The sequence below is a fragment of the Megascapheus bottae genome, chromosome 7, assembly GCF_031878675.1.
Source record: "Megascapheus bottae isolate mThoBot1 chromosome 7, mThoBot2.hap1, whole genome shotgun sequence".
Classification (NCBI taxonomy): Eukaryota; Metazoa; Chordata; class Mammalia; order Rodentia; family Geomyidae; genus Megascapheus; species Megascapheus bottae.
In genome coordinates, this window is record NC_143515.1 from 3,362,393 (window position 1) to 3,482,825 (window position 120,433).

Genomic DNA, 120,433 nt, shown 5'->3' on the forward strand with positions numbered 1-120,433 from the left:
CACAGGCTACTCACAGAACAGTAGGCAGAACTGCTAGAAGACAAGGGATGCTCCCCTTTTCAAGGGGAGAAGCAACAGCAAGGAAGAAGCACTACCTTTCCTTTTGCTTTTTAGAGGAAGAGTAATATAAGCAATTGAAGAAAGCAATTTTATTTGTACATTTGCAATTGTTTTCCAGCAGTATTTACCAAGATGCTTTCTTTGGTGAACCTTTGAGGATGCATATGGTAATAGTTACAAAAATGCTGTAATGAACTATTATATGCTTCTGTTTAGGAAAGAAAATTAACAGAAATGGTAGTAAACTATTAAAATATTTGCACTGTTAAAAAAAAAAAAACAAAAAAAAACTTTTGGGGCCAGGAGTGTGGCCTAGTCATAGAGTGCTTGCCTAGTATGCCCAAAGCCCTGGGCTTAATTCCTTGGTACCACATACACAGAAAAAGCCGGGAGTGGTGCTGTGGCTCAAGTGGTAGTGTGCTAGCCTTGAGAAAGCTCAAGCAGTGTCCAGGCCCTGAGTTCAAGCCCCACAACTAGCAAAAAAAAAAAAAAAAAAATCTCAATTTCCTCAAAGACTCTGTAGGAGACTAGTAAAAGTAATTCTTAGTTGGTTAAATGTTTTATGCCAGATCTGCAATTAGTAATTTGAGCATTTGCGCAGGACCAATTTAAATGATGTACATGAAACCATTATTTAAAAAAGAAATTCCTAATCAAGATGTGAGAGGCAAGAAACTGTTTTAAGGGAGGAAGACCTTATCTTTTTAATCTATTTTAAACCTCAAGAAAATTCTGCAATAACCAGAATCTCTGTCAATACTGTCAAATGTATGTGCGCTTGTTTGAAAAACTTGTTACAGTTATATTTACATTTTTGGAAACATCCCTTCATGGCCATGTAACATGCTGTATCTTCCTCTTTGCTTCTGGGGGCTTCAGGATTGTCTAATAAAATATAAGCAGAAAACAGTTTTTCTCAGGACAAGCACAGCTGATAAACATTGAAACCACCAAGTTTTACTATTACTATACTAAGGAAGATCACACTGCTGCCCTCTAGTGGGATCATATGTAGGGAATTTAGCGAAACAATAAGCCTCCTCTGATTTCCTTGTTTCTTTTCAAATGTGTAGGCACCACTGTGTACTTAAAAAGATACCCAGGCCTTGTCCTACAACTGGTAAAACCAGAATCCAAAAGAGGCAGAGGGATGAAGCTGCGACTTCTCTGACTTGATTTTCTGGAGGCTCCTTAGGTGATCCACATGGGGGCTAAGAACTATTGATTGTTCTAGACCCATTCATTTCCTCTCTGCCTAACTCACCACCTCCCTCACTTTTACAATCCAAACCCAGTGAGGTATCTTGACAATATGAGATAATTCACACTGTATATAAAATATGTGTGTGTGCATATATCTGGGAAAGTCTTTGAGGCTCTCTTATTACAATATCTGAATGGCTTATTGTTCCAACTCAGTCCATCTGCTGTTCCTGTCTCCTACAAAACTGCCTGAAATATTGGAGGCAATGTATACATGGGATCACAGAGCTCTGCATGCAAACTGCATTTTGTTCACTTATTAAACCCTGAACAATTTTGTATACTTACTGAGATCCTAAACTAAACATATGAGACTTCAGAATCCAAATACTTCACTGCAGTGGAAAACAAATAAAACATTTCCTTAACTATCTTTCTTTCTCCAAAGCAAGGAACATGTGCATGGTAGAACAGGTAAGCAGTAAATCTTAAAGAGATCCTAGCATGAATTTTTTCACTGGTCTGGTGCTTAAACTCTGGGCCTGGATGCTGTCCCTGAGCTCCTTCTGCTCAAGGACAGCAGAATGCTAGCATTCTACCACTTGAGCCATAGAGCCACTTTTGGTTTTCCTATGATTAACTGGAGATAAGAATCTCAAGAACTTTCTGCCTGGGCTGACAGTACTCAGCTCCTGAGTAGCTAGGATTATAGCAGTGAGCCACTGGTGCCTGGCTTTGGTGTGGGCTTTTGTGTGGCAGTACTGGAGAATGAACTCAGGGGCCTGGGGCTTGCTAGGCAAATACTCTTATTAAATGATCCATGCCTCAACCATCTGGTGTGGTTTTAAGGTAAGTGCAATTAGACTTAAGGTCAAGGCCTAAATGCTACTTCATGTGTGACCCTGGACAAATTACTTACATTGAAGCCTCACTAATAATTATTTCTTCTTCAATTGTCAGTATTTCTCTTTTTTCAGCCCCAAGGTAGTGGGAAGAGCTCATTGAGAAAAACCAAAGAAAACCATCTCACTCTTAAGTACTTTAAGCAGAAATTGACATGTGAATTTGATATATGACAGGTGGGGGGGAATGTATGTGTGTGTGTATGTGTGTGTGTGTGTGTGTGTGTGTGAGAGTGTGCATGCACCAGGTTTGGGACTTGAACTCAGGTCCTCCTGCTGTTCACTTGGCTTTTTTGTTCAAGGTAGCAGAAATAAATTGAATACAGTTTCAAAGCCAGTAATCATCATGGATTTTTTACAGTCCAAGGCTTAGTGGTAAGAGTGCCTAGCATGTATGAAGCACTGGGTTCGATTGCTCAGTATCACATAAATAGAAAAAGCCAGAAGTGGTGCTATGATTCAGGTGGTAGAGCGCTAGCAACATAAAAATAGGACAGATTAAAACTAGGTGCTTGGGCCGGGAGTTTGGCCTAGTGGTTAAGTGCTTGCCTAGCATGCATGAAGACCCGGGTTCGATTCCTCGGTACCCCACATACATAGCAAAAAGCCAGAAGTGGTGCTGAGGCTCAAGTGGTAGAGCTCTAGCCTTGAGAAAGTCCAAGGACAGTGCTCAAGCCCTGAGCTCAAGCCCAGGACTGGCCAAAAAAAAAAAAAAAAAAAAAAGATAAAACTAGGTGCTAGTGGCTCAGGCCTTTAATCCTAATTACTCAAGAGACTGAGATCTGAGGATTGTGGTTCAAAGCCCAATCTGGGTAGGAAAAGTCCCTGAGACTCTTATCTCTGATTAACCACCAAAAAGCCAAGTGTACCTGTGGCACAAATAGTGGAGGGATAGCCCTGAGCACAAGACTCAGGGGCAGTACCCAGGGCCTAAGATAAGCACCAAAGTAAAAAACAGGCAAGAATATTAAAGGGTCTAGGAGGTATTACATTCAAACTGCAAAGTTAAGTGGGCCCCATATATGCTTCCTCTTGGCCAGCCTCTTGGATGGGCACTGGTGAGCCTGAGGCCTGACCCTTCAGATCTCCAGTACAGTTAGGAGAGGGGTGAGCACTACACAGGCTCTGGGTTGGACAGTAACTGCTAACGCACTCAAGAGGCTGTGAAGGAGTCATGGTGCACAGCAAAGCTGGGGGGGCCAGAGAGCACTGCAGTACCTCCAGGCTCCAGTGAGGGAGGGTCACTATGTCTACTCTTAGTACCCTCCTTGCTGTGGAGATAGGGCTTATCAGATAACCAATCCTTCAACAATGTTATGATCAGCATGGCTTGGGTCCCCATTTTGTGGGATGCAACCTCAACTTTTGGCCTCAGATGTCTCATTTATAGGTATGGTAGCTGCAGGAAACACATCTATCATCTAATTGTTTATTTTATACATTCATATTTACTCTGGATCCTCTGGAATGTGCTATATTTTGTGGTCCTGATTATTCTGCACAGGAGTCTTATATTTCACCTGCTTTAAAATAGCTTGCATGACCAATGGTCAGCCTTAATTGGGGAAAAATATAATTGAGTAGTTCTGGAAACTGTACATGTTAAATATCCTAATATGGCCTTTAGAAAAATCAATGCAGTTTTGAAAAAAGAGCCTGAACTAACTGCACTGCCTTCTTGACAGAAGGAACCTCCTGCCCTCCCAAACCCTGTATCATTGCAGTGACCCCTCTTTTTCCACTCTTGCCTTTATATCTTAATATTGTTTAAACATCACAGTAAAGAGAAAGGGTTGAAGTTAATTATCAACATTCTATTACAGCTTGATGAGAAGACAGATTTTAATGTGTATACAAAATGTTTTCAGGCCATGGCCCACCAAAGAAAGTAAACCTGTTTTCAGCTTACCAAACCACAATCAAACAAATAACATAGCGGCCCATCCTAGGCTACAACGTGAACTGCTTTCATTTTACACTTTGCATGGCAGCTATCTCCTACTTACCACAGCTTCTGCTTCTTCTTTAGGAGCAGCTCGCTTCAACTTCACAGGTGTAGTTGTAACAGGGGACAAAGGTGGTGACTTCATGGGTCCTGAAAGACTTTTCCTATGCATTAAGTCATGGTTTGGTTTAGTGTCATTATCACTGTATTCCGTCTTACGGTTCGTAGACAAATTGGAAGATAAAATTAGGGGTGGAACACCTGAAGAGGAATTTGATAATTTTCGAAAGGCATTACTAGGAAAGCTTGCCTGAGGGGGGGGCTTGAGTCGGTCATTGTCTCCATTCTCTGTCCTTTTCACTTTGATGCTTGTACTTGTTGAGTTTCCATCAAACACAATAAGGGGTCTTTTCCTTAGCCCATCTACAGTGTTACTCCTGAAATCAAAGAAATGCACTTTTGAAAAATACCATCTGGAATGGAAAAAACTGGAATTCAAAGTTAAAACGAACAATAACTATCAAGATTTACTGATGAGACTCTTAAGTGGGATTACTAGAAATGAACTTTATGTTCACTGTAATAGAAATAATTTTCAAGCCAAGTTTGGTCTAGTGGCACAGTGCTTGCCTTGCATGCACAAAGACCTGGGTTCAATTCCTCAGTACCACAAAATAATTTTTATTTTTTGCCAGTCCTGGGCTTGGGCTCAGGGCATGAGCAGTATCCTTGGGTTTTTTTCTCAAGGCTAGAGCTCTACCACTTGAGCCACAGCACCACTTCTGGCTTTTTTCTATGTATGTGGTACTGAGGAATTGAACCTTGGTCTTCGTGCATGCTAAGCAAACACTCTACCAGGAGGCCAAACTGCCAGTCCTGTAGTACTTTATTTTAAATGATAAAATGTTTATAAAAATTAGCTTTATTGTATACATATGAGATAGCTATTTTTGAAACATCAATTAACCACTTAAATGCTAAAGCATAAAACAGAATTTCCAAGTAGCAACAAATAATAGCTTATGAGCCTAATGATATGGTCATATTGACCATGTAATTCTAACCATTATTTTAACATAGCCAAGCAGGAGTGGCTCTTGCCTATAATAATAGCTACTCAGTAGGATGAGATATGAGGACTGCAAGTCAAAGCCAGCTTTGGCATTTTAAGTCCATGAGATTCTTTAACCACCAAGGAGTGGAAGTGTGGCTCAAGTGGCATAGAACCATCTATGACAGGAAAAAGCTAAAAGAGAACCTGGATGCTGGTGGCTCATACCTGTAATCTTAGCTACTCAGGAGGTTGATCTGAAGATTGAGGTTCAAAGCCAGCCCAGGAAGGAAATTCCATGAGACTTTTTGTCTTGTCAGTCGTGGGGCTTGTATTCTGGGCCTGGGCGCTGTCCCTGAGCATTTCAGCTAAATGCTAGTGCTCTACCACTTGAGCCGCAAGCACCACTTCCAGTTTTCTGGTGGCTAATTGGAGAAAAGAATCTCATGGACTTTGGTGCCTAGGCTGGCTTTGAACCTCGATCCTCAGATCTCAGCCTCCTCAGTAACTAGGATTACAGGTCTGAGAATTAGGCTATGTTACTTATTATAGATTTTTAAGGGCTTTTTTTTTTTAAGGCTCTGGTCTTGGAACTTGAACTCAAGAGCCTGGGAGCTGTCCCTGAACTTTTGTGCTCCAGGCTAGTACTCTACCACTTGAGCCCCAGCTGTGCTTTCAGCTTTTGGTAGCTAATTAAGAGATAAAAGTCTCACATCTCTGCCTGGGCTGGCTTCAAATCACAATCCTCAGATTCTCAACCTCCTAAGTAGCCAGGATTACAGGTGTGAGTCCCTATCGCCCAAATAGATACAGTTCTATCTACAATGGATCTATTAAAAAACACTTTAATATGCTGAAAGAACTTTTATAGTCATTCAAAAAGAACAAATCAACCTTGCCCCTCAAAGTGTTCCTTAGAACAGCAACATCAGCACCCTTTGGGAATTGTAAGAAAGGAAAAACCTAGGGAAAGACAATTGAACTATTAATCAGAATCTTTTTTTTTGGGGGGGGGAGAGGGGTCAGTCGTAGGGCTTGAACACTGGCCCTGGCTACTGTCCCTGAGGTCTTCAGCTCAAGGCCACAGCCCTACCCCTTGAGCTACAGTGCCATTTCCAATTTTCTGGTGGTTAATTGAAGATAAGAGTCTCATAGACTTTAGTGCCCAGGCTGGCTATGAACCTCAATCCTCAGATCTCAGCCTCCTGAGTAGCTAGGATTATAGTCATAAGCCACTGTGCCCAGCTTTAACAAGATTCTTATGTGATCGGCCAAGCTCAACATCATTTGGTAGCAGATGGAAAAATTGGCTCATCCAAGTTTAATCCAAGTTTTCAGAGGGCACACTGAAGTTGGAGGGAGATAGTCCTCGCTGCCGTGACCATGAGCATACTGAGGGCACTTCCCTGAACCTCAATCTCTTTGCAAATAATAACCAGTTCAGCAATACAGGACATTGCAGATCCTCCCAACTTGAATGTCTTATTACAATTTGTGTTTTGTTTTTGTTTTGTGGTGCTGAGGGACTGAAACCAGAGCCTTACCTATCCCAGGAAACCACTCTGTCATTTGAGCAGTCATCCAAACTACGAATGTTTAATGTACAGCCAAAGATTCATTACAAATGTTTAATGTAGAGCCAAAGATTCTCACAAAAATAATACTAAGGGACTCTCTGTCATATGAAGTTCTGCTTTGAAGGAACCTATACCTAGCATTGACAGTGTTTCTTCCTGGGCGCCAGTGGCTTTTTATGCCTATAATCCAAGCTACTAAGCAGGCTGACATCTAAGGATCTCTTGAGGCCAGCAAGGGCATGAAAATCTTTGAGACTCATCTTGAATTAATCACCCAGAAGCTGGAAATACAGCTGTGCCTCAAGTGGTAGTGCTGATCACAAAAGCTCAGGGTCAACACCCAGGCCCTGAGTTCAAGCCCTAAGATCAGCACATACACAATGTGCTGATGAAAACAATAGTGCCTAAGTAAAAGAAAGAAAATATATGCACACCACTCATGAGGTTCTGACACTAACACTGATTTTTACCAACCAGAATATAGCAAGGATTTTCTTCTGTTTAATTGCTAAAAGTACAGTGCCTGGTTCACTATGAACAATGAATAATTTATTTTATTTATTTATTTATTTATTTTTTGCCAATCCTGGGCTTGAGCTCAGGACCTGAGCACTGCCCTTGGGCTTTCTCAAGGCTAGAGCTCTACCACTTGAGCCTCAACACCACTTCCGGCTTTTTTCTATGTATGTGGTACCCAGGAATTGAACCCAGGTCTTCATGCATGCTAGGCAAGCACTCTACCACTAGGCCAAACTCCCCGCCCTATTTTTTTAATTTAATTTTTGTGGGTAATGGGGCTTGAACTCTGGGCCTGGGCGCTGTCCCTGAGCTCTTCAGCTCAAGGCTACTGCCCTACCCCTGGGCCTAGGCACTGTCCTTCAGCTCTTCAGCTCAAGGTTACCAATCTATCTTTGAGCCAAGCCCCACTTTACATTTTCTAGAGGTTAATTGGAGATAAGAGTTTCAGGTCCTTTTGTGCCCAGGTTGGCTTTGAACCTTGATCCTCAAATCTCAGCCTCCTGAGTAGCTGGGATTACAGGCGTGAGCCACCGCTCCCAGCAACAATGAATAATTTATGAAGTACAATGAGTATTTGTTTTCCTTAAGTTTAACTGGGGCAAAATATAAAAGTGTTTAACAATATAAAAAACTAGAACCACTAAAACTACCTTTTAGTCTCATTTTTTATCTCATGTAGTTCTCTCTTTTTTTCCATCATTTTCCCCCATCGGTTCTTTGGCAAATCCCTCTGAGGCAATGGTATAGCATGCTGGACATAAAGATCAGTTAGGTTGTCTTTGTTTATTTTGACATCATTTTCAACTGCTATGTTTTTCTGTAGAAAAAGAAACAAAAATAATTTCAAAACATTATCTTCATTTAAATGACTACCTAACATGGTAAAAATTAATCAAGTAGCAAATTACAAAGCCATTTCACAATCTTTAATCTTGTTTACATACACTCTCAAATACACTAAGGCACTATTGCATGTGGTATTAGAGATAAAGTGCTACAAATATTGGGTTCTGCTTCATCTTAAAGACAGTGATCACATGTCCTCCCTCTAACAAAGACTGATGTGAGAAAATGGTTAACCTTTTCCTCATACTGCTGAAATGGAGGTGGTCTCATCCAATATATCACATTTCTCTAATGTAGAGGGTTGTTTTAGGGTGTTATGTGGGGGGGGGGGGGGGGAGACATTGGTACCAGAATCTTGTGCGTGTTAAGTAGAAACTCTACTACTAAGCTATAGACCATCTCTGGTTTTGCTTCTTAAATTGAGTTTTAACAACCAAGATTCAAACTATCACAGAAGGAACTGCAGTTCACTTTCTGATGGAAAGTTTTCACTGTTCGTCCAATTACCTTCTACATAGTAATTCCAACCAAAATAACCTCAATCTTCCTCATCTCCTAATTCCTTCTTGATATCAAGGAAAACATACAGCCTACACAGAGGAATAGTTGTGGAAACAATGGAAATATCACAAGTTCTTCAACTTGCAATCCAGAAAATATTTGCTTTGAAGAAAACACATCAATGTTCTCAATCCACAACCCCCCTTTTTTTTAAGATTAAAGATACATTTTTTTTTCTCATACAACATGTACAATATATTCCTGATTCTCACCTAGCATTCGCTCTGAAACCGGTGTTCCTGAGTGGTCTCTTAACTTTTTCACTCAAGGCTGGCATACTATCACTTCACACCTTCACTTCCAAGCTTTTTGGTGGTTACTTGGAGATAGCCTCTCAAACTCTCCAGATTTTCAAACCTCAATCCACTTGTCTATAAATGCAGCTACTACATGTTGAAAAAGTGACAGATAATGTCTCTCCCATGAATGATGAAAGAACAGATAGGGTCTCTTAGTCAATCACCAGGAATAAGATCATAATGGGACACACACAACAATATATTTCAATTAAAGACTTTTACATCAGAGTGGCTAATAAGTTGGAAAAATTTACTCTTCATATCAGACTTCCTTCTTGTGATCTTCAATGATCAAGAAATTATCCTTTCCTCTATCCCTCATTTTTCTTTTCCTTTTTTCTTGAATTCTGGGCCTAGGCATTGTCCCTGAACTCTTCAGGTCATGGATACTGCCCTAACCCTTGAGCCACAGTGCCACTTCTCCTTTCTGGTGGTTATTTGGAGATAAGAGTCTCACAGATTTTAATGTCCCGGCTGGCTTTGAACCATGATCCTCAAATCTCAGGCTCTGAGTTGCTAAGATTACAAGCCACCACGCCCAGCTTTCCCAGCTATTCCTGGTTTTTCTCATCTTAGAAATACTCTGATAATTCCTCATAAGGCTACAGTCCAAGGGACCAGATAATCCCAACAGTGTCTAACTAATGTTCAGCTGTCACTAACAGAATTTCTCAGCTGATTATTTTTCATGTGTGAGCTGGTTATTCAATATATTCTTTCAATTTCCTCTTTGGTAATTGGTATGAATTAGTTGTACAGGCAGTTTCATGGAGAGACATCCACATACATACACAATACCTGGTCAGATTCATACCCTCTCTTTTCCCAAAACAGTTCTCAGATCCCCGCCTCCTGAGTAGCTAGGATTACAGGCATGATCCACCAGCACCAGGCTCTGGAGGTTCTATTGGACAGCAAGCCCTGAGGAGTCACAGGCAGTAGACTTCAGAAAGCACTGCGTTAGTACAATGGTTCTCAAAAGTGTGTTGCTCTTGACCTATCAGCAAGAAACTGGTTTTAAAATGCAACTTTTCAGGCTACATTCCAAATGTACTCAATGAACAAAAACTTAGGACAGAGTCCAGCAAATTATGGACCCCAGCAGGACCTTGACCATTTAAAAATACTTCAAAGCCTGAGAAGCAAATGTAGGTCATTATTAAAATGATCTACTTAGCAAGAATGGAAAACCATGCCACATAAACCTTATGGAAACTTTCCTTAATTCTACCACTCTAGGTTTTGGTTGTTTTTCTTACACCGCCCCCCCCCCTCCAATCCTTTAGTTTGTGTGTGTGTGTTTTTTTCCATTCAAGGCTGGCGCTCAACCACTTGAGCCACAGCTCCACTTCAGGTTTTTGGTGGTTAACTGGAAACAGAAGTCTCATGCTCCAGCTCGCTTCAAGCCACGATCCTGAATAACTAAGGTTATGGACTGAGCCGCTAGCACCCAGCAATATTTTTGTTGGTTTTTTCTTCCTATCACGGGCCACAGTTACTGAAAAAAAGCATGAGTGGAGTGGAGAGAGGGAAACCTGAGTTTTCCTAACTTTGCCATTTGCACATGACTGGACGGGTGACATACATCATCTCTCGAATGTTTTCCAGCCTCGATGGCCCATGGCACCTATCCTCCAACAATACCATCCTTTTCCTTTTTTTTTTTTTTTCCGGTTCTGGGCCAGGGACTCGGCGCCTTGGGAGCCTCTGGGCTCAGGGTTGGCACTCAAGTACTTGAGCCACTCTCCACTCAGGGCTCTTCCCCCACCTTCGGCAGGTGAGTGGATTTTCCTGTCCAGGGCCGGCTTTGAACTGTGGCCGGATCTTAACCTCCTGCCGCGGCGGTGGAGGCGTGAACCGCGAGCGCCGGCCTCTAATCCCCGTAAGCTTCGTCCCCGCCCGTCGTCCCGCCCTAGCTGGCACGCGGACTACGGGGCTGCCCGGATGCTCTCTGCGGAGAGGACCCTGATGGCTGAACGGAGTCCTCGCCAGTCCCGGTAAGCGAAACGCCTCCGCGGCGCAGGGAGAGGTCGGCCCGGACCGTCCCTGCAGGCGGAGGGCGGCACGAACTCGGCGCGGCGCGCCGGGGCGGCTGCCTGTGGTCGCCTCAGACTACCTGGAACAGGCCCGCCCGCCCTCCGCCCGCCCTCCGCCCCAGCGCGTCCAACCTGCTCTAGGGTAAGGAGAAGGAACTCCTGGGACAGCAGCTCCGGGTGCAGCAGCAGTTCCGAGTCCGTGGAGACGCGTCCGCCCACATCCCCCGCCATAGCTGTCGCCAGGAGACCCCGTCGACTACCCACAAAGCTCCGCGGGGGAGGCGTCCCGGAAGTGACGCGCGGGGCGGCGCCGCGCCTGTGACGTCACTCGCGCGCGCCGCGAGCCCCGTGACGCCTGTGGTGCTGGGTGGGGCGTGGCGGGGATTCCGGGCGCTGCCGGGCGGCGAGCTTTCGGGTGTGGAGGGAGACGGCAAAGGGATCGGGGATCGGTGTGCCTGGAAGGGCGGGGAGGACGAGGTTCCCCCACCCCGCCACATCCCGTCCAATCCTGCGGGAGGAGAGGGAAGGGCGAAGTTCACGGCGCCTCCCGCGCCGCCCCGCGGCCCGGCGGCCGGGTCCAGAGGCTCGGCCTGGAGAGCGTCGAGCGAGCGCCCGTCGTCCCGACGTCGTCTGGGTCCCCCGCTGGCCCCCCTCCTTTCCTGATTTCTGTCCTCGGCTGCCGCCTAAGTGACCTACGCGCCAGAGCTGTTGGTCTCCTTCGTCCGCTGTTACTTCCGTGCCCGGGACTCGGGCGCTCAGATGTTGGCTCCCTGTAAAGAGTGGAGATTGAATCTGAGCCAGTCATTGCACACGCCCCTGGACTCCGGGAAACCCTCTGCCACGACGAAGCTGTACCAATAACAAAAAGGAAACTTGCTACTTGAAAGGCGACATTGAATAACCAGCCCACAGGTGAAAAACAACCACCCGAGAAACTGGTAGTGACAGTCAGTTTGAATACTATCTGAATATGTACTGGTGTTGGTGGATTATCTCATCCCTCGCACCATAGCTTTACAAGATGCTTTACAAGGTATTACCAGAGTGTTCCTCAGAAAAATGGGGGATAGAAAGGGTAATTTCCTGATCATGGAGGATCCCAGTGAGGAAGTCATTCGGATCTGAAGATTAAATGTTCCCTACTTATTAATTACACTCATGTGTTATATGTGTCCCTTTATGATTAATTCCTAGTGGTTAAAAGAGCCCATCTGCTCTTTCATCATTCATGGGAAAGACATATCCCCAGCTTTATTTCACATTTAAAACCCCTGAGCGGTGGCCCACACCTGTAATCCTAGCTACTCAGGAGGCTGAGATCTGAGGATCAAGGTTCAAAGCCAGCCCTGGTACAAAAGGACCTGAGACTCCTATCTCCAATTAAACCCTAGAAAACGAAAAGGGGGGCTTGGCTCGAGGGCTTGGCTGAAGAGGTCAGGGACAGTGCCTAAGTTCAAGCCCCATGACACACACACACACACACACACACACACAAAAGCTATACTTGAAAGCACGCATTGAGTGTTTGAATCTTCTATAATGATTAAATTTAAAACTATTGCATTGTCTACAAAAAGTGGATAACTCTAACCCAACAGATAACACTGGGAAAAAAAAACACTTGTTTTGAAAAAATACACTTATTTGAAATAAATATAATGCTGACAATTTTTATATTTCCCTTAATATGTGAAACTTCATATAGAGAAACTGAATTTCAGAGCTGAGAGGAAACTTTAGTCACTGAGAACTTGGTGTTGATGTCTCATGCCTCTAATCACTCAGGAGACTGAGATCTGAGGTTTGAAGTATGAATCCTGCTTAGGCAGGAAAGTCTGAGACTCTAATTTCCATCTAACTAGCAAAAAGCTGGAAGTGGGGTTGTGTCTCAACTGATAAAGCACCAGCATTGAGCAAAAATGCTAAGACATAGTGCCCAGGTCCTGAGCTCAAGTCCTAGTATGGACACACACGTGCATGCACACATGAACACACACAGACTCAAAAAAAAAATCAGGCCTCCAAAAGAAAGGTATTTGCTTGTTTATTTTCTGAAGAGAAACTGATCTGAGAGTTTGACTCTAAATTCACTGAAATATTAAAACTGAGTTGAATATTCTAAGCTGGAATTAAGTGTTATAGCTTCATGGTATAACCTAATATCCCATATTAAAATCTGATTTGCTGTCACTATAACAATACTAAAATTAGCATGAATGATATCATTTCTCCAATTCCTTCAGTGGAGGCCCATGGGAAAAGCAGCTGCTTTAGAAAAAGCCTGAGTTTGTTACCTCCGTTATGTTCAGATTATTTTGCTGCATGGAGACTATCGGTAGGTTAGTCTCTCAGCTCTATTCCTCACAAAGAAATTGCCAAGCTAATACCTTTTATGAAGATTGATTAAAATAGAGATTGAACATATTTGTCTTGGAATATGTGCTTATGCATAAGTGGCTATGTTTTTAAAAGTAATTGATCCATAGGAAGCTAGAGACCAGGTAGCACCCTTTGGAGTGGTCCAAATTTGGATTATAACCCACTCGTACTCTCTCTCAGGATAACTATTTCATCCCTTCTAGCTGTAGCCTCCTTAATCCCAAGACAGAATTAAAATGTCACCTCACAGTTTTATTTTGTTTTTGTTTTTTTGCCAGTCCTCAGCCTTGAACTCAGGGCTTGAGCACTGTCTTTGGGCTTTATCAAGGCTAGACCTCTACCACTTGAGCCACTGCACCATTTCTGGCTTTTCTCTATGTATTTGGTACTGAGGAATCGAACCTTGGTCTTTGTGCATGCTAGGCAAGCACTCTTCCACTAGGCTAAACTGGTCCCACCTCACATTTTTGTAAAAATGGGAACTAAGGTGATTAGATCAAATGCCTCTTCCATTGCTTCCATCTGGAAACCTGTCATCGGTACCTATCAATTGTCATACGGGGAAAGAAGTGGCAGGGTGGTGATGTAAGAGGAAGCCAGTTTAATAGCCTGACAATCCGACTACAAATCCTTGCTGTACTCTTTTCCTGACTTTTTTTTTTTAACATAGCATTTAGCCCCCAAACCTCAGAATGTTCATATGCAGACAAAATTTGTTTTTCTTCAATTTTTTAAGTGTTCTAGTTTTTAAAGTTTTTTTTTATTGTAAAACAAATTCACCTAAAGCAAAACTTGTGGGATAGTTAGATATGCTGATACATGCTTGCAATTCCAGCACTTGAGGCTGAGGCAAGGAAGAGTTCAAGGACAACCAGGGCCAATACAGAAAGCCTGAAAGCCTGACTCACATAACAAAAATCATTTAAAAAATATTAAACTCTGGGATTGAGGAGGACGTTTTATGTGTGTATGCTGGCACTGGGGCTTGAGCATTGTTCCTTAACATTTTAGCTGAAGGCTCTACCACTTGAACCACTTTTACTTCTGGCTTTTGAGTGGTTAATTGGTATTAAGAGTTGCACAGACTTTCCTCCATCTTCAGATCTCAGCTTCTTGAATAATCTGTATTATATGAGTGAGCCACCAGCATCTGCAAAGAGTGTAAACTTTATTTGGAAAAAAAAGTCAAGATCTTAAAAGAGGAAGAACTATTATGTGTTTAATATAATCCCTTCCCCCAAGGGAAAGAGAATATCTGGTAATGCCTGCTCATTCCTTCCAGGAAAGATAGTCTGGATTGTTGTTGTGGTTAATCTGCAGTTTCTTCACTGTGGTTTAGTCAGAATTTCTGACTCAGAAAATTGGCAAGAAAGTTCAAGAGTTTGCATTTTTAAGAATTCTTCGAGGCTGGAAGTGTGGCCTTGTGGTAGAGTGCTTGCCTAGCACTCAGTACCAAATACACAGAAAAAGCCAGAAGTGGTGCTGTGGATCAAGTGGTAGAGTGCTAGCCCTGAGAAAGCTCAAGGACAGTGCCCAGGCTCTGGGTTCAAATCCCAGGGCTGTTAAAAAATAGTTCTGAAATGATAACTTCAAATATCCCTATGAGGAAGGGTTGCTTAATGGAGATTTCAGCCCTATCACATAAACAGGGAAGCCACAGCCACTCCAGTCTGGACCAATTATCAGAGAGGACAAAGAGCATCTCAGAATTTCTCCAGAACCAGTGACAGGAAGTCTCTCTTTTGTTTACTTGGCATTTTAGATCTCTATCTGGGGACAGCCCTAAAGAAAAGGGGAAGGCCTCATGGTCAGATTATTGTCATTGCAACAGAATGAGAGCTTGAAACAGCAATATGATTTTATTTATTAGCATTTTCATTTGATGACAAAAGCAAGCGAAACCAATCAATACTGGGCATCATCTCACTAGGCGGTGTGTTCCTGAGGAGCAGGTTATTGACATTTCCTTTCAGTGTCATCTCACTCACTAGAATGTACTATGTCTTTACTTAGTAAGTATTCAGTAAAGGTTTATGGAGTGAATAACTCATGACAAAATATATACTAAGGGCGGATTCCGCCTGCTCAGAGTATAATATTGAATATAGTATGCTATATGTGTTATCTTGGTCCAGAGAAGATAACAATTGAAGCAACACTTTACATTTTGGTCTTGTGTTTTATAGAAAATAATATATAATTATCTCATTCCTTTTATAATGAGATGATAATAAAAATAGGTTTACTTAACACTGGCTTTAGAAAGCGAATGTCCATCCATTCAGGCTGCTATGGTTTTCAAACATCAGAAAATAGTTCTCATAGCTCTGGAACTGACTGCCCATTCCTCATCCAGCTGTGTCTTCACATGGCCAGAAGGGGCAAACAGGCTCTCTTGGTCTTCTTGGGTAAGTACACTCATCTCCCTCTGCCTAAAGGCCTCACCTCTTAGTACTACCATACTGAGAAGTAGATTTCAACATGTATTTTACAAAAGACATCCAGGTCCTAACACTAATTTGACAATTCACCGCCCCTTGCCATTTTTTCCTAGATTGGTTAGTAAGAGGTGCCATGTTTCTGAGCCTTCTTTCTCTCTGCCTTTTCTCCTCCATTCTATAAGTGGCAGTCCTCTGGTTCTGGAGTTGGGGACAGAGCTGTTCACCACCATAGGCTCCCATAATCAATTTAGCTGTGGCTAGAGCTTTCCCAGGGAGAGATTTTTTTTTTCCAGTCCTGGGGCTTAAACTCTGTCCTTGGACTTTCTCAAGGCTAGAGCTCTACCACTTGAGCCACAGCACCACTTCCAGCTTTTTCTATGTATGTGGTGCTGAGGAATAGAACCCAGGTCTTTTGGCATGCTAGCCAAGCACTCTGCCCCTAGGCCAAACTTGCAGCCCCCAGAGAGAAGTGTTTAAGGGACCAATTTTTCAACCAGTTGCAGCTCCATCCCCACTATGTGTGTGTGCTGGTACTATGGCCTATGGCTTAAACTCAGGTCTGGTCACCATCCCTTAGCTTTTCATTCAAGTCTGGTGCTTTACCACTTGGGCCACAGCTCTACTTCCTGATTTTTGGTGGTTAATTGGAGGTAAGAGTGTCATGGATTATTTTGCATTCTCTGGCTTCAAATCTTAATCCTTAGATCTTAGCCTCCTAAGTAGTTGGAGGTGCCTGGTTTCCATGCAGTTATCTTTGGGGCTCACTGTTAATAGTGTGTTCAAGATATGTGAGTCCCTGGGTTGAAACCCTAGCACACACCCCCTCCCCCCAAAAAAGCCTCTTTTAATAATTTAGTTCATCAGCATTAAGCACAAAATCATCAAGAGTATTTTTAAAAGCCATTTGCTGGTGGCTCATACCTGTACATCCTAGCTACTTAGGAGAATGATAATCTGAGGTTTCTGATTTGAAACCTGCTGGAGCAGACTCATTAACACATACAGGAGTGGAAGCAAGTGGCCTAGGCCAGCTTTGAGTGTAAAAGGTAAGCAAATGCCATAAGGCCATTAGGTCAAGCTTTGGTACTGGCATGCACACAAACCACACACACCTTTTTTCTTTACTGATTTATTATTTTGCTGTTTTTGGTGGTCCTGGGGCTTGAATTCTGGGCCTGGGCGTTGTCCGTGAGCTCTTCAGCTCAAGGCTACTGCCATACCCCTTGAGCCACAGCGCTGCTTCCCACATACCTTTTTTAAAAAAAAATAGTTGAATGGGGCCAAGAGTTTGGCCTAGTGGTAGAGTGTTTGCACGAAAACCCAGGTTCGATTTCTCGGTACCATATACAAAGAAAAAAGCCAGAAATGGTGCTGAGGCTCAAGTGGCAGAGCTCTAGTCTTGAGAAAGTCCAAGAACAGTGCTCAAGCCCTGAGCTCAAGCCCAGGTCTGGCAAAAAAAAAATAGTTGAATGCTTTCTATTTACAAGAAAGACAGGAAATAGCAGAGGAAATAGCTTATGTACTCATATAAAGTGTGAAGGTAATAAGTAGAAATTAGTCTGCAACAGCAAAGACATCCTTGTGTCTTGCATCTCTTCATCTTCTTTGATAGCATATCTTCACATTCTTAAAAATATATCCACTATATCTGGCATGGGCCCAGGGGCTATCTGATAAATATTGACAGATGAAACCATATAATTGAAAACCATATAATTGGTACTTGTTCTTAAATGTACCAGTAGAAAAATGAACAATTTAGTTATCAGTGCCTGTCATTTATGATTCAGACTCTTCAGTGAGTTCTGGTAGGTGTTTGTAGATGGAATCATGTGCTCACATACAGATCACCACCCTAAGAATCCCAGTTACACCACTGATGAGTTGATGATGGCTCACATATTCTCTTTGGGCCTGGGTGGAGCAAAGAGCCTGTGTTGAATTTGCTCTGGTGCTGGCTTTTCTGCCTCATGCTCCACTTGAGTGTTGGCCTCAGACTTAAGTGCCTAAGAACTACTATTTGCCTCTTTCAGAGCTCCATGCTTCTGGGAATCCCTTCCCCCAAGGGAGGCAGAGCCACTGACACTAGTTCCATTGTATGGCCAGGAGTCACACTAACAAAATTTAGACAGTAGGCCACAAAGTTTACTTTTTTTCTTAGGCTTGAACTTAGCCTTTATGTTCTTGCTTGTCTTTTTCAAGTGCTGTACAATTGGAGTCAAACCTCTACTTCTAGCTTTTTGATGGGTAAATGGAGACAAGACTCTCATGGATTTGTCTGGCTGGGCTAGCTTCAAACCAAGATCCTGAGATCTCAGATTCCTAGACAACTAGGATTACAGGCAGGCATAAGCTACCTGTTTAGATTACTTTTTGATGGCTTTTTAATTACTTGGTTCATTCCCCCAGCTCTATTTTTCCTCCTCTGAAAGGAGACCACAGTGTAGAATCCGGTATCTACCTTTAGGTTTGGGGTTAGAAATTGTTTGGAGGCTATGATCTTTGTGTAGGGCTAGAATTGGAAGGTCAGGGGGAATAATTATGATAGGAGAAGTAGAAAAGCAAGCAGTTAGGAAATTGTGGCCCATACAGCTTGGAGATGGCAGGACATGATGATAAATCTAAATTTGCCTGACAAGGAAATGGGGTAGGGGGCTACAGAAAGGGGCACTAAATCTTCGGTGCCAAGGCCTCATAGGAAACAGAAAGCTGTCTTTAAGGACTTTCCTCCTCATTTAACCCAAGTCCAATTTCTGCCACAGTTTAGGAGGCCCAATATAGATAAGATAGCAGGAAATATTGTCTTTGGCAGAATGTCTATACCTCTTACTTCCTTTTTTTTTTTTAAACTTAAACTTTAAGGTAATGTATAGAGGGGTTACAGTTACATAAGTCAGGTAATAAGTACATTTCTTTTCAACAGGGTTAACCCTGCTTCTCCCACTTTTCCCCCTCCTGACCCTCCACCCCCTCAAGTTGTAAATCTCATTCCCAAATAGTGTCTGGTGAGTATCACTGCTGAATTGGTTCACCTTTTGTCCCTCAATTTCTGTGATTCCCCTTTCCTTTTACAAGTCTTGTATATAAATTATATACAGGACAAAGGGTACAATAATAATAATAATAATAAATGACAAACAGAGTGCACAAATAGGGAGGAGGAGAAATAAAGAGTACAATAAAGGGCAGGGAGTTTTGCCTAGAGGTAGAGTGCTTGCGTAGTGTGGCCCTGGGTCCAGGTTCCTGGGTTCCACACCTGGACAGTGCTCCGCCCTGAGTGCCAGCCCCAGGATTTGCCAAGCATCCGTCCGTCCATGCGTCCGTCCCGTGTTCGTCTCTTGGATTCGTTTCCCCCGCGTGGTTTCCGTGGCCGTGGGCAGGGCAGTAGCATCCCTTCTTGGCTGCAGCCCCGCCAGCATCGGCGGTTCCAGCATCGGCGGTTCCAGCAGTGTTCCTGACAATGGCCGTTCTGACGGGTGAGGCGGCATCTCAACGTGTGGCCTTTCTCTTGGCGTTGGATCCTTGCTCTGCCATCTGTCTTGGCTGACAGAACGTGCACGCCTTGACTGGGACCGTGTGGGGCTGCAGCCAGGCACGCAGGACCGCGGAACCGCCTCGGGAAACGCGGAACGCTCGCCGCAGGTGAGCCGCCGCGGAGGGGGCGTCGTCCGGCTGGTCGCGGGACGCGTCCTCACGTCGATCTGTCCTGCGTGCTGGGTGCATGGATGCACGGTGACCCCGGTGGAGGGGGCGGCTGCGGGGGCCCAGGCCTCGGCCCACGCGGGCGCCTCGGGCGGTGCGCACCTGCCGCCCTGGCTCCTGCTCGGGACGCTGAGGTCAGGGGAGGCGCAGGGGCGGCGTCCACGCCCGGGCTTCAGGTCCCGGGACTGCCACCGAGGCAGCCCGCACGCAGACGCCCTTCCCCAGGGAGCGGGGCGCCCAGGGCGGCGGCGGGGGCCGCGTGCGCGCGGAGCTCGGGCTGGCGGCCGAGGAGGAGCGGGGCGGGCCGGGCGGGCGGCCGGGCGGCGCGGGGCCGGCGAGCTCCCGCCCTCCGCCGGCGCCGGCCCACGTGACGGGAAGCGGCGGCGGCGGCGGGGCCGGCAGCCCGGGAGCCGCGGGCCGGAGCGGGCGCGGGGCCCCAGGCCGCGGCGGGCGGCGCGGGACGGCGGGCTCGGGCGCGGTGAGTCGGCGGGGAGGGGGCGGCGGGCCGGGGAGCGGGTGCGGCCGGCGGGGGCAGCCCGGCCCGGGGCCGCGCCTGCAGGACGGAGCGGGGTGCGCGGTGCGGGCGCAGGTACGAGACGCTCCCGCCGGCGTGCGCGAGGGCGTGCGGCAGGGGCGCCGCCGGGGCCCTCGTCCTCGACTCGGATCCCGGCGAGACGGACAGCCCGGTCCCCCGCCTGCCCGGGGCCGCCCCGCCAGTGCTCGGTGTGGAGCTCGGGCCCCTCGGGCCCCTGGATGTCAGCGCTTGAAGTTCCGGGCCACACAGGCCCGGACTGCCCCAGAACCGGACGGACGGCCGGGGCTGTCAAACCAGGAGGCCTGCGCGGGGCCAGCCGCGCCCCGCGGGCGGGTGGGGGAGGCTGGCTCCCTGCCCGTGGGCCACGGGGGTGGCTTGGGGCTGCCCGCTGGTCTGAGTCCGCCCAGGCCTCCGTGCCAGGCTGCGGGTGACTCCAGCCCTAGCGGCCTCGGGGTTCCCACGGGGCCACTGAAGGTACTGCGGATTTACCCGGTGCTCTGGCGGGCGTCTGGTCGTTAGCGGGGAAGGCAGGCTCCAGTGTGCTGCAGGTCCGTCACGGCACGGAGTCGTGCGAGGACATGGAGTCGCCAGAACCCCTGCAGGGGCTGGGTGGTACCCACGACTCCCTGAGGGCGGTGGACAGCCGAGGGCACACAGCGTCACGGCCATGGCCGGCTGCTCCCTTCTCTTCTCCCTTCCGTGTCTGCTAGCCAAGCAGCCTCCACAGCCGTCACAGCCGCCTCCTCCATGGGTGGTAAAAGGCGGCTTAGGAGACAAGGCACAGCCCTGACCAGGGTTTCCTGGAACCTGCCCTGCCCCAGTTCCCAGCTCGTCTGCGAAATGGAATTGGTGCCCCGGCTGTAATGAGCACTGTGAGTTCAGTCCCCCTGCCATTTCACAACTCTGACCTTTGGGACAATTTGCTGAACATTCTACATCAAAACAGGGCTACCATGACACAAGGTATATGGATTTTAGCAAGAAAATGTATATTGGGCTGGGAGGGTGACCTAGTGGTAGAGTGCTTGTCTAGCATGCACGTAGACCTGGGTTTGATTCCTCGGTACCCTGTATATAGGAAAAGCTCTAGACGGTGCTGTGGCTCAATAGGTAGAGCCCTAGGCTTGAAAAAGCCCAAGGACAATGCTTAGGCCCTGAGTTGAAGCTCCAGGTCTGGCAAAGAAGAAAGAGGAAGAAAGGAAGGAAGGAAGGAAATAAATAAATAAATGTATATAGATAGCACTGACCTAGAGCCTGGTACTTAGAAGGGGCATAAAATATTGTTATCAACTATAAGTTAGTGGAGAGCTATGTTTCACTCAGATCAGAAAATGTGTGGCTCTTTGCTGTGATTGGCTGTTAAGCCAATGAATGCTTTGCCCTATAGTTGGACTTCTGAAGTCCAATCGACTGTACACATCTCCACTATCTCTGAGTGACAGTCCTCTGTTCCTAGAAATAGGTACGGAGCTGTTCACCACCATAGGCTCCGAGGATGGATTTGGCCTGAGCTTCCCAGAGACACACAGATTTTTAAGGGGACTTGTTCTTCAACTGAATGTTGCTGTATCCAGGGTTGCTTTTCCTCCTCTGCCTCCTCCTCCTCTTCTTCTATTCAGTATCAATGCATAATCCCTTAACTTTTTCCCTCAAACTTTGTGCTCTACCACTTAGCCACAGCTCTATTTCCAACTTTTTAGTAGTTAATTGGAGATAAGAGTGTCATGGGCTTTTCTGCTCCACTCAGCTTCAAATCTTGATTCTTAGATCTCAGCCTTCTGAGTAGTTAGTATTGCAGGCGTGAGCTACGGGCAACTCGATTCCATCCAGCTGAAGGGGTTGAAAAATCATAGAGCTTACTATTTTAAAACTACTACATTTTCTAGGCTTTACTTGCAACTAGCATTTCTGATTTCTTTTTAAGGGAGAGGGAGTTCTTATGGTCTGCTCTTTTATGATAATATTAAAAAAATGTGATCCTTTAAGAAAACTTAAGGAAATTCTACTAACAGTATATCTTTATTTGAATCCAGACCTCATTAGAAATACATTAAAATAATCATTTGTGGCAAGCAGGTGTTTAGATACTGCCAAATAATTTGACTCAACCTTTACGACTCAGTTCCTCTGTGACAAGCCTGACCCGTTTTTCTTTATTAAAAAATACGCAACTACTCAATGAATGTAGAATTACCAACTCAATTTGAGGTTGCCCAAATGAGATTGAAAGCTTCCTAATGTATTCGAAAGTCATATGGAGGACTGGAGAGCAATATCTTCATATTCTAGTAGCTGCTGCTGAGATTGGAGAAAAATAATGTATGTAAATGAGGACACCTTGGCATCTTATAGGAAGGTGACAATTCTTTGTTATTGTTTGCAGGCTCAGTACAGAGAAAGATGTATGAAGCAAATTTCTTATTAGAGATCTCTGTTCTCACTCTCTAGCTTTCACCTCCTCATGTTCCTTCTTCAGTTATAACTGTTGATAAGACTTTTAGGATGTATATGACTTATACATTCATCTATACATGTACACACAATACATATGCCCACTATATGTGTAGTGCATATATATGGTATGTGTATGTTGTGTACCTGTGTGTTTGTGTATGTGAACATACATATAGTCATCCTTTGGGGAATTGATTCTAAGGACCTTTACAGATAGCAAAATTTGTGGATGCTCAAGTCCCTAATATAAAATAGCATAATACTTTCATAAAATAGATGCATATTCTTCTTTATACTTTAAACCATCTATAGATGATATCTAATACCTAACACAATGTAAGTACTATGTAAAAAGTTTCTATCGAGTATTGCTAAGGGAATAATGACAAGCATATTTTTTTTTTTTTTTTGCCAGTCCTGAGCTTGAGCTCAGGGCCTGAGCACTGTCCTTGGACTTTCTCAAGGCTAGAGCTCTACCACTTGAGCCTCAGCACCACTTCTGGCTTTTTTCTATGCATGTGGTACCGAGGAATCGAACCCGGGTCTTCATGCATGCTAGGCAAGCACTCTACCACTAGGCCAAACTCCCAACCCGACAAGCATATTTAGTATGAGACTTTTTTTTTCTTCAGGTAATTGGTTGAATCCACAAATATGGAACCCCGGGAAGTTGGATTGTGTATATTTCTGTATGTTTTGGGGTGCTGGAGGTATGGCTCAGTGGGAGTGATTGCTTAGCAAGTATATGAGGTCTTGAGTTCAAAACCCCAGCTTCAAAAAAAGAAAAAGAAAATTTTGTCTGTTTGTCTGTGTGTGTGTGGTTGCTCATGCCTTTTTAACCCTAGCTTCTCAGGAGGCTGAGCTTGCAGAAGTTGGGTTTTTTGTTGTTGTTGTTATTTTTGTGGATCATGGGGCCTGAACTCGGCCTGGGCGCTGTCCCTGAGCTCTTCAGCTCAAGGCTACCACCTTATCTTTGCGCTAAGCCCCGCTTCCCGTTTTCTAGAGGTTAATAGGAGACAAGAGTCTCAGGTCCTTTTGTGCCAGGGCTGGCTTTGAACCTTGATCCTCAGATCTCAGCCCCCTGAGTAGCTAGAATTACAGGTGTGAGCCACCACGACCAGCTGGAAGAAGTTTTGAAGCCATCCCAGGCAGAAAATAATCAAGGTTCTTCCCTCCAGTCTACTAGCTAAAAGCTGGAAATGGAGGCATGGGTCAAGTGGTAGAGCGCTATCCTTGAGTAAAAAGGGTAAAGAAGAGTATGATGCTCTGATTCCAAGCCCTAGTATGGGTATAGTAACTAATTAATTTCAGTAATTATGCTCTGGAAAAAAGATGCCAATCATGAATAGTTAAGTACAGTTTTTATTTCATGTCAATCAAGAGGACAGGTTAGGTGTTAAAATGTTAGACCTTAGCAATCCTCCCCTCCTCTCCCTGCTTCTCCTCTCCTGAAATAGGTCTGCTGTGCTTTAACTAATGAAAGAATTATTATCTCTTTCACCCTCACATGCTGGTCAAATGCTACCTTAATTTGTGGATTGGGAAAAGTCTGGTAGAAGCCAATAAATTTGTTGTTGATTTTTAACAAATTCCAAAATTATGTCATTAAACAGATGCTTATCGGACTTGGAAAACACTGGGCCAGCCTGGAGTGCCGTTCAATAAGAAAAATTGATGTTACATAAACATATATCTTACTTTGGTAGAAAATCTATAAGGACATACATAGGTTGTCTCTGTCTCATTTCCAGCAGGGCATGTAGAATAATAAGATTTTTCTTCTAGACCCACACTAGAGAATCAAGGGTTCTGCTGATCTCTGGGGCTTCTAGGAGGGTCAGCTGAGGGGTCTACAGGGATGCCATCAGATGGTGCCCTTGAGCAAGCAGCCTATGCATACGTCTGGTGTGTCTATAGGCTTGAAGCGACCTTTGTCTGTGTATGGTGGATGTCCATATGGTATGTGTTTATATGGTATGGCTACAACTTAGCATCTACCATTGCAGGTTGGAGACGCTTTTGCAAATATATGGTACATGTACAGATAATGTGTACGGCTGGTATGTCTACTGTCCAGGTTTGGAGGCAGTGTGACACCTAGTTAAGGGCATGTACCTTGTAGTTAAGCTGCCTGGATTGGAATCACAGCTGTCTACCTATTATTCATGGCCTTCAAGACTTCTAGACACACTGACCTTCCTCTTGGGCCAGAAGCAGAGGGATAACAGTGTAGTGGAAGCAAATAGTGGAGTCCAAATATCGGTGTACAGAAGAGGAGACATTGACTCATGCAAGATTATAAGGGATGGCTAGACCACAACTAGAACTCAGAGTTCTCAGTTACTATTGAAATGTCATGTACTGTACTCACCACTTACTGTGGCTCACTGCTGGCTCAGGTGAGCTCTGAGGCCTTGGTCTTCACAGAGGGCCTCTACGCTTCCCAGCCCCAGTGCTCACCCTCAGAGTCTGTGTTTATTTTTCCAATACTCATCATACTCTTCTGACTCCAGCAAGTCAGCTCCCATTATCCCCATCTAGCTCAAGCCCCTGTGTGGGAACTATTTCAGAGGAGCAAAACCCCAAACAACAACTCTCTTCTTTTTTTGCTATGTTGCCCAGGCTGGTCTTGAACTTGTCACAGCTCAAGGGATCCTTCACTTTAGCTTGCAGGTGGCTGGTACTGTAGAGCTTCCAAGCTGTCCTCTTTGAAATGCATTCATAAAAGGAAATGCTCTTATTAAGCTAGGACCTTATACTAGAGAGGGGAAAAAAATTTCTTTTCAAATTCAAAAAATTGCTTCAGAAACTCACTGTTATGTTTTGAGAATGATGTGTTCTTCATAGGCTCATGTATTAGGGCCTGGATGCCAACCGATCCAGTGATTGGATCCTATAATCTCTGACCTAATCAATCCATTGATCTCTTGATGGATTCACAATATGGTGGTGTTATTGGGAGGCCTTGAAAAGTAGGAAGAGGATGTGGATGGAGGATTGGGTTATTGTGGTGTGCCCTTGGGGTTTTCTGTGCCTGACTCCTTCCTGTATTTATCTCCCAGCTTCCTGTCTGCCATGCTGTGAGCTGCTGTCACCTTGGGATATTAACTATGAAGAGTTGACACCTTGGAAAGGTACTTAAATCTTTATGTTGGGTGTTTTGGTGTAAACACTCTGTTCTTGTACTTTGAGACATTAACACTCAGAGCTGACTAAGCACCTCCTTTCCTGCTGCACACCACCCCTTTCTTATGCTGGTGATGGTACCCAGGTCACACACATGCTAGTTAAGTACTGTACCTTTGAACTATCCTCTTCCTTCCCGATTCAGTTATTCTGCAGTAAAATAACCAGTAAACTGTGATTATATTTTTCACTTCACCTTTTTGTTTTTAATTCTGGGCCTACTGAAGAGCTGAAACAGTAGCATTCATATCAACTCTTTTTCTCCTAATGTGGTGATCAAACATAATACATTAACAGCAGAATAATATATTTACTAAACTATACATGAATAGCTTTTTTTCCCTGCTCCAGGACCTTTTTATTTTTAATTTTTTATTTTGTGGGTCATGGGGCTTGAACTCTAGGCCTGGGTGCTGTCCCTGAGCTCTTTAGCTCAAGGCTACCACCCTACCCCTTGAGCCACAGCTCCATTTCCTGTTTTTTAATGATTAATTGGAAGTAAGAGTCTCAGAACTCTAGTGCCCCAGGCTGGCTGAGAACCACGATCCTCTGATCTCAGTAGCTAGGATTACAGGTGTGAGCCACGCCACCGGCCTCCAGGACCTTTTTTTCTCCCCTGATTACATCTAGTTATTGAGTCCTTGGTCTCCTCATGATTAGTATTTTCATGATTTGGGCATTCTTAAAGAGTGTGAAGGATTCTGTAGAAAGTCTCTAAATGTTTCTAGTCCATTCTCATGATTAGGTTGCTGCAATGTATACTTTGCCAAAAACACCACATGGGTGACATGCTGCAATTACATTTTAATTGCATTTAAATTCTGGGATACGTTACATGTTGCCTCCCCCACCAAATGGGAGGAGAAGCTCAGATGAAGTAACCTATGATCCTTTTTATCTCCAGGCCAGTATCACTGGCTTACAGGCCCAGTGAGCAGTTTTCTCCTCTGCCCTGGTAAGCCAGACTAGGAATTGGGTTCCTTTGTTACCTTTGATGCTATCTTAGAGTACAGATTCCTTGTCTCCGCCATTAAAGAATTAAAAGGCAGTAAAGGTGTTTAAGGTCAGAATAATGCATTTATTTGGAAGTGAAAAGAAATCACTGAAAGGACTATCCTAAGCACGGATCCCCAAAGATGAGTTCAGTAGAGTCCTCTTTGAGGAAGATTTCCGTGGTATGGGGCTCTTCCCATATCTCCTGCCCTGTCCTGGGCTTTGCACTGATTAGCCCTTCTTATCCCTTCTTATCGGTTGAGCAATTTGAATGGGAACTCATAACATTATAGAGAGAAGCAGTTAATCAGGCGCTCAAGGCCCTATGGGAACAAGAAGCACCATAATAATCCACGTGTTATGTTATGCCTGTACTTTTTAACCCCTAGCTACCTAAAAGTTCCCCTTTCTTTCTTCATTTCACATTTCTTTGCATGTGTATTCCACATTACCCTGTTATATCTTCTTGAGGACTTAAGAAAATAAAACTCCCTTCTAGGAAGCCAACCATTGCTTGAAAAACAACTCCATACCTTCTTACCATCAAAGAAATAACTATGTATGTGGCCCCTGAGCCTTCACTTGACTGTAGACAGTTAACATTTTCCTTGATCTTGAGGTCATGTTCATTGATTAGCCAATTCATATCCTAAGAAGAGAGAATTGTCTCTTAAAGTTACTTCTGTGTGTTTTATAAGTATGACGTGAAGTTTTGGACACTAGTGGGGTTTTTATTACATGTATTATTAGGATTGGGGGTGTGACTCAGTAGTGGAACACTTGCCCAACATGTGCAAGGCCCTGATTCCATCCTCAGCAACATGGATAGATGGAAGAGAGGGAGAAAGAAAAGGCAGGGTGAAATGTCCTGTTTCTTTAGATTGTGTAGGTTAATTCTATGAACCTTTAATTCTTCATTGGAGCTTGGAGGATCTGGAGGTGGTGGTTTTAGTAGGTGTTAACTGTTAACATTTTACTTTGCTAGCTTATCACAATGTACACATCTGAAGCTATCTGGCAATGGGAAACTTGTGTTGTCAAAGTTTACCTATTCCCAGCCCAGCCAATCTTGAGGATGTGATTTAGTTCTTGTCAGGCGTATAATAAAAGGAATTAAAAATGTACTCTGTGAAGGTTAGAGTTTGAGTCCAATACTACATTAATTAACAGGTGAAAGGGATGCAAATGTTCTATGTATGTACAAGAGCCACATAAAATATGAGACTGAGAGGTCAGATGGTGGAAGCTTGTACAGCAACCTGAGCCAAGGAAAGGAAGGGAGATTATGAGAGGGTGAGGGAAAGGAAACATGTGAATAATGGTTTTCTTGATGTACAGATTAATCTCTCAAGTAAGCTCCTCAGAAGACTACAGAGCAGTTTGAGCATCCCTGTCTGAATTCCAAAATGCTCCAAAGTCTAAAGTCTGGCCCATAACAAATGGAAAATTCCATACCTGATCTCTTGTGACTGCACTCCATCAAAGGTCAGGCATGTTATGTGTGTGGTACAAAAATACTTTTAGGCTGTGTGGATGAGTCGCATGTAAAACAAAAGAATTTTATGTTTAGATGTGAGTTGCACCATCAAGATATCTCATTACACACGTGTACATATTCCAAAGCCAAAGACCTGAAACAGACTGCCTTGTGGTCCCATGGATTTCAGATGAGGAACCCTCATCTTGCAGCCAGTCTGTGTTAATCTTTAGTCTCTTTCCTTGGGTCTATCCTGAAGGAAGACAGGACCTTCAGAAGAAAATGCTGCTCTTCGTCCCTGTGTCCTAATCAGCACGCCAAGGCACCATACTTCAGAGTTTGTTTTCTGAGCTCCACCAATAGCATAAGAAAGAGCAGGTTGCCTGCAGCTCACGCCTATAATCCTAGCCACTCAGGAGGCTGATGTCTGAGGATCAAAGTTCAAAGCCAACACTGGCGGGAAAGTCTGTGAGACTCTTATCTCCACTTGACCACCCTTAAAAAGGCCAAAAGTAAGTCTGGGAGTTCGGCCTAGTGGTAGAATGCTTGCCTAGCATGCACGAAGACCCGGGCTTGATTCCTCGGTACCACATACATAGAAAAAAGCCGGAGGTGGTCCTGAGGCTCAAGTGGTAAGCTCTAGCCTTAAAGTGCAAGTGCCAGTATTGAGCACAAAATCTCAGGGACAGTGCCTAAACCCTGGGTTTAAGCTCCAGGATTGGCACTTGCGCACTCGGACACACAACACACACACACACACACACACACACTCGCAGGCAAAGGAAAATAATGCACAGCTATTTCCACCTGGCCTTGAGCCCCTCAGCACACCAAGAGAAGCATCACAAGCTTTTTTTCTATAAAAGGAAATTCCGCTGTTAAAATACAAAGTAGAGGAAGTAGTGCTGGAGATCAAGGGGTAAGACAGTAGCCTTGAGCTGAAGAGCTCAGGGACAGCGCCCAGGCTCAGAGTTCAAGTTCCATGACCGACCAAAAAAAAAAGAAAAAAAAAAGAAAGAAAAGAAAAAAGAATAACAAAGTAGAAGCTTAAAAAAAAAGTCATTGTGCTTTTTTTTTTTTGTGCCAGTGCTGGGGCTTGAGCTCAGGGCCTGAGCACTGTCCTCGGGCTTTCTCAAGGCTAGAGCTCTACCACTTCAGCCACAGCACCACTTCTGGCTTTTTTCTAAGTATGTGGTACCGAGGAATCGAACCCGGGTCTTCGTGCATGCTAGGCAAGCACTCTACCACTAGGCCAAACTCTGCCTCATTGTGCCTTTTAAAGTCGCTGTACAGGGCTGAGATTTGTCTTGGGTACTGGGCCTGTGTTCATGTTTCACACGGTGACTTCTCTTCCAAAGCAGAGTTGTTTTTGTCTTTTTTTCAAAACCCTTTAAAGGGTACTGACATGGCTGGCCTTCCCCTGTTGACTTCACATCCAGCCACATCTACATGTTTATATGACCATTTACCCTCTGTTGGCTTATGATGAATGAAGAACAAAACAAAACAGAAAACTTTCCTGTACAGATGAAGAAATATCACTTTAGTGTTGTGTGTGTGTGTGTGTGTGTGTACTTGAACTCAGGACCCTGTGCTCTTTCTTGGCTCTTTTCTTTTCCTCTTAAGGCTAGCACTCTACCACTTGAGCCATGCCTCCACTTCTTTTTGCTGGCAGATAAGAGTCTCACAGGCTTTCATGCCCAGGTTTGCATTGAACTACAATCCCCAGATTTCAGCCACCAGAGTAGGTAGGATTACAAGCATGAGTCACCAGCACCCAGTTTCTAAGGGATATGTCTATGGGAAGTAATTTATGTGATGCCACAAATTGGGCTTTTATATTCTGAGAAGTGGCCACTGAACGTAGATAAAATAAACTAAACACTGAATGTACATAAACTAAGACATTACAAGTAACTCATGTGTGTGTGTGTATGTGTGTGTGTGTGTGTGTGTGTGTGTGTGTGTAATAAATATGCTCCATGAAATGAATTTTTTTTTGTCAGTCCTGGAGCTTGAATTCAGGGCCTGAGCACTGTCCTCAGGCTTTCTTAAGGCTACAGCTCTAACACTTGAGCCATAGCACCATTTCTGGCTTTTTCTGTATATGTGGTGCCAAGGAATTGAACATGAGTCTTCGCGCATACTAGGTAAGCACTCAACTACTAGGCCAAACTCCCAGCCCCATGAAATGAAATTTTAAACAAGGTCATGCAATCTGTGAATTTTACCAAGCTTATTAAGCTAAGAGTCCATTTCCAGGGCCAAGCTTGGGAAAATAAATGACACACACACACACACACATAAATGCATGAAAAAATATATTTACCTCCAGATCATTTTGTCTTTAATAACTCAGCAGTAATTCAAAACACACACACACACACACACACGTGTGCGTGCGCGCGCGCACACGCAATTAAACTTGTTCTATTTTAAGCAAGTGAACCATGATTGCCTCAAACACCAGAATCAAAGGTAATGATGAGATTATCTCAGAGCTGGGAGTCTGTCTCCAGGCTCACAGTAGATGCTCCAAGGGGTCAGATGGAGTCAGGAAATGAATGGGATCCTCAGAGAAGTGGACGGATCTGCTGGGAGAGGAGCACCTTGAAGCTTTTCTTGATGGTGATTCAGTGGAATGTTTGTGGTCTGAAAGTAAGCCGGATGATCTGAGCAGGTCTATTGCATTGTAGCGTCAAACTTATCCAGTATATAGACCTGATCTCCCTCCTCATTTAAGATAACACTGGAGATATATACTTCAGCTAAAACTTGGTTAAATCTACCTGAAAGATAATTAAAAATTGATGTTTAATAGCTATAAAAGGTCACATAGAACCTGTGTAAGATATAGCAAACAATAATAAAAGCTACACTTGAGAAAACCTAGCACTGGTGCTGTTGGAGAAGTCTAGTGTCAGCCTGTGCCCCCTGAGTTTGTGTTGGTTGTCCCTATGAGGCTTTTGTACGCTTCATTTCCAAGTGAGCTGTTGTTTACTCTCTGGTGAGGAAACTTGGTTCATCGTAGTTCCTACATGGTCTTATCCAAATGGAAGCTCACCCTACCACTGTAGTTTTCATTGAGCCTGTGCTCTGTGATTGCTGGAAGTTTTCAGGCCTCAAATGCAGTCTTTTTTGGTTATAGTTTACACACCAGGTGATTAATCAGGCTGAATGTCTCATATTGGCTGGATAGTCATCTTTTATTTTCAGGGAAAACCCTGTAGTTGCAGTTTGCCTCATCTGTTAGATTTCTTTACCAAGGGAATCTCCACGTAGTTCAGATGTCAGATCTTTACTTAGATTAGTATCTGCTCCTGCAGCTCCCTTCTCCTTTTATCTTCAACTCTTCCTTTTTATGGTGGTGTTGTGTTTTTTTATTTATATGCAAGCTTCATCTTGGTTTCCAGCTGTGTCATCTTCCAGGAGCCTTATTCTAGGCCCTGTATTATCTCGTACTGGGAATGGAACCCAGGATCTTGATTGTACTATACAAGCTCTTTACCACTCAAGTAAATCTCAGCACCTCTCATGCCATGCAAGGTTTAGAAAGATTTTTTTTTTGGGGGGGGGTCATGGGGCTTGAACTCTGGGTCTGGGTGCTGTCCCTGAGCTCTTCAGCTCAAGGCCACAACCCTACCCCTTGAGCCACAGCCCCACTTCTGGTTTTCTAGTAGTTAATTAGAGATAAGAGTCTCACTTTTTTTGTTCCTGGGCTTGCTTTGGCTTTGAACTGTGATCTTCAGATCTCAGCCTCCTGAGTAGCTAACCACTTTTTTTTTGTTTGTTTGTTTGAGATATAGGCACACAGATCTGTACAGGTTAGAATTTGTACTGGAGTGGCATTTTTCTCTGGGTTTCTTATAGCAAACTTTTCATTGTAAAGCAAGTTGGCCGACCATGAAATGCATGCAACTTAAGTATACAAGTGAATGAATTTTGACACATTACACACTTGTATAACCAATAACTCAACAGGTTATAGACTGTTATCTCAGAAAGTCTCCTTTGTTCCTTTCCACACTATTAGTCTTTTCAAAGGAAGTGCTTCTGATTTCTGTCAATATAGCTTGTTTTTGCCTACCTTTGAACCTTGTGCTATGACAGCACACAGTGTAAAAGTGGTTTCTTTCACTCAATGATTTGCAGTTATCCTTTTTTTTTTCCGTTTGCTTTCTCTCTTTCTAGAGCCCCGGGCCATTCCAGGCACCCCTTGTATTGTCCCAGCCCATCTCCTAGTAGTCCTATCTTTTTCAATTAGTTTATTCCTTTGCATGTCACAGCTAAATGGACAAAAACAGGTACAACTTAACTGCTTTGTGGTTTTTAAGCTATTGTGAAGAAGCTTGCTGAGTATATCTTATATGAATCTTTTTATGGCTGTTGATGTACATGTAAGATATTTAGCATCATAGGAAGAAGTTAATGGATCAATGCATGTTTAGCTTCGTGTAAACCTGCCAAGCCAATCTCCAAAGCAGTGGTACCACCCTGTACTCCTGTACTCCCACAACAAAGCAGTGGTACCACCCTGTACTCCTGTACTCCCGCAACAAAGGCAGAGATTGTTCCCTTGCATTTGATCTTGGTAAATGTGAAGTCTTATTGTGTCTTAAACTGAGCATCTTGTTACATTCTTTTTGATCACTCATTGTCATCGTTTGTGAAGTGCTTCTTGGGAGTCTTTTGCTCTTGTAAAAAAATAACCTTGTCAAGCCAGGCGTGGTGGCTCACGTTTGTAATCGTAGCTACTCAGGAGGCTGAGATCTGAGGATTGCAGTTCCAAGCCAACCCAGGCACTAAAGTCTGTGAGACTCTTATCTCACCATCAGAAAACTGGAAATGGGGCTTTAGCTCAAGGGGTAGGGCAGTAGCCTTGAGCTGATGAACTCAAGGACAACACCTAGGCCCAGAATTCAAAGCCCCATGACTGATAAAATTGTCTTATTCATATTGGCTTATAGTTTGTAAATATTGTGTATATGAGTCAATTGCCAAGTGTATGCATTAAAATTTTTTCTTCTAGTCTAGTGCTTGACCTAATTGTCTATCATGTCTTTTTGTGCTGGTTCTAAGGCCTGAACTCAGGGCTTAGGGCTGTCCCTTAGCTTTTTAGCTTAAGGCTGGCACTCTACCATTTTTTAAACAGTAGCTTCACTTTTGACTTTTTGCTGCTTAATTGGAGATTAAGACACCTAGGCTTATCAATATATGTGAATTAATGCACCTTCTATCTGGCGAATATCATGTAACCCTTTTATTAATTACAATAAAAAAATAAATTAAAAAAGACACCTAGGCTTCAAGATGCCCATGAATGAGCTGCAAGCAATCTTGTCCTTTCCTCATTGTGTCCTCATATGGTAGAAGGGACAAAAAGCTCTCTTGAGCCTCTTTGATAAGGACAACTAATCCCTTTCTTGAGAGCTTCACCATCAGGAACTGAACACATAAAAGAGGAACAATAGATGGAACCATGGAAAGGTGGGAGTGGGGGTGTGGCACCCATGGTAGAGAGATGACAGTGATTCAACAATCAGATTACAGGACTCCCAAAGCCTGGGGTGCCCTCTGGGAATTTGTGGTCTCAGGGAAGGGAGCTGAATTCTCATGTGTGGATGCTGTTACTCCAGTGGATGGAAAACAGGAAATAGTGGAGTTCTAAAATATTTGAGGTGACACACAGCAGTGACTTATTTTCTTCCCCATGTCTGAACCTTTCTTGGATATTGCTGAGTTGTTCTAGCCTTTACTGGAATGACCCAAAGGATTAAGGAATTTCATCCATCAAGAGACAACCCTGCTCTATCTTCGGAGTGCTTGGATGATGGAGGGGAGGGAAGCATCCTTGTAACTGGTGATCCTTTCTATAGAATAGAACCTGATACTCTGTCCCGTGATTCCTGCCCTCACAGGTGTGGCATTGGCTCCAGGAACATCTCTTCTCACTTAGATAGGCCAAGGGAGGCCATCTTGACATTCTGCTGACCAGGACTTTGTGATACGTGATAGGAGAGAGTAGGAAGCCCCGTGGCTTCACGGCCAGGGCTGTGCCCACAAACCGTTGAGTAGCCAGTTGTGCCACTTGGAAGATGTTTGGCAGAACAGCTTTGCTGTTGTATAGCGCACGTGTGCTGTGGAAGGCAAATGTGCAGCTGGGTCGGTACCCGGCCCTCCTGAGAGGAACATGGGAATCCCACACCTGTTTCTGCGTCTATCCTATAGCTGTGTCATGCCATTCTATCAAGTGCAGTCATAGAAAGTAAGGGGGAAAGGTGAGCACTAGTTCTGCCCTTTGTCTTGTCTGGAGGAACACAGGCCTCCTGGCTGCGGACGTGTCTCCCAGGAGCAGTGTGGTGGTGGTCGTGGTGGTTCCCCATAGTGGTCAGCTCTGTCAGGAGCTAGTGGGGTACACCATCAGACTGTGCGTACGTATCCTGTGTGCTATCCAGCGTCCCCGTTGTTTGGTGGGGCAGGCCACAGGAAGGTCTCATTGGGATTATTTTTTGTGTAGCTAAACTGCGAACCAGGGAACGGGTGTGACTTAGCAGGCTGAGACTGGATGTGTCCGTGCTTTCCCCAGGATTGAGTGTCTCCCTCTTCCACAGACCACCCCGCCGGCATGATGAGCATCAAGGCCTTCACGCTGGTCTCCGCTGTGGAGCAGGAGCTGCTGACGGGCGACAGGGAGCGCGTTCACATCGAGTGCGTGGAGTGCTGCGGGAAGAACCTCTACCTGGGCACTGCTGACTGCTTCATTTACCACTTCCTGCTGGAGGAGAGGACACTGCCTGCAGGCACAGCCTCATTCACTGCCACCGAGCAGCTGCACAGACACCTGGGCTTCAAGAAGCCTGTGAACGAGCTGCGAGCAGCCTCGGCCCTCAACAGGCTGCTGGTGCTATGTGACAACTCCATAACCTTGGTCAACATGCTGAACCTGGAGCCTGTCCCCTCTGGGGCTCGCATCAAAGGAGCAGTGACCTTCGCTCTGAACGAGAACCCTGTGAGCGGGGACCCGTTCTGCGTGGAAGTGTGCATCATCTCGGTGAAACGCAGGACCATCCAGCTGTTCCTGGTATACGAGGACCGTGTTCAGATCGTCAAGGAAGTATCTACCCCCGAGCAGCCCCTTGCCGTGGCTGTGGATGGCCACTTCCTGTGCCTGGCCCTGACCACACAGTACATCATCCTGAACTATAGCACGGGCCTCTCCCAGGACCTGTTTCCCTACTGCAGTGAGGAGAAGCCACCTATCGTCAAGAGGATAGGCAGACAGGAGTTCCTGCTGGCTGGCCCCGGAGGCCTGGGTGAGGAGGGACTGGAGCACTGCCTCAGGACAGGGCTTGAGCCCTGCCTGCTGCCCTGGGGACCAGGCTTGGGGGGGAGGGAGTCGGGGGTTCATCCATGTAGGAGCAAGGAGTCAACTGTGAAAAGTTACTAGTCGAGTGTTACCTAGCCACCAGCTCTAGGAAACCCATTGTGAGGTATTATAGGCGTTGGGTGTGCTTACGTCAGCTCAGGCAGCTGTGACATCACTAAATGGCCTAGCAAACCTGTGGGAGGAGCTGACCGCAGTCAGATTTGAAATCTGCAGGGGACTGAGGTGTCCTTAGTTGCCTGGAGGTTCAGGCCTTATTGAGGATATGTGGTGAGACTGTGGCAGAACCTATGTAGTGGACCAGTGTCTCATGACTAGTGAGTGCTGCCACTCCACAAGCCTGTGAAGGTGGGTCCCCAAGAACAGGAACAGACTAGTCACAGACAATTTTATTTTGTGTTAAATGAAGAGGAAATTATTTTAGGTAAATAACTAAGAATAAACATCTGTAAGCCTTTTTCCTAAGATTCTTCCCTTTCTGCCAGTGTACTAGGGCTTGAACTCAGGATATCATATTCTTGCCCAACTTTTTCACTTATGACTGGAGTTCTGTGAGTTGAGTCATAACTTTGTTTCCAGTTTTATGCTGGCTAATTGGAGGTAAGAGTCACACAGACTTCTGCCGAGGCTGGCTTTAAACCTCAATCCTCAGAACTCAGCCTCCTGAGTAGCTAGGATTATAATTGGCATGAGCCATGGCTGCCAAGTCTCTTGGTTGCTTTGCTGGGTAGGTGCTCTACCACTGAGTCAAAGCTCCATTTGTTTCATCAGGGTCAAAATACATAGTGGTTATTTTGACCATAAGTCTTGCTTTTTGCCTGACCTGGACCAAAATTCTATGTTATGCTTTCTGCTATAACTGGAATGATAAGTTCATACCACCATGCCAGTTCTTTCTATTAAGATGCTGTCTCATGAACTTTTTGCCCTGGCTGACCCCAAACTATGTAGGATCCTTCCAGCCTCCTCAGTGCCTAGAATGACACCATGGCTAACTTTTACTGTTGTGATGAGGTCTCAAAAACTTCTTAACCTGACTGGTCTGAACCTCGTTCATCTTGAATAGCTAGGATTACAGATATGAGCCACCATGCCCAGCTCAAATTTTTTTTTATTCAAGAAAAAATTATTTGCCCCAACTACCCTTTTCTTGAAAAGTGTGCAGATTTTCATTACAATTTTTTGATTATGGAAAGTATATATAAACTTACACCGTATAGAAAATAGTATAATGAACCTGAGGCACTACCCTTGCTTCAGCCACTGTCAGTTTGTACACATCTGTCTATGTTAGACATCTATCTATTGTACTCCCTCTGCTTGGTTTTGAAGCAGACCCCAGGCATCATAGCATTTCATCTGTGGACACTTGAGTATATGGTTCAAAGAGTCAGACACACATGCACAAAAGGAAAACCACAATACTATTTCTACCTAAAAAATGTCAGTAGTTCCTTATTACTTATATACAAGGCATGCTGCGTTTATTCTATTTTATCATAGATAAATATAGATGTACATAAATATACATGTACACTTATGTTTAAGTACTTGTGTTTTTTTTTTCCATTTATTTGTAGCAGTTCCAACCAAAGCCTTACATAGCCATTTGTTCAAAGATCTGATAATAATTTTCTTTTTCTTTAGGTTTCTCCTCCCTCTCTTTACTTTTCCTTAATTTTTAGCTGAAGAAATTGGATGGTTTCACAGACTCTAGCTTTTGATGGTTTGGCCTCCTAGTATTGTTCAATAAGCTCCTCTAGGCCCTATGATCTCTATGGGGAGGTTTGCAATGGATAATTGGTAGATTTTCTTTGCTTGCTTTGTGGGGAGCCACAACAACTGTACCACTGTCAGGGGTGACACAAGGCCTTTTCAGATCCCTTCGTGCCGAGGAAAGCTATTAACAGTCATTGCCTAGACCCATTGGGTCTGCCACTGGGCAACATTGTGTTTCTATGGGTTCTTGAGAATACTTCAGTGAAGCAAATTTTCTCCTCCTTGATTATTTGTGTATCCCTAAGTCCTTTGTTATAAAAAGGCAGTGTGAGGCGACTCCTTCTGCTTTCTACAGCTGCCTGTGTAATATCCTCATTGGGAACCATTTAGTGGGAAGGTGTGCTGTCTCCATCAGTGCCTGAGGACTTAATCAGGTACACTCCTGAGCCCTTTGGCTGTCTAGAAATCCTACAGTTCCCTGGCTTTCATGCTCTTTTCATGCACTTGATGTCCCAGATCTAATTCCTGCCATGCCTTCCCATCACAGCCTGGGAAGTCAGTGCCAGGAAGTCCATCCTTTGAAGATAACTCTATCCTGACATCATGTGGGGAGTGCCCATCTACATCCTGGTGTCTCCTTTCAGCCACACACATCAGAATTCCACTTCCTCCTACCCTGCGAGTGTCGATCTGATTGACCCCACAGTGAGTGGAGCAGAGCTGCAGTGCCAGCCTGCTGTCCCCACAATGTAATTAGTTACCAGGAGAAGCCTGATTGGTCCTGGGGCCTTTTGTCCTTAGGACATGAGCAATCAGAAATTGCTGTGTTTCAAGTCACTTGGAGTGTTCCCTTCTGTGTGGTTTTACCACCAACTGGATGTGCAGTTGATTCCTTTCACTCTACCTTCAGAGTTCAGGAAATTATCTTAATTGGTTTATTTTATAGTTATATAAAACAGATTTTAAAACAAGGTAGACATAGCAAGGCCCACTCTAAAAAGGACTAGTTTATGTTCTGCCCTGCACCTGCTGTCTTCTCTCACTTATGACCTTTATTAAGTGGGCTTATCTTTCACTTTTAAATGAAGCTTATAAGCAGACACATCAATATTTTTATCTCCTTTTTTTTTAGCTAGATGGTAGCTTCAGTTTGGCCCTGTATGGGTGTGTGTGTGTGTGTGTGTGTGTGTGTGTGTGTGTGTGTGTGTGTTGGGGCCTGAGCTCAGGGGTCTGAGCTCCCTGAACTAGTTCTCTAGCACTGAAGCCTCTAGCACTGAAGCCGCAGCTCTACTTCCAGATTTTTGATGTTTAATTGGAGATAAGAGTCTCATGAACTTTCTGCCTAGTCTGACTACTCAAATCACAGCCTCTTGTGTAGCTAGGATTACCGTGTAAGCCACTGGTGCCCGACCTAAAGATGCTTTAAAGAATTTTATATAGAGCTGGGCGGTGGCTCACGCCTGTAATCCTAGCTACTCAGGAGGCTGAGATCTGAGGATCAAGGTTCAAAGCCAGCCCGGGGACAAAAGGCCCTGAGACTCATCTCCAATTAACTTCTAGAAAATGGGAAGTGGGGCTTGGCTCAAGGGATAGAGCAGTAGCTTTGAGCTGAAAAGTTAAGAGTGCCCAGGCCAAGTTCAAGCATCATGACCCACAAAAAAAAATTTACAGATTTTATACATGTACACATATATACATATATATAGATAATATCTAACATTTCAGGGCTTTTTTGGTTATTCTCTCCCCCCCCCCCCCCCCCCCGTTGTTAGGGTTAATCTCAGGGCATCACTCAGTTGGCATTCTACCACTTGAACCATTCCTCCAGTCAGGCTTTGTGCTGGTTAACTAGAGATAGAGACTTGTAGTCCACGCCAGCTTCAAACCATGAACCTCTTGACCCCAGCCTCCTGAGTTGCTAAGATTACTCGAGTCAGCCACCAGTGCCCTGATCAGTTTATTCTGGACTAGTGCTGTTAGGAATAGTTCTTCATCCTCTGAATTTACTTGTGTTTTCGGCCATTGCTTTACAGTCTCATTTCCTGGATTTTAGATGGCTTTCTAGTCATCCTGCAAGTTGTTGAAGAGGCCATCTTGTCCTCACCGATTTAGGTGGCTGCATTTTTTTGATGCCAGTGGATCTGTCTGGATTTATTATTTTTAATCCATCTGTCCTCCTGTCTACACGTGTGCTGGTCCTTTGTAGCCTCAGCTGTGAGGGTTCCTTGTACATCATTCTCATGGTTTGCTCAGCAAAACACCTGTGTCTACATTTCATGGTTTATGCATCATGGTAGGTTATGCAACTATTCCACAGTAAAGGAATATGACGAGTTACATGCCAAGGAAGATCTTTGCTCAAGAGCATGACCAGTTCTCAGAACACTTGGTGGAGTGATGAGCACGTAGTAGGTTCTCAGTAAGTGTGTGTGAGAATATGGGAGGGATGAGGACCTGGAGGACAGGGCTAGGCGGCCGCTGAAAGAAAGCATAAAGTGTCACACATGGTTGAAAGGTTGAAAAGTGGCCGTTTCCCCCACGAAGATGTGTGCTTTAAACGCATGTTGGCCAAGAGGAAATGTGCTGAACCTCATTATTAATTAGAAGCAGATGTAGTTGATGTTCTTAAGTAAGGTAGTTCTCCTTGCAAAAGCCCAGTAGGTCATTTGTACCTGAATGTCTCCCTTCCCTTTCCTTGCTTCCTTTCTGTCTCTGTCTCTATCCCTGCCCTCCCTCCACCCTGTGCTGGTACTAAGGTTTAAACTCGGCCTTGGCACTGTCCTTTAGCTTTTTCACTCAAGGCTGGAGCTCTACCACTTAAGCCACATCTACTTTTGACTTTTTGGTAGTTAGAGATAAGAGTCTCACAGACTTTCCTGCCTGGGGTGGCTTTGAATCCCATTCCTTGCATTTTAGCCTCTTATGTAAGTAGAATTACAGGCGTGAGCAACAGATATCTGGCTTTATATACTTTCTTGAAATATAAAAGCTGGGAGGGGAGGTATATTGCACTCAGAGACATGTTTAGGGAGAAGATAATATAGTTATTTGAAGACACTGCTAATGCTTTTGTCCTTTTTTAGGTATGTTTGCAACGGTGGCTGGCATCTCTCAGCGGGCCCCAGTGCACTGGTCGGAGAACGTAGTTGGGGCAGCCATCTGTTTCCCGTACGTCATTGCACTTGATGCTGAGTTCATCACAGTCCACAGCATGTTGGATCAGCAGCAAAAGCAGACCCTACCCTTTAAAGAGGGCCATATCCTGCAGGACTTTGAAGGTACCTATTGACAGAAACATTAAGGACCGGTTGGGAATGTCTTCATGCTGAGCATGGAAGACACTCACGTGAATGGCTCTTCACACAGTCTCCGTGCCTCAGCAGCTGCACATTGTGCAGGCCCTGAGTTCAAGCCCCAGGACTGGCAAAAAAAAAAAAGGGGGGGGAAGAAAAAGGAAATAGAGGTTAATATGACCTGCATCCCTGACATACCTTCAGCATAATACACCTGAGGGTATAGAGCCATGTTGGGGTGCTGTGGAGATCGAGTGGTGCCAGTGGGCTCAGGGCTGTGGGAATAGAGTGGGCTAAGGTAACCTTCCCTCCCACCCTGCGTGTAAGCAGAGGGGGGCTTCCAGATTAGTGACCCCAAGTAGGAAGGGGAATGTCTGATAAGCCCATGAGGAACAGAGATTCTATTGACAAAACTGGAGACATTGAGAGTGATCCAGACTGAGGAAGGCTGGATGTGTTCTTGCAAGCAATGCTTTTTCCCTTTCCAATAATATTAAATTTCTTCCCAGGAAGAGTGATTGTTGCCACAAGTAAAGGAGTTTATATCCTGGTCCCATTGCCTCTGGAAAAACAAATACAGGACCTACTAGCAAGCCACCGAGTGGAGGAGGCTTTGGTTCTAGCAAAAGGAGCCCGGAGGAACATCCCAAAAGAAAAATTTCAGGTTTGTAATTAACTAGTCCAAAGAAAGTTGGCTAGTTAGAAAACATCTGGATTTAAGTCACATACATTATCTTTACTGACACCAGACACAGTGTCTGTAGCTGTCTGGCTATCTGTGGCCCTGATTGATTTCTTTCAATGCATCTGTGGTTTATAGGTAAGGAAACAGGTTGCAGAGCATCTAAATAGCTCAACTGAGGCTGCACAGCAGCAGCCAAGAGGTCAGGTTTCAACTTGGGATGTGGTTCTGGTTCTTGTTGGGCTGAATGTCTTTCTTTTGCTTCCTTCCTTCCTTCCTTCCTTCCTTCTTTCCTTTCCTTCCTTTCCTTTCTTCCCTTCCCCCCTTTCTTCCTTCCTCCTCCCACCCCCCTTTTTCTTTCTCTCTTGTCCCAGGGCACTGTCCCTGAGCTGCTTTTGCTCAAGGCTAGCACTCTACCACTTGAGCCACACAGCATCACTGTGTGGTACTGAGGAATCAAACTTGGGGCTTCATGCATGCTAGGCAAGCACTATACGACTAAGCCATATTCCTAGCCCAAGCTGAAAGTATTTCTAATCAACATTCTTCTGAGAAGAATCAATAATGTAGTTCTTATCAATGGAAGAATGAAGGAAGTTGAGTTAAATGGTTTTTGATTGTAGAATTTGTGTCTGTTGGGATGGAGTTGAATTAAAATTTTGAACTCTGTTGTTTGTAGGAAATGCTTTGCCCATCACGTTGACAAAGTCCTTTGACTTCAGGACTCCACCGATTGAGTGCCTCAGGAGTACTCAGTCTTTGGAGTGCTAGGATTATAGGCATGCAACATCATGCTCAGTGAGGAGAAGTTTTGGTTTTTTTTTTGTGGGACTTGGGATTTGAAATCAGTACATTGTACATGGTAAGGCGGTGTTCTACTATATTAGCTATACCTCCAGTCTTCTTGCTTTTTTGTTATTTTTCAGATATTGTCTTACATTTTTCCCCAGGCTGATCTCAGACTCAAACCTTCCTGCTTATGGTCTCCTGTATCTCTGGTGTGATGGATATGCACCCCCAAGGCCAGCTTGCCAGTTGAAATAAGGTCTTAGTTTTGTTTGGGATGGCCTTAAACGTGCCCCTCCTAATATCCCCCTACAGGGTATTGGGATTACAGACGTAAGCCACTATACATAGGAGAAAACTTTGAATGCATTTAAGAAATTTTACCCTTAAAAGTGCAATTGGCAAGCCAGGTGCCGGTGACTCATGCTTATAATCCTAGCTACTCAGGAAGCTGAGATCTGAGGATTGTGGTTTGAAGCTAGCCCAGGCAGGAAAGCCCACAAGACTTTTCTTTCTAGTTAACCACCAGAAAACCAGAAGTGGAGCTGTAGCTCAAAATGATAGAGCAAAGAAGAACACAGGGACAGCACCCAGGCCCTGAATTCAAGCCCCAAGACCAACCCAAAAAAAAAAAAAAAAAGTATAATTGCTAGAAATCAAGCTTTGTGGAACTTTCGTCATTTAGATTACTCTATTATTTGAGACTAACAAAACATAATCTTGATGTGTGTACATGTAACTCATGTGATCTACTCCTTGCTCATTAAAAGTTTTCACAAACTAATAAAGTCAGTCAGAATATTTACATAGTTCTGGGAGTACTCTTAGAATGAGTTGTTTGGGCCTCCGTTGCATCACAAAGGAAAGGACAGGTTTTGAAGTAAGGAAGATGTGTCACTTGCTACTGGAGTTGGAAAGGAGGTATCTTATCTGTTTATCCACACTGATGGAAGCTTTCCTCTGCTCTTCACTGTTGAGGAAGGAGACTGATCTGAGCATCCAGCAGAGGGCAGCAGAAGCAAAAAGAAGAGTGGCTCTCACTGCAGGGCCTGATTCTGTGCAAGGCCCTTACATAGGTTCACTTCCACTTTGGGCAGCATCTGCAGCCTTAACCCTGCATGGGGGCAGACGTAGGATCAGAGTCATATCTCCTGCACTGTTGCATCTGGCTCCTGTTCATTTGTAAAGAGGGGCTGTGTTCAGTTCCCTGTCACCATGTAGGTTGCTCAAGGGCAACCTACACTCTTTGTTACACACATGCACACACACCCCACACACCACATGAACTGCACACCAAGTCTGTAACATTTCCTTACATAGAGGCTTTTAATATTGTAGCTGAGATTTGGTTTTTTCCCCCCTCTACACTTTTTGCAAGAGCAGATACACAGATGTACTTGATGAAGCATCGAGCCCTTGTTTTCCCCCATCTGCTAGCTTTGCATTGTTTCCTTTTACTTCTCGGTGCCAAAGCCCTTCATGTTTTTCTCTACACTTCTTCATGAGCCTGTCCAGGTCAGCCTTTAGTCACAGTTGCGTTGTTACTCAGGAGTTTAGAAGCTTCTCCTATTCTCCCTGGTTGTTGTGACAGCCGCCACTCACCCTGCATACTGCTGAGGGCTTGACCTTTCTCCCGAGGGCGCCCCTCACGACACTGCTTTCGGGTTGATCTGACGCTGTGTGTGTGTCTGCAGTGTGTTCTGCATATACGACTGAGGAAAGACTGTCCTCCTCACACGCCAGATTCTTTGGTTACCATACCACAGGCTTATCGGGGTCCATGGGCTGTCCACATCCTGATCTGACGTATAGCCTGGTTTGACCACTCCTCTGCCCCCATATTCTCTTGCAGATGCATGCCTGACCTGCGCTGTATCACATGCTCTGTGTGCCACGGCAAACTGTTTTTTCTCCTCAGAAGAATTTAGTACTAACTAGTACTATTTGTTCCATTCTTCTTTAAATTTTATTTTCAGGGTGATGTATAGCGGGGTAGTGAGCACATTACTTCTTGAACATTGTTACCTCTTCCCATCTTCCTTACTCCCTTCCCTCCAGAGTTGTAAAGTTCATTTCCATCATATTGTCTTGTGAATATTACTGTTACACTGGTTCATACTTTGTCCTTTGTCTCTTCATCTTGTTCTTCCCCTTCCCTTCCCTAATTCAAATAAACAAATAAATGTGTTTATAGCGGTACCACCGTCAGATGCAGCAGTAACAGAAGATAAACCATAAGGGTAAAAAAGAAAAAGGAAAAAAGAAATAGGTTCACATAGTATATTAAAAACAGTAACCAAAAGGATAAATCTCTTGTTTCCTTGTCCTGGAGTTCATTTGACCATCTGCACATAGCTTTTGAGATATTGTGCTCCTCTGCTAGAAAAATCCTAGATGCATATTAATTATTACAAATGAGGGAAGTCATGGAACCTCCCTTCTTTTTATTTTTCACAGTACCGGAGTTTGAACTCGGGGCTTCACTGTCACTGATCTCATTTGCTCAGTACTTGAGCTGGGCCTCTATCTGGCATTTTTATTGGAGACTGAGTCTCATAGACTTTTCTGTCTAGGCTGGCTTCAAACCTCAATCCTCTGGGATCTCAGCTTCTGTGGTAGTCAGCTCAGCTCTCACATCTCAGTCTCCTGAGTAGCTAGGGTTACAGGCATGAGCCACCTCTCCCGACCAAAGACCCTTTTGACTATATATAAAATTCATGACTCATGTAACTTTGAGAAACTTTCTACAGTGCAACACTAACGCACTGTAGTTAAAAATAATAATAATCTGAATTTCCCACTAGCAACTTGGATGCCCAGAGCAGGGCTTTGTTTTGTTTTCTGTTTTGCATTGTCCAGGGGTGGCCTTCATTGGCGATGTGGAGCCTGGGAGTTCTTCCACTTACCACTCCTGTCCTTCTGTGATGACCAGCTTCCTAGCAGTTCCCAGGAGGGTATGGGGACTCTCTCCACCTCGGCCTTTTGCCTGTCTCTCTCTCTGCTTCCCTATCTACACACAGTTCAGGGCATTCTCAGGCCCTGTCACTGGTGGTGGCTTGTCCATACTGACTCATGTTTTAGATTTGTTGGGCTGCCTTGTTGAGTATTTGGTTATGTATTTGTGGACTTTGGGCCTGCTGTTACCTTTTTGTCACTGGACATGATGTCCTCAGGGTTCATCCATGTTGTCATATATGCCAGAATGTTTTCTCCAAAGAATGAAATTCCATTATATGAATACAATACTATATTTTGCTTACCCAGTTCACCTGTGATGGGTATTTGAGTTGCCTCTTGCTTTTAGCTATGGTCAATAATTCTGTGAACTAATTACTCTCTTTTCTGTAGGAAGGGAATAAAAGTTGGGAAAACTATTCCACCACATCTGATTTATTAGGATACAAAGGGTCATTTCACTGTGACATTTCCACACATGTATGCAATGTGTTCTAATCTATTTTCTTGCCTCTATCACTCCCCCTAGTCCTCCTGCCCTTTCCTAATAGAGTTTATTTAGTTTTCATTGTTTATTTATTTAATCTGTTTTTGTGCTAGTCCCAGGGATTGGGTCTGAGTGCTGTCTCTGAGTTTTTGCTCAAGTCTAGCACTCTACCACTTGAACCATAGTTCCATTTTCTCATTATTTTCATACAGGCAGGCAATCTATTTTAATCATATTCATCTTCTTTCACTCTCATTAATCTAGCTTCTTCCTGATAGAACCTATGCCCAACACAGGCAGTTTTTCATTCCCTTCCCTTCCCTACAATCCCTTATTGATAAACAGCTTTGATTGATGGTCTGTATACTGTTTTCCTATATGCTTTCAATTTATTACAAAAGGTTATTCACTCTTTTTCTTTTTCCCTTTTTATTTCTAAGTAGTTCCTTAGTTGAACTTACGTCTGTATTTATCCATCCATCATTAAGTATACAAACATATATATCTATGTTTGTGTCTATGAATATGTATGTTTAGGTCTCCACATATGAGCAAAAACAGGGTATCTTGTTTTACATTTTTTTTAGCTTTTTCTCAACTCAGTATGATGTTCTCCAGTAGCATCAATTTTTCTAAAAATGGTATCATTTTACTTTTCTTTATTTCTGTGTAATATTCCAGTTTGTGAATATGTATGTATATATCTGTTTTATTCAGCTATATTCGGTACTTTGGCTGATTCTGTCATTTGGCTATTGCGAATAGTGCTGCAAGAAACATAAGTATGCAGGTGTATTTCCTATTATCCATCGTGTACTGCTTTGAGTTTATGTCTAGTAGTTGCGTGCATTGGTCATAAGTAGGTCTAATTTTAGTTTTCTGAAGAACCCTCCATACTGCTTTCCATAACAGTTGCCTTAGTGTTACATTCTCATGAACAGTGAATGAAGGTTCCTTTACTCTACATCCTCTCCCCCTTTTCTTGGCTGCCATTCTGACTGGGATGAAATGGAGTCTTATTGGGCTTTTGATTTGTATGTCCTCTATGTGATGTTGAACATTTCTTCATATGGCTTTTAGCCATTTACATTTCTTCCTGATTCAGTTCGAGTTGCTGTAACAAAATATCAGATTGGGGGCTAGTTAACAGCAAACATTCATTTCAGAGGTTGGAAACCCAAAGGAAAGGCCAGCAGGCTTGGTTTCTGGTGAGGTTCCTAGTTTATAGCTGTGTGGATAGGACTCTTAGAAGGATACTCATCTTGTTCGTGAGGTCATTACCTGTATCCTCAGAGGTAACCTACTGTAAATAAGTCCAAAAGCAAAAGTTTTATAATTTACAGCAGAGAAAGAAGGCAAATTTCTCTAGGCTCTGAAGAGCTTCTTAGAATAGCAAAGCAGAAGATGAGTAGATCAACAGATAGAAATTGTTTAATAGACATGAAAATGTTTTGATTCACTTGTGCACATTAAAAATTCACCCATGTATTTTATATTCATCAGATAATGAGAGAGCAACAGTTGGATGTATGGGATTATGTAGTGTATGGGGAAAATGAGTTCTTATATATCACTTGTAAGAATGTAAATTGATTTCATCTCTCTGGATGGGAAATTTGAGAATATCTGTGTTGTGGTTTGGATATGATTCTAACATGCGTCCACAAGTAACACCCATAAACAACAAAACACACCTTAAACATTTATTACTGTAGTTTCTTCAACAGAACTTTTGTCTTTAAAATGAGAATGTGGGGTTCCCTAGCAGCAAACCAGGCAGGCAGTCCTATAGATCAGTGACCCTAAGTAAAGGGCAGAGGTTAAGCCAGTGCTGTGGGTGCTGAGATGGCATGATGTTTTTGTTCAAGGAATGTATGGCTAGTGTTTCCCAGGGAATTTATGTCTGAAAGAACTGACTGCTGAAACACAGGTATTCAATTGGAAGGTGGCACAAGCTTGAATGGTGGCGACAGAGTCTATGAAACCAGAGCAGAGAGATCTGTGCAGAAGCTGTTTCAGACCAGGCATGGGTAGAAGTCAGAAGTGGCAGCTTGGCATTAAGACTGAAGGGGTTGGATTGGCACCACAAGCCAAGTTTCTGAGGTATGTTTTGCCATTGTTGGGATAGGTCCTGTGGTTGAGGACTGCAGGGTCTTAGGTGGGTCAGATTCAAGTGGATTAGCACATTTACAGGAGGAACTCCAGCCGTATGCCCAGCACAAATGTCATGAGGAGATAGGACATCCAGAAGTATGGCACTGCCCCAGCCTCGGCTGAAAAAGTCTGTATATCTGTATCTATTCAGTGGTTATGTGGCCCAGCCTTGTGTCAGAGGGATCATCTAAGAAGTGATCCAGAATAGGGGGAGAAGCACCTGGACCACCAGAGCCCCCAAAGGTAGACAGACACAACCACCGAGACCCTTGGGTAATGAGGAGGGAAGAGGAGAAGGCTATGCACCAGGAACTAGGGGAAAAAAAAATCAGTGAAGATGTGTGTGTGTGTAAAATACAGTCAGCTTCTCAGCTGTGGCTTCCAGTCAACTGAATCCAGTCAACTGAAGATCAGTGATACTCAAGAAAAAAAAAATTGTCGGGGACTGGAGATGTAGCTCAGAGATTGTTTAGTGTGTATGAAGGCCTTGTTTCAATCTGCAATATTGCAAAATAAATAAAAATAGCATGTGTATTGATATGTTCTTACCATTATTCCCCAAAGATACAGTATAACAACTATTTCCAAAGGATTTGTGTTAGGTGTTGTATGTCATGTGGAGATGATTGGCAGCAGCCGGCGGGCGTGTCGAGGCCAGAGGCAGAGTGGATGTGTGGAGACAGACCTTGTGCTGTTTTGCATAGGTGTCCTTGCATGTTGCTATCTGTGGGGGTTCTGAAGCCAATCCTTTATTTTATTTTTTATTGTTGGGGTAATGTATAGAGGAGTTACAGTTACATTTGCCCGGTAGTAGGTGAATTACTTCTCATACACTGATACCCCTTCTCATGTTTTTGTCTCTATTTCCCTTTCCCCACCCCCGCTGAAGCCAGTCCTTCTTTAGTGCTAGAGAATGGATATAATTGCATGTACTTCTATTTTTAAAAATCATAGCATCATCATAGGTCCTTATAATATCAGGTACCATGACTTGTGGATTAGAAACCCTGTGTGTCTCTTTGGTGATGGTTTTAAGATGTCTCAGAGCTCAAATGTGTCTTTCCTTGCAGGTAATGTACAGAAGAATTCTACAGCAGGCGGGCTTTATACAGTTTGCACAGCTTCAGTTCCTGGAAGCTAAAGAGCTCTTCAGGTAATTTGGGGTGTTGGTAGCAAGTTTGCCACTTCAGTGCCCCCTGTGCCCAGAGTGTCATTTCACTCGTGGTGTCCTGGTGGGAAACATGGACAGTTAGATGGTGAGATGGAGCTTCAGGGAGGACTGGTGGGGTTCACCGTGGGTTATACTGCCCTGGCTGGTTCCTCATATCCACTCTACCCTCCACACATCCAACAATCCTGGGTCCTGATCAAGAGGGCCAAGAAGAGCCCCGGCCCCAGGGAGGCTGCGAGGGGTGCAGGTTGCTGAGCAGGACATGATTCAGAAGGGTGATTTGGTAACACGAGGGGAGGATTCTAAAGAATCCTTTCCAGAGATTTTCAGAAGAAGCTATTAGAAATGTTACATTCCAGCGGGGTACCCGTGACTCATACCTATCATTCATTCTAGCTGTTTGGGAGGCTGAGATCTGAGAACCCTGGTGTAGAAGGCCTTGAGATACTTATTTCCAGTGAATAACCAAAAAGCTGGAAGTGAAGCAGTAGCTCGAGTGGTAGTGTGCCAGACTTGAGTGAAAAATAGGAGAGTGTCCAGGCCCTAAGTTCAAGCCCCAGTATTACACACACACACACACCACACACACACACACTCTTCCCCTTATCTTACATCTTTCCAGGCTAGCATTCTACCACTTGAACCACCACTTCACTTGTAGCTTTTTTTCTGGTGAATTGGAGATAAGAGTCACCCAGACTTTTCTGCCTAGGCCAACTTTGAACTATGGTCCTCACATCTCAGCCCCTGAGTAGCTAGGATAATAAACGTGAACCACTAGCTCCAGAAGACTGGAACCTGCATGTGCTTTATTATTAAATGAGCAGATTTTTATTAGCACATATACATTGTACAAAGATTCCTTTGCAACATTTGCACACGTGCATTTAGAGTATTGATCACACTTCCTCTGTGCTCTTTCCCATCCACTCGCCTTCCCCAAACATTTTCAACAGGTTTCACTGATCTGTTTTCAAACCTGCAAAAAAAAAAAAAAAAAATGTATCCTCACTTACCTGGGAGCACGCACGCACCACCCTCAGTGGAGCCTGCCCGCTCTTCTGTCACCATTCATTTAAAAAAATTAATTTTATTGTAAAGGTGATGTACAGAGGGGTTACAGGTTCATAAGTAAGGAAATGCATACATTTCTGTCATTCATTCTAAATGCAGGGATTTTTATGTTTGCATCTATTGCCGCCCTACGATTCACCTGTGAAAGATGCCTGGTTTAATAACCAAGTCTGATATAACCAAATTGACTAAATAGGCACCTGGATGTACAGGTGAAAAGGAAGCTGATGAGTTCCCCCAGATACAAGGTCAGGATTTAAAACTTTGCCTTCAAGTTAGTTAGCTGCCTCCTCTCCATGGGAATGAGTTCACAATGACTGGCTCGATTACGACCAGCAGCTTCTTCATCTGTGGCCACACTGCCTAACCCTTTTAGGTCTGAGTTTTCTTTTCTTTATAATGAGAGGTGTGGGTGAGCCCTTAGTTCTGTCTAAGCAATAAGATTTTTTTTAAAAACAATTTTTTGTCAGTCATGGGGCTTGAACTCTGGGCCTGGGCACTGTCCCTGAGCTCTTCAGCTCAGGCTACTGCCCTATCCCTTGAGCCACAGCGCCACTTCCAAGATTTTTTTTTAATCTAAAATTTTTGTTAAGAATTTGAAATAATTGCCTGGTACCAGTGGTCAGACCTTCAATCCTAGATGCCCTGGATGGCCGATCTCAGGAGAATCTCAATTTTAGGTCAACCCAGGCAAAAAAGAAACTCCTTCTCAATCCATATCTAAGTGAAGTAGCATACACATGCTACACAAGGAGCTGAGATTGTAGAGGAAATTCAATATATATATATATATATATATATATATATTTTTTTTTTTTTTTTGCCAATCCTAGGCTTGAGCTCAGGGTCTGAGCACTGTCCTTGGACTTTCTCAAGGCTAGAGCTCTACTACTTGAGCCTCAGCACCATTTCCGGCTTTTTTCTATGTATGTGGTACCGAGGAATTGAACCTGGGTTTTCATGCATGCTAGACAAGCACTCTACCACTAGGCCAAACTCCCAGCCCTGTTTGGCTTTTTTGTGTTGGTCAGCTTGAACTCAGAACCTGGGTGCTGTCCCTTAGCTCTTTTGCTCGTCCAGCACTTCCACAGCTTCACTTGTAACTCTGGAAGTTTAGTGGAGATAAGAGTCTCATGGACTTTTCCTGACTGGGCTGGCTTTGAATCTCAGACTTCTGAGTAGCCAGGATCACAGATAGGAGCCATCAGCTCCTGGCCGAGAGCATAGCTTTTAGTAAATATGTAGAATGAACAGCATTCATGTTGTTGTTTGGAACTGGATGCTTCACCCCGCAGTCAGTAGCCATAGGGGCTGAGGGCAGGGGTGTGCGTGGGTTCCATCTATAGTGGAAAAGAGAAGGGGCCGTGCTGACCATCTCATTCTCTTCCAGGTACTTTGCACTTGGACTGCTCTACCATTACAATAACCAAGATGCCGCTGCAGTTCAGGTAAGTCCTAAGTGTGGTAGCATCACTTTGAAACCAATATCTTTAGACTGCTAACAATTCACACACACGCATACACACACACACACACACACAATAAAAAGAAAGAAAAGAAAAAAGAAAACACAGGTTGATAGAGATCACTTTTGCCTGTTCTAGAAACTCTTTTATGTAGAACAACAACAGCAAAAAAAAATAAACGTGTTAGGTAGTGAATTCCTTGAGGAATATTGGCTAAGTGTTTTGTCTTTCCGTGAAAAAAACGTTTATCAAGATAGAACTTTTCAAAATTGGAAAAGTCAGAAAGTATTAATTTCCTTTGCAAAAATAATCCACTGACATGTCATAATGGTACACATGTTTGGGATAAAGTGTACTAACTCAGTACATGCATACCATATGAGGTGATTAGCATTTCCACCTCCATAAGCATTTGTCATTTTCCATGTAGGAAACCTGTAAATCATTCTTCTTTAGTCTTTAAAAAAATACCAACGGTTGCACGCTCTAGTTCACACAGCTAGGCTGTTGAACACTCACTGCATTTGGTCCTCACATGCCACTTCTCTGTCCCCAGCTCTCTTGCACATCCAGCTGCTAATCACCACTGTTCTTTCTACTTGAAAACAGAACTGTTTGTGTGTGTGTGTGTGGTGGTAACTGCCACTTGAACCCAGGGCCTCTCACTCTCAGAGCCTCTTGCTCACAGGGCCCCTTGACTTTTTTGCTCAAAACTGGTGCTCTGTCACTTGAGCTACACCTCTCCTTCTAGCTTTTTGCGGTTAATTGGAGATAAAGAGCCTCATGGACTGTTCCCAGGCTGGCTTCAGATCATCTGATCTCAGCCTCTTGAATAGCTAGGATTACAGGCATAAGCCACCTCAAAATATGATTTCTTTCTGAGCTACACAGCATATGACATACCTGCCTTATCAGAAAATTGAGACAACAATGAACAGTTAAATTTATAATGAATGACAGTAACCATTGCATGCAACTAGGTGGATCACCATATCATGATGACAGAACTGAGGCTGATCAAAGCCATGCTCTCCTCAGTGTCAGAGTTGGGATGTGGACAGGTGCTTGGGGTCATCTGGCAGAATGCTCTGCCTTATCTAATGGCGTGGTTTATTGGGTAGCCTGGCCTCTTGCCTTGCATCTTAACAGCTTTTCACTGATCTGAAGAAAGCATAGTCTCACACCCTCAAAGGACCTCCTCCCTCTGTTCTTCCTTCGCCACTGAATTGCTTGTGCACTAATATCCTTTGGGTTTTAGTTTGTGAAGGAAAATAACAACCACATTAGTCCAAATAACATCAAACCAGTGACTCTGGCCAGGCCAGATACGTATTTCAATTTTTGGTTGCTTTGAGGAACTATCATAGTAATGTAATTGCAGAGCAGAGTAAAAAGAAAATCGATTCCCATCAACACATACCCCAAGGCCAAGAATAGATTGGTGTATCACAGACAAAATTTTCATTTTTGAAAACATGGTGGTGTTTTTAGAATTCCAGCTTGAGATAAGCATTGTAATAAAATTAGCATAGCTATATAGAGATTTGCAAACTTGAAATTATATAGAATAAATCTCCATATGTGGAAACATTATCTATTAGGGGGGAAAGAACAGGGTTTTCAGTGTATGCAAGATTCAGTTACTTTGTGTCGAGAATTTGTGTTGAAGAACTAGTAGAGGTTAAGCACCTCTAGTTTGAAAGTCCAAAATGCTCCCAAATCCAAAACTTTTCAAGAGCTGATAGGATGCTGAAAGTAGAAAAGGTCATACCATAAAACTTTGTTTCATGCCCCAAATTAAGTAAAATACTGTATAAATATTTGTATACATTTTGCATAAATATACCTTCAGGCTACGTGTGTAAAGTATGCATGAAACACAAATGAATTTCATATGTAGACTCAGGGCTTGATCCCAGGAAACCTCACTTGTTGCATGCCTCTATTCCAAAATCTTCAAATGGTCTGAATCCAGAAACATTTGTGGTCCTAAGCATTTCTTTCCATCAAGGGAGACTCAATCCGTATCATAAAAATTTTGGTGTGCTGATACCAGAATGACAGATATGTACTTCCTGCCCTATTTAGTGGGCTTCTTTTGTTTTCTTTTGCTGATGATATGGATCAGAGAGTGCCTTTCTAAGCTTATGTTGGAAACTATAAAATACCCTACGGTTTTTCCTTTCTGTTTTATGATTTGTTCTAGTTGTGGGTGAACATTGTGGACGGAGATGTGCAGGATTCCACACGCTCAGACCTGTATGAATACATTGTGGATTTCCTTACCTTCTGTTTAGACCGAGAGCTGGTATGGACCTATGCAGACTGGGTCTTGCAGAAAAGTGAGGAGGTTTGTGCTTTACAAATGTAGTGTGTGTGTGTGTGTGTGTGTGTGTGTGTACGTACGTATACTGGGGTTTGAACTCAGTACCTGGAGGCCCTCTCTTAACTTTTCTGTTCAAGGTTAGCACTTTATCTCTTGAGCCTTCAGCTCCACCTCTGGCTTCTCTGATGGTTAATTGGAGATAAGAGTCTTATGGAGGCCAGGAGTTTGGCCTAGTGGTAATAGTTTGGCCTACTGCTTGCCTAGCATACAAGCATGGATTCAATTCCTCAGTATCACATACAAAGAAAAAACCGGAAGTGGTACTATGCCTCAAGTGGTAGAGTTCTAGCCTTGAGAAAAGCCCTGAATACTTAAGCCCTGAGTTCAAGCCCTAGGACTGGCAAAAAAGAAAAAAAAAAAAAGTCCTATGGATTTTGCTTCCTGAGCTAGCTTCAACCTGTGATCCTCAGATCTCAGCTTCCTGAGTAGCTAGAATTATAGGCATGAACCACTTGCACCTGGCTGTTACAAACATCTTTCTCACGGTGCTTCCTAGAAACAGACCCAGAGAATACTTCATTGAATTAGTTGGAAGAAGCTTAATTTCGGTAGTCCTCTTTAAATGCCTCCCTTTGAACTGGTGAATCCCAGCTCAGGAAGCTGGGTGTTTTGAACTTCTAAGAGATATCAGCTGGACTTCTTTCTGAAGAGTGTGGTAGAAAGCCAGCAGTCCTTCCAGCTTCTGTGGCCTGTTCTTCCTGAACACACAATTTCTCTGACCCACTTCTCACCATCCCTAGCCAAAGGCTGGCACTGTTGTGTTCTGGCACAGAATCAGCCATTGCCTTGGCAGGTGGTAGCCCAGGGCTCACCATACCCAAAGTCCATTGTCCTCCATTTTCTCACCACCTCCTTGGAAGGTTTGTGCCTGGAGACAGGCATCTTAAAGGCTGAGAAACGGGAGTAGTGAGAACAACTATGGGCTGTGGGCTGCTGGGGAAGGCAGCGGGGTTGGACTGAGTGACAAAATCCTTAGTGATGCCCTATAGACAATTGAAGCAAAAACAGCAGACATTTCTGTTTTCACCATTTTATTTTATTTTATTTTTATTTTTTTATTGTAATTAGTAAAAGGGTTACATGATATTTGCCAGATAGAAGGTGCATTAATTCACATACATTGATACCCTCTCACATGTCTTGGTACCCGTTTCCCTCCCCCCCACACCCCCCACCCTGTTTTCACCATTTTAAAATTACACTTTTCCTTGGTTTTCTGAGAGAGTCGAAGTGAGCTCTCTCAGGAGGGTTGGAGGGGGCCTTTGTCTTAAAAGGAGAGCTTGGCCTCATCCATCTACCAAGGACTTGTGCCCCACCCCTCCTTGTGTCTGTACAGGCCTGCATAATGCACCCTGCTCCCTGTCTAGTGCCTTGAAAGCAGCAGTTCTTTCCAGCAGGCTGAGCTGATCACAGCAAAACATGCACGGATTCTGTGTACCACAGGATGGGCCTGTCACCTGACCTGGGTGAACGACAGCACCCCCCCACCCACACACACACATATACTAGTTGAGCAGAATTTACAGTTGAGGAAACTGAGGCTCTGAGAAGTTAAGAAATAGTCCTTTGGGACCTTGGATGGTAGAGACACAGACCCAGGCTTACAGGACTCCAACTGCGTAGTTGTAACAGCTGTTTCATTTTTTTTTCGTGCTTAGTTTTATGATGTGTATGTGTATATGCACATGTGTTTGTGCATGTAATAGGGTGTGCACACCTAAGTGCCCACAAAGCAAAGAAGGATCTCATTCTGTGTTTTTAATTTCCTTAGAAGGCAGAGTTTGCCTGGGCACTGCGTGGGAATAGCACGGGAAGGCTGCTGGCAAACTTGTTCAGAGGCTTAAATTGAATAAAGAAGCTACCAAATACCCAGTGATTGTTCAGGGAACAGTTCATTGAAATCACTGAGTTTTCAGTGCTTTCTCTCTCTTTTTTTTTTTTTTCCACTCTTCAGAGGGAATAGTTACTATTTGGGATGATCTTCTTTAATTTTCCAATTATCTTTTTTTATTTTAATTAATAAAAGGGTTACGTGATATTTGCCAGATAGAAGGTGCATTAATTCACATACATTGATACCCTTTCACATGTCTTGGTACCCATTACCCTCCCCCCCACCCACCACCCACCCCCCGTCTTGGTTTTCCTCCCTTCCCTCTCAAATTTCAAATAACCAAATACAAATAAATTCAATATATCAGATAACAGAGTGAGATACTGTAACCATATGAGATACCCAAGGGACAGCAAAGGAGATGAGAGATAACATAGTACATTAAGGACAACAATCATTCGATATATGGCTTTTGTTTCAATATCCTGGAGGTCCTTTCAATTAGCTTCATACTATATGGCCTTATGTATCAAGGTTTTGCTCTATTGCAGATCTCTGCTAGGAGAGCCCAAGGTTTCTACTGATTATGACAAATGAGGGAAACCATTGAGCCAAAGTTTCCAATTATCTTTAAAGAACACAGAGGATTTCTTCGTGCAGACTGCTTTTCTGTCTGCTTTATGCAAAGGACCATAGGCAGTCATTGGCAGGGCTTGAGTCTGGGCTGTTTGTTTCGATAGCCACCTTGTTTAACCACCTTGCTGAGGCATGATTGGCCTTCAGGCACTGTTCTGTATTGGTTGTCTTACAGACACCACCTTTTTCGTGATGATTTGATCCAAAGCATGAATGTCCAGTGAGCAAAATAAAGATGAGAAAAGGCAACTTAAAAGCCCAATTGCTAACTGAATTGCTGCTCTTGCTTCAGATTGGAGTGCAAGTTTTCACCAAGAGACCTTCAGATGACCAGCAGAAGAACAGTTTTAATCCAGACGATATTATCAGTTGCCTTAAAAAATACCCTAAAGCTCTGGTTAAGTATCTGGAACACCTTGTTGTTGACAGGAACCTACAGGTGAGTTCTTCAGAACTTTTACTGAAATGTGGGTTTCAGCGGCACGCTGTGGACAGCATAGGAGAGGGAACCTGCCCATCAGCTTTCCAGAACTGATAATATCATGTTTTAGTTCCCCCACTGTTCAGTGCACTTGTTGATAGCCTACGGGAATGTGAGGCTTTGCAAGAGACCGAAGGGGCTAGGCCAGATCTTGTATCTATCATCTCATCTCCTCTCCGCCTGTATTCCTCTTCTCTTTCCCATTTTGTTACTTTCAAAGGAAATATGAGAAGCTACACCTCTGTAGAATACCTCATCCCGTGTTTGGCCCTTCCACACAGTAACTAACCCCTTCGTGTATCCATGTATATGTTAGCCAGCTTTCTGTCTCTAAGACAAAATACCTAAGTCAATTAGTTTATAAGGACCAAGGGTGATTTTAGAGGTTACAATCTATGACCAGTTGTTTCTGTTGGTTCGGGGCCCATGGTGAGGCCAGAGCACAGCGCATAAAAGAGCAGAACTTCTCCACTGATGGCTAGGAATGAAAAGGAAAGAGGAAACTGTAATGTTGGCATAATCTTCTTCAAGGGCATACCCCAGAGATCTCAAGACTTCTGCCTTGAGAAAGTCTTGCGTACTACCCTGGGACCAAGCCTTTAACACAAAGCCCCTCTGGGAGTCACTCAGCATCCAAACTATATACAGCACTGTAGGTTGTAGACGCCTCGTCTCTCTGTGGAGGTGTCTGGGAAGTGTCTAGTCCAGCTGGGGTGTCATGCCTGTTGTGGAGAATCTGCCCAGCACCCCTTGGCAGTGGCCTGACTGGGAACACTGACTGGAGAGTGAGCCCCGAGGCTCCCCTCTGGCAAACATTGTCTTTCGGAACCCTGCTTCCTGTAGAAAGAAGAGTACCACACACACCTGGCTGTCCTCTACCTGGAAGAGGTGCTGCGGCAAAAGGCATCTGGCAGTGACAAGGGTGTCGAGGCCACTGAGACACAGAGGAAGCTACGGCACCTGCTGCAGAAGTCTGACTTGTACCGAGTCCACTTTCTCATAGGTGAGCATGCGCTCCTCCCCTCCGCCCGGTCCAGGCAGATGCTCTTTGCTCTTGGCAGAGCTCATCATCTTGATCCTGTAGGGTGGGAATCCGGAGTTTGCTGACTTGAGTCAGCCTTCCTGGAAGGCATGAGCTTCTTGTACCCTTGCTGTCTGGGACAGTGCTGGGGATGTGGGAGCTGCCCTTGTGTGCAGCTGTTCCACTCTTATCTTACCTTCGGTGCATTTGACACGGAAGCTCCTCATGCACCTTCAGCCCTTCTGAGGGTTCCAGCACATGTGTTCCTGAGTGTCCTGGAAGGTGGTTCCAGGAGCTCTAAGGAGTTGATATTTTGTTTTGTGGCTTTGCAGTGCAGGGAAACTTGGGCCTTGTGCATTTTAGGCATATGTCTTACCACTGAGCTGCACCCTCACCCCTCAGAACCCCCAGGAGAATCAAAATCTGTGGCTCTTCTGGGTCTCTTACGAGAAATGACAGTGCTGTGATTGTATAAACCCACATACGTCCTCCTCATTTGTACTCTTCACTTCATACATCCACTTATAAAAACCACATACGCGCCATAACTTGGCCAGCTTTTGAATCCAGAGAGTATGTCCCTGTGCATTGACGATATAAAGGTGTATGAGACTTGGTCCTGGTCTTCAGAGACCAGGATGTAGGGAAAGTCTGCCATCCCCTCCAGAAGGGGTCCTAGAGTTGGGAGGTTTCAGGGTACCTCCTAGAGGAAGGACTGTTTGAGCAGTCATAGAACATAAGTCTAGACTAGCCTGTGTGACTGATAACTTGGAGATGGGCATGGTGGCATATACCTGTAATTCTAGCTACTTGAACGGTAGATGTAGGAGGATTGACGTTTGAGACTAGCCTGGGGAAAAGTATAATACCCTATCTGAAAAATAGCTTTAGCAAAAAGTGGCTCAAGTACTAGAGTGCTTAGAGGCCCTGAGTTTGAAACCCTGTACTTCCCAAAGCAAAACAGAAGACTGAGGAATGGAAATGTGCCCCAAGGCACTACGAGAAGAACATCAGATACATGGGGACTAACTTTATACCTGCATTAGTCCAGTTTTTCATTGCTGCACAATTGTGGCTTATTTAGCCACAGTTTTGAAGACCATGAAATCAAGATTGGTTGACCCTCATTAATTGGCCTCTGGTGGGAGTCTAATAACAGATGGCAACATGGCAAGAACACATGGCAGGGACAAGGAAGGAGAGAGAAGTGGGGACAATGGAAAGAAGAGAAAGAGAAAAATCACATGGGAAAACATGAAGCCAGAGAGAGGAAGAGGTAAGGGAGGAGCACATGCATTCCTTTTTCAAAATTTTTAAAATTAACCCTGACCTCTCGTCTGAGTGATCCCCGGATGATCTAGTCACAACATATGAAGGTCCTAGCTCTCAGCACCTGAGCTGGGGAAGGACAAAGGATATCCTGGAAGTATGTCCTACCATGGTCATAGTGTCAGGCCTGGCGCAGTGGATGGGATTCCTGTCCTGCCTATGCACACAGGGTGTCCAGCAGTCAGTATAAATGGGTGAATCACTAGTTACCTTATCCATCTTCAAACCTTCTGCTGTGCCTCAGATAAGGCGGGTTAGGGTAGTTATTCGTTGACCTTTAACAGTGAGCGTGGTAATGATACATGTCGTGGCCTCTGTCTTGTGTTCAGTTGACACATTGTAACTAGCCAGCCTTTTGCTGTGGGACAGGTGATATCCTTCTTGGGCATCAGGCCTGAGGACCGCCCTCATATGGCCAGGCTTCCCATGCCTAGTGCCTGGAACTGTGGAATTAATCTTAGACGTGGCAGGAGGCAGGAGTCTTCTGCTAACCTCATAGATGGGGTGGGGCAAGAAGCAGAGCAACTTGGCCAGCCTCAGGACTGACTGCTGAGAGTTACGTCATTTTCCTGTATTCCAGAAGCTTAATTACAGAGGCAATACGAGAAAACCTTTTGGATTCTTTTGTTCTTTTTCAACTTCTTATTGAATAATATAGACACTGAAAATTTTTTATGCCATGGCCATTCCTTCAGTGAAATATGTTTTAAATTGATATGGGAGGGGGGAGGATGAGTATATGTCCGTGTTTAAGGAGGTACCCGTGAGCTCTACAGCTGTAGGTCAGCCAACTAGATAGCAAATACTCCAGAGCCAGGTCCATTGGCTCATACCTGTAATCCTAGCTGCTCAGGGGGCTTCCAGACGCTCATGGTTCAAAACCTAGTCCCTGCAGAAAAGGCCACAAGGGTCCATCTCCAATTACCTAGCAAAAAAGCCAGACTGAAGGCAAGATTCAAGTGGTAGAATGCCAGCCAAGCAAGTTAAGCAAGCTGGAGGCCTTGAGTGCAGACACCACTACTGAAAAAAAAAAAGTGTGTGTGTGTGTGGCTGTACTAAACATGTAGATATTTTGTCAGTATTCCCTAACAATATAGTGTAACTGTTGACCTACTGTGTATATTGTATTAGATGTTATAAGCAAGCCAGAGGTAATTTAAAATATATAGAATAGGCCAGGAGTGTGGCCTAGTGGTGGGGTGCTTGCCTAGCATACACGAAGCCGTGGGTTCAATACCTCTGTACAACATACACAGAAAAAGCCAGAAGTGTTGCTGTGGCTCAAGTGGTAGAGCACTAGCCTTGAGAAAGCCCAAGGACAGTGCCCAGGTCCTGAATTCAAGCTACAGTGCTGGCAATAATAATAATAATAATAATAATAATAATAATAATAATAATAAAATATGTAGACTATAGTGCAGGTTTTTGCAAACTCCCTGCCATTTTCTGTGAAGCAAATGGGCATTAGGGTTTTGATGTCCACGAGGGAAGGTCTGGGATCCAGTCTTGGGTCACAGAGGATAACTGGTGACTACAGAGCCCTCTTGCTTTAGTCAGAGGATAGGTATGGTATGGTGGGCGGAGGAGGTTGTGGTGGGCGAGCTGCATACGAGGGGTTTGGTAGTCAGTGATTCGGTGGAGCCTTCTGAGACCGTAGGTTTGCTTATTCTCCAAACTTCACAGTAGAGTCTGCCTTCTGTTTTACCAAGGCCCAGCCTTTAAGGTGACAGTACAAGGAAACCTGCCGTGGCAGTGTTCAGCAGCGTCTTGCCTGCCCTTTCTGATGCTGGGGGCAATGGGTACACGGATATGTATGTGGTGGGCCCTCACCCAGCCTGCCCCTTCCTGAGAAACACCTTTTTCTCTGACAGAGAAGATCCAGGGCACCGGGCTGCCCATGGAGCGTGCCATCCTCCATGGGAAGCTGCGCGAGCACGACAAGGCCCTGCACATCCTGGTGCACGAGCTGGGGGACTTCTCAGCCGCTGAAGACTACTGCCTGTGGGGCTCAGAGGGCCAGGACGCCCCCAGCCGCCAGCGCCTCTTCCACATGCTGCTCACCATGTACCTCCACGCCGGCTCCTCTGCCCAGGAGCTGACCATGGCTGCCGTGGACCTGCTCAACCGTCATGCCGGGGAATTTGACGCTCCCCAGGTGCTGCAGCTGCTGCCAGGCACGTGGTCAGTGCAGCTGCTCTGCCCATTCCTGACGGGGGCTGTGAGAGACAGCGTCCATACCAGGAGAACCACACAGGTAGCTCTTGGCCTGGCACGCTCAGAAAACTTGATCTACACGTATGACAAGGTGAGTGTCTGGCCTGTGGACTAGTGAGCTTCTCTCGCAGGCTGTATTTCATGGAAGGCAGAGTTTTAGCTACTGAGACAGGGTCTTGGTTGAGTTTTCTGTTTCTTTCTCTGGGAGTTTTTCGACTAGATGCTGAGGTCTGGGAACACAGCAGAGGGTGGGCTGGCAGGTAGTGACATCAGTGTGCCTTTTCTTCCTGCTTGGATATGGGTGGCTAAGGGGTGTGAAGAAAGCTGAGGGAAGGAAGATAGTGCTAGGATAGTGGTACTCACTGAGCAAACACTGCATGAGGTTGTGTCATTGCCCTTTATCAATCTTGATACTGTCAGTCGCATCTACTAGTGTTGGCTCTATTGCACAGAAGAGGAAACTGAGGCACAGGCAGGTCATATGGTCTATAAGTAGAGTTGCTCAGAGTTGATTGGGGGCTGGATCAAAAACCCATGTTCAGTCAGGCCCTGGTGGTTCACTCCTGTAATCTTAGCTACTGAGTGGGCTGAGATCTGAGGATTGCAATTTGAAGCTAACTCAGGCAGGAACGTCCATAAGACCCTTCAGTTAACCAGCTCTATTTATGAAGTAGAGCTATGGACCAAGTGGTACTATCTTTGACTGAATATAAGCCAAGTGAGAGTGGGATACTTGCTCAAGCAAGTCTTAGAACTGGCACAAAGAAAAAAGCCCCTCTCTCTGAGCTGTAGCCTTTCTGGATCCTCCGCATAGCTGGCAAAGGAGAATGAGGTTCTCTGTCACCTGAAATCCTTCATTCACACTCCTGTGGCCTAGGAAATGTAGTCTACTTCCTTGTTGCTAAACCTCCCATCTCCTGGTGCTTCCTAGCACCTAGCATGCTGTCTCCTATCTCCTAGCCCTGGCACATGCTGTCCCACCATCCTTACCATTTCCTTTATGCTCAGTGAACACTCAACTTAAGGTGCAGCTTGCCCTCTTTCTCCAGGTTGGAACCTGTGTGTATGTGTTCATAATTGTCTCTTTACTGCTAGACTCAGGGTTCTTAAAGGCCATTTAGGTATCTCAGTTCTTTTGTGCTAAGCCTGGTGTATTGAAAATATTGCATAAATATTGGTTGAATGATGAGTGAATGCAGAAGTCACTAAGTGCTACTGAGTTAACACAAGTGAATTGTGCAGAAAGATTTAACTTGCAAGCTTCAGTCCTATTTAGCAGATGAGACGGACAGTGTTAGGCTCCGTTGCATTAACGACCCTCCAAAGGAAATTGTATTTCCCAGGATCCATCAGGAAAATGGTATTAATGAACTGATAATTTTGTCCAAGTCCTCAATTTTGTGCCTTATTTTTCTTACTTGCAAATGGAAAGGCCAGGAAGTTAGGTGACATATAGGGATCCAGTTGGTTGATACCTATACCAGAAAGCCTGGGTAGAAACAGCTCTGAGAATGTAGGAGGAAGATGCTTACGTAGATAGACTAAACAAACAAGGTTTTGTGTCATGCCTATGTGCCGATACTGAGGCTTGAACTCAGGTCTAGGCGCAGTCTCTTAGTTTTTTTCACTCAAGGCTGGCACTCTACCTCTTTGGCCATACTCTTCACTTCTAGCTTTTTGCCTGTGAAGTGAAGATTAGAGTCTCAAATTTGTTTGCCCAGGCTGGCTTTGAGCCATCTTCAGATCTCAGCCTCCTGCATTCCTAGGATTACAGAGGTGAGCCTGTGGTGTCCAACAACATGCAAGGTTTATAAACTACAAAAGGCAGGTTTGTAGCTCTTCACCTCAGGTTACGAAGGATGATTTTGTTTATTTCTGCTTCCTGTGTATTGTTTCAGGAAGTTGATATAAAGCTGTCTTGTGGGGTGAATTCCACATCAACATACCCAGTGTCTGTTTCTGTTTACAGATGAAGTTGCAGGGAAACGCAATCAGGCTCTCAGACAAAAAGCTCTGCCAGCTCTGCCAGAACCCCTTTGGTGAACCTGTGTTTGTCAGATACCCAAATGGGGGACTTGTGCACACCCACTGTGCTGCCAGCAGACACATGACCCCCAGCTCACCCAGCCCTGGCACCCGGACTTGAAAAGCCTGGCCTCAGGGTGCAAGGGGGACTCCGAATTCTTTCTCCAGCCTGCTGGATGCAAGTTGTAGAGAGCTGTGTGCTTGACAGCACAAGGACGGAGAGTGGCATCTGTGTGCCAGGAGATGCTAGTCCCTGCCCCTGAGAAGCAAGGACTCCTCACTGCTGTCCACCCTGGGTGGATATCAATGGAAAAAGCCCCGAAAACTTCCAAAACACACAAGCAAGGAGTCCCCTCTCCAGGTAACAGTCCTTGGAAGCACAGGTTTGGTCAGGAAGGGAGTCTGTGCACTGCAGACACACTTTGAGTCAGGCCTGTGCCCTGCACAGGCATTGTTCTGTGTGGTCTGGAGAAGAAGCCCTGTCAGGCCCAGGCAAGCTTCCAGATGCAGAGACCGGAAGTGGGCTCCCTGGCTTCCTGCGGAGCGGCACTCTAAACCCACCTGGGCTCCACGTCTGCCCCCGGAGGGGCTGAACTTAGGGTTATATTTTTGTTCCTTTGTCCCACCCAGCTGTCAACCTCTGAAGCTTTCTGTCTGTTTACCTCAACACTGGCTTTGGGGTAAATTCCTGTGCTTCCTGCTGCCTGGCAAATGGAAATCTATTTAGAAGCCAATCAAGCTCCAAGCTGCCTTGCCCATCCTGAGATGGCAGAAGAAAGGGAAGGCAAGGGCGAGGCCAGGCCCTTTCCAGTCACGTCAACTGCCAGTTGGAAACAGCATGGCGAATATGTCCCGCTAAATGTGTTTAAGTTCATGCCGTCTTTGCAGTTTTTCTCTCCTGTAGGAATTCCTCCGTCATGCTCATTAGGGATTTTTTTTCCCCCTCATTAAAACATACCTCCGACTGAATATTTGGGAAATTAAAAGGGAAACCTGATAAGCTGTACTGAGCAGGCTTTTCTGAAGAGAGGCTGATGTCGGCCTCTCTTGTAGCTGCCTCTGACCTCGACTGAGGTGCCATCGCTCCCAGCACAACCCAGTGAGGAGGCCCCGTCAGGCTCCCTTTCCTCCCAGCACTTTCTACACCTACCTGAGCTGTCCTGAGCCCTCAGAAGAGAAAAGTCTGCCTGCCATAGCCACATGGAACTCTTGTGTTTTTCACATCACTAACAAACTGCTCCTGTCACTCCACTGCCTTCTGAGTTTCCTCATTGGGGTGGAGAGGTCCCCGAGGAACCTAGCATCAAGACAGCACACCCCACACGAGGTGATGCTTGGGAATAAGCTTCAGAAAGTTGACCTGAGACACCTGGGACCCCCCCCCCTGGCCATCCCCATCAGCCACTCACTACTCATCTTTACAAAAGGTTTCCTGTATTAATCATCATCAGTGGATTTTTTTTTCTTTTTGGGATTCTGATTGAGCCAAGAAGCAGGGCTCCTTACATTGTTGGGAGGGGATTAATGTCATCCCCCACCCCCAACTGTCTTAATTGGCTGAAGAACTCTTGTATCTCACTGGTCTGCTCTGTAAACTGGTGTCCATCAAAAGCAGGGTCGTTTGCTCCCTCCGTGGGAACTGTCTGGGTATTTATCACCATTGTGGCCTGTGGGCTAGTGTTAATGGTCCTCAAAGAACAAGCTGCCTGCATTTGCAGTGTTACGCTTTTAAGAATATTGCTTATCCTGCACACAAAATGGCACAGTTAAGGTAAAAAAGCAAGGAAATGCAGGTATGGCTCAGGTGGTAGAACCCAGCCTTGAGTGGAGAAGCCAAGCAAAAGTGTGGGATCCTAAGCTCAAGCCTTATAGCAGCACAAGAAAAAGAAAAAGGCATATGCTTGCTCACTTTTCATCTTAGAGCAGTAGTCCCTTTTCTCTGAACCTTGATCAGTAGTTTGAAATGTCTGTCATCCTTACAAAGAATGAGAATGAAAGTGGAGTTTTTTCATCTCTACCAAATCCCTTAACACAAACAGAACTCGGTGACAATGTGCAGAATCATTTCATGCTAAAATCTGTGTTCTCTGACCTGCCTCGCTTTCACGAGGTCCTTTTCTCAAATCCTATTTTTAAAACAAATACATGGTTCTTTCTCACAGGCTTGCTGTTTTCCTGCGACTGTGCCATTGAATGGAGCAATTAGAACTGACATCAGGGCCTTTTCCCTCTCATTAGCTTAACAGAACCATTCTGGTTTTAACAGTATGAGTGGAGCTAGAATTTACATTAATATTCTGTGGGCAGTACTACTTTATGAACTGTTTATCCACCATTGCCTGTCAGGTATTAATGTACGTGGGCTGTGTGACATTGGACCTGAACACCGAGCCAGCATTTCTCATGCTGACAGGCATAGTAAGCTGCCTCATCACTTCAGGAATGGGGGGAGGTGGCCACAGGGTCACCGCCACAGGGTCACCGCCATGGGGTCACCGCCACGGGGTCCTGCTGGCCGATGGGTGCCCCCTAAGCAGCTAGACCAGCCCTTGCATTTTTGCTTGCTGTCCCATGAAATCCTTTGTGTCTGCAACTCTTATCTTTGCCCCCCTCCTCCAATACACAAGATGTACAAATGTAAACTTGTTGCTTTTATTAAAATTCTTGTAATTCTTTGTTTTTCCCCCTCCTTGGAGTTTTTTCTTTCTTAATATGATCATCTTGATGAATGATTGTTTTCATGCATGTTGTACCTAAGATGTGAGAGGTTCTAGAATGTAGCTGCAGACTGGATGGGATTTGAACTTCACCTTTGCATTGATCTCCTCCATATTCTTAGTTTGGTCCTGGTCATTTGTTGCCTTCAGATGGATTGTACATTGTGTAATCACATGCTGAGGAGATTCCTGTTGACTTCTTTGTGTGTGTTGGGGGGGGTTGGTCTGGGGCTTGAACTTGGGTTGGGTGCTATCCCTTAACTTTTTTCACTCAAGGCTGGTATTCTACCATTTATGCTACAGCTCCACTTTGGGGGTTTTGCTGGTTAATTGGAAATAAGAGTCTCACACTTTCCTGCCCAGGCTAGCTAAGAACCATGATCCTCAGATTTCAGTCTCCAAAGCAGCTAGGATTAGAGATGTGAGCTACCAGTGCTGGGCTTTCTGATGACTTCTTTCACATTCTTCCCCTTTAAGCAAAAGTTTAAATAAACCAGTTACTATAAGTATATCTAAGGAATATAATCAGATCTCAACGTTTCATTCTGCTTCTCTTCCAGCACATTGTTCAAAGTAGGTCTGAGCAATTCCAGTGACTCTCAGAATACCTCCTCTTGGTCTTATTCCAGGATCTGTCCTGCTCCCAAGGAAAGGGGGAAGTTATGGTAACCCGAGTAACATCCTGACTTTTCTTAACCCATTCCAAGGCCGGGTATGTCTCAGGAGATGTGCTGTGAGCCAAGCTGTCATGACTCAACATATTTCAAACAGAAGAAATTGAAGTGCTGTTTGTTCTAGGCATTTCCTTGGGCTTCAGGTACTTTGCCAGTAAGACAGCTCCGGCTTGCAGATTCCTCTTCCTGGCACTTTCCCAACCAAAGGGTAACAACCAGCTGTTACTCAAATCTTAGTATTACTGCTTTTACAAAATCATGAGCCAGCAATTATATATTCTCTTTGCTTTTACCTCATTGCTATCCCAAAACCATATTAGGGAATAAGGAAGTGATTAGACTATAACCTGACCTGGATTCACACTGCATTGTAAAAACTCATATAGGCAGACAAAGCCCTGTGGCTGAGAGGGTAAATGGATGTCCTAGATGAATCTGTGGAAGCCGAGACTGGCGTCTGCCTCCGTTAAATGAGCTGTAACTCGTGTAAGGAGTAATTAGATATTAACTAACACCTCATTTGCTTCTAGCAGATCTGTCAACCTTAGCGCCTGCAATGAAAATGTACAAGAATCGGGACCATATGGACCAGGAGCCTTTTCACCTTCTCAGAAAACTCAGTGGCTGGGGCACCATCGAAAAGCTTGTTAACACGCTGTTTGGAGATAAGCACTTGAATTAATGAAGCCTGCTTTTCTTCAACTTGTAACTGGGGAAGGGAAACAAATAGCTGTAATTCAGTCTGCAGCCTGTAGTCATAAATTAGTTAAATGAGGTCACGTGGTAAGAAGGGATTAAAAACAACATGTAACTCAAGGGGTTGCAGAGTGATTTGAGAGGTATGTTACATGCTAGGGCATCTGGGTACCCGCCACTGGCCTCAGATACTCAACTGGGCCTGGGCATCACGGGGCCCTGGACCTTGATGAATAATCTCATCCATGACCAACAGGTTTTCTGTTCTGAATTCTGAGCAGAGAAAGTAGGCCTAATTCTCTTCTCTTCTCTTCTCTTCTCTTCTCTTCTCTCTCTCCCTCTCTCTCCCTCTCTCCCTCTCTCCCTCTCTCCCTCTCCCTTTCTCTTTCTCTCTCTGCCTCTCTCTTTCTCTTTCTCTCTCTGCCTCTCTGCCTCTCTCAGCATGCCTGCAGGGCCTCATGCTCTTGCCATAGCTTATTCTATTCAAGGTAGGCACTCTACCACTTGAGCCACATCTCTACTTCCCAGCTTTGTTGATAGTTGGAGGATTTTTTTTTCCCTCGGCTGGTTTTGAACTGTGAACCTCAGACCTCAGCCTCCTGAGTAGCTAGGATGATAAGCATGTGCCACCAGCGTCTAGCCCTCATCTCAGATTTTGGTGCTAGGGTCTGGGACCTCAAGGTAAACTTCCCTAGTCCCCAGCTCAGGGGCTCCTGGGAAACCCAGATTTTACTGCACAGTCCACAATGAGGAAAGGCACTCCAGTTCCTCCACATTTCTCCTCCAGCTCTGCTGGCTGGGGCTGCGCTACACACACCCATTTCTATAGCTGTGTTCAGACCACATCCTACTTCAGCAACCCCTTCTAGCCCAAGAGCCCCTTTGCTTTGTCTCTGGCTTCTGTGAGCTCTTCATTACAATCCTCTTTTGGTACAGAAAGCTTTCCACTTGTCTCACTTGAAATGTCAATTTTCTCTTTCAATTCCATTTGTGGCCCACTAAACTGTGGGGGCAGATTGCCAGACTGCTGTCAGTGTGACTGGTAGCTGTGATGCCTGTCTAGCTGACACTGCTGGGGGCCGACTCTGCCTGCCTCTGTTCCCCTGCACACCCTGTGCTTTACCTGATGTGCATGAGGAAGAATTGGGGGAGCCAGGCCCTTTCCTCTCTCACTGTCAGCTTGTCACAGGAAATCCCAGTATTTTTTCCCTAAATTATCTTTCTATAATACCACTGACTTGTGACATGGACTACTGACTGGAGCTCACTAACATGACCAAAATACTAACTTCAGCTTTCGGAGTATTTCCTCAGCTGTTACTTACAGAATAGCATACACTTCCAGAAGTTCTATTTCTTGTATGTCAGTTAACTTACAGGAATATATACTTTTGTATGGATAAAATCAAGAAATGAAGGTTATGTTTAAAAACGTTTTATTGCTAAATGGGTAAATTCTGAAGAATTGTCTATGTATTACAATCCTGTGAATGTTTTTGTTTTATTTTGTTTTTGTTTCTTGGTGCTGATATTTGGGCTTGAACTCAGGACCAACGTGTTGTCCCTCAGCTGTAGCACTTGAGCTCCAGCTCTGCTGGTTTTTTGGTGGTTATTGGAAATAAGATTCTCCTAGTGGGGCTGTCTTGGGACTGTGATTCTCAGATCTCAGAGTGCTGAGTAGCTAGGATTACAGGCGTGAACTTCCGGCACCAGGCCACCGTAGCTATTTTTAAGTGTACATTTAGCAGCATAAATGCTTCCACCTTGTTGTGCAACAGTGAACACTCACCATCACCATAACCTTTCTCATCATCCCAAACTGATATTCTATTCTCAGGTAAGAAAAACTTCCTGTTTCCTTTTCCCCGCCCCCTGGCACCCATGTTCCTCTTTCTGTCTGTATGAGTTTGAGTATGCCAGGTACCTCACCCAAATAGAGTCATTCAGTGTTCTTTTATGACTGTCTGCTTTCACTTGGCATAAAGCCCCCAAGACTCATCCTTCTGTTGTAGCATGGCTCGTGACTTCTCTTTTAGTGATCAGTCTCATTCCATGTCTTAGCTTTTAATTCATATAGTTACCCAAGTATGCACATGTGTAGACTACTTACATGCATTTATCATATATAAAATTAGAACTGCTATTTCATATGATCCTGTGAGCATGTAACCCTCCATCAGCCACGAATTGGACTGATTTCTAGGGTTAAGACAGACCAATAAAGTTCATAATGGTCTGATGCAGGCTCTAGAAAATGGCCTCAGAATCAGCACAGAAGGTCTTTCCCATGGAGGGAAGGCACAACCCATCCTTCATCTAGAATGTGACCCTTGATATTCTGCAGAGGGCTGTGAAGTATTGATTCAGTAACGGGCCACACTAACAGGAGAAAGAGTCAGAACCAGGGCAGGTTCCTACCAGCCAAAACTTGCTACAGCAAACCAGGTATTTCCAATGGCAGGTCTTATAGTGAAAGTCTACATGTTGCTGTTTCACACAATTGAATGTAGGGGGCAGACAGGCGTTGTGCCAGTGTGCTTGATTTACATCTACTGTGTAATTTTTTTTAAATTTTATTGTTGGGGTGATGTACAAAGAGGTTACAGTTATATTCATCAGGTCATGGGTATATATTACTTCTTGAACATTGTTACCTGTGTAATTTTTTTAAATTTTGCATATGCACAAATATTAGAAAATGAGTTGCTTCTAAGCAGTGGACAGAACAGGTCAATTTTCTCCAACCTAGGATGCTCCGAGTATTAGGATTCTGCTGAAAATGAGGACAAATAAAAGATACGTGTGTGTGTGTGTGTGTGTGTGTGTGTGTGTGTGAGAGAGAGAGAGAGAGAGAGAGAGAGAGAGACACAGAGACAAAGAGACAGACAGATTGGCTCACATGCCTTTGGAGGTCTACAAGTCCTGCCATTTATGTACAAGCTGGAAATCCAGGAAAGGGAATGATATGATTCAATCTGAGCCCAAAGGCTGGACCCAGAGGAGCTAAAAGTGTTAAGTTCCTAGTCTGAGAGCAGAAGATGAAGAGACATTTCAGGTCAAGCAAAGAAAGGTCTAGATAAAAGGGATGGATTCTTTCTTCCTCTGCCATAATTCATTCAGTGAATTAAATGGTGCCCACATACACAGAGGAGGGAACTCCCTTCTCCTAAGGCCACTGTTGAAATGCTAAGGCTACCTAGAAACACTGTCAGGGACAGCTGCAGAAATAATGTTTAACCTGGGCACTCTTGTGGCCCACTTACATTGACAAAGAAAATTCACCGTTGTTGCTGGGTATCAGTGGCACATGCCTGTATTTCCAGCTGTGTGGAACACAGATTTAGGAGGAGTATAAAAGGGTGAAATCTTATCAAAAATGAAACAAAAAGGGCTAGGAGTTTGGCCTACTGGTAGAGTGCTTGCCTAGCATGCACTAAGACCAAGGTTCGATTCCTCAGTACCACATACGTAAAAAAAAGCTGGAAGTGGTGTTGAGCCTCAAGTGGTAGAGCCTTAGCCTCAAGAAAGTCCAAGGATAGTGCTCAGGCCCCGAGCCAGGACTGGCAAAAAAAAAAAAGTTGAGGGTATGGCTTAAATGGTAAAGTACTGGGGCCGGGAGTTTGGCCTAGTGGTTAAAGTGCCTGCCTAGCATGCACGAAGACCCGGGTTCGATTCCTTGGTACCACATACATAGAAAAAAGCCGGAAGTGGTGCTGTGGCTCAAATGGTAGAGCTCTAGCCTTGAGAAAGTCCAAGGACAGTGCTCAAGCCCTGAGCTCAAGCCCAGGACTGGCAAAAAAAAAAAAATGGTAAAGTACTTGCCTAGCAAGTGCAAGGCCTTAGTTCAAACCACAGTATGGCTAAAATAAATAGATAATTGCCATTATACAGATCTTGTGAGCAGAAAGATGGATCTCCTCTCTCTGTCTCTGGGACTGTCTTAAGTGTGGAGTGGCTGGGTGACCTCCTGGAGCAGAGTTGAAGCAGTCATGACAATGCATGCTTTCTAGCCCATCTTTGCAACTCAAGGGTTAGAAATAGCTTTGTTGCTGAGGGAGGCAAGGGAGGGATTAGAGGCCTCACTACATCTTTTACTTCGTATGGAAAGGACCACTTTCCCATGTTCTAGCAGTGTATTCATTTATTCATATATTCTGGTGTTTCTATATTCATGCGTTTATTGATTCATTCCATAAAATGTAGGTTAGGAGATTGTTATGTAAGGACATACTCAGTCTTATGATAAGCCACCTGCCCAGGGAAACAATGACAGCAGAGCAGGACAAAGGCAGAGAGTGGGAGGTGAACCCGAGGCACCAAGGAGGAGCCCTGAGGATGGGAGGAAGTGTTCCATCCAGCACAGTCACTGGAGGAGGGTGAGATTACAGCCGCTTGGAAAGGAGTCAAGAAGATCAATATTAACCAGATCTAAGAGAATCAGGCAGAGGTGCCAGCTGGGACTTGAGGGTGGTATGTTATCATGGCAGTGAACAAAAGGGCAAACAAGTGTTGGTGAAGCTGGGTGTGGTGGTGCATACCTGTAATCCCCATCCTTGGAAGACAGAGGCAGGAAAATCACAAGTGCAAGCCCACAGTGGGCTTCATGGTGAGTTCCAGGCAGGCTTGAACTACAAAGCAAAATAAGTGTGTGTTCTGTAGAAAAGATAAAAAAGCCCACCACTCAAGATGTCAACATTTTTGTCGGATATATTCTTACTCATTTTAGCCTTTTTTTCCCAGTCCTGGCTTGAACTCAGGGCCTGAGCACCATCCTTGGGCTTTCTCAAGGTTAATGTCCTAGCACTTGAGCCGCAGCACCACTTCTGGCTTTTTCTATGTCTGTGGTACAGAGGAATTAAACCCGGGTCTTCATGCATGCTAAGCAAGCACTCTACCACTAGGCCAAACTCCCATTTCCCTCATTTTAGTCTTTACAAAGTCAAGACAAATGATTTTTAATGGCTTGGGAGTGGGGCATGAAATATAAAGTGGTTTGGCTGATCTGCTTATTTGGAGAATACCTTGTATTATTATTATTATTATTTATTATTATTATTTTCCAGTCCTGGGCTTGAACTCAGGGCCTGAGCATTGTCCTTGGGCTTTCTCAAGGCTAGAGCTCTACCACTTGAGCCACAGCACCACTTCTGGCCTTTTCTGTATATGTGGTACCAAGGAATCAAACCCAGGGCTTTGTGCATGCTAGGCAAGCACTCTACCACTAGGCAACACTTTGTTTTAAAATAGTGTTCAGTTAAAACAAAATGACTGTGGGGAGGTCAGTGGTTCCTCATCCCTCCCTGTGCCATGAGGGCCCACACAGGACAGTATTAGAGCTCGTCTGGAGTCCAAGGGGGAGGTGGAGAACATGGAAGGCACAGGTAAGGCTGCCCTAGGTTTGAGAGGCTGTCCATGTCCTAGTGGGAAAAGTTGGGGCTGTGGCCTGAGTCTTTCCTTTCTCTGCAAATGGCCTCTTGCTCCAATGGGTCAGCTAGGCTGCCCCTATGTTAATGGCTTCTGTATGCATCTGCTTGCCCTGATTTCCATATGAGTTGGTCCTTCCTCAGAAGTCAGCCACATCCTGGGGACAGGCACTGGAACTTTCCAACCTACAGAAACACGGGCCAAAATGAACATCTTCCCTAATCAATTAACCAGTAGGAGTTATATTGGTATAACAAATGCAAACAAGATACCAAAACAAGGGGTGGGGAATGAAGAGGTAAGTTCACATGAAAGGTACAGCAGAGATTTGGGAGTTCATGTGGCAGCCAGGTACCAGTAGCTCATACCTGATCATAGTTCTCCAGGAGGCTGAAATACAGACACCTGAGGTTTGAGGGCATCCCAGCCAGGAACCTTCTCTAGACTCCAGCTCCAAAATACGAACCAGCAAAAAGTGGAAGTGAAGGTATGGCTGAGGTGGTACCGCACCAGTTAAGAAAGCCATGCAAATGTGAGGTGAGGCCCTGTGTTCAATCCCCAGAACTGCTAGAAAGAACAAGAAAGGAGATAGGAAGAAAGGAGGGAAAGGGGGAAGGAAAGGAGGGAGAGAGAGAGGAAGGAAGGAAGGAAGGAGAGAAGGAAGGAAGGAATGGAGGAAGGAATGAAGGAAGGAAAAAAGAAAGTGAGGGGGAGGAAGGAGGGAAAGGAAAGTAAAAAAAAAAGAAAATTGGGGCTGGGAGTTTGGCCTAGTGGTAGAGTGCTTGCCTCACATGCACGAAAACCGGGGTTCAATTCCTCGGTACCACATACATAGACAAAAGCCAGAAATGGTGCCGAGACTCAAGTGGTAGAACAGTGCTCAGTTCCTGAGCTCAAGCCCAGGACTGGCAAAAAAAAAAGAAAAAGAAAAGAAAATCAATGTGACAAAGACTTGTGAAGCATTATCTCTAACGACTGGAGGAAGCAGCCAGTACTTGTCTGGGCCTGGCTGGTTCCTACAGCCACCTGGGCAGGTGTTAAGGGAATGGCCTCTGGCTGCCTACAAAGTCCCTGCAGGTTGAAGTGCTTTTTATTAGGCTGCCTCCTTCCTGGAAGTCCACCGTATCCTAGAGGCAATCTGGAAGCCTTGGGGAGAAAAAGCTTTGAGTTTTATACAAGGTTTCTCCTGTCTTCTGCACACTCTTGAAAGCAAATGAAGCTTTCCACTTTTCTTTATGCATTTTTTAGTGTTCCGTCTTTCATCTTTCACGGTAACCAGCGACCTCTCTCGTTGCTGTGCCAATAAAGCCTTCAGAGGCTTCCTGATTCACCGCAAAGTTCTGAAATGAGGAACTATGGCGGCTGCACTTCAATGAGGGAGGAGACAGGAAATATAGTCCCCCAAGGACCGTGATAAGAGGCAGCAAGCTCTTCTTTTTAAAAAATATTAAATGAACTTGGTCCTATCCCCCGGCCTAAACTAGTGATTGACAAACGGAAAGGAGATGCCAGAGGTGGCAGCAAAGAGTGTGGAAAGGATACATAAAGACCAGAACAAGTAACTTGTTCTTCTTAATGAAGCGAAGCAGTTAGGGTTCCTTGGGCATTGATCTGAACTTGTCAGGGGAGGCTGAACTTGCGCACCAGAAGCTCTAGGTCATATTCTGGTGGAGCTACGCCATTCCTCCCACACACCTGAGCTCTTCCCATTCCTATGAGACTAATGTGTTTTGCAGCTCCTGTTGGTTCCCTCTTTGACCATAGCCATCTCGGGCTCCTCTCTATTCCCAAGATCCTTGTACTTGGCACCTCTAGCATGGAAGACACCATCAATAGGTGAACCTTTCAAGGGATTCTGTCCCTTGACATAATCACATTTTCAGGTTCTATTGCAATCAATGTTGTTTTAAATAATATTTTTTGTTACATTAGCACAGTTCATCCCTTTGTGGCTACAAATTTTTCAGTGTTTACCTCTTTTTGTCTCCCCTTATTTGTGTGTGAAAGGTTTAATGTGGTGCCTTTTTCTGCTTACCCCCATGCATGCAAGCTTTGCTTTTGTACCTATGAGTGTGTGTGTGTGTGTGTGTGTGCGCGCGCCAGTCCTAAACTCTGGGTCTGGGCACTGTCCTTGAGCTTTTGTGCTCAAGGCTAGTATTCTACCACTTGACACAAGTACCTTACTGTTTTCCATTGGGACCTGGCTTTTTTTGTTTGTTTTTTTGCCAGTCCTGGCCTTGAGCTCAGGGCCTGAGCACTGTCCCTGGATTTTCTTAAGGCTAGGACTCTACCACTTTAGCCACAGCACCACTTCTGGCTTTTTTCTATGTATGTGGTACCGAGGAATCAAACCTGGGTCTTCGTGCATGCTAGGCAAGCACTGTACCACTAGGCCAAACTCCCGGCCCGGGACCTGGCTTTTTATTTGTAAAAATCTAAGGATAAAAAAAGAGGCCAAGTGGCCTGCTTATTTTATCAGGAAGAAAGATTCGTTTGCAAAAATTGTATATAGGACTTCAGAATTCGGTGTTCTAGGATCTCTTTTTTCTTTTCTTTTGCTTTTCTGTGTGTGTATGAGCTTGCACACTGCTACTGGTGTTAGAACTCAGGGTCTTATGCATTTACTTGGCTTTTTAACTCAAGGTTGGTCTCTGCCACTTGAGCCACAGCTCCACTTCTTTGCTTTTTGGAGGTTAACTAAAGAAAAGAATCTTATAGACTTTTCTGCCGGGACTGGCTTCAACCATCATCTTTGTATGTTAGCCTCATGAGTAGCTAGAATTATAATCCTGAGCCCCTGGTACCTAGCTACGTTGGATGAGAAAATAGATTTTTGTCTTTCTTTCAGTTTCTTTTGTGCCAGTCCTGAAGCTTGAATTCAAGAGCTTGTGCTCTTGCTTGTTGGTTTGGTTTTTGTTTGTTTTTTCACTCAAGGCTATGCTTTCCCACTTGACTCACAGCTTCACTTTCAGACCTCTTTGTTTGTGTTTGTTTTTGTAACTCATGCAGTTCATTCACAACTATTGCTGGGAATCTATCTTTTTCATCTTATTCCAGGGAAAGCAAGCTGTAGTTGAACACACTGTTGTTTTAGTTCCCAGCCTCCTTTGCAGCTGGGCATGGTCATGCAACCATGTAGAACCAATTTCATATGAAGTGGCCATTGCCACATGCTCCCCTGTACATGTGCATTGTGTGTTGCGGGAGGTACGTGTGGATTCTTCCTTTTCCCCCCAGTTGATAGAGCACGGAAGTGGTTGCAGCTTGGACTGACCATAAACCTAAAGATAAAGGCTGTGTTATAGAAGATGATGAGAAACTACACAGAAAGAAGCTGGGTCCTGAACAACCACTTAGCAGAGAGCAGCCCTTGAGTGTTTATGTTTATCGCTTTGCTCATAGTCACTGTAGTGTGGGTTATCTTTGCCATTGCAGTTTGATCTTTTACTCCGTCGACAATACCTTTCCTGATTGCCTGATTCTGCTATGGACACAGAATGACCCTCAGAAGGGCAAATGTGCATGTGAGACAGTCTTTCCTAGGCATGTGGAAGAGATTTCATTCCTCCTGCATGCATCCAATTCAGAGAGCCAACTCAAATCCCAGCAGAGTCTTGAGTGAAGTAAAGGTGAGCAGATGAGGCCATTTGATCTTTAAAGCCAAATTCATGCCCCAGACCTCAGTGGGTATAGCCTTAAACTGAACTCTGAAATATTAGTCTAGGCAAGGATGAGGAAAATATCTTGATATTGAGAGACAGATTCTTTATATCTCATTCTTTTGTGTGTAGCTGTCCTGGGGCTCAAATTCAGAGCCTGGGTGCTGCCATTTAGCTTTTACCCCCCAAGGCTGGTGATCTACCACTTCATTTACAGCTCTACTTCCGGCTTGGTGGTGGTTAACATGGAAATCAGAGTCTCACAGACTTTCCTTGCCAGGCTGTCTTCGAACCTTAAGTCTTAGCTCTCAGCCTTCTGAGTAGCTAGGATTACAGGCATGAGCCACCTGTGTCCAGCTCTGTGCCATCTTTGGTTAGACTTTCAGCATTTCCGTTAACTTTTAGGGTCTAGACTTGGAGTAATTTTGACCTAAGAGTCAAAATGTTGTTTTTCCAAAAGTTCCCTTCAGAACTAGCATGATGATGATAAGGGGAGGGGTATTTGGGAAGTAATTAGGTTATGAGGGGTCCATCTTATGGATGGGATAAAGATCCTTATAAAAAATGCTTGAAGCAGACATAGTGGTACACCATCTGTGATCCCAGCACTCAAGAAGCTGGGTCAGGAGTTTAAGGTCAGGCGGCCAATGTAATAAGATCCTATTTAAAAAAAAACGTTCAGTGCATTTGGCAGCTCTTTCCTGTAATCCTAGCTACTAAAAGAGCTGAGATTAGAAGACACAGTTCAAAGCTAGCTCAGGTAGGAAAATCTTTGAGCCTCCATCTCCAACATAACCAGCAAGAATCTGAGCTAGTTGCATGGCTCATGTGATAGAGAATCAGCAGTAGAAAAGTAAACTGTGTGAGAACAAAGCCCTGAGTTCAAGCCCTGGTAACAACACACACACACACACACACACACACACACACTCACAAATGTGATGTGGGGAAACTTCCTTCTTCCTTTCACTGCCAGGACACAATGTCAAGCCCATATAGGAAGCAGAGACTGACCCAACAGGTATCAACCTTAATCTTGGACTTTCCAGCTTCAAAACTATAGAAGATACATTTCTGTTGTTATAAATTACCCAGTCAAAGTGTGCTTCTGTTAGCCTGACTGGAGGCTACAAAGTTTGGGGCTGATTATTCCTGATCTTATTGTGAATGTTGGCAAAAAAAAAACATGCTCTTATACACCACAAGAGTAATTATACTTTATTTAAAATATATACAAAATTATTACTTTGAAACATATATGTTATTATCCAACATATAGCACAGAATGTGAATTGATTTGACTTTTGGTACCTTCATTTATTTAGTTATGTGATTTCTTTTTTTGCTCAAAGCTCCTGAAGAAAACCATGTGAAATGCTGCAGGAGGGGAGACTCCCTTGACAGGCTCCTCTCCATGGCCTGGCTGTCCTTTGTGTCCTGTTAGGCCCTGCTCGATGGCAGGATGGGTTCATCATCCACATCCTCATCACCTGTTCCCAACCCATTCCACTCCATTGTGGTGGGTGAGAATAAGTGTCAATTATTTTCTCCAGTGACCCTTTGTGGGACTGTGAGGAATGTAAACTGTGTTCTCTTCATTTCCCATTTTTACCCTGTACCTTCATTACCTCTGTGTCCCACAGGAAGAAAGGGTGAGAATTGCTGGGGTGGGGGGTGGGGGGTAATGGGATGGGGGGGCTGGCCTCTGAATACAACTTGGAAACCGAGAAGAAATAAAGCAAAAATGGAGTTTCTGTGCACTCAGGCTGGCCGTCACTACCCTGAGATCTCCTGCTTTGGGGCACATCCCAGTCCTCCATCAACGTCCTCACACAGGAAGGACCTTACTTCTCGCAGGCACTTAATAAATGCTCACTGCATGGCTGAGTAAATGAATGCTAGGGATCTGATGGTAACAGATAGTAAACACCTATTTTAGAATCAGGGAGGCTGAGGTCATCTACATTGCTTTTTTACTTGGCAAATGGGAAAACTGAGGCCTGTGGAAGGAAGCAACATGAGCAAGGTCAGTGACTAGACCTCGGGAGAATCAAACCTAGAATCAGATTAACTTAATTTCTCCTTACATTTCCTAGCCTCTTCAGATTTGACTCAGTAAAGACAGCTCACTGGAAGTCTCAGAAAATCAGAAGCCCTTGATGATGACATGTGACTGAGTATAAGAAACAAACAAAAAGATCCCCTTCTAAATAGCTTTTTCTCAGGGTCCAATTCAGGGGAGGAGGCTCTGTTGGTGGCTGTGGTTGTGAATGAGGAAAGAGTGCAGTGAGGAGGACACCAGCTTGGGAGGAGGGGCAGTGAGGGATGATGCCATCTTGGAGAGGGGCCTTTTGCTTCTGCAACAATTGTGGTACTGAAGTGAGCTTAGTGCCTCACAAAGGCTCTGGAGTGCTAAAAGTGTTCATGTGAACAAAGCCCAGTGTCTGGCGTTGTATGGAAAGCAAATTACTCCAGATACTGGCTCAAGGATGAGGTGTTTGTTTGTTTTAGGACACCAGAAAGCATAAGTGAAGAGAAGCTGGAAGGGGCCGGGAGTTTGGCCTAGTGGTTAAAGTGCTTGCCTAGCATGCATGAAGACCCGGGTTCGATTCCTCGGTGCCACATATAGAAAAAAAGCCGGAAGTGGTGCTGAGGCTCAAGTGGTAGAGCTCTAGCCTTGAGAAAGTCCAAGGACAGTGCTCAGGCCCTGAGCTCAAGCCTAGGACTGGCAAAAAAAAAAAAAAAGAGAGAAGCTGGAAGGTTGGTAGAAGTGAGAGGGTAGGGGAAGATGATCCGGCTGGCCAGGTAGCTGCTCAGGTAGACTTCTTACTTCAGCTGCCCTATACATCCTCTATGCTTGGTGTGACTGAACCTTTCACTTGCCACACTGGGGAGTTCAAAAGTGCAGGGATCATTTTATTTCCCAGTGTGATTTTGGTTTTTTTAAAAAATTATTTTAATGTGTAGAGGGGTTACAGTATATTCACCAGATAGAAGGTGCATTATTTCTCACACATTGATACCCCTTCTCATGTTTGATTTTGGTTCTCTTACTTATTCATATATGTATGTGGGTATACAGGTTCTAGAGCTTATACTTAGCCTAGAGCTCTTGCTCTGCTTTCCCTCCCTCTCTCCCTCCCTTCCTTCCTTCCTTCCTTCCTTCCTTCCTATACAGGTATATACTGGGTTTTGAACTTAGGGCCTGGATGCTGTCTCTTAGCATTTTCCCTCCACCATTTGAGCCACACCTCTACTTCTAGCTTTTTAATAGTTGATTGGAAATGAGTTTCATGGACTTTCTTGCCTGGGCTAGCTTGGAATCATGAGCCTCAGATCTCAGCTTCCTTAGTAGCTAGGAGTACAGGTGTGAGTCCCTGATGTCTGGATGATTTGGCTTTCTCACTCAGTGCTAGTGCCCTATTATTTGAGCTATGTCTCCAGCCTGTCATTTGACTGATTATTCTGGAGATGGAGTCTCACAGGCCGGCTTCAAGCCATAATCCTCTAGGGGTCAGCCTCCTGAGTAGCTAGGAATGCAGATGTGGGCGGCCTGCACATGGCCTCTTTAGAAAGGATAAGCAGCGGCTTTGTCAATCCCTATTTGATACCAGACCTCACAAATACGTTGGATCCCAAGAACTGGTGTCAAATAAAGTTGGTGGTGACCATGAGATAACACCTACTTAAGCCTTGAATCTGGCACCGAAGAGCTGCTCTTGAGGAGATGAGGGCCCTCACAGGACAAAAGCTGGGCTGTGTTAACAGACTCTCCACTTTTGCCCTGCCCTTAGCCTGCCTCATCCCTCTTTTCCTCCTCTTCCTTTCTCTTCTGCTCAACTTCTGCACACCCTGCCTCCCTCCTAACTTGTCTAACCACCCACACACACTTCTGCCACGAGGAGCAAAGATTCATCTTGGGAAAATTTGAACTTTGGATATCACAGCTCATCTGGTAACAAATGAATACCTTTGTGCTTCGAGAATCACTACACACACACACACACACACGCATTAAAGACACACAACAAGAGACAACAATTAAAGTGCAGGAACGCCCAGTAACCTGCCAGCTGGCTGGCTTGGCTGGCTCTACCCTGCTTCTCTCTACACAGCAGACTGGTTTTCATTGCACACGTAGACTGTGCTTGGCTGGATTCTCCTTTGGATCCGCTCAGGCACTTTGGGAAGGAGTTGGAAGGTTTGGGGCAGCAACTCTAGGCAGGCCTCCCGGAATTTCTTGATCCTCCAGCAGTAAACGATGGGATTGAAGACGGACTTGAGGTAACTGAGCCACAGGACGCAGGTGCTGGTGGCGTAGAAGGAGGAGCTGTAGTAAAACCTCCGGCTGAACACCGACAGGAGGCTGTAGACGGAGTGTGGCAGCCAGCAGAGCGAGAAGCCCACGAAGAGGATGAGGATGGTGGTGAAGGCCTTGGTTTTGAAGCTCAGGTCCACGCTGACCTGCTGACGGCGGGGTTGCAGGCGCCTCCGGCCGGCCCCGGTGAGCTGCCGCAGGTCCAGGCTGTCGGACTGGTTGTGCACGCGCACGGCGTTCTTGCGCACGGTGTTGAGGATGCACACGTAGGAGCACAGCATGACCCCGAAGGGCACGAAGAACACGGCCACCACCAGGGTGACCACGTAGGCGCGGTCGGCCGGGAGCTCGGTGTAACCCAGCACGCACTGCGGGGCGCGCGCCGGCACCTCCACCAGCGTCCAGCCGGTGAGCGAGGGCACCGAGATGCAGAAGGACAGCAGCCACGACACGGCGATGATCGCCTTGGCCCTGCGTGGGTTCAGCTTGTCCTGGCGCTGGACGATGATGAGGAAGCGGTCCACGCTGATGATGAGCAGCACCGCCACGCCCTCCAGCACGAAAAACCAGTAGAGCGCGGCCGAGAGGCGGCAGAAGTGATCCCCGAAGCGCCAGCGGACGGTGAGCAGCGTGATGGCCGTGAAGGGCATGCAGCACAAGGACAGCATGATGTCCGAGAAGGCCAGCGTGGCCAGCAGCAGGTTGATGGCCGAGCGCATGGCGGGTCTCTGGTACACGATGACGCAGACCACCGTGTTGCCCAGAAACCCCACCACCATCATCACCATCATCACGACGGCCAGCGACACCCGGAGCGGCGCCGCCAGGGGCGCACGCGGGGAGTCGGCTGCGTGGCTGGCGTTGAGCGAGGTCTCCGTGGGGGTGCCGTTACAGGCCATGGTGGGGAGAGACCTGGTGCAGGGACGGGGCGGCTGCATGGGGACGCCCCTCCCTCAGCGCTGCGGGGGCTTTCGTGTTCTGTCCGCCTGCTGCATCTCTGCTTTGAGGGCCTTGGAGGGGAGAGAAGAAGCCTTTCTTTCCTTCCCCTTCCCCTCCCTTCCCTCTCCCTTCCCCTTTCCCCTTCTCCTCCCTTCCCCCTCCCTTCCCCTTTCCCCTTCCCCTTCCCTTCCTTATTTCTTTTTAAATACCAGTACTGGGAGGGGTTGAACCCTTGCCTGGCTTTTCTTTTGTTCCAGGCTAGCTCTCTAGGACATGAGCGATGTTTCCACTGTTAGGCTTTTGCTGGTTCATTGGAGATAAAGAGTCTCCTGGGCTTTTGCACCCAGGTTAATGTCACACCCGGGTTCTGAAATCTCAGCCTCGTGAGCAGCTGGGATTACAGGCAGATGCAGCGGTCCGCATAGGGAGAAGTCTGTCTTTGGGAGCACTAGCAGGGATATCCGGCTCCCCAGTCACATCCAGACCATCTCTGTGGCCCCTATGGAGTTCTCAGCTTCTTCCACAGACACTGTCACCCAGAGGGAGCTAGAATACAGAGAGAGAAAGGAGTTAGGTTTTTCAGGACTCAGTGAATGCAACACACATTTCGATTTGACAGGTACAAACAGACGCATTCCTTGATGGGCTCCACATGGGGTTCTTCAGCCAATCAGAAAAGGAAATATTGGGAAGAAATCAGTCTCCTTTTAACTGAACAGATATAGGGTTTTTTTTGTGTGTGTGTATGTGTCATTCTCGATTCTTTTTTTTTTTTCTTTGCCAGTTCTGGGCTTGAACTCAGGGCCTGAGCACTGTCCTTGGGCTTTCTCAAGTCTAGAGCTTTACCACTTGAGCCACACCACCACTTCCTGTTTTTTTCCATGTATGTGGTACCAAGGAATTGAACCTGGGTCTTCATGCATGCTGCCACTAGGCTGAACTCCCAGACCCTTTCTTGTCATTCTCTAAACACAGCAACAACTATTTATACTGCATTTTTTCTGAGGCTCTTGAGCCTCAGGAGTTGGGCTTCTACAGAGGTCTGGGAACCAATTTATGGTAGATACTGAACTACACTAGAGTAGAAAGAATGACTTATTTGTCATTATTTAGGATAGAGTTTGGTCACAAATATTGAATCTTGTTCAGTAGCCCCCAGAATACTTAATCTTTTAGGAGATTAAGGAAGCAGGTCATTTTTAACTAGCATTTATGTAATGACTTGATTTCTAAGCTTGGATGGGAGCAATTTCCTTTAAAATGAAAGCTCAGATGGAGCGGTTCTTTTGCTTCTTTGTTTCTGTTATGTCTCTAGCACTTGTGACAGTGTCTGGTAGATAGGAAGTATCCAGTAGATCCTGTTGAGAAGATGAATGCCAGTTAATCTTGCTTCTAATTAACTTTTTTTTTAAAAAAACCTGCTTATTGAGGTTGACTGGCATGAAAAAGTTGTTCATGTTTACATCTCACTGATGACAGGAGGTAGTAGGTGCCATAATCTTGTGTGATAATCACACAAGATTATCACTTGTGTGCACATATGTGACAAGAACACTTAAGGTCTATCCTTTCAGGAAATTGTCAGCATACATTTGTGTGCTTTAATTTTTAAAGCATTTAAGCATATTTATTTACCTTTACTTTCTAGATAAGTGTAAATTCACACTTAAAAAAAGTTAACTCCTGTGTCTATCCTTCATCCAGTTTCTCCTAGTGGTAATGTTTTGGAAAACAATAATACAGCCAGAAAAAGTATTCCTGGGAACACAGCAAGGGAGATTTCTTTCTCAAAAATGTGGCCAGAGGATAGGGAAGGGGGGAAAACAAGATGAGGGGCGGGGGTGGGGAGAGGGAAATCGGGACCATGTCATGAGGAAGGGTATCAATATTTGTGAAGTTATGCACCTTCTTTCTGGTGAATATAATGTAACCCTTCTATTACAATAATTAAAAAAAAAAGATGTGGCCAGAATGGTGTTCAGTGAGCTCTGGTCTGCAGTAAGATTGCCTGAACGTGGTTAACTATAATCTGCCTCATCTAGCCTGCCTGGACATTCTCTGACTCATGGATCAATCCCTGTAGTAGGATTCGTTCATCCAAAATACACAGATACTAATGAGGCCTGCATATGAAGCAGCTGTGGGAATCACAGCAATGTCACCATGCCTCAACGGTAGAGTCTTCTCAGAAAATGGAGCTGTTATCATTTGAGGCCTGAGGTAAAGCAATTAGTGTGTTACAACGGGTCCTGTCTAAACATGGACACACATATTTGCAGGACACTATGTCAGCTGGCAGATGAAGTGAGAATGTTTTGAAGTCTTTTTCTCACCCACCTATCTATTATAAGTGGTCATACCAGGCAGCCAGGAAGACTAATCCAGCACCTGACAAATGCTGCCTCATAACCTTCTCCGTCACTCAGCCAGAAATCTTAGCTAGGAAGGACCACACAATTACAGCAGGTGGTAAGGGGGAGATAAATGGATGTGGAGAAAGAAGCCTCTAGGTACTGCCAAAGGCAACAAAGGTACGTGTTGGATATCGCTCTTGCACTGCCAAATCCCTATGCCCTTCCTACTGGGCCCTTGGCTGTGAGGCTGGGTCTACATCCTGGGGTGGGGGTGTGAGGAAGCAGAAATCTATGCCAAAGTCTAACAAGTTTTCAAACAATTGCAATAATATTTCCATAAGTACATTTATAATATTTTGTTCTGCCTTCCATTTTCAGTGGTATGTTTGAATTTTTTTCTAATTTTTTTTTAAATCCTCACCTTTGTCATCTCCCCTCAGAGATAACCTCTTGGCATATTTTCTGACTGATTAGCTTCCATCTCTCTCCTTTCCTTCCTTTCTTTTTTCTGTTGTGATACTAGGGCTTGAACTCAGGGCCTAGGCACTATCCCTTACCTTTTCTACTCATCTTAGTTTTTGTCCACTCACTTGGGCCACAGCTCCACCTGTGTTTGTCTGGAGATAAGAGTCTCAAGAGTTTCCTAGCTGGGCTGGCTTCAGACCACAATGCTCATAGCTCAGCTTCCTAAGTAGCTAGGATCACATCTCATTTCTTCATTTACTTGCTTTAGACAGTATCTGTTGGCCTTACCATAGGAAAGATGATGAGTTAATATGCAAAATAGTTTTAGTAGACCATCTTATCTCCTCTGGTGGTAGTTTGATTCAGTAAGGAAGGAAGCAGAAAAAAGAAAGCCACAGGACAGGATTGAATGCAAACATGGAGTATATTTTAGATGAACAGATTCCTGCCTCATCAAACCATAATCTGGTCCCAGGGGCTGCAACTCAAGCCCCAACTCAGATGATTTTTGCCCTAGTTTGGATTTTAAATGACCCATGTGTTAATCAGAATGTGTCTTGAGGTCAGTGATGCATGATTGCATCCTGGTAGCAGCGGGACAGAAGAGGAAAGCAGATGCAGGAAGAGGAGAGAGGCTCAGGAATGGTATGTCTGAACAGAACACATGATGGTATCAGCCACGCTTTGGCAGGAATCTTCTCTGGGCCAGATAGTCACGTAATTGGTTGTATAATTTAACTTTCACACCAACCTAGAGGTAAAGGTTATTTAGAGATTGCATAACTTGCCTGTCCAGAGTAAGGGATGGTTAAAGGTCTTTGAAGATCCTGAGAAACTATATGAATAGGGAGGAGGAAAGATCTCACTTCAAAGATCCCGTCAGACCAATGGCAGACACTGCTTTTAAACTATTGTCATGTATGTCAGTTCTCTAAGCATCTATTCTTAATTGTTTAATTCATGAAACAAGTATCATATATTCTTCAATTATTGGCACTGGGAAAACTGTGTGGCCACATACAGAAAACTAAAAGTCTATCCCAGCTTGTCACCATGCATGAACACTAACTCAAAATGGATCAGACCTCAGTATCAGACCTGAAACTCTGAAGCTCTTACATGACAGAGTAGAAGAGACACTGGAACTCATAAGCACAGGCAAAAACTTCCTAAACAGAGTCCCATAGTCACAACAGATTGGAGAGAGATTCAACAAATGGGACTACCTAAAAATAAAAGTTTCTGCACAGCTAAAGTCATAGCTACTAAAATAGTGTCGGGAACATTCTCCCCCTCCCTGAATTCTTAGCGTAAGAATGTGCCTGCATAGTTCCTTGCTCCAAGGGAAACATTTTGTAATTAGGTCACTAAGCAACGCATGCCTGCTTGCGTTGATATGCAAACATCCTACCACTGGACCTCCTACCCTGAGCAGTTTCTGTACCCCAACCCACACAGGCATATAAACCCCTGTGTGAAAAATAAAATTCGCAGCTTGATCAGAACTCTTGTCTTGCTGCCTTCCTCGTGTCTCCTGTCTCTCTCATTCCTCCCTCTAGGTTCTTGGCCCTAGTTGACATCCCGCTGGATGGGACAAAATAGAACAACAGCTAACCAGTAATACATCGGACAAAGGCTTAATATCCAATACCTACAGGGAACTTAAGAAACTAATACCTCCCAAACCCAACAAACCAATCACTAAATGGACAAGGAAACTAAAGAGAGGCTTATCAGAGGAAGAGGTAAAAATTGCAAAGAAACATATGAGAAAATGCTCATCATCCATGGCCATAAAGGAAAAGCAAATACAAAAAAACCCTTACCCCAATCAGAATGACCAATATTCTGAATTCAAACAACAGCTGGCGGAGATGTGGAAAAAGAGAAACCCTACTGCACTGCTGGTGGGAATGCAAAGTGCAACCACTATGGAAAGCAGTTTGGAGATTTCTGAAAAAACTAAACAGACTTTCTCTACAATCCAGCCATACCAATACTAGGCATCTACCCAGAGCATCCTGACCCAGGATATGATAAAGACCCCTGCACATCCATGTTCATTGCCTCACTGTTCACAATAGCTAAGCAATAGAAACAACCCAGATACCCCACTACAGATGAATGGATACAAAAAAAATGTGGTACATAAATACAATAGAGTTCTACATAACCACCAGATGAGATAAAATAATGGCATTCTCTGGGAAGTGGATGGAATTAGAGCAAATCATGTTGAGTGAGATAAGCCAAGATCAAAGGAACAAAAGGCGCATGGTCTCCCCGATATGTGGGTATTAGATTTAAACAATATAAGAGCGATGACTCAATACTCACGTACTCCAGGTCATTGATGTGAATTTGGAGTTATAAATATATCTATATAGCCATATAGGTCTATGGTAGCATATATATTCGATAGATGCATGGTGATCTATTATACTATATAGATCAATATTTATGACATACAAAGATTCAGGCTAATTTTAATTATATTCTTAAGTTTATGTGCCAATGACTGTGCATGTGAAGATTTTCTTTTCTTGAATGCTTGACTGTGCAACATGAAATTTTAAATATGATGTAAAAACTCAGTTTTAATTTTAAAAAGTTTTAATAAATAAAGCAAACAAAGAGTTGGCATGGAAATTCCATCCCAGGAACTAATCCGAGGGAAACCACCAGCAATGCACACAGATTTCACTACAAGGTGGCTTCTGCTTAAAGGAAAGGCAAAGCCATTCTCATAGCCAGGTACCTGCGGGCAGAAGAGATGCTCTTGGTACCTGGAGTCACAAGTATTGGGCCAAATCTTGATTCTGCACTGGTAACCCTCTTGGAACCTGGGCACATTCCTTAGCCTCCATCTCCTCTTTTGAAAGTGGGCATCATGAGATTTCCGTCTGTGGTGGTGGTGGATGTGGATGGAGCATTTATTTTAGCAGAAGGGAGGTCTTTAATTCAGTGGGGATGACTTCGAAATGGATGAAGGGCCCTGGACTCTCCCTCCCCTTTTCTTGTCATCTATGCGATAAGACCTTTGGCCCTCTATAAACTGCCACCAGACATGTTGCCTCACCACAGACTTCAAAACAACAAAGCTAGCCAACTATGGGCCGAAATCTCCAACACTTGGAGCTCAAGGAAGGCTTTCATGTGTTCAGATGATTATTTTGAGTATTTGTTATAATGATGGAAAGCTACTAACATGATTCCAAGTGCCTGACTGAGAGAGCTTGCAATATGGTGATCAATGCAGACAGTCTTCTTCTGTGTGGCTGTACCATGTCCTGAGATGGAATAGCATTAGGCATAAATAGCTACCCACTGTCCCTTTTGCCTCTAGAGGTCCTTAGGGGTCCTGCTGCTGTTGTTTATGAACATTGCTACAGGACCCATAACTGTTTCTGGAAATCAGTAGTCACTCAGCAAGTGATTACCAATTGATGGATTCTTTTACTCATCTATTACTCTGATTAATGTGGTAAGCTTTCTGCTATTAACGTATCTTATTTTTCGAATATGAAAGAAAAGCCAGTTTTAACAATGACTTAATTTATAAGGTGCTATTTGGAACTTTCTTGGGTTTGATGGGTAGGAGTAGAAAACAGTGATGGGAAGTACAAGGAGGAAGGGAAGAAAGAAGAAAGGAGGACAGGCAGACCTGCTATTGGAGGCTAATCCTGGACAGCAGCCAAAGTCCTTTGCTGAACTGAAAGCTGGAATTTAATACTATTCCTTATCAAGTAAACCAAGTTACTAATTTAAACGTAGGGCTATAATATTTCAATACCAGCCACTCCAATTCCTAATAACTTCCAAGGTATTTTAATTGTTCAGAGTTCTAATAACATCAAACACAGATCTTTGCCTGCATGTGGAACACATTTCATTCAAAAGGAGCCAAGACGGGAAACATTTGCAGGCTACGGCCAAGCCACAGGGCCAGCCATCCCCCAGGGTTAGCTGTTTTCATGTGGGTTCCCCACAATTTGGCCAGGAGAAGGGATTCATTGGCCATCACAGTAGCTCAGGCCAGGTTGCTTGAGACCACATTTGACAGTCAGGTCTAACACACACCTGTTCTCAGTTAACCTCCACTGAGTAACATTATCTGAAGATCTGGAGTACAGAGAAAATGAGGGCCTGACTTGGATTGTATCCACATTTGGCTGGCTTGACTTGGATTGATCTGCCTACACCTTTATTCTCCCTAGGAGACATCTTTCTCCCAAGGTTCCAGAATCTTCTCAGCCATGAACCCAGTTTTGCCTTACTTCTTGAATTTCGAAGTCCATGGGACTTAATTCTGATATGGAATCCAACACCTGCAGGCCCACAGAGGGATTCTCTCTCTTTCGCTGCACCTTGGCAAATGATCCCCAAGGAAATTGCCCTAATTTCTCCCCTGGCTCCATCTCTACTCCTCCGGCCAATCAGCTAAGATATGGTCAGCTGCAGGTATAAGAATCTCATGAGCTGGGCACTGAAGGCCCATGGCTAGGCTTATAGAATCCTAGCGACTCAGGAGGCTAAGATCCAAGGACCAAAGTTTGAAGCCAGTGGAGGCAAATGATGAAAGTGGAGCTGTGACTTAGTAAGTAGAGTGTTAGCCTTGTGAGGCCTCAAGTTTAAGCTCCAGTACTGCCTTCTGTCCCCAGATAGCAATCCATTTCTTCCAGTTACCCCTGTTTTGTTATGAATCCTGAATTATAGCCATCTAGAGTCCCCAGGTAGTCCCTGCAAATACCCACCACCATCTGTAGCAGCTGCAGTGTTATCAAGGAAAGGAAGCCAAGTTATTCCTGGCTTTGAACACCGTTCGAATCTTGGAATCAAGTTCAGATTCTGAACCATGATTTACGAAACAGTGTAGAGATTCATTAAAAGATTCTGATGTCAGGTTATTTGGTCACAGACAACATGCTAAAAATAGAAAAGAAAGCTGGGTGCTGGTAGCTCACACCTGTATAATTCTAGCTATTCGGGTAGCTGAGATCTGAGGATCATGGTTTGAAGCCAGCCCAGGCAGAAAAGTCTATGAGACTCTTATCTCCAATAAAGTACTCAGAAAAAGCCAGAAGTAGTGCTGTGGCTCAAGCGGTAGAGCTCTAGTTTTGGGCAAAAGAAACACAGGGACAGTGCCCAGGTTCCCAATTCAAGTTCCATCAAAAAAATGAGAAAGAAGAAGAAAGCAAAGCAAAGAAGTCGGGTATTGTTGTGCATTCCTGCAATCTGCAATCTCATTACTAGAGAGTCGAAAGCAGAAAAATAATAGCAAGTTTGAGACCAACCACGGCACTTATATATGCCTCAAAAACAAACAAACAAACAAAACCCCCTAATCGCCAACAATAGTGAACACAACCTCAGCCTCGGTGAACCAGAGTTTACCTGCACTCCTGGGAAAAATAAAAATAAACATGGTGTCCTGAGGCTCACTTGCTCTCAGTTTAGTTTCCCCATCCTGGGTGCCTGTGGAAAAAGCCCAGGGACTCCTGGCAATGGGGAGAAACTAGGAAACCACGGTCCCCACAACAGAGGAGATGGTCTCACCTCTATCTGGGGCTTGTCATGGTGGGAATAGGAACCGAATAAGGCAGCTATACCAAGCCAGAGTGCTGTGGTGTAAGAATGGAAAGTTTGACTGCCCATGAGCAAGGACTTAGAGACATCGCTGTGAACCATCAGGCTCCACGATGCCCCTTTTACATTGTTTTGTTTCCCTCCATTTTCCTTTCCTAAACAATGTGAGGTCCATGTCCACCCAACCTTCCCCCCCACAAAAGTGGAACGCTGCTCCTCCACGGCCAGTCTGAGGAAGTAATTAAAGCACTGGACACCACCGGCCTTATTATTCCCTGCTGGCCTCAGTCATGTTGTTTATCTGAGCACCACAGGGCAGCATGTTCCTGACCTCCTGACCTGCAGGAAATAAAAGGGGGAGGGAAGCCCAGCTGAAACCAGGGAACCCAATACCCAATGCATTTGTTCAAAATGAGGAAGTTAATAAGAACCATGCAAGGAACCTTTTGCATTACCCAAACAGTTAATATAAAACATGCATAAAGTATTCATTGAGCTGGGAGGAAATGTAGTTTTGTGATCTCCAGAGAAAGTCTAGGGGTATGATTTGGGTGACATTTTATAAGAAATCTGTGGAAACAAGGAAAAGAAGAGGCCCACATAGCTTATCCCACCTTGAGGAGAAGGGTGATGAAAGGCTGGTTGGGTTATACTGAAAAGAGTCGACACTCATTTCAGCTCACACGGGGAGGTGTGAGGTGATGACAAACTTTATGGATCAACTTGGCCAGACCATTCTCGCTCTCTCTGTCTCTCTCTGTCTCTCTCTGTCTCTCTCTGTCTCTCTCTTTGCTTATCATTCTCTTTGGCTTTTCATTTCCCAATCTCTCCAGATAGATAGGTAGACAGATACATAAATGTAATAGATAGAGATAGGTGAAGATAGAGGGTGACAGATGATAGACATAAATAGATGATAGAAGATGGGTAGATTAATAGGTGATAGATATAGATGATAGGTAGATGAAAGATGGTGAGTAGATGATGGATTGATAGATCATAGACGCTAGAGATACATAGATGATAGATACATAGATCCAGGCCATAGCCTATTCATCTTGTTTCTCTGGGTAACCTTTACTAATATAAAGGTGCATACCACATTATCATCCTGAGTAGGACTGGAGTAAGACTAGTCTGGTCATTTCAGGCCTCCCAGGGTATTTATTGTAGGTGATTGAAAAGTCAAGAAAACTTTTGTATCTACCCGCCAGGAATGACAGGCTGATTTCACAGACTCAAAGTCATACATTTATCCATTCACCATTGACTCAATCGAAATTTATTTATTTATTCGGCATGGGGCTTAAACTTAGGGAGATCCTTGGTGCTGTCCCTGAGCTTCTTTTCGTCAAGATTAGCATTCTACCACTGAGTCGCAGAGCCACTTCTGGTTTTCTGGTGATTAGTTGGAGATCAGAGTCACATGGGCTTTCCTGCCTGGGCTGGCTTCAAACTGCTCTCCTCAGATCTCAGACTCCTGAGTAGCTAGGATTAGAGGTGTGACACACTGGCACTTGGCAGGAGGAAGTGTTTGACTGGGGACTCACAGCATTATGGGAAAAAGCAGCCTTTGAGCAGGAGATACTATGGGAACAAGAATCGCTGCATTGGAGCACGCTATCTGCCACCTGTTATGTCCACCACCTCTTCCCTACCTAAAATTCTCTTTTATCCCTCTCATTCCCCACCTCTCAAATAGCAACCCTAACTGCCCTTAGGGAACAGAGGCAATGGCTGTTCCAGGCTGCTTCTTGCTGAGAGAGAGAAGACTAGTGAATGGAAGTCTGTCATCCTCCAGGAGGGGTCTTCTCACTGATTTTTAAAGAGCTTGTGAAGTCAATAGGAGTCTATTTTTCTGCCAAGGGCCATTTGGTATTTATAGCATCATTCATAGGATACACAAAATTATTAAAACAGGCAGAAGGCTGCAGTGTCCTACAGGAAGCCTGAGTGTCTGTCCTGTTAGATACTAAATGCCCCAGCCCTGATAGGGCCTCAGAAAGAAGAGATGCTAAGGTCAAGATTTAGGTAGAAGGGAAAATAGGCCAGGCTTCTCACTGCCCAAACCAGGCAATCCATTCACAGGTCCAAGCACATGCTAGAAATAACCGGAGAGGAGTGTGACTTCACTTTGCTTGGTAGGATGGCCTTTAAATTGCTAGAGATTCAGTGGTACCTCTGTGGTTTGTACAAAATGAGCGTAGAGGAGCCACTGCTAGAGACAAGCAGAGGATTAGTGACAACTGCAAGTGGAGTGATGGCTGCACCCAGCCGGAGCAGAGAGGCATCCTGCAAACACAGGAACGTTTTATCTGGTGGATTAGAGTTCATTTGAGAGAAGGGATCACATCTCTTCCTGCTTTTATGTTTCTGCTACCAAGATTTAAAACACAGATTTGTGTGCAAGTGAAGACGTCAGTATTTATTAGATTATAATACACAGTAGAAAGCTTTTACCTTTCCACATCAAGGGCAGGAGCAGTTACAATAACAGTGGAGTTCCCTTCCCAGCTACCATGCCTGTCATATAAGCTACTCAGGAGGCTGGGATCTGGGGATCATGGTTCAAAGCCAGTTTGTACAGGAAAGTCTGTGAGACTCTTATTGACAATTAACCACTGAAAAGCCAGAGATGTCATTGTGGCTCAAAATGGTCCAGTATTAGCCTTGAGTACAAAAGCTCAGGGACAGAGCCCAAGTCCTGAGTTCAAGCCTCAAGACCAGCACGCACGCACGCACGCACGCACGCACGCACACACACACACACACACACACACACACACGAAATGGATGAGTATGATTCAGATTCATTGTACTCACAAACTGACATTTTGAATTGAAACCCTTTTGGTAACTGCTTAAAGATAACAAAAACATAAAAATAAAATAAAGCAATTGCCAGTATAAAAGAATAAATTTCCCTGTCAAAGCCATTCTAATCCAGAACCTGACTAAAATTTTACTTCTCCAACCAAAAAGATTATGCTATACAGTGTGCACTCCTGTTGGTCTTTATTTTTTAAGCACAAATAAACGTGCCAGCTGGGCATGCAGAGTAAATGAAAAGCTCCATGTCATTGCTTTTGACAAGATCTCTGCTATCATTATCCGTGCCAAATCTGTTTAAATGTTGGAACCTGTAGTCCCAAGCGGCTGCTCACCATGCACGGACTGCTACAGTTCTGAGAGTGTGAAGCAAAACATGCATGAGGAATGATGATGTTCCATGACTATGGAACTGACATTTCTTGGAGAACACCTTGTTTATTAGAAGAAAACATCACAGCCATGCTCAGTGGAAGCCTTTGCTTCTTCTGCTTCACCTCCTGCAACAATTTTTGGCACTTCATGCCAGGGGAAAGGATGAAGCCAAGGGGAAGGGAATAGACAAATGAAGAATGGGACAGCAGGAAAATATCATCATCGTATGCAGATGTACATACAGAAGATAGAACCAGGAAAATTAAGGGGATGGGCAGGATTGGGAGAGATGGGGGAGAATGATCAAAGAGATGACATTAATCAGCACGTATTGTACTCATAACCTAACTTGAATTGAAAACCCACTGTATAACTAGTTAAAGATAATTGAAAATTAAAACAACTTTTTCCACTGTCATTGTTTTTTTATTTTTCTGTTTTTTGCGGTACTGAGGAATCGAATCCAGGGCTTCGTGCATGTTAGGCCAACACTCTACCCCTAAGCCACATTCCCAGCTCTGTGTCATTGTTTTAAAATGCCACCAGCCAGGCACTGGTGACTCATGCCTGTAATCCTGGCTAATCAGGGGGTTAAGATTTGAGGATTAGGTTTTGAAAGTCCACAATGAAGTCCAGAAGTCTCTTATCTCCAATCAACCACCAATAAACCACAGAGGATGTGTGGCTCATGTGATAGAGAGCCAAGTAAGGGAGTCATGAAAAGTCCTGAGTTCGAGCCTCAGTAGTGGCATTAAAAAAAGTGCCACCAGGTGGTGAAGAGAAAAATCACTTGTTTTTACTCAGTTAATTAGCAGTTTAAAGTTCTCTGATGAAAATGCAGCTGCTTATTGCCTACTATTGGAAAATCAATCTCTCTCTCTCTCTCTCGCCAGTTCTGGGGCTTGAGCTCAGGGCCTGAGCACTGTCCTTGAGCTTTCTCAAGGCTAGAGCTCTACCACTTGAGCCACAGCACCACTTCTGGCTTTTTCTCTGTATGTGGTACCGAGGAATCGAACCTGAGTCTTTGTGCATGATAGGCAGTCTTTACCACTAGGCCAAACGCCCAGCCCTAGAAGATCTTCTTTTACTCAACCTCCATTTGTCAAGCCCAGTAGGCATGTTCAGTCAACCCTCTCCCTGCCTTGGCAGCACTCAACTTCCCCAGTTGGTCCCTTCCTTCTGCAGGTAGCCTCTGGTCCCCCGAGTCTATTCTTCATTAGATTCTATCTCAGTTCTTGCTCAGGTTCATAGCCTCTATCAAAGTAGCAAGGCTCTGGCCTCTGGCCTCTCACGCTGTGTGTCATCTCCTTGGGTCATGTGATTTTTATAACTGACACCTCTAGGAACAGAATCTGTAGACTTAATCTCATCTAAGTACTGACTGCTTCCAAAGGTCTCTCTTCTGTTAGGCCATCTCTGAACCCTGAAACTCCCGAGCCCATGCTACACAGTAATCTTTCCCTGAATGATGGACCACAGATCTGACTGTGGCCACTCTGGTCATTTCCTATCATCTGGTGATACCAGATGTCATAGCACAACAACCTATTCACATGTTGGTGGTGCCCAGGAATCATGTACAATATATCTTACTTGACAGCAACCTACAACTACCTGAGTGGCTTCTGCCCTGACTCTACTGCACTGTGGATTGCTATTTTCTAAGTAGGAGTGCACTATTGGTGGAGAGTGTGGGGTTGCGCTGGCAGCAGCCTCAAAAATCTGGTACTTTATCTCCTATTACATCAAGAGGTCATACAAGCGCTGATCTGCCCCATGTGGGCCTGTGTAAGTATCCTCTGGGCGATTTACGTGAAGAAAGCACCCATGGATGCTTCTCAGTGTGCATCTCCATAGTCAAGGTGTCCAGAACTGTGTAGTAAATAAGGCCTCACCTCTGCTGGGGTTTCTCACTAACAGCTTAGCCCCCTCAGCCCATCACCCAAGAGTAGTGCTGTGGTCCTCTTTCTCTTGTACCCCATATCAATTCCCTAAGCATATCTCCCATGCCTTTACCACCTATCCACCTATCCACCTATCCACCTATCTACCTATCTACCTATCTACCTACCTACCTATCGAGTGCTTCCAAGTTCTGCCTTACTTGGGTCCTTGCAGTAACCTCCTGTTCTTCTCTGTGCCCCACTTCCTGCCAGCAGGGTGGGTTATTTTTGTTTTGTTTTACTTGTTGTTTAACTATGAGATGTTATGTTTTACTCAAAACTTTCTTCTATTTCTCTCAGAACAAATGTTATGTCTTTAAAAAAAAAGAATGACTTTCTATATCAAGAAAATGTTATAGTACTGATTCTTCATGGGTACAAATCGTGCAAAACATGCACCTGGCATCAGGGACAGATGAAGATGATCTGGATTCTGGTTTAATGACTTCAGTCCAGCCTGTGTCACTGAGCGGGGGTGGGGGGGGCGGAGATCCAGATTTAAAAAAAAATGTTGATCTCTTGTTCATTCGATCAGCTGGTTCATAAAGATTGAATGTGAAGACCAAAGGAGGATAGACAATCTTAGGAGAGGAAAGCACAAATCCAATTGTAGCTCATCGTATAAAATAATATTCATTATAATGAACTCCAGGAAATGGAAACAAGAAGGGTTTTTTGTTTGTTTGTAGCATTCCCTTGTAAGTGGATGTCGTCAATTGTTATTTATTTACTTATTTATTGTAAAGGTGATGAACACAGAGGGTTACAGTTACATAAGTAATGAGTACATTTCTTTTTTAACACTATTAATCCCTCCCTCACTTGTCCCACTTACCCCTCCCAGTCCCCTCCCCCACCTCCAGTTGTAAAATTCATTTCCAACATAGTGTCTAGTGTATATCATTGCTGCATTAGTTCATTTTTGTCTTGCTGTCTTGTTTCTAGGATTCCCTTTTCCCTCCACAGATCAGATAAACATATGTATAAGACAAAGGCTACAGAAAACTAAAACAGGAATAACTGCATATAAAAAGAACTGCTTATTTCCAATTCTTGGAGTAAAATTTGATATACTTTATTGTATGTGATCCTATGCACTTAAGAAATTGACCTATTGTGTTCTCCTGCTAAGAACATCATAGACATATTCTAGTTATTATAAATGATGGAACCCGTACATCTACATTTCTTTGGGCCTGCTATACTTTGCTTATTAATCATTTTTTCTTTGTTGCTGTTTTTGTTTCTATTTCCTTCTGTCTTTGGCAGGGTAAGGAGGTACACAGAAATGGAGGGATAAAGTGTGAACAAATGCTGGTACTCACTTGAGACACTGTTGAAAATGAACTACATAGCTTGTGGGTGGGGTTAGGAGGTTAAACATGGACAGAGCAAGGGAAGGGGTAACATTATGTAACTATAACCTCTTTTAACATCACCTTTATAATAACAATGAAAACATTTAAATTAAAAAAAGTTTTAGGGGCTGGAAGCGTAGCCTGGTAGGAGAATGCTCGCCTAGCATGCACAAAGCTCTGGGTTCAAATCCTCAGTTCCACATACAGAGAAAAAGCTAGAAGTGGCCTGTGCTCAAGTGGCAGAGCACTAGCCTTGAGAAAAAAGTGTCCAAGGACAGTGTCCAGGCCCTGAGTTCAAGTCCCAGGACTGGCAAAAAAAAAAAAAGTTTTAAAATGACTGGATGTGACCAGGCACTGGTTGACTCATGTCTGTATTCCTTGCCACTCAGGAGGCTGAGATAAATTCAATGTCTTAACAAAACCTTTAGTATACAATATGATCCAGCACAACAAACTTCTAACTACCTACTTGCATGTACTGCTCACACTCGACCTCCTCGTATTTCATAAACTGTCTTTACCCATTTGACTCAGAGCCCTCACATTGGTTGTTTCCTCTGCCTGCCACATTCCTACCCAGACACCAATTTGACAATGGCCTACAACTACACTATTTCTTTACTGAACAAACATATAATCAGAAAGGCCTTTATGATCAGTTTCTTCCCCCTTACTCTCCCACTTTTTCCCTAATTTTTCTTCTCAAGCTTTGGTTTTCTTCTCCAATTATATTATAACCTAAGGTTTTAAATAGCCATTATTCTTGAGCTGGCTTTTGCCCTAGAGAGTGGCCCAGGAATGTGCCTGCTGACTTGACTATAGATACCCAGCCAGGCTTAGATGTAGGCAGGTGAATGTGCAGCACAGACGGTTTGTATTCTTCCGCTGTGAGAGCTCAGTAAACATTGCCAGTTGATCAATGATATCTCCACAGTCTTCATGATTCCTCAAGCATGATGGAAAGCATGGACATAGCATGGCATGTCTTTCATACTCCCAGTTTTAAAACAATCTAGGGCATGCCAGATATTAGAATCTCATACCTGTAATCCTAGTTACGTGGGAAGCTGAGAACAGGAGGATTTTTTTTTCGAGGCTAGCTCAGGCAAAGAAGGTCTTGAGATTCTTTTCAGCCCATAGCACAGTGGTGGACACCTGTCATCTCAAGCTTTGTCACAAAGCTTGTGACAGGCTGAGATTGAGACAGTCTGTGCCAAGCCAGCCTGGGCAGAAACATACATGGGATTCAATTCCTCCAGAGGAAAGCTAGGTGCATCAGTAAGTGCCTGTGATTCCAGCCATGATAGGTTGCCTACAAGTAAGTGGAACACAGCTCAGGTGCAAGCCCAGGCAGGAAGACACCCTATCCTGAAAATAATCAGTGAGAAGTGGGGCTGGAGGTGTAGCTCAAGTGAGAATGCCAGCCTCAAAGACATAAAGCATTGATTTCAAACCCCAGTAGTACCAAAACAAAGGAACAGTTTGAGACATACTCTCTGGTCCCAGGCTGAGTCCCAGAGCTCTCGTGCATACTCTTTGATTCCCTTAGCTGCTAGTGAGATGGCTTCCTACAGGGAGACCTCCAATGTCCTGCGCATCCTTAGCCTCTGAAAATCACAGTGCAAAACAAAAAAAATGTCCCCTTTCTTTATCCCCTGACTCAGTGCTTGCTGTCAGGTTTTCTACAGAAAAACACCCTCTGGAAGTACAGCACTGTTCAACCCCATGATCAGCTCCCCTTGCACCTCTCAAGGATGTCTGTCACTCAGCATGCCTGAAACATAATTCATGGTCTTCTTCTTTAAATAGTGTTCTTCTCTTCCTATGTCCCTATCAAAAGTGGCCCCACTGTGCCCACACAGCAAAAGCCACATACAAGAGCCAGAGAACTTTGGAATCAAGCCCAATATCATACCCTGCCCAACTTATCCTCCTCTATTTCTCTCCAGGCCACCACAGGGCCAGGGTATTGTCTTAAAGATCAATCTGAGAAGTCCTTCTTGACTATTTAGCTTAGGCCATATTTGATCAGGAATGTACCAGTGACAGAGCTTTGAGCTTTGAACTCTATCTTTGGAATTTTTCTCAGAATGCATTTAAGAAGGTCTTTTGCAAATCTGCAGGTCTAAAGCATCACCTGCTCATCAGGGTCTTTCCCACACTGCATGAGCATCATGGTTCTGGTCTTCGAACCACACTCAGTGAGTTTCAGTGGACACATTCATTTAGTTTTCATTTGTTGCTTCATTCAAGTGGTGTTTATTGTGCTAGATTCAATGTCAGGGGCTAGGGCAGTAGTATACACCTTTTATCCCAAGTTACAAGATCATTGTCTAGCCCTGAATAGCTCGCATGGAGAAAATTATCCAAGGCTATGACCTCACAGGAGGAACATAGGAAAGTAAAACAAATAGTTATTTGTGGAAATGCCAGCCAGGGTGTGAATGTTGTCAAGGAAAACAAGGCAGAAGCTGGAGGGAAGGGGGTCTGGGAATTTGAATCCGTGTTTAGAAGGCTGTGGTGGTCACAAAGGCTGAAGTAGAAGCATGGCAATACCTCCTGAAGGGACAGGATGTTGGAGAAGACTGAGTGGAGGGAGATCAGGTGCCTGCTGTGGAAATGGGCTGAGGTCTTCGAGTTTATCATTTAAGATGCCATTGGTTATCAACTTAGCAGACATATACACACCTTTGGGGTGGCACTAGGCATATACAGAAAGCATCAGTGCTAAAATGGAATCGTTATCTGATTCTTTTATTTCAGTTAATTTCTACTGAATTTATTTTATAGTTTGAGTTCAGGACCTCACACTTGCTAAACAAATGCTCTAGCATTTGAACTATGCCTCTGGACCTAGGTAAGTTCTAAGGTTCCCCCCCCCTTTCCTCCCCAGGCAGCCTTGGAATACAATCTTATCCATAGAGGGGACTACAGGTGTGAACAACCATGTCTGGCTCAAACGTCCCTATTTTAGTAGATGGACTTGAATTATTGTCTGTGACCTTTATACGGTGAAAGGTTGTGACCACCCCCTCAAAATCATATGTTGAAATCCTCACCTCCAATAAAATAAGAGGTGGGTCCTTTGGGAGGTGATTGGATCTTGAGGGTGGAGCCTCATGAGTGGGCCTGGTGCCCAGAAATCAATTTCTGATGTTCACCTGCCAGTTAGGCTATGGTGCTCTATTCTGTTACAGCATCCAGAATGCCCTGAGACTGTCAAAATACTACACGTGTGTCTTTAAAGGTGTATTTCATATTTGAATTTAAATACAGAGAACCCTCCTTGAAAACAGACTTTAAAATTTTTTGATCACAAGATTGCCCTGAGAGCGATCCAAAAATGAGGCAATGTCTCACCACTGCTACTTCCAGATAAGACAGAATTCTTACTGGTGTCTGATATCCTAGATCCCCTAAGCTGTTCTAGTGGGCGGTCATCTGATACTGCTTTCCCAATGGGCATTTCCACCCCCCTTTCCCACCAGCTGAGGAGCAAAGTTGTAAGCACAGGAAAGCATTGTGCCTGGGACAATAAGGAGCAAATGAGGCCTGGTGTAAGTGAGGGTTAGGGGTATGTGGCAAATGTTCTCCTGAACTTTTTCAAAGCGCTAATGGATTTGGCCCTTAATGTTCCTCCAAGTTCACCTCATTTGCATAGGTTCCCTTGACCATTTCAGCCCCCAGCACCTGCTTCACCTGAATTCCCAAGCCCTCCATATCTAGCCACTCCTTTGGCAATTTGTCCTATACTGGATACGGTGCGGTCTTGTGGGATGCTTTCCATTTCAACAGTGGTGGGTCTGTAGGTGCTGAGACAGTAGTCTCCCTCAGGACCAGCTGAGGACAGAACATCACAATGTAGGTCTTAGTAAAGCTAGCAGGGGAAACCCACACTGCAGTCAGTTGGGCCCATGCCTTGAACAATGGGGAGGGTAGAGTGAAGACAGGGAGGCTTAACTTTTGTTCTTCCTCTCCTTTATTTTGTTTTCTTTCTGATTCTGTGGCTTCAAATCAGCATCTCTGATTCTTGTTTGGCTTGTTTGGTTATGGCTAATACTCTACCACTTGAACTATACCTCCAGCCCAACTTTTTTTGCGGGTTAATTGAAGATAAACTTTTCTGCTCAGGCTGTCTTTGAGTCGAAGTCCTCAGATCGTAGCCTCCTGAGTAGCTAAGATTACAGGCATGAGTCATTTGCACTTTGTTTTCTGCCCCATTCTTGATGTGATAATATAATGGATATATATATAATGGATAATATAATGGATATATATATATATATTCAGCCCGCTGCTACGTGGCATATAGGAAATGCTGCTATTTCTGGGATTTTTAAAATTATTTTTGTCGAAAACCTTTTCATACAATTAACAGAACTACTTCATACTCCAGACCATTATTAATTACCAGAGCAAATGGTCAGAGAACTGCACATGCCATCTTTGGTGATTAAACAGATGTGTTTCCCAGTCTGTTGCACTCTGAGGAGCGGGAGGTTAAACATTGCCTCTTGCTTATATGCAAACCTGGAGCCCATCTGTCAAGACCCTCCACTGAGAAGAACAAATTGCAACGATTTTTTTTGTACCAGGCAGTTTGACCTTGCCATCCGGTTCCCTATCACTGAGTCGCAACCCAAATTGTGGAGAAATCTCTGCATGCCAGATATATTTTTTCTCATAATTGATAAGAAAATCCTCAAAAATAGAACTGTCATCTGACAAATCCTAGTATGAATTGCCTTATACATAGCAGGCTGCTAAGTCAGTGGCATTCTACCCTTAGTCCCACCATTCCCAAAGAAACCAGGTGAATGCGTTGATGCCTACATCTGACTGGTGAACCCCAGTTCACTGCAGCAGGCCTAGGGTGCAGCAGAAAAGTGCTAAGAACATCGTTTTCTGCTTTCCCTTCTGTGTGGAGTGGACAAGTCTCAACCAAAGATCAAACAAATGTTCAGACAGCCGTCAAATGAATCAGCATCTGCACTTGTTCCACACTTCAAAATGTTTCCCTGGGTGTTCTGTTGATACCAAAGCATGGCAGTATGCCAAAGCTCAAGCCACAAAGTTTCCATTTTTAGTTAGGCTTAGGCCTTAGTCATGAGAGGCAAGTGTTTTCTCTGGGTGTAGTTTGATAAGCTGTTATTTTTTTCATGAATGTATAGCACTTTATTATACTTTTTAATATATGATACACGACACTAGGCATTCAGAGACAATGAGATCAAAGGAGGAGACTCTTGGGAAAGGAGCAGTGCCTATATACTCTCACCATATAGAATAAAATGTATCAAAATGAACTCTAAGAAATGGAAACAAGAGGATTTTTCTTTGTTGCTTTGTTTGTTCACTTAGGTTGGCAGGATAAGGGGAAGCACAGAAATGAAGGGAAAAAGGTGAACAAATGAAGCAATGGTACTCACTAAACACGATGTTGAAAATGAACTGTATACCTTGTAGGTAGAGATGGGAGTGGAAAAACTTGGAGAGAGAGAGGTAAGGGTGACATTGTTCAAAAAGAAATGTCTTCTTGAGCTGGGCACTGGTGGTTCACGCCTGTAATCCTAGCTATTCAGGAGGCTGAGATCTGAGGATGGTGGTTGGAAGCCAGCCTGGGCAGGAAAGTCCTTGTGAGACTCTTATGTCCAATTAACCACTCAAAACCCAGAATTGGAGCCATGGCTCAAATGTTAGAGCACTAGCCTTGATCAAAAGAGCTCAGGGGCAGCATTCAGATCCTGAATTCAAGTTCCACAAGCAACAAAAATAAAAAAAAATGTAATTTCTCTGGTGATCATTATAATAAAAAATTTTAAATATATGAAATATTTAGACCCTGCAGAAGTTATAGTCCTGTTAAGATGACTACTCAAGACCATTATCCAGGTCATGTTTGACATTTATAATGAGAAACAACAGTAGTAGTAAATAACAAAGCCATATACTCACTATCCTTTCCTTCAATTCAGTTCTGTAACACTTTCTGCCAGTAGTGACACTATAATTTCTCTGGAGTTTGTTTCCTTACACTAGCATATAAATTCTACCAGAGCAGGGACATTAGTCATTGTGTTCAGAGCTCTACCTTTACCAACTACAATGGGAACTTTTCCACAGGCATTTGTTGAATGACAATGAACAAATGAGCCTTGTAAGAAAGGTAGCAACATGGGACTGGGAGTTTGGCCTAGTGGTAGAGTGCTTGCCTAGCATGCATGAAGCCCTTGGTTTGATTCCTGGGTACTACATGCACAGAAAAGGCTGGAAGTGGTGCTATGCCTCAAGTGGTGGAGCACTAGCCTTGAGAAAACTAAAGGACAGTGCCCAGGTCCTGAGTTCAAAACCCAGGACCGGAAAAAAAGAGAGTAGCAGCAACCATAGTCACATTCTTCTTGCTATAGCTTCTAAATTCTAAATTGACCTTGTGGGAAGGTCAAAAGCAGGCCAGATGCGGACAGACATGGCTCCCTGATGCTGATAGGAAGGCTCCTGGAATAATGGCTAATTGTCTTCCGATCCTGGAAGCTACAGTGAAATGGTGGAGTCAAGGGTTCTGAACCAGGCCATCCTCTGGTCACATGAATGACATTGGGTTTGAAGCCAGATTCCCTGGCAGGAGCACACTGAGGGTCCAAGTAACTACCTGTAAAGCATTTCAGACTGGGCACTCATGGCTCACGCCTGTAATCCTACATACTCAGGAGGCTGAGATCTGAAGATCAAGGTTCAAAACCAGCCTGAGCAGGGAAGCACATGAGACTTTTATCTCCAATTAACCAGTGAAAAGTCAGAAGTGGAGCTGTGACTCAAGTGGTTAGAGCACCAGACTTGAGTGAAAAAAAGCGAAGACACAGTGTTTATGCCCCCTGAGTTCAAGCCTGAGTACTGGCACACACACACACGCACGCACGCACTCTTCAATATTCACAGCCACCTGGCTCTGTGGCTACTCCTAGCAGTAAGAGGAAATTAGTATACCACTGCCTTTTTAAAAAGGTGATCCTCATGGGCTAGTAGACAGTAGAATTAACCAGTTCCAAGTATGCAGCATTTTACACCTGGAATTGGAAATACTAAGTTAAGCCTACTTTAAAAATCTCTTTGGCTTTCCCTAAGTGAGGACAGCATGAATGGAAAGAACCTTAAAAATACAAATTCTCTCCAATTTAGCAAATGGAGGGACAATGAAAGGTCTAATAATAAACTTCAGACAGACTAAATAACACATAATTAGCACACTCGCACCAAGGCAGAAGAAAAACATGTAATTAAATCTGAATACTTTAGGAGGAAATGAAAATGGTCCAATAATAGCTAAATCAACCAGAATGGAAAGGTTATAAAAAGAAAGCTCTTGTTGATTTCCCCCCACTCTCCACATTAGAAGACCTGGGGCAAAATAGAAAAGTCTGGAAGGAAAGGGGGAGGAAGTATGTTTCTGATACAGAAAATGAAAGTGACAGCCAGGTCCCCTTGGCTCACGCCTGTAATCCTAGCTACTCAGGAAGCAGAGATCTGAGAATGTGGTTTGAAGCTAACCCTGGCAGGAAAGTCTGTGAAACTCTTATCTCCAATTACCCACCAGAAAACTGGAAGTGGTGCTGTGGTTCAAAGTGGTAGAGTGATGGCTCTGAGCAAAAAAGAGCTTACAGGGGGCCAGGAGTTTAGCCTAGTGGTAGAGTGCTTGCCGAGCATGCAAGAAGTCCCAGGTTCGATTCCTCAGTTCAATTCCATATACATAGAAAAAGCCAGAAATGGTGCTGTGGCTCATGTGGCAGAGTGCTAGCCTTGAGGACCAAGGACAGTACTCAGGCCCTGAGTTCAAGGGCAAAAAAAAAAAGGACTGGCAAAAAAAAAAAAAAAAGTCTCATGGCCAGGAGTTTGGCCTAGTGTAGAGGGCTTGCCTAGGATGCACGAAGACCTGGTTTCGATTCCTTGGTACCACATACATAAAAAAAGCCAGAAGTGGTGCTGAGGCTCAGGTGGTAGAGCTCTATCTAGCCTTGAGAAAGTCCAAGGACAGTGCTCAGGCACTGAGCTCAAGGACAGGACTGGAAAAAAAAAATGAATGAGCTCAAGGACAGGGCCCAGGCCCTGAGTTCAAGCCCCACAACCGACAAAAAGCGATAGTGATATGATTTCTGGAGAGGGAATTGTTTTCTCCCCTAGAAAGAGGCTGAACGGCTTCCCCAAAGTTGGTGAGAGCAAGTACCCAGTGTGTGGGTTCAGTTTTCACCCATTCAGAAAATCTTCCTTATAGCCAAAGCCTAGTGGAGTTTTCTCAGGAAGGCCTGTAATAAGGAGACTTAACCCCCGGCCTTGTAGGCTGACCTTGACAGTGAAAGTCCAAAGCAGAGCTCAATGCTAAGCGATTTGTTACAAACCCTTGGGATTGGCTTTGGTTTTGCAGACTGGGATTTGACATAGGGTCCTGCCCCACAGGTCTGTACAAAAGATGGGCCCCATGGAACCCCCTTCCCTGACACTTCAATTCTTCAGCATCTCCTCCCATTCTCTCTCCAAATTCAGGGTCACACTCAAGTTAGGTACAGCCCGCCTTGATGAGTGTACAGCCATGGTCAAATGACAATTTAAAAAATGATGAAGGCAATTCTGTACTTAGACGACCATCACAGAGGCATCTACCCAGAGCCCAATGGCACAGGTAAGCATGCTGGCAGGTGAACCTTCCCCTTCCATCAAGAGGTACATGCAGTAAACACGGGATGTCTGAATGTAGCAGTTCCCTGCGGTGGCATCCTGGTTTACAATGTACTTTTGTATTCTAATGATAAAAAGCATGTGTAGTAAACCCATACATTTGCTCGCTGTCAATAACCAGTTTAGGTGCTGTGTGAAATTGTGTGTGCTCCACTTTTTCTTTTGTTTTTAAATTAGTACCAGTGCTTGAACCCAAGGCCTAGGTCCTGTCCCTAACCTCAAGGCTGGATCTTCAATCCACGGCCTCACTTTGGCCTTTTGCTGATTAACTGGAGGTAAGAGTCATGGACTTTACTGCTTGGGCTGGTTTGGAACTGTGACCCTCAGATCTCAGCCCTCTGCGTAGCTAGGATTGCAGGCACGAGCTGCCAGCTCCCAGCTTGTGCTCCACTTTTGGGGTAGCAGAGCAGTAGGGTTATTCACACCAGCAGCTCCAGGAATGCACAAGGGATGCATTGTGCTATGTGCTCACACGGCTAGAACACTGCATAGCAGGAATTTTGTAGCTCCCTTGCAATCTTACAGCACTGTGGTTATATATGTGGTCCTCGGCTGAGAAACCAGTAGATGGCACATGACTATAACTAATTATACCTCTATTTAAATATGCACAAATATAGATGCTGGTGTGGATTATTTATGTTTGCTGGCACTTTCACAGCCCGAAATCCCAACAAAAATACAAATGCAGCCCAGATTGTTCAGAGACAACTAAGGCAGAGCAAAATGTTAAGACTTATTTGAACGGAATCAAGACAGCAACAGCCTTTGAGCACTTGACCTGCAACGGCGTCACAAGGGGAAGGCTTTTATAGAGTAAATGGAAAAGGAGAGCAGAGAAGACATCTGATTGTCTAAAGGATCAATGGCCTAGTTTGGTCAATTCGTATTGGCCTGTGGTACGACCATTGACCCGAAGTTGTTTGTGAAGAAACCCAGAGTGTTACCTCAACCTAAGGGACTTCCATGTTACTCGGTTTTCCATTACTGTAACAAGATACTGGAGAGCACAAATTTAAAAAGAGAAACAGTGTATTTTGACTCATACTTTCAGAGGTTTCAGTCCATGTTGGTTGTTTTTGGCTTGGCTTATGGAGGCTCACATACAAAATAGTGGCTGCAGTGCAGGTTGGAAAAAGACTGCCTCATGGTAGCCCAGACACAAAGAGAAAGAGTGGGAAGAAAGAGAGGACAGTCAGAGACAGAAACAGAGGGAGACCGACAATGGGCTATTATGCCAATGTCGCTTGAAAGGCAACACTCACATGATATAACTTCTTCTTAATGCTTCATAATGTTCCAGTATCATCACATGCTGGTGACCAAATCTTTGATGCAAGGGCCTTTAGGTGACATTTCAAATCCAAGCTATGGCTCTTTTCAATTAATGTGAAAGTTTTTCCTTTTTAATTGTTGTTATTTTTGCCAGTCCTGGGCTTGCACTCAGGGCCTGAGCACTGTCCTTGGACTTTCTCAAGACTAGAGCTCTACCACTTGAGCCTCAGCACCACTTCCAACTTTTTTCTATGCATCTGGTACCTAGGAATCGAACCTGGGTCTTCGTGCATGCTAGGCAAGCACTCTACCACTAGGCCAAACTCCCAGCCCCGATTGTTGTTTTTTAAAGATCAACTGAATGGCAGTAGCATTGTGTGGGCAGCCCCAAGCACAGAGGGCACACATGCACACCAGTGGGGTGCTGGAGAGTAGCTGGTCAGTCCTGGGATGTTTCTGGACTGACTGTGGGAGCTGAGAAGAGATGGAGAGCGGCAACTGCAAAGCCATTGATGAAATGTTTTCATCCCTGGGTTATGGAAGCTTCTGTTTTCTTATCCCCTTGGGGGTTTTGTGTGTGTATATATATATGTGAATGTGTGTATGTGTGTGTGTATATGTGTGTGTGTGTGTGTGTGCTGATACTGGGTCTTGAACTCAGGGACTGGATGCTATCCCCCAATCGTTTCTATCAAAGCTGACGTTCTACCAGTTGAGTCACACCCCATGTCTAGCTTTTGGCTGGTTAATTGGAGATGAGTCTCACCGATTTTCTTGCTATTGCTGACTTAGAACCATGATCCTCTGATTTTAGTCTCTCAATAGCTAGGATCACAGGTGTGACCATTAATGCCTAGCTTTCCCCATTCAAGGCTGGCACTCTACCACTTGAGTCATACCTTTACTTCCAGCTTTTGGGTGGTTTATTAGAAATTAAGACTGTTTCAGATTTGTCTTCTGCTCTTAGCTTCCTAAATAGTGAGGCCCCTCGACTTTTTGTTTTGTTTTATACCAAGCAGTATTTGTTTGTTTCTATTGGCTCTTTGGTTTTGATGCACTGATGTGCCTCCAAGGAGGGAAACACTGAATTCAGAATGACTTCAAGAATCCACTGCTTAGGAAATTTTGCTTCCTTTTCTTTCTCTTTAGGGAGAAAATGGAAAAGATCCCTACTACTACCTCAGGAGCATGAATGGTTGCTGTGGAAAGCCTGCTCAGGGAGAAGAAGAAACAGGTATTGGCTGCAGAGTTCAGTGAGCTAAGTAAGCTCTGAGAGCAGAGGTGCCTGTGGTGGGTCTAGGTACCAGAGATCTTAAGCACCATATTACAGAACTGAGCTAGCCCTAATGCCAGGCCTGGGCATGATCTTAGAAAAGTATTCTTTGAAATAATCTACCTCTGGGGCTGGAGGAGGAACTGGAGGAGGCAGGTGTTAGGTTCTTGTAGCCACCCAAAGCCCTGAGTCTCCTTAGCAGGATGTGGCACAAGCTCTCCCCTCTCACCAACCTCACAGGCTTTTTCATCTCTAGTAAATGGGATTTTGGCCTGCTAGCTTCTCATTGCATTTTTAATACACATCCAGAATCCATCTTTTCCCCTTTTGCCATGTACTACCCTCTGTTCTCTCTGCTGCCACAGTAGCCTCGGGTTCCTGGAACAGTCAAAAGTGTTTGTTTTTACCCCAGCCTTTGTGCTGCAGTTCCTTGGCTTGAAATTTCCTGAAAATTATGCTACGGTTTCTCCTTTACCTCCTTCATGGCTATGAATATCCAGTGTCTCTCTCCTCACTAAGATAGCTCCCCAAGCTCTCTTCAGTCCTTGTGCCTGCTGCATTCATGATGGAAGCACACCACTCACTGATAGGATGAAGTTGTTTGTTCTGTCTTTCCCCAAGCACTGGGAGGGGAAGGCCTGGCTTTTTTAACCCTGGTCCTGTTCCTTTAGACTAGTTTCTGGCAGGCATTAGGTAAGTCACAGTCATGTGAAATAGGACAATCAGACTAGCATGTGAAGCAGTGATGTAAGTCTGTACTTGGCTGTCCTTCCCTTCCTGGGGCTGGGGTAACTCTATCCTCCCTAGTGTACCTGAATCTTGTTGTACCACTACTCAAGAACCTGCCTGAACCTCCAATGGTTTTAGTGTGGTGTCTACTGCAGAGTATACTAATCAACTGTCATTGAGCCAAGTGCAGAGTCCAGGGAAAGATCTACAGGTGAATATTTTGTCAGGCATGTTCAAGAGAAATATGTAAATGGGAGACTCACACCTGTAATCCTGATCCGAGAACCATGGTTCAAAGATAGCTGGGGCGGGAAAGTCCATGAAACTTTAATTCCCAATTAATCAACTAGAAGCCAGAAATGGAGCTATGACAGAAGTAAGCCTTGAGTGAACACACTAAGTGACAGCACCCAGGCTCCCTGAGTTCAAATCCTAATACTGGAACACACAAATAATAAAGCATTGGCACAATATTGGCACGTCTTATGCAAACTCTACACTAGAGGGAGAGGGAGGTGGAGGGGAGAGGGGGAGGCAGAGGGGGGAGAGGAGAAAGGAAGAGGAAGAAGAAGGGGAAGGAGGGCTCTCTGCAGGACTCTTAGAAACAGAGAGAGAGAGAGAGAGAGAGAGAGAGAGAGAGAGAGAGAGAGAGAGAGAGAGAGAGAGAGAGAGAGAATACTGCTTACTACATTGTCATTGTCATAATTAGTACAGGTATTCTTTGATGTTCATACAACGAAATCAGCAAAGGAGGCATTTCCCAGAACCTATCAGTATTAAGTAGCTGGTGCCTATGTTTAGAGGACACATGTGAATCCCCCTCTACCTCCAAGCTGTCTATTCAGAGCCTGTGGATTCAGGCAGAGGCAGAAATCTTTTTTTACTGTCAAGGGTCATGTGGATATTGCTAACATCATTACAGACCATACAAAATCATCAAGACAGGCAGATGGCCTCGAGCAGCCAACCAGATGTGTAGATGTCTGTTTCATCATGTACTAAATGGCTGCCCAGACCTTACATGATCCACAGGTCACACATTCCCCACCCCGAGATGCTGGCCTGTTCCCCTTCAGCATCTGGATAGAAAGCCCAGATTCACTCTTGATGAAGGTAAAGACTGGAGTCCTTTCTTTGCTGTGGCCTCAACACATTTCAGATTAAGAACACTACTTACTCCACCAAGAAGCCTGTGGTTTCTGGGAAGGGGGGGCAGCAAAGCTGGGGGACACTTAGCACAAGAGCCAGGGTGTGCAGGTAGTGGATAAGTGCTCAGATGAGTCACCAGGCAGCCTGAATCTCCAGAGGTCAGAGAGATAGGCAGCCAGTTTCCTGATCTTTGCTGGTCTCTAGCTTCTGTATAGAAAAAAAAAAATCAAATCGAATTCTCCCTTTTTCCTCTTTCTGCTAAGACGGCCCCTGGCTCTCTGGGCTGCCAGCCTGGAAGTCTCTCTGCAGAATCTCACAGGAGTTTTTGCATTTTCCCAGAACTCAGGGTCCACAGCGCTGCCTGTGGTAGGTCACCTGTAGCTTCTAGAAAATGCCACTTTGCCAAGCCTCTGACCTGACATTCTGCCCATCCAGGACTTTTGGGGGGCTCTGCCTTATGTTGAAGGCTCCATATTTGATTGCAAAGCAATGGGGCTGGGGAGGGGAGGATCTGAAACCCAGGAGGCATAGAGTGTGGTGTCAAAGCTGGGACCAGGGAAGGGGCATGAGGTGGCTTCTTTCTCACAGGGTATGGGATCCGAATTCCTAGTTCTTCTGGCCTGAGCAGTTGTGTAGGGCCAATGGTCTTTGTACATTTTAGTCTTTTATTCAGTTCGGCTTTTTTTGTTGTCAGTTTTGACTTTCAGAAACACTTTATGTTAAAATGCTATTTGCATTGCTTTTGCCCAGGGAGACCCTCTGGGAAGAGAGACTTTCTAGGCTTTAAGATCTGAAAAAAGGGTGAGGAGGGGATGTGGGGACTTCCCAGAAAGGAAAGAAATGCTGCCCTCTTTCTGTGTTAGATACACAACAGAAATAGAGGTAGAAATGGCTCCAAATCCACTGAAACTGACTAGCTCAGATCTCTCATTCCCTCCCGGGGGACGTGCCACATCATCCCACTGCCATGGTACCTTCTGCCCTGACTGTTGTAGGAAACACCGGCTCTTTCGCTCCTATCCACACTCTGCAGTCTAACTTTCTTCTGGAGACACAGCTTACACTGGCTCAAAGGCGGCTGCTGGGTTCGAATGTCTTCCTGCTCAAGGGCGAAGCAGCAGGGCATTCTGGACCTTCCCATCTTGGCACAGGCGACCCCACAGTCCTCTCTGTCACACATCCACAGCCTATCACAGTTCTAGTGCATGAGCATTCCTGGTGACCAGAGCATCTTCTCTTCACTGTCACAGCACCCTGGCCACCACCCTCAGCAACTTCACCCCAGCCCCTCCACAATCCACAGCATCCAAGCATCATCCTAAAGCCAAGTCTGATCATGCAGTCACTTTGAACTCAAATTTCCAACCCCGCCATAAGAACATCATCTCTTTGCTTTTCATGGCAAATGGAGATACACTGATTGCCAAGGCCCTGTAGCCGTCTGGCCCTTTCAAGTTCTACTAAACTCCCCCTCCATCATGTGGCTTCCCATTTGCTGTTGCATACACACCAGCCTTCTTCTTGTTCCCTCAACAAAACAAGCTAGCTTTGGCCCCAGAACCTATGCCTAATAGCTCCCTCTGTCTAGAAAGCCTTTATCCACTACACTTTTTATGGTAATTCTATTATTTAGGTCTTCACTAACGTATCCTCTCTTTAGAAATTGTATCTCTGAGCCAGGTGCAGGAGTCTCATGCCTGTAATCCTAGCTGCTCAGGAGGCTGTGATCGGAGGATTGCAATTCCAAGCCACCCCAGGCAGGAAAGGTCCATGAGACGTTTCTCCAATTAACCAGCAAAAGTAAAAAGTGGCTCTGTGGCTAGAGTGGTAGAGCACCAATCTTGAGCAAAATAGCCAAGTGAGGGCGTGAGGCCTTGAGTTCCAGCCCCAGAATCATCACATAAAAAGAAAAGGAAAGGAAGGAAGGAAGGGAGGAAGGAAGGAAAAAGGAAAGAAAAGAGAAAAAAGAAATTACATCACTGATCACCTTTGGGTGATACTGTACCCCATTAATGAGGTCATGAGTGTGAAGATCTTATAAATAGCACTACTACTTTTTTTTGCCAGCCCTGGGGCTTGAACTCAGGGCTTGGGCACTGTCCTTGGGATTTCTCAAGGCTAGGACTCTACCACTTGAGCCACAGCACCACTTTTGACTTTTTCTGTGTACGTGGTACTAAGGAATCAAACTCAGGGCTTCATGCATGCTAGGCAAGCACTCTACCAGTAGGCCATGTTCCTTGCCCCACACTACTACCTTTATAAATGTCTGTTCTCTACTGCATGAAGATACAAGAAGTCAGAAGTCACAGAACAGGATGTCATTAGGACCTGGCTATAATGACCCCTGATCTTAAGGTAAGCTGCTGGAGGCTCCTTCATACAAATGTCTGGCACCTTGGCTGGGATGCCTCGAATAGCTAGGCTTATGGACAAGGTCCTTCATGTAAGGCCTAGCATGCTATCACAGCTCACCCTTGACCTTCCCCTTGCTTTCTGGGGCTCCTATCATTTTTCTCTACCCATCTGGATCTGTAGCCTTGCTAGGTCCCATGTGTTGCCAGGGAATGGCTTTGCACATACTTGTATCTGCCAGAACTAGTCTTTGGTTGCTCGTTCCCACTCACACTCATTCTGTGACCTCATTACATTTGGTCTTTTCGCAAGCCACCATCCCCCCTATCACATTGCCAGAGCGGAAACTATCTTTGCTTCATCCATTCTAGGTTCATGCCCCCTGCAACAAAAGGCAAATGAACAAGAGGACTGCACACAAATATGTTAAAAAAAACAAGGTATACTTGACATGAAACATTTCTAAGGGAGTGAAGACATGAACAATAGTTTAATTTACATTTTTTATATAATAGGTTTGATGAAGAGTGGACAATCCTGGAGAAACGCAAACATTTTCTTGAGTATGATGCAATAATAGTAAACTAGGGGAACTTAGTCATGACTCTTGGCTCACATTTTTGAGTCTCGTGTCTTGAGAAAAAAAAATGTCCCTTGCCTCTAGGGACAAGGAGGGAAACTGTAGCCACTCCATTCATGGAAGAGGAAGGAAAGGGAGAATGGCATTTTACACACCAAGATGTCACATCTTGGGGTGGTTTGTCCTGCCCTCCCTTCAAGGCTCAGAGTGCTTAGGGTTCAAGGAAACACAGCCCCTCCAAAAAGTTCAGGCACCTACTTTCTCCAATGCTCCCACTAAAGCCTCATTTCAGACACAGTTGCTCACTCTTGCAATCCCAGCTACTCAAGAGGGGCTTAGGAAAACTGCAATTCGAGACCAGCCCATCTTCATAAAATGGCTGGATGTAGGGGAACGCATCTGTAATCTCAGCTATAATAGACGTGTTCAATCAAAAGGGTTGTGATCTGAGGCTTACTTGAGCAAAGAGCATGAGGTCCTAACTGAAAAATAATTAAAGCAACACAAACAAAACATCATGGCTCAAGTAATGGGTGCATGTATCTAAAAACCAAGGCCCCAACTTAAAACCACAGCACTGTCCAAAACAGAAAAGAAAACAACGAGGCTAATTATTTGTAAGTCATATAATAATGGTTGATAAAAATGCTTTGTTTAATCTTTCTGCAGTTCTGTGAGGCATTTCTTATTTTTTCCATTTTACAGATGAGCAAGTAGAAACTGAAAAGGCTGGTTTCATAACTAGTACAAGATCATTTTTTTAAAAGCAAAGGTGAGGCCCTTTGGGGCTTTGAATCTAGGTTTATCTGAGTTCAGCCTTAAAACTGGCGGGAAGAGAACAGCACTCTGTAAATGTAACTGGGATAGCTCATTGCTAAAGTCAAATAATGGTTTATAGGCCTTCTGTCCAATAATACAAAAAATTAACTCCAAAAATTTTCTTTCTTTCATACTTTTATCTCCTATAACAGTTCAAAAAGGAAGGAAAAATTAGGGAAGGATAATTTGCAACCTTCATACTATATACATTAGCCTTTTCTTTTGCTGTAGAATGGACACTCTCAACTTTTAATGTATATTGAACTTGATTTTCAAGAGCCCTGGGGCTTTCTGGTAGGAGTAGGGTTGGGGCAGGGATTGTGTTCTAGACATAAAGCGCATTTTGCCAATCCTGGGGCTTGAATTCAGGGCCTGAGCATTATCCTTGGGCTTTTTCCTCAAGGCTAGCACCCTGCCACTTGAGCCACAGCACCATCTCTGGCTTTTTCTATGCATGTGGTACAGAGGAATTGAACCCAGGTCTTCATGCATACTAGGCAAGCACTCTACCACTAGGCCAAACTCCCAGCCCAACATAAAGCACTTCTAAAGATTGTTTGGAGTTCAGTGGATATTCTGAGCTGGGCCATCCCTCTGAAGGACATAATCAGGTTGAAACAGATCCAAATTAGCAAGGACATACCAGAGGTGATGAGTGTGTGTGTGTGTGTGTGCGCACGCGCACACACGAGTATGCTGCTGCTAGGCTTTGAACACAGTACTGTTCTGTAAGTTTTTTACTCAAGGGTGGCACTCTATCATTTGATGCACAGCTCCACTTCCAGTCTTTTTTTCCCTGGTGATTAAATGGAAATGAAAGCCTCATAGATGTTCCTGCTGGCTGGCTTTGAAACATGATTTTCAGATCTCAGTCTCCTGAGTAGCTACATTTACAGGTATGAGTTACTGGCAGGGGTGAAAAAAATTTCCTAAAACAAGATGATTGTGAGGGGGAGGACAGAGGGATAGGGGGACAAAAACATGAGAAGGGAACACCGATACCCAATGTTCGAGAAGTAATACACCCACTACCTGATGAATGTGGCTGTAACCCCTCTATATATTACCCTGACAGTAAAAAAATAATTTCCCATCTGAAGGAGCTAGTCATGTTCTTACTTTACCTTCAGCCAGTAGCTTGTTTAGCCTAGCTTCTGTTAGGGATGGTAGCGATTCTAAGTGACTCAATACATCAATGTTTTCCCACAAAAGAGATGACTCTTTCATGAAAGAGGTGAAATCAGGCCACTCTCCCAGAGCTATAGAGAAGCACTGTTACAGTTCTACAAAAAGCAGCTCCCACTGGGAAGCAACTTCCCAGCTTGGAAAGAAGAGAAGAGCCAGGGGAGGGAGAGAAGGAGGGAGGGAGGAAGGGGGGGCGAGAAAAGGAAGGAGGGAGAGCTTTCAGAACAACCAGGTCTGAAGCCCTGCAGCCCTGCTGGGAGGCCTGTTTCTTCTTACTTGGAGACATTGATTCTGTTACCCTTTATTTACTTCTTCCATTCATATAGCTCCGCTTCGTGCTGCTGAGAGCTTTGCGAGGCCCCTGGGTGGACAGGAGAGGGAGGCCGTGGTCCTCACAGTACTCGCAGCCTGAAAGGCCGGAGTGGTCGATAGAAGCTCTGACACTGTATCCTGCAGGCTGTTGGGCCCACAGACAATGCTGGGAACTACAGGGAGGCGTGGCGCTTTGGGAAGAGAGGATATTGCATTGCTCGCTTTGTTCTGATGCCTCAGAGAATCTCCCAGTAACACAGCCAACACCAACAAAACAGAGGATACGTCAAAATTAGAAGCTTCCTTTCTTGCATCAACACGGGACACTGGCGACACCATGAGAAGGAAAATCATGGAAAATATTTGCAAAGCATACATCCCACAAGGAATTAATCCCTAGCATATATGCAGAAGTCCTGTAGCACAACAACAAAAGTGTGTCGGGGTCCCTCGTCCCCAGTCCCTCTTGAGGAGGGATGGGAAAAACACACCCCAACCAGTCCAAGCCGCGAGAGGAGAGGGCCCACTGTCCTCCCGCACTCAGCCTTGCTTCTCCCGAGCACGAACAGAAACGCCACGCAGCTTCCTCAAGGCAGGAATCTCCCTCTCTCTAAAACTCCCCTCCTTATATTGGGTGCGGGAGCCTATCAGCACAACAGGTGGGCAGGATAAAGAGGTCCACTTGTTTACCCCTACTACAGGTCTCAGCAGAAAGTTATTAGAATGGCATTACTCGGCCCCCAACCTCTCCCCCGTTTTTATCTTAAAAAAGACAAAACTTAGTATATGTGGGGATACCACCGTATTAGATCGGCTGTGCCTGTCTTAGGTGTCTCCAAGCTCATTAGTCTTCTTACTCGTCATGGGATCACCAAGTCCTTTTTACTTGACTAGGTTGATAGGTACTTGGCTCCTGTCTTAGGTTGATAGGCTAATAGCTGGGACTTTCCCGTCTTTGACTACCAGCCGTCTAAGCAAATCAGACCTGAGGGGATGCATCTATTTCCATGGGAGCAAATGCCTGTCGTATTAGCATTCACTTTCTGCGTTGACTTTGTAGGCAAGCAATAGACACATTACAATTATAGTGCATAAAAACAAATCCAAACTGATCAATCCCAAAATAGTGTCAAGATATCACCCAAAGTTGGAATATTGTAACAATTGTGCACATAACAATTCCAGTCCTCACATGCTGACTAATGGCTTCTGAGATCTACAACACAGTATTCAAATCATTTTCTGTAGAAACTGCAGTGGCAAGGGCAATATTCGCAGCAGTAAGGGCAGGAAAACACCAAAGTCTTTTATTGATGAGCGGAAAAGCATTCTCCTCCTCCTCCTGTCCAGGCACTAGAATATACTTGAGGGGCTCTGACTACAACAGAGAAAATAGGGAAACATTCCAACATCAACTAAGAGAACATTCACACAAGCCATAGGGAATAGCGGGACAATGGAAAAATTAGTCTTCCAGTCCCCCCCTTTTTGTTTTAAACTACTGTCCAAAAATGACTCTGGTCCCTTCATTTTAAGGGGGTTATGGGCGAAGATCCATTTTCTGTAACTTCAAGCTGACTCAGGGGCGTCGTCTCTATATTTCGTCAGGGACTTTAAAAAGCGTTAGCCTGTTTTCAACTATTCTGAACCCGAGCACAGGCTTTCTAGATCACTACCACTTAATTCTCTTTCTCAAGTCTGCACTTTTCACCTGTTCTCAAACTGTTTACCCCCGTATAGACTTAGAGTTACACCTGTTCTTAAACTGTTTACTCCCGTGTAGACTTAGATTTACCTTTCACACACACATTCACGGTTGTTCCAGTCTGAACCCATTTGGTTCTACTCTAAAAATCTCTTTACACACATTCGTTCCCTTTCATACACACATTCGCGGTCGTTCCAGTCTGAACCCATTTGATTCTATTCTAAAATCTCTTGAAAAATAGAAAATAGGCCTGGCCCTCCGCTAGGTAATTTTTTTTTTTGACATGTTATTAGAAAATAGGCCTTGCCCTCCTGCCCTGGCCAGAGGCTCCCGCGGGGTCCCTCCCTTCCTGGACATTGCCTCGCCCTCCGCGAGGTTCCTCCCGAAGTGACCCGCACTTCGGAGGTGATCTGGGAATGATTAAAATCTCTTTCACACACATTTGCTAGTTTTTCAGTCTTTGAGGAGTTTTGTCTTTGTCTCCCTGTGTCTTTGTCTTTGTCTTTTTTCTCTTTCCCTGTGAGCAATTTCAGCCTGTATTTTTCCTTCAGGTTTCCCTGGCCTTTCTCTCCCTTTTTCTTTTCATTATCTTCCTTTCGGGTTTCTCTGGCCCTTCAGTCCCTCCTTTTTCTTTTGTGTTTTCTTTCAGGCTTCCCTGGTTTTTCAGTCTTTGAGGAGTTTTTCTTCTTTGACTTTTGTAGGTAGTTGCTTCCCTTTCTCTTGTTTACCACCTTTTTACAAAAACCTTTTTTTTCTTTCTCTTTGTCCCTCTCTTTCTCCTTGTCTTCCTGTCTTTTTCTTTTTCCCTGTGAGCAACTTCAGCCTGCAAAATCTCTTCAGGTTTCCCTGGTTGTTCAGTCTTTTTGTGCCTTTCAGGTTTTCTCTGGTTTTTCTTTTTTAAGCACTCTCATGCCCCTTTCGTGCCCCACGTTGGGCGCCAATATGTCGGGGTCCTTCGTCCCCAGTCCCTCTTGAGGAGGGATGGGAAAAACACACCCCAACCAGTCCAAGCCGCGAGAGGAGAGGGCCCACTCTCCTCCGCACTCAGCCTTGCTTCTCCGGAGCATGAACAGAGACGCCACGCAGCTTCCTCAAGGCAGGAATCTCTCTCTAAAACTCCCCTCCTTATATTGGGTGCGGGAGCCTATCAGCACAACAGGTGGGCAGGATAAAGAGGTTCACTTGTTTACCCCTACTACAGGTCTCAGCAGAAAGTTATTAGAATGGCGTTACTCGGCCCCCAACAAAAATGTTCTGAATTTTTTAAAGTAAAGAAGTTAGGTAGATATTTCTCACAGCAAGATGTACAATACAAACCTAAGAGGATATTCAATGTCATTCATCAGTGAGGAGAGAAGGGCAAAAACACATCACATTTCACACCCATTAGAATGACTACTCTTTAAAACTGGAAAAAAACAACATAGAAGTGTGGCTCAGTTGTATAGCACTGGCCTAGGAAGCACAAGGTCCTGAGTTCAAATCCCTGTGCCTCCCTCACTATCTTCTTCATTGCATTTTCATATAGTGTCCATGTTTCTATTAGTATTCCACTATTCGGAGTACACATAAAAACCACACAGCAATCTCTGCTTATAGAATTTTAGGCTTTATCTAGCTCACTTTTCCAAATCCATCCCACAAACTAGTACCAAAGTTTTCTGAGCCCCATTATCAAGTGTATCAGCAGTGATCCCACTCCTTGGTATTCATTTCTTGTGTCAGTTTTGTTTTGTTCTGGTGAAATACCTGAGGAAATCCATTAAAATAGGATGGATTTATTTGGGCTCAAAGTTTCAGAGGCTTCCTTCATGGAGGCTTGATTCTGGTGTCTTTGGGACTGTGACCATGCCAAGCATCATGGGAGAGGAGACAGGGGCTCAACACACTGAGGCAAAAGAAGGTAAAGCCAGAAAATACATCCATGTTCTTAAATCCTTTCCTGAATGTAAATTGCAAATGTTCTCTCTGAGTTTACATTGCATGGTCATTTTAATAGTGCAAATGTTTTAGATTTTGATGAGGTCCAGTGTATTGATTTTTTAATCTATGGATTGTACTTATAAGAGGTATGTACATTAGTTATTGCTGGAAACATTGACTCCTTATTAGAGTCCATGGGTTAGTGAGGAACAGGATAAAAGCTAGGTACTCTGCCCCCACGTTGCACCTGTCCTTTGATCTGAGGCATTCTTTCCTGCAGTGCCTTCGTATAGCAGCCACCTTAGGATGCCAAGGAAAACAGGCTAGCTTTCTTCCTTTCCTACCATCTTGTGGCAAAGTGTAAAACTGTCCCGAAGGAAGAAAACATCATAATCTCTCAGGACAGACTACCTACCATACCTGACCTAAGTAATTATGAGTGACTATTAATTTTTATTGTAATTAATTGAGGGGTTACAGTTATATTCACTATTACTTCTTACACATTCTCATGGTTTTGTCCCCATTTCCCTCCTCCCACCCCTCCTCATCTTGTTTCTCCCATTTCCTTTCTTATTTCAAATAAACATATATACAATATACGAGATAACAAAGTCAGATACTGTAAAAATATGAGAATAACCAAGGGGGAACAAAAGAGATGAGAAATAACATAGTACATTAAGAACAACAATTACACATTATAAAACTCTTGTTTCCATATCCTGGAGGTCCTTTCATTTAGCCTTATCCTGTATGGCCTTATGTATCTAGGTTTTGAACTACTGTAATTCTCTGCTAGGAGAGTCCAAGGTTTGTAAGTGCTACTAAATTTTGTCAGATGCTTTCTCTGTATCAGTTCATATGATTATAAAATGCTTTCCTTTAGTATATAGATTATATTTTTTTTCATATGTCAAACCATCTTTACATACCTGGAGTGATTCCCAGTTAGTCATGATATATATATATATATGTATGTATATATATATATAGCTTTAAAATATACTGTTGATTTCTATTGTATGATATTTTACAATATTATAGTTTTTCTTAGTTTTCCTTTGTATATTGTTCATGTCTGGTTTTATATCAGGGGAATAATGAGTACCCCAAAACAATTTGGAAGTGCCCCTTCCTTGTTTGTTTTCTGGAAGTCCTTAAGTAGAGCTGCTGTTGAGTTTTCTTTAAACTTTTGGTCACATTCGGAAACCATCTTGGCCTGAGATGTCTCTTACAAGAAATATTTTTTAATTAGCATTTAAATTCTTTAGTAATATAGCACTATTTAAATAATCTAAGGTAGACATTTGAGATCCACACATATATAGTTCCGAGGAGACCACCACTGAGGAAAACCTAAGTTCTGAGGATGTAGAGAGTTCTTTAAAATTACTTAATTTTATCTGTGCTGTGTGTTCAGGAGAATCTGAGCACTTTTAAATTGAAGCTATGGGGAGCACAACATTAATGCTACTTACCAACTTTTTTCATGCTCTTCGTCTTGAATACTGAAGATACTTATAATTTTTCCCCCTCAATACTGCCAAATGGTACCAATTAAAGACATGCTTCTTTTCAACAAACCTAAATTTCTACTTCAACATTTCAATAAAAGCTGGGTGCCAGGGGCTCGTATCTGTAATTCTAAGGCTAAGATCTGAGGATTGTAGTTTGAAACCAGCCCAGGAAGACAAATCTGGGACACTCTTCTCTCCAGCTAACCAGTAAAAAGCCAGACGTGGAGATGTAGTTTAAATGATGTAGTATCAACCTCAAGCAAAAAAGGGACAGGGCC

The 120,433-nt window shown here is 44.4% G+C and overlaps 3 protein-coding genes across 3 annotated transcripts; 1 reads left to right on the forward strand and 2 right to left on the reverse strand.

Annotated features, from left to right (window-relative positions):
• Positions 1-817: 817 nt before the first annotated feature.
• Tslig2 (tRNA splicing ligase complex subunit 2) lies at positions 818-11,264 on the reverse strand. Its single transcript, XM_090336293.1, has 4 exons — positions 11,132-11,264; positions 7,908-8,074; positions 4,172-4,547; positions 818-945 (listed from the first exon to the last, which is right to left on the reverse strand). The coding sequence occupies exons 1-4, from the start codon at positions 11,228-11,230 to the stop codon at positions 889-891; spliced, it is 699 nt and encodes a 232-aa protein (XP_090192419.1). The 5' UTR covers positions 11,231-11,264; the 3' UTR covers positions 818-888.
• A 14,346-nt stretch (positions 11,265-25,610) lies between these two features.
• Positions 25,611-63,700, forward strand: Tgfbrap1 (transforming growth factor beta receptor associated protein 1). The gene is made up of 12 exons (XM_090336383.1): positions 25,611-25,644; positions 34,778-35,479; positions 40,353-40,547; positions 41,072-41,226; positions 48,697-48,779; positions 50,068-50,119; positions 51,218-51,319; positions 53,544-53,687; positions 56,486-56,632; positions 57,518-57,677; positions 60,896-61,329; positions 63,208-63,700. The coding sequence occupies exons 2-12, from the start codon at positions 34,792-34,794 to the stop codon at positions 63,382-63,384; spliced, it is 2,337 nt and encodes a 778-aa protein (XP_090192509.1). The 5' UTR covers positions 25,611-25,644; positions 34,778-34,791; the 3' UTR covers positions 63,385-63,700.
• A 16,527-nt stretch (positions 63,701-80,227) lies between these two features.
• On the reverse strand, positions 80,228-81,650 carry Gpr45 (G protein-coupled receptor 45). The gene has a single exon (XM_090336079.1). The coding sequence runs from the start codon at positions 81,648-81,650 to the stop codon at positions 80,541-80,543; it is 1,110 nt and encodes a 369-aa protein (XP_090192205.1). The 3' UTR covers positions 80,228-80,540.
• Between the last annotated feature and the right edge of the window lie 38,783 nt (positions 81,651-120,433).

What these genes read in the sequence shown, in the direction of transcription:
- Tslig2 (XM_090336293.1), bottom strand. Translation starts at nt 11,230, where the DNA reads ATGGCGGGGGATGTGGGCGGACGCGTCTCCACGGACTCGGAACTGCTG. An exon ending in TTCTCCTTACCCTAGAGCAG is followed by an intron (nt 8,075 to 11,131) that starts GTTGGACGCGCT and finishes CTTTTTCTACAG; the next exon opens with AAAAACATAGCAGTTGAAAA. An exon ending in ATAAAAAATGAGACTAAAAG is followed by an intron (nt 4,548 to 7,907) that starts GTAGTTTTAGTG and finishes CTTTGATTTCAG; the next exon opens with GAGTAACACTGTAGATGGGC.
- Tgfbrap1 (XM_090336383.1), top strand. Translation starts at nt 34,792, where the DNA reads ATGATGAGCATCAAGGCCTTCACGCTGGTCTCCGCTGTGGAGCAGGAG. An exon ending in CCGAGTCCACTTTCTCATAG is followed by an intron (nt 57,678 to 60,895) that starts GTGAGCATGCGC and finishes TTTCTCTGACAG; the next exon opens with AGAAGATCCAGGGCACCGGG. An exon ending in TGATCTACACGTATGACAAG is followed by an intron (nt 61,330 to 63,207) that starts GTGAGTGTCTGG and finishes TTCTGTTTACAG; the next exon opens with ATGAAGTTGCAGGGAAACGC.
- Gpr45 (XM_090336079.1), bottom strand. Translation starts at nt 81,650, where the DNA reads ATGGCCTGTAACGGCACCCCCACGGAGACCTCGCTCAACGCCAGCCAC.